This window comes from Cupressus sempervirens, chromosome 2 (genome assembly GCF_028749045.1).
Source record: "Cupressus sempervirens isolate cs-2001-9-10 chromosome 2, ASM2874904v1, whole genome shotgun sequence".
Lineage (NCBI taxonomy): Eukaryota > Viridiplantae > Streptophyta > Pinopsida > Cupressales > Cupressaceae > Cupressus > Cupressus sempervirens.
Window position 1 is genome coordinate 389,101,378 of NC_143119.1, and position 144,179 is coordinate 389,245,556.

Genomic DNA, 144,179 nt, shown 5'->3' on the forward strand with positions numbered 1-144,179 from the left:
ACTAATAAAATTTCCATCAAGATTCTTGGTGGAAATCATGGATTGTAATTTTGATTTAAGTAATATTCCAGAAGACCTAAACTATACAAAAGGTTTGCCTATGGAGTATTACTCAATTTCTTCCTTAATATCAATCTTCAAAATCAAATAATTTGACGTAGATGCTATATTACTTGGGTCAATTTTAGGAGTGGAGGATGATGTTCTATTTATGAGTTATGATTAACCTAATGTAGGATCGATGATATTGAAATATTGCAATGGATTAGAATCCCCCTTGAATTGTGTTCTCTTTTCTATTGTAGGTAAACTCGAGGCACTAATGATAGGTTGATTGTACGACTTGCATGGAGTGGATCCAAGGCATTCTTAAGAGGATATTACATGCTAACTCTATGTCTAAAACTTGGTAAGTCACATATTTGACAATATATTAAAACCTTTTGAAGCCCTTTCCTCTTCATAATATGCATTTATAGTAATCTTCTTTTGGGGTCAATAGAAAACCAAATAATGAAACATCTATGCCCTTAGGTGGACTAGGTAGAATGCAAGTACCATCACCAACCCAACATAGGAATTATAGGAAATGAAGAACCAACTAGTGGTACCTTGTCCTAAGATTATAATTACAAATTAGGTGCAAGGAAACTAAGACCGATATTTCCACTATTGTTTGATAAAATTAATACAAAGTTTGTGGAGCATATTCAAAAGCAATATTGAGATCACTAGGTCAAACATTTTTTGATCTATGCAAGCTAGGTAGAATTGGGCTTGTAGATCTTCCAAGTACAAAGATTCATAGTAGAATGATAAAAAAGGTCACTTGGTAGACAAATACATTTCTTGCGGAAATGTAAAGCATGAATTATAGAAACCTAAGCTAAATGGATCTACTTGGCTTGAATAAATAGAAACTAACAAATATTATGTTGGTTGAAAGAATGACCATCACAAAATCCAAACACATCTTAGTAAACATAAGGACTAATAGTTGTATCGTCTTAAATTTGACACATTTTGATTTAAGACCTTTTAGTGCCTCTTAAGTATGTTTGCATTTCATATTCACACATTAAGCACACACCTCACTTATTTTCTCCTTCTTCTCCTAGGCAAATTTGAGGAAGGATCTAATGAATCCTCCTCAATTTCCCTTCTTCCTCACACATTCACTAGATTAGGACTTAAACAGTGACTATCCTCTCTTCCTAAGACCCCAAAATCCTATATTGGATCTTTGGTTGATAGTCTGGGACATCTATTACACCTTTGACCCTTGCTAGTTTGGAATTTGGAATAGGAAGACCTAGAAGGTTGTCCTTTTGGACTAGGTCAACCCAGGTCGATCTAGTCCACACTAGGTCAACCCAGGCGACCTGGTCCAGACTATGTCGACTTAGACCATACTTTGTCAACCTAGGTTGGCCTAGTCCTAGAGTTTCTGGTGATTCTAGGCTTGGAGTCTTTTTACTCTTGTTGTAAAATCTTGCCCGTGCAGTTATCCCTTGCTTAGTAATTTTGCAAATATTCCAAAAATTAACTATAAAAGGCATTTGATCCCTTATTTGTACATGAGAGGAACAAGGAGAAAGAATGTGTCGACATCCCCAATCTGACTTAGGGCAATTGCAAGGCAAAAGTAAGGGTTGGTTTCGTATTCCTCATTGTAAAGTGAGGTCATCATTCTTCATCAAACACTCAAAGGTGAATGGAGTTGCAAAGGGATATCAAAGATGGTTAGAGTACTTTAGCCTTGGGGGCTTGGTATGATTTCTACATCATACTTCAAATTTGATTCTTTGCACCTTCATACATTTATATACATGCACACTTACATGCTAGGGTTTCACTCGTAGAGTAGATTTTAGCATTTTAGCATATTTACATTCTAGATCTACACATCTAGGATGCAAACATACACACACCATTTTTTGTAATAGTTATTTGTGGGGGTGGAAATCACCAAAACAAGGAGGTTGACTAAGGTAATCCCTTTATAGGCACCCCCACACACAAAACTTGTTACAAATTTGGAGGATATCATAGGGAGGCTTACAAATCTAGAACCTACTTTTTGGGAGCTTTCTATAGAAGTTAGTTGTAGATCATCAGACAACATCAATCTAGTTATAGGGTGCCTTTCCAAGTCAACCTAGACCTTCAATATCCTTTTCAGGGGAGATTTATGGATTTTGTTACTTTCATTATTTTATTTTGAGATTCACAAACGGATATTTAGAACTAGTTCAAATCTGTGAGTTTTGGAGCTAAAATACATCTTCCTCTATGCATTTCAAGGTGAGTCCTTTACCTCTTATTTTCCCTCTTAGGAGACATTTAGTTTTAGATCTCTATTGGGCTATTTGTGTGTATTTCAAATCTATATTTGTCACATCTATTTTTTACATTGCATGAAAGAGAACTTGCTAGCATACTTCCCTGATGAAATTCTAGATTTTGTATTAGCATCCCTATATCCTCTTTGGGATTTTCACAAATCAAATTTAGGGCTCATTGAGAGTTATTCTTGGAAGCCCCTCTTTCTCTTGGAATCCTCTAGTCTTGTTTGCATTATTATAATTGAAGCCATTTCCCCCTTGAACAACAACTTCCTAGCCCTCACCCCACCCCCCAAAAAAATAAAAATAAATAAATAAATAAATAAATAAAAAATAAGCTACAAAAGCTCCTTAAATCTATACTACATCTTTCATGATTAAAAGGCTTTGAAATCCAATTACCTGATAGGTTGGTTTGTGAAATAGGTAGCCTAAATAAATACAATACTTGAGAAGAATTTTCTTGGTCCTATCCAGATAATCCATTTGAAACGTAAGGTAAGACCTTATTTATGGGCTAACAAAAGGCCAAGAAATTCAAATTCTCTGGGGATATAATAATACTCCCATGAAACTATTTGGAATCCATGACAGACTGCCCTAGAATCCCATAAGAAATCTCATAAGAGATTATCTAACTTTCTTTAAGAAGATTAAGATGAATCCAAACAATAAGAACAATACACATGGGTAGTAACCAATTTTTTTTTTTATGGATCTAGAATTTACTAGCAAGAGAGGGTATTTTGAGAAATAGGAAACAAATTTCTTGATCTGGGTCAATATAACATTCTATAGATTGATGATAAAACACTAGAAGGAAAAAGGAACACCCAAGCATTGAAATTTTCTTCTATTTTGGACATACTAGAAAATCCATGGAGGGGTAGGAAGGAAGGGTTAATTATAACATTAAGTTTTGTGTCATTGAATTGTCAACCCAAATCTCTAGAAATAAGTATTGAGACACTAAAGTACCAGTTGAAAACCTCTTCAACAACTCGAGTGGTGAAGGAATCATCAACAAAAGGACCATTAACAAGTTGATAAGGTGACTTGGGTAGGAAGATTGCCCTAACACATCTCACTGAAATGATAGAGGCTAGAAGGTAACTAAAGCCTTTAGCAACAAGAACATTAAGGGAGGGGGCTAAGATGCAACCTTTACAAAAGACCAAAGGTATTGTAGTGTTAACCATTAGTGGTGGTACAAGCCGAGGCATCTCTAAAAAGCATTTGCATAAACTAAATGAAATGAGGCCCAAACCCTAAGGCATTAAGCATAATCAAGCTAAAGGGCTATTTAGTGCAATCATAAGCCTTAACAAAATGAATTTTGATTAAAAAATATATATTTTTCTTAGATCCAATTATACCTTCCTAGACAACAACAATATTGTTCTAAGATAAACCTAGATTTGATAAAACTACTCTTCTTAGGGTGCATAATTTTCAAGAGAAGATGGTGAATTTTAAGAGCAAGGGCTTTGGTAATTACCTTGTTGGATATATTGAACGAGGTAATGGGTCACAAATTGTAAATATCCTTAGGATCTCTAGCCTTAAAGGTATAATATCATGTTTTCTCCATTTATTAGCTAACAAAAAGATTCATAATGAATGTTTCCTAGTAGGCCTTGTATAGATTCAAGCCAACACAGGGCCTCAGGACTTTGTAAAATTCACAAGGAAAACCATCGCAACCGTGATATTTTTAATCTTCCAAGGAGGAAATAACTTCTTCGAGATCCTCAAGGGTTAGCATCCAATCACACAACTCATTATTGGATTCTCGTATTTTAGCATTCTAAAAGCGAAGAAGGAACAATCACAAGGTAATCTTCTAAGGTTTGCTCTATAGCAAGGGAAATATACTTGTACAGTAAACACCTTCTCATAATATATGAAAAAAACTTGAAGAATGTTTGACAACTTAGAGAACATTGACTATCCTTCTTTGATTCTTCTAAACAGGGGAAGAATGATGAACTGTAAGAGCCAAGAAAAAATCTTTAGAAGCATAATCTCCACCTTGAGCTAGTGAATTCTAGCCTTAATCTAATCTCCTTTGACAAAGTGATGATCAACTATCTTTATTTGAAAGCAAAGTTGAGCAACCTAGATCTAAAAGACAAGACAAAATGAGTTCACAACCAATGCCATAATGGTAGCATGTAAATATTTGGTGGTTGCATCATATGATCATCCATGATACATGACTAGCTGCTTGCCATAAGTGCAGATTACCCCTATTGTGTGAAGAATGACATCATTCCACCACATTATCTATCCAAATAACTAAATGGGACAGAATTCAAGATTCCAAACCCATTGAATATGGGCCATTTTGTGTTGATGACTCAACAAGGATGTATCCAAAAAATTGCATTTTGAAAAGACACACATGAGTTGTCTTCCATTCAATGTTGAACTTGATTAGATAATGATCTAACAAGATGATATTGAAAATAAGTAATATTGATAGGTCCTAATATTCCCCAAAGGAGAGAAAAGATTGAATTGAGATCATGGGGATCGAGCCTCTTACATTTTTTGTTCAGACCAACTTTGTATTTACACTAAATGCACCAAATATAATGAGGACGGTAATGGTTAACATTGGAGTTAAAAAGGCCGAATTTATTGTGCATGTAGAACTGAGCCTTTCTTTCTCCAACTATATGTTGAAAGGGTATAATACCTTCCTTAGAAGAGGTAACATCAACCATATTAAAGTCTCCATACATAACCTAAGTAGTAGATGGCAATGAGTCATCTCTCCATTGCCACTGTTGAAACCTTTCAATAACATAATGGGGAACATAAACATTAATGATAAAAATGGAATGATTATTGATTGACATGAGTACCTAGATGAATCTTTGAATCCAGGAGTTGATCCATAAGCAATAATAGAGGAATGTTATTGTTGCAAGATAAGGGTAACAACACCTCCTTGACCAACTTCATGCTCATAAGCAAAAACTAAACCATTTCGCTAATAACATGACATCCAATGGTTAACATGAAAGCTACAATTTTAACTTTTTGTAGGCAAAATACATTAATACCAAGATATTTTTGTTAAGTATCCCTTACAAAATACTTCTTTGTAAGGCCAATTAGACCTTATGCATTCCATGAGATGTAATTTATGAATCAAATTCTTGCATGTCATCCTTTTCCCAAAGAGAGGAGAAGTTATTCAACAATAAATTTGAAGTTGGTAAGATTTCCTTGGAATCATTTGATATTTTTTGGACCTTCATTTGCAAATTCCTCCCATCAAAGAGGGCTAGTAGAGCGATATAATAAAGAGGAATGAGCCAAAACCACTGACATGACTTGGGGAGTGTAAACCCACACAAATTAGGAACCATTCTCAACTAAAGTTTTCCTCCGAGCCTCAGGGTTTGAAACTCCAAAACTTGAAGGATGTGTATTATGAAGTGGTTTAGGTTAAAATGGTTCTTGCACTTACTATTGGCAAGCATTGCTATTAGTGTACTTTGAGGCAAAAGATATGATGTGTTTTCCTTTGTAAGCCATTATAGTCCATCTTTCAATTGTTTGAGGACCCTCAAAGGGCTAAGAGGGGTTATCTCCTTTTGTGAGACTTCATCCTGGGAGCAACAAGAGAACAATCCTTAATCTTGTGCTCAAAGGAATTAGACTGATAGTAGGTGTTGGGTAGGTTCAATTAAAAGCACTCACTGAGAGAAGCACTGATCATCGACCTAAATATCGATGATTTCTTTGAGATTGTCAGATAATTCAATTTCTATGTAGTCCTTGTTATGGGGACAAGCATGAAAAAAAAGATAAGGTTTCATCCTGTCAGGGGTTTGGGCAATAGTTTGTAGGAACAATTAACATGAAAAAGTTAGACCCAAAAATTCTATCTAGACGGGGACTTTAAGATATTTCTCTTTGGAGACAATAAAGTCTCATGACCATGGCTAGAAAACCAACAAGGATGACCATACAAACAGGGCTCATTCTTGAGGATACACTCAATGTGGGAGAGGTTGAAAAAAAAAAAAAAAAAAAAACCTTAATGAGATTTAGAACATCATCAAGCTGGACCCCACGAGGGGCCCAGGCTTTGGCAAACCAATCATGCACTATACTTTCAGGTGGAACCCTCTACACAAAATATCCTATCAAAGTATACTTTTCTAGCTAGTCACAAGCACTACAAAAATCTTGCAATGACAAAATAACATAAGGAGTAGAAGAGGTCATACCTCGTAAAATACCTTCAAAACAAATTTGTGAGACCATTTGTTCAGAAGTTCCATGGTCAACCATTACCAAAACTCAAATGGTAATATAAAAATTCCAGAATGTATGCAATATAAAAATGCAAGGCACAAGACAGAAACAAACAATACAGCAAAACAAGTTACTAAACTTTAATATATAATTTTTAAAATAAAAAAAAAGCCTAAAATTCAACCACTATAAGCAGACCAAAATGTCGAAGAAAATACTAATAGTACCTTGATACTTTAGTGAGTAGAAATTAGATCAATGAATTGGAAATTATCTTGGAAGTTTTATGTATACCGTGTGGGTATCATTAGGTGGCGTTGCATGGTCCCCACACACATACGAGACCATTTTTCATTTATACTGGACAGAGAGAACGAGAGAGTTTTCTGAGTAAAATTTGTGTTTGTATCCGTTCTTTAGGCAGACTTGAAAAATGGCCACCAAACAAATGGAGGAAATACAGCAAAAATTGGCATCATTAAACTATCCGAGGGCAAATGCACCTGCACAATCTCTTCTTTTTGCAGGCATGGAGCGATATGCCTTGCTGGAATGGTTGTTTTTCAGGTTAGTTGAATTCCACGACTTCATTAGTATTTTGCTAGGTTACTCATATTTGTATAACGGATTCATATTGCTTTTCCGTATAAGTGTCGAAGTGCATCTGCGAATTCAAAAATATCGAACTTAATTTGGTTTTGCTTTTGTTAGCTAGGGGCAGAGTTCTAGGCGAAGAATTATAGCAGTTTCTATGGCCTGCGAATTTATGGTTCACAGATCGCGGCCTACTCTGCTCTTATTTTTGTTCAATAGTTGAGATTTGGACATGTTCACAAGTTGTTTGTTGTCAAATACAATTTTTATAGTCACCTTTATTGGAGTTACTTTGTATCTGTTTTTTTATGGATGTTGAATCCCTAATATACCCAGTTCTGGAAAGCGTCTCTGATTTTTGTGGATGGGAAATGCATTTTACCTGCATTGCCTGCCTTGCAAAAACTTTTCCATCCGTATCTTATGTTGCATCTTATAATTTTTGCAGTTCCATGTAAGAGTATAATTAGCCAAAATTTTTTTTGTTGCAGGCTTCTAGGTGAGAAGTCACCATTCACCCAACAAAATTTGCAAGGTGATGGTATGGAGCGTGACGAAGAGGCAGCTCGAATTCAATGTATAATTTCTTTCTTTCAAAGTTAACATGGAGATTAATTAATCAATATCAGTTATGGCTACATCTCAGAAAGACAAGGAAAATTGTATGCCTGAAGTTTCTTGGAAAATTTTATTATCTTTTGAGCTGAATCAGAGATCTTTTATGTTAAAATTGAGTCATCATTTGAAATCTTCCAGAGACATCCATCAGCAGAAAGGAACAGATAAAGTAGTTAACATAGTCGTATACATGAATCCTCATATGTCTCATGACAGTACCTGAGTGCATAATCTGACGCTATCTTTCATGCATAAACATTTTCTAGCATGAAAATTCTCTCACGAATTTCAGCTCAACATTTCCTGTATCTGCAATCCTAAAGTGTCGTCCCTAATATTTCTACCATAATATGATTTATGATCATTGTACCATTCATAAGAAACAATTCTACTTGAAAGGTTGCGTGGAACATGATTAAAATGCAGCTTGGACCCAACATACAAATTGTCTCTTTTAAAATGAACATGGAGATATAATTATTTAAGTATCGGATTACACCTTAGAAAGAAAGGAAAATCGTTTGCCTGAAGCTTCTTTGAAAAGTATATTATTTTTTTGAGCTGAATCTGACATCTTTTAAAAGTTTATGTAAGACTGGATCATCTGCTGAAGTCTTTAATAGACAGCCGCCAATAGAAAGGAATAACCATAAAATTACTTTCCATAATCATATATATGTAATCTTATTTGTCTTCTGGAAGCATAATCTGGTGCTATCTTGTACGCATAAACATACTATTACCATGAAGATTCTGCCATGAATTTCTACTTCTCGTAACTAATTCAATGCTTCCTTTATCTACAAGTACTAATTCGGTTATCCTTTCCTTTTAACCAACAATAAGATTTAGTGGTCATTGTACCATTTTTAAGAATAATTTCTTTTCCGGGGTGATGGTGTGACTATGGACCATGGAGCATGATGAAGAGGCAGCTCAATTACAATGTATAAATTCTGTATTTTCAAATAGACATGGATATTTCTTTTTCATTCATGATAAACTAGTAATCACAAAGCAAGAGGTCTTGGATCCAAAACCTACCTCAAGCGCAGCCAACAGATAGAGTTACCTGTTAGAACTAGAGCCCAGAAATCAATGAAAATAACCAGCAAAAATAAAGAGAGAAAACTGAAACAAAGAAAACCAGAAATATCCTGGGAAAACCCTTTGAGAATGAAGGGAAAAACCCAGCCACATAGCACAAAAATATCTTTATTGATAATTAAATGTTCAAGTGTACAATGCTTATTGCTTGATGCAAATATATAACAATAGAAGAGACTCTTCACATTCTAACCAAAGATCTCTTGAGTTTCTCATAACTCCTATAATTAAATATGACTCTTCGAATATTCATCCCTCAATGCATGTGAATGACACATGTCATTTACATTTATTATTACAAATTAAACTTGAAGTGTCCTTTTCAGCTGAAGATGACAATAATGATAATAACGTCCAGATTTCGAGAGATAAAGATCTCTATCGCAGCTACAAACTTTAACACTCCCTCTTAGCAAGAGAGAGATCTTTAGCTGAACAGTCACACAAAACTGCAACAAAAAAATGTCAATGATAAATTCTGATCATACATAGTCAAAACATAATTCATGGAGTTACTCAACATTAACACCTGTAACAATAAATCATAAACTTTGTAACAATCAATCGTATTCATGGAATTACTTCAACATGAAACTCTGTAACAAGTAATCATATTCATGGAATCACTCAACATGAAATCTTGTAACAAGCAATCATATTCATGGAATCACTCAACATGAAATCCTGTAACAAGCAATCATATTCATGGAATCACTCAACATGAAATCTTGTAACAAGCAATCATATTCATGGAATCACTCAACATGAAATCCTGTAACAAGCAATCATATTCATGGAATCACTCAACATGAAAAGATTTGCAAGACTCACAGCTAAACCTTTATTTACGGACTCTCTCAACGTGAACTGTCATAGAATCTCTCAACATGACATCCAACTCCCATCACATAATCTCTCAACGTGATGACATCATGGACTCTCGCAACATGATGTTCACTATTGCATAGTGAAAGAGTTATCATAGCTGATCTTACGATCTCGTTTATTCACACAAGAATTTGCATAACAAAATAAGACTTAGTTCCATTTAAGTCTCAAATTTTACAAATACCACAAGCATTATATGCATGTGTGAAAATAAAGAGGAGTCCATAAGCACTCCCTCTTAATTATGAATCCTCCCTCTAAAGCTAAAATTTCTTTAAAAATCAACATCTCCCTCTTAAGGATCACAAGCTTCCTCTAAACGCAAAAATTCTTTCCCCATGATTGGAATCAGCACTTTCATGTTCATCAATCTCTCATCAATCAAAATGCAACCTACAACCATGGGAGATTAATCAATTCATCATAAATATTTATCTCAAGCCACACATAGATATACACACACGAGATTTTGATTTGTGCCTCTATAACCAATGTAATGCTCATGACATCAAAATACATTTACTATTAAAATACCATATGAATAATAAAAGGAGATACTTATCTGAAAATATCTTGTTCACGAAGGGAAAAGAAATATACTTGCTTTTCTAAAAAATGTTTGTATTTTTGTTGACCCCCAGCCTGAACTTCTGCCTGATACTTGGTCTTGCATGTATCCAATGGACAATACCAAACAAATTACACGGGAGATAACTGGATATGAATTGTCATCATAATTTTAAAATCAATCCCTCTGCCAAGATGGATGCAACTTCTACATAGAACAATACTACCATTGCCATTCTTTGCAAGCCATGCACTCGGCTGTGGAAGAATGAAGCATGTCGTGCACTTCGGACCTGAGGTCGGAGATATCTTGAAAGCGCTGTGATGTCACTGCGGGTGCCTTGGATCCTGTCTGAATGCTTCCTTCACTGCGCATTTAACTACTCTTCCTAATAATAATTCCAAAATTGCTAAAACTACAGACGCCTTGCATAAATTCAAATATTTCATTCTCTTTTCCATGTCTACTGATTACTGATCCGCTGTACTACCATTGATCAAAAATATTTAAATATTCATCACAGATCATTAAAAAATAGGTTGCATAAAATACCAAGAGTCGATGGTTATAATGGATGGTTTGACACCTCCAAGTAACGGTTTCTCATAAGACGACCATAATAAGATAGAAACTATGCATCTTTAGAACGAACAAAATACAAAAGAAAAAAAAACATTGAGACTTCCAAGACAGGAAGACATGTAGGAAGATGATCAAGCTTGCATGCGCACAGATCAAATATGACCTCAACAAATACCAATGTCTTCACTATGGCATCTGGGAGGATTCCTGATACCGTGTTAAAACTGAAACTTCAAATTAGAAAAGATAATTGGTGTACCATATTAATTCTTTCTGAACATATTATAGAAGCTAATTTAAACATCAAATCTTACAGATTTACCAGTAGTAATTCAATCCATAGCTATCGCTAATGGATGCTTTAAATCAAGACCAACCATGAACCAAAATATTAAAAAATTAAAATCATATTTTCTGCAAAAACCCTTACTATTGGATAAAATATATCAGACTACTTCTAGTAAAGTAAAACTTATGTTAAAATAAGACGTAAATTATGCCGAAAACTTACAACCCATCATGCTTCAACAATCGTGGTTCAACGCTCCAAAGCCAGGAAATAAAATCAGTCCCTCTGCTAAACGCACAATCCACCCTGATAAAAAACGTGGCAATCTGATGATAACTGTGTGAATGAAGAAGATGATTTCATGAATATAATCATCAGTTATAGGAAGACAACCAGTGTCGTAAGAGGTAGCTCCATATAAAAACGACTGAGAAGAGACAAATCAAGAACCCAACTCAATCAAACCACAAATACTATCGTGCTGAAAACACGTCAAAAAATAGCAGATCTGACTGCTCCATCCTCTCTTTAGATGCAGTAACCCAGCCAAGCTTTGATACCATGTTAGAACTAGAGCCCAGAAATCAATGAAAATAACCAGCAAAAATAAAGAGAGAAAACTGAAACAAAGAACATTAGAAATATCCTAGGAAAACCCTTCGAGAATGAAGGGAAAAACCCAGCCACACAGCACAAAAATATCTTTATTGATAATGAAATGTTCAAGTGTACAATGCTTATTGTTTGATGTGAATATATAACAATAGAAGAGACTCTTCATATTCTAACCAAAGATCTCTTGAGTTTCTCATAACTCCTATAATTAAATATGACTCTTCGAATATTCATGCCTCAATGCACGTGAATGACACATGTCATTTACATTTATTATTACAAATTAAACTTAAGTGTCCTTTTCAGCTGAAGATGACAATAACGATAGTAACATCCAGATTTCGAGAGATAAAGATCTCTATTGCAGCTACAAACTTTAACATTCCCAAGGGATTAGCCCTAAAAGAAGCAGTTACAAGTTTTTTATCATCCATGATTAACCTCCACAAAGTCTAAGATTAATCTAGAAGTAGAACCTCCCAGCCATCAACATCCTATCCCTCTAAGCCCTTAGAAGCCCACTTAGTCAAGCAATCAGCTACTTTGTTCTAACTCCCTGGAAATATGGCAAAAAGAAATGTGTTCCAAGGAACTACAAAGATATAAGATCTGCTTAGCCACCAAGGCTAGCTGCCAAGAGTCCCATCCAACTGTAGATCATTCAACATCTTAACCACAGTTTGTGAATCAGACCCACAAATAATCTTGCTCCATCCAAGATTGCATCCTCACTCAACTACATTCAAAATAGCAAGGGCCTTCATCAAATTATTAGAATGTTGTCCCTTATAAATAGAGAAAAAGAACACCATATTCCCATCATAGCCTTGACTGATACCACAGATACTTGCCTGTACACTGGAAGAACCATAAGTTTTGACTTTCACAACTCCCTTGGGAGGAGGAAGTCATCTCCCCTCTCTATGAATTGTTTGTTTAGTCTGTCTTGATCTCCTTTTGGTGGAATGACTCATCCCATCAAAAAAGACACTAATTTTGTATAGGTCGATTTTTAATTTTTTCCTCTCTTTTTCTTTTTGTCAATGTTGTTTGATTTTTATGGTTATTTCTTTCTTTTCTCTCTCTTTTCGTTTAGTTAGATTATTTGATTTCTTATCTATTTTTATTTGGGTAGTTTTCTTTGTCCCTTTTTTGTTTTTAGAACAACAATTAATTTAGTCTTGTTATTTTGTTATTTTTCTTTTTTCCTTCCTCTTTCCTTATTATTTTTCTTCTTTCTTTGTATTTGGAGCTTCTTCATTTTTTTACTCACTTGCATTTTTGTGTTTATTTGGTTTTTCCTAAATATCCCCTCTTTTTAGGATTGTATTTTTGTGTTATTATTTTGTTTTCCTTGTCTTTGTCTTCTCTTTTTTGCTCTTTTTATTTCTTCTCTCTTTAACTTTTCTTTCTCTCCTTTCTTCTCTTGAACCTCATGTCCCCTCCTCCCTCTTCCTCTTCTCCTCTCTTTTAAGTTTGTCTAGATCTACAAGTTGGTTAATTTTCTTATCCTTTCACTCTTGGCCCAATGATGGATCACAGAGTGTGATTCAAATCATTGATTGAGAAGACTCTAACACAATCATAATTCTGGAAGCATAGCAGGAATATTTTTATGGATTGTGGAAATCTGCCAATACTAATTTATAACCACAACCAGATCATTAACATCTATTGGTATAGTCATGTCACACTTTGCCATAATAGTCTCCTAAATTTTTTTTCCATATGAGAAAGCTTTGACTTTCTATCGTTTGATTCCTTTCCAACAATAAATGCCAAATAATAAAGGTTGGACCAAGAATCCAAGCAACCTGGAAAAAACCAGTCTTCACTGGAGGATGAGCCACACTTTCCCAAAACTCAACTAAAGAGGTAGCATGAACACAAGCACAATTCAATGCTCCCCAACACCTGTGTCAAATTTCCCCTAAATAAGGGCAGTGAAAGAAGAGGTGAGAAGTAACTCTTCTTAGTTGCCGATTCGGGTTTGGGGACGGATTTGGGTTCGAGAATCTAGTTCATGGATTCGTGATTTTTTTTTTCCATTATGATTAATATGGATTCATGAGTCTATATATATATATATATATATTCATTATGTATTCAAAAAAATAAAAGAATATACATAATTCTAAAACTAAATCATTTCATACTATGAATCTATGATGCTTGACCATGCATCAATGCCAAATGTCAAAGATAAACAATATGATTCATCAAGAAAATTATCATATCAAATTCACAAAACTTAGACATAGTTATAGTAAAATATTTTTTTAAACATGATTCAATAATCATGAAAGTGTTCTCAATCATCAAATGGGTTACCTAAAAAATGTGGATCCTTGGGGTCTTCAATGGCTGCAAGTAATTCATCATCCTCATCATTGGAACCATAACCAATTCCACCAACAGTAGAGGGTGCTGCATCATCCTCTTCATCATCTATATCAAACAATGTGGCTCTAGCAAGATCCTCAATCCTCAGATCCAAGTCAGCAGACTCCGGTGCCCCATCCCAAGGCTTCTCTGCCTCCTCCTTGTATTTTGGGTCCTTACATGATAGAAGGTGCAAGTTGTTGTGCACAAACACCAAGTCTTCTGCTTTTTTGGAGCCCAACCAGTTATGCTTCACTAAGTGGATAAAGGAGTATGTACTCCATTTCCACTCAGTGGCAGAAGAGCTAGCAACCTAGAGAGAAAAAAAGCAAAATTAAGTGTTAAAATAATACATTGCAAGTGGCCAAAACAAATAAAAAATACTTAGAAATTTAAATTAAAAAACTTGCTTGTGATAGGATCTTTATTGCAAGAGGCTGGAGGTACAAATAATCTTTCCCATGGAGGTACCACCATGTAATACTATCCATGCTTCTTTGATCATTCACAGCAATATGATTTGCATTTTCCCTGGGATGAATAACCCAAACTCTCTCCTGACATTTGCCCCCACCTTTGGATCGCTGAGGATCCTAATGAATGCCCTCTTATATCCACTAGAAACCTTAGCATCTCTATAAGGTGCCACTCTACACGGAATAGCAAGTATCTCTGAGCTATAATACCTGAGAGAGAGAGCATAAGCTAGGAGATGCAAAGGAGTAGTCATCTCGTTCCAATGGGGAAGAACAATTGTTTCCATCCTTTTTGTATAAGGTGACTAGAGGGTCATTCTCTCTCCTTTGAATGACCTAGGATATGAATAACAAATGACGTTCATGTAAGTTATCATCGTGTAAGGTATGTAAATTAAAACTTTTTAAATTTAGCTATATCTTAATAATAATAAACTTGGATAAAGGATTGACAATTGCATTATAACTTACCACTTTGACTTTCTGCAGCATGATGTCCATGGCATCATAAATGTCCCCCAAGAATGGTTGATCCGTGTCGGCAAACCTAAGCATAGGCATGATTGGATCGGTTGTTGTATAGAATTGTTTCCAAAATCCCCATTGGTTGCAAAGCACCATTTGTAATAATGCTTCCTTCACCCTCACAAGTCGTCTAAGGACGATTATGTGTGATGCAAAGCGGGTTTCAGCCACCTAGAAACATGTTAAGAGTAAGTTAGCAACACATTTAGTTATGTAAAACATGACATAAATTTATATTTCATAAATGAAACTAAATAATTTAAATTAAAATTTACCTTCAATAACTCCAATTTGGAGAAAGTTCTGAAAATTGCTTGTGACATATGGTGGTTCATCACAAACATTTGAATCTCCTTACCCTCATCATATGTTTGCTTCACCCAATCTATTTGGGTGTCATTGACTTGTATCGCCAAGTTGAGAGAATGGACGGTGCACGGTGTCCAAAAGATGTGATCATATCTAGCTTCTACCAACAACCTTGCAAACTTTTGTAGTGTTCGTAACAACTTGGACAACATTATCACTATCCACTGCCTCTATGGAATCAAATGAGAATGTGAGCGACAAATTCAACATCATTTATTTGCCCCTTATAATCAACCTCCTTCAATATTACCCCTTTGGATGACATAGCAATAACATTTATCAAAGGACATTTTTTGTAATCTTTCCATCCATCCGAGATAATAGAAACACCTGTTTGAACCTGAGAATCTCTTATGGGTTTGAGTCGGGTTTCTACATTTTTTCTCTCATTGTGTAGTAAGGTGGTGCACAACTTTTCATATCCAAGGCACAAAAGGTGCACTATATATTCCTTTCACCATCTGTCTCCAATAAGGTGATCTAACTAAGTTGAATGGGACACCATTTGCAAAGAGGCAATGCCCAACCTTTTCAGCAGCTAGATCTCTCAACTCATTTTGAAAAGCCTTATCTATTGGGCCTCTCTTACAGTTGTTGTGTTGTACTTCTTGTACATCTTCATCATCCTCCCTAGAAGGTATAGGCAAGAAATGATGTGTAGAGGCTTGGTGAGTGGGTGGTGTTAGTGATTTTTTCCCACTAGAACTTTGTTACCCTTTTGAAACTATTTTATTAGCATTTTCTTGTTCTTTTAAAATTGCTTCTATTTGCCTAACTAGCAACCCTTTTTTATCAGGCCCCTCATACATATTAATACCTCTACCCCCAGGGCTCAAGAAATGAAGTTCGACTGTAGAGTAGGGGATTCTATATTGTGCTTGGCAAAAATTACATTTCCAAGTGAAACCCCTACGTCCACTACAATGTGCAATTCTTGTAGTGTGTCTCCATAAAGGAGCCTTTTATCAATTTTAAATTGTTGAGAACCCTCCCCACCCATTGAGCTTTGACTACTCATTCTTGCACTTGCAATCTATAACAAAAATAAATAAATAAAAAATCTTTGAAACTTGTACAAAACATGGAATAAATTTGAAACTTTAGAAAAACTTGAAACAATGAAGAAAAAACTAAAGAAAATGGTTCAAATACATACCTTCAACACTCAAATCTACCTTAAAGCAAGAATTTATCACTCCACAATCAATCTCCTTGGTATTCAATCACTTCATAATGAGAGCAAAATGAGAGATCAAATGAGTCTAAAATGAGTTAGATATCAAATCAAAAGGGGCGTTCTAGGTTTCGTTAGCAAAGAAAAATTAAAAAACCATTGTTTTCATGTTTTTTTGGGCACACACTTTATTCGGCCCCTAGGTCTGCATAGGGTCTGTGTTTGACCCTGTGGGTCCGCGCAAACATGGACCCTATGTGGACCGGTCCACGGACCCGAACCCAATAGGGACCTGGATTCGATTCGTGCCTTGGATGTTTGAATCGGGTAGCTAGGACTCTCTTCATTGCTTCTACAAAGGAAACATATTGAAGGACCTTGAAGGCCCCTCTTACTCAAGTTCTCCCAATTAAAGCATCTATTTTGGACAACTAACCAGAGAAAAACATCGCATTTAGGCCAAGGAAAATGATTTCAAACCTTCTTCCTCCCTAACATGCAACTTACTATCCAAAGCATGGTATCTAGAGGCAATAAAAAATTCACCTTTTTTATCTAGACCCCAAGCCAAAACATCTCTTCCTACTAAGCCATTGCAAAGTCTGCCAGCTAAAATCTCAACAGATTCTTGTCGATTCTCCTCAGTATCCCTAGTAGGCCAATCATGAGGATCTTTCTTGCTAGTAATCTCTAAGGGACCCCTTACCTGGGTGGTTTTAAAATCAGCCACCCTGTTCTAACCAGTTTCACAAATAATATTGCAAAGAGGTTGAAGATAAGGAAAATGAGAACTAATCAGGGAATGTTCATCCCGGGTATCATACTGGAAAAGTGCCTTTGAACCCTTATTACAATTCCAGAAAAGACCCTCCTTAACAACTTTTGTCCCTTTTTTAAGTGTGTCCCAAATCATGGAATTTTTCCCAAGTAGATTGCATTTGGGAACATCCTAAGTGCTCGCTCACCTGAGGTACTTATGGGTGAGGATTTTAGCTCAATCTTGATCTTGACAATTACAACATCTCCAATATAGCTTAGCAACCAACACTTGTCCAATCATACTTGCAAGCCAAAGACCAAGACCACCTTCTTGCTTTGTCTTACATACTAGCTCCCGTTTAACCAGGCCCCTTTTATAAGAAAGAATTTTTTTTGACTGGAGAAACTGACGAGAAAGAGCATTTAACTCTTTTACAAAGCTAGAGGATGCCACTTGCACAAAGCACCTATTAATAGGAAGAGCTTGCAGCACTGACTTCAGAACAGTCAACCTTCCAGCAGACAAAAGCCATCTGCAAGTCCAGTGACTAACTTTCTTCTGGAGTTTATCTAAAATCTTCTACCAAAACCCTCTAAGCTGAGCTCCCACACCAAGGGGAATCCCAAGATAAACCAAAGGAAGAGAACCAATTTGAAATCTGAGAATCTGACCAATCCTATTCTGAATAACCTGAGGAGTATTGAAGGAAAAAATGGAGACTTCGCCTCATTAATTCTTTGCCCGAAGCAGCCAAGTAAGTGCCCAAGGTCTTCCTGAAATTATCAGCTTCACTGATTCTAGCTCTACCCATTAGAGCATTATCATCAACAAACTGAAGATGAGAGTAAGGAGGAAGACTATTGCCTCAACTCCAACCTTGAATCATAACATGTCTAACTCTGGTTTTGGTAAATCTGCTCAGCCCCTTAGCCCTGATAATAAACAGATAAGGAGAGAGAGTTTCCCCTTGCCCGAAGACCCCTAGAAGCAGTAAACAACTTGTAGAGTTCTCCGTTAACCAGCAACAAAAAGGAGGTAGAAGAGACACAACTAATTACCCAATCGACCCATTCCCTCCAAAATCCAAATGCCAAAAGAAATTTCTGTAAGAAGGCCCACTTAACGTTGTCATAAGCTTTTGGCATGTCAAGCTTTATGAACATAACTTTCTCATTAAAAGTTGCCATAGAGTGAATAGTTTGTGCATCAGTCACCACCATATCAAGAATCTGTCTTCCAGCAATAAATCCAGCTTGCTCACTAGAATTTAGAGCTTTGAGGCACACCTTGAGTCTTTCAGCAATCAACTTAGTATTAATCTTATAAACCACATTGCAGAGAGCACTAGGTCTAGACTGATCTAACTCGTTCCCACTTTCTTTTTTGGATAATTATTATGTAGTATCAGTTATATTATTAAGAAGGGGGTAAATGCTTTTAATTTGGAGCTATGAACTAGTGAGGTCATAAATACTACCCCAAAGGGGTTTGAACCTTGATGGCAACATCACAACTTAACCTTCACAACAAGCCACTACTGGCAGTATCAATTATAGTTACATTGCAATGAGACAATGATTCTTTTAACCTGAAGCTTCTTTGTGAACTCTATTACTGTTGTGTTGTCTCAGATCTTTTTTTCTAGAAATGAATCATCCTTTGAAGTCTTCCAGAAACACCCATCAGTAGAAAGGGAACAAAAATAAAGTAATTTGCATAGTCAAATATATTGATTCTTATCTGTCTAATGCCATTAACTGAAAGCTTAGTTTGGTCCTATTTTTTTATGCATAAATGTTTTCATAGTATTGGAATTCTTACGAATTTTTACCATGCAAATTTTAAGCTCTATTGTTCCTCTCTGTGCAAATTCTAAGGTGGTCATTTCTTACCATTTCTCCAATAATATGATTAGTGACCACTGTGTTGTTTATGAGAAATAATTCTACTTAGAATCTTAAGAATGTAAATTTGGTTTATGGTGCAGTTTACCATGACAATTTTATTGTACCTGTTTGGGAATTTTTTGGCGACTCAATTAGATAGAGGTTTTTGGTGAGCAAACTAAAGGAAGTAGAATCACTTAGATATAAATGCTATATGTACCTGGGGCTTTGTTGCTCAACTTGTGTGCTCACAAATCAATGGTCATTTTGTGGCTGAGAAGTCAATCTTGTGAATGCATTGTCAATCTCTTAAACATTTTGCCTAAAGATTGATTGTATTTGACATGCAACATGTTTTAGATCCATTTCCTGGTAGGAATGAAGTTATTTGTATGTAGTCTACATGTTGATGCTTTATTAATCAATGGAATATTGACCAGTGCTTTTCTTCCTAATTATATGCATTGAAAATCCTTCCACTTGTTACTCTAGAGTGCGATCATCAATATCTCTCACAAAGTCCTACATGTCTCTTCCTGCACCCAATGGCCGAAAGTGATGCCTGGAATGAAATAGACGTCATATCCATATTTTAACCTCTTGCTTAAAGTTAACGATCAATAGTTGAGTTCTTGTCCCCTACCTCAATCCCATGGAGCAGATATTTGATGTGTTTTTCTTTTGTGCCTTCAGAAATGTGTTCTAGCTTGAAAGATCAAGCATGATGAGGTTGGATGACACTGCAGCAGAGACTCTGAAACTAATATAGTTCTTTTTTGGTAGACTCATGTATTTGCTTGTTTTCTGATACAGATTTGGCAGAAATTGCAAGATTCTTGGGCATCACACCGACAATTGACACAGAAACCATTCAGGTGAGTCAGTTATTTCTTCTAGCAAAGTTTGTGGTTGATCAGAGATCTAATATTAATATGTATTATTGAATATTATAAAGGCATCTTAGTGGTTTCTTTGCTTCAAGATTTTTCTATGCTCCAGAATAGGGATGTCAGGGGCCAGTCAGATGTTTTCGTGGATTGTAGTTCAGGAGGCCATTTTTTGGGAGAGCGGTATATTATAATATACTTAAGAATTACACATTCATAAATATCTAAATTATCAGGCTACTGAAGTACACAGTATATTCATATCAAATAATTAATAAGATGAAAGTTTGTACACATAATAGCTACAGTGACTCTTGCTTCTAATGTGGGAATAGAAGCATTTATCATTGATTTACCCAATCCGTTAACTTGTGAAACTGAAGAATACTATCCAACAATCCATAATTTTCTCTTGATGAAGTAGAATCACCATGGTTCTGAGTTTAGAACACAGTGAGAAGAAGAGTTTGTATTCATTGTTTGGAGAGCATCAAACAGTTCAAGCTAATTGTTGTGTCCAACTTCCGTGAGGTGCCTTAGGGCCTACTTATAGATTTTGTAGAAAATCATCATATATAGCATCAAGCAGGGTGTGTTTTAAATTTCATGCATTCAGGTCCAATTCAAGGGTGACTAGTTAAAATAATTAAAACTATTCATTAATCCCTTCATCTTCTCTCCTTCCTCAAATTGACAGTTGAAAGTAAAAAAATGGTTGCAATAGCTGTGAGTGGCAATGTAAATGCGTGAGTGGCTTATACACAAGGTGTGTTTAGGGTTTCACAAGGAGTGCAAGAGGACTTCTTGATCCTGATGTTCTTTTTTTCTCTTTTTTTAGAAAACCATTTTTTTTTTAAATTTAAGAAAAAAAGGAACTTATCCCTGATTTCCAAAGGACAGGGGTTGGCTAGGGGATGTACCTGTAAGACTTACGAAAATGGACATAATATGGTTTGCTTTGAGACTAGAGCCAAATTTTTACTATTCAATTGGTGTACTATTAACATTAATAAACTTCTGCATAAAAGGTATGAAATCCAGATTGATTTTTTAGAAAGTATCGAAAGAACATTAATTTGGATGCCTTTTCTATTTGATTCTTACAATGAAAAAGTTTAACATGTTAAACTCTAACCTTGACCTTTCTGCTACTTAAACGTACTTCTCGGTGGATAGGAGTGCAGGCAATCTTTCCATCCTTGTTTGCTTTGAACCAATGGAGTCGTGACTCTTCGCTTGATGTGGTTTTGTTGGTGCAATTCTTAATGAAGCCTCTGCCATTTCATTAGTATGTCCATTCACATCATAGTGCTCACAATGACTTCTATCATTTTATTCATTGTAAGAACAGTAGCATTGTGCTTGCTTGCCTATCTGTGTACCTTTTCCTTTGTCTTTGGAGAACCATGTTGATTTGAAGAAAACAAAGAGAGGAGGACTATTTTTCTTGTCCATCTCATGATAGTGTGCTTGGACACAGGCTTTCTTGATGTTCTTTCTTTATAGGCTTTGCTATCAAGCTTGCCTATTTAGACAAGTATGAAGTCCTTCAAAATACTCCACCAACAACTTCATCGCTAGGCTTTGAATCATCATTACATGTTGATTGGTAATCAGCTTAATTGAAGTTAAAGGTTCAGAAACAACATTGAACTTCTCAATAAGCTCGTTTGCATACTTAGTTTGAGAAATCAATATTCCACCCTTTTCCCTGCCAAAGAGGAAAACTAAGCAGAAATTCATTTGATGTATATCCATCATCACAGTAGTTATTATGATAATCAAATCATGTTTATATATTAGAAGAATAAGAATTATTGTGAAAATCAAATATATTTATATATATATTTTTTCTCCTTTAGCTCTCTCATCCTGATGATGGATTACAGAGTGTGATCGGAAATGTTGATGCAAAAATTGGATCACAATCAGTTCCAGAAAACACAGTATGCTATATAATGGATTGTGGAAAACTACTATCTTCAGTTACTTTACCTGTTGCTTCAGCATATAACCATGTATCTGACTGACCACATTGAAAACCATTCTTTGTAAGATGATTTATATTCATGAAGCATGTTCTTGGTGCCTGCTTTTGACTATAAAGAGCTTTCAGTATATACATTTGGTTTTCTTTTTCTCTAGCAACAAGCACTTCATGATCCAAAATAACATTAATAACTTAGTTTCTACATCTATCTGAAAGATCTTCCAATTAAAATTGCCTCATTAGAAAGCATTAACTGATGGTTATGTTTTTGTTGTAGGAGCAGAAGTCTCCTCATGGTCAATTCCTCATTGAGCATGACCCCTCTTCAATAGTCTTCCTATATACAACATTGAGATTTATGCTCATTTGGAAGACCTCTATACAACCTGTTATATGCTTTTCTTAGGGAAGTTCTACAAGCTTCTGTGCATTATTTGTAAAGAGAGGGTCATATTTTCTTTTACTAGCATAAGACCATCCCTTTTTACTAGCTTCAGCAAAGAAAGTTGGTTCAGGTGTATTAAACACATTTCTCATTGTAGCAAGATTTACCATGAGAATCTCCTTGCAAAGAAGTCCTTTTTGGCTTTCCTCTCATTTCCTTTATAACAAAAGGTTTCGAGCTTTCTTCAAGCTTGCTAACTTTATTACCCTTTTTATTTGTGTTACTATTTTATTGTTAATAATAACTGGAATGTGCTGTGATTGGAAACTATGTTATTGAGCATTGCTTGCTCTCCCTTTTATGGGTTTAGGTTTTGGGTCTGGTCGTGGTCTGTGATTGGGACCTCAGGCACCTCAAGTTCCCTATGAGTCCTTATAGAGGGACCCAAAGTGACCTTAAGGTGCCAAGGGAGTACTCTAGGTGTACTTGGGTGAATGCAGGGGTACTTATGGCCCCTAGGCCAAAAAATATAATATACTTTTTTGACTTTTTTATTTGGTAAGTTTTGATAATTTTTGAACTTTTTAATGCATAATAAGGGTTTGTATTGGTATGTATATTTTTTATTTTTTTAAGTGGTGGGGTTGTTTGTTTGTATCTTTTTTTTGTTTTAGGTTCATACAGAATGACTCGTAGTTCTAGTTCAGTTATGTCTGATGCAAAAAGCTCATTTAAATTTGATGCATCGTCACCCCTTTGGTGACGTATGACAATGATTAAACAAATTCTTGGTGGTGGGGTTTATCTTTGATGTTGTAGCCAATGAAAAGGAGTACAAGAGCCTGTACTTTTGAGTGGAAGATCACTCCTATGCTATTCCTTGCTAAGGAATAAAAGTTTTTACTGCGCCAATTAAAAAAGGTTGCCAAAACATTAAATATTGGCTTATATTAAAGAACAAGAGCATGCCAACATGGTAAGCAATAAATCAAAAGAAAGAGCACATCCTCTTGCATAGAAAAACTTGCATAATCCTCTTAATGGCTTATCTGAAGTGGCTAGATCACATTATTTCATGCCAATGCCACCATATTCTAGAGAAAAATTGTTTCAGCCTCACATAAAAGAGACTTTGAAAAGGTCTTCAAGAATGAAGTGAGGGAGATTGTCGATCAAAGCATTGCTCATTGCATTTACGACAATGGGCTTCCCTTCGACTTTGTTAGGCAATGTACTTCCTTTCAACCTTGTTAGATCACCATATTGGCAGGATATGGTGATAGCCCTTTCCAATGCACCTTTTGATTATGTTAGTACTAGGTATGAAAAGGTGCAAACCTCCTTATTGGTGAAAGAGAAAGCTTTAGACATGCATCGTTAAGAGCAATCCAGGACATGTGACTCAAAACAAGCATGTCCATCATTTCTAATGGATGGAAAGATTGTGAAAATTGATTACTGATCAATGTCATAATAATGTTCCTTGAAGTGGCAATGTATTTGAAGGCAATGGATTGTGAGGGACAAGTGAAGGATGTAACCTTCATTGCCAATGTCTTCGTAAAATCTTTCCAATTCATAATGGGCAATGCCAAAATTGTAGGGCAGCTAGTTCTATTGTGGAGGGTACCATACTGCAATATTCTTTGACACCATGAGTGGTTCCATTCAACTCAACATCTCAAAAGGTTTACACACTAATTGAGTGGGTCAAACAAATTTACACGGATGGTAAGGAGATTCAAATGTTTGTGACCAATTACTATATGTCATAAGGCATCTTCTGGACCCTTACCAAGTTGGAGTTGTTGAAAGTAATTTAAAGTTAATTTTTTATATATTTTTCAATATTTAATTATTGATATGTGACATGCATCTTTGGATGCTGATACTTGATTTGTACCTCAAACAATCATCTTAAGACAAATTGCGAAGGTGTGGGATGCATTGAGTACTATGGTTGTTAATAGCCTTTGAAGTGTATGTCCTATGGTGGCAGTCAAGGGCATAAAGAGTCCAAAATGTAAAACTATTGATCCTAGATAATGAGTTGTAGGCTCATGTGGAATATGTTTAGAGTTTCATCAAGCCCATCATTAACATTATTAGGTATGCTGATATAGATTACCTATGTTTGTGGGAAATTTTTGATGGCATCGACTCCATGTTTGAGAAAATAAGAAATATAATAGAAGCCAAGGACCATAACCCAACAAAAACAATGTTTGAAAGTGTGTAAAAGGTCATCATTGATCATTGGATCAAGATGAACATCCCTTACATCTCTTAGCATTTGCTTTGTTCCCAAAGTATCACAGCAAAGAGATAAATTCCTTGCTGAGGAGGGTACCTATGTCAGGATGAAGAGTTTGCTATGTGTTACAAGACTACATTTAGAAGGATATTTACTCTTGAAGATATCCAAAGTGTAGTAATTACTTGCTATGAGACTTTCAACCTCTTACAATTACAATTTTCTCTAAGCATGTATCTTTTAATTTTTTAATTTACTCATTTGTTTTATGGTATATGTTATATTTATAATAATATAGTTTTGTAATTTTTTTTTTTTGACAAAAGCAACAGCAAAAAATGGATGCTAGCCCGAGGTACAAAATCATAGCAGACTAGCAAGTGATTAACTACATATTAACTACAACTGGAATTGAGAAGTAACAAAGATACAACATCCAAAATCTACCTCTATCAAGAATAAGTTTCCAAAAAGTAGTAAACCACCAACTAGATTCATATAACCAGTCATAGACTAATCTAAAACTAATATAACAAGTCTTAAACGTAATAGTTAAAATGTGCCATGTAGGGAAAAATCAACAACAGTTAAACCTAGTGACTGAGCTACTAGAAAAATCATAACCACAATCCCTTGGGCTAGCAAAACCAACAAAAATAGAGCCACCCATAAACAACATCAATTACCCCTCCCCAGTTTTTCAAACAAGAGGATGTTAGCCCATTCCTCGCTGAGAAATTTAAATAGGTCCCTTTTATTAGCTTCATCCATCACCATCTCGCCAACCTCAGTCTCTTGCAACAAACGAAGGGTGAAGTCAGAAGTGTGCATCACTTCTAGGGAAAACTTGTTAACATCATTTAACCTGTTGTTCAAGCCCTCAATTTCCTTCTTCAGCTGTTTTATAGTGCACTTGGGACCAATAAACTGGAGCTTGAACTTACCCAAAATACCACCAGTTTCTTGGCTACCAGCAGGGGCAACCTTGGTCTGCATTCCTTAATTTGGGCATCCTTGGTTCGCACTTCAACGATTGTGATCTTACCCAAATCTATTTTGGTGGAGGAGGGGGGATTGATAGAGGGGGTGAGGGACATGTCTATTTTAGGGCTTTTGAAGACCCTGTAAGAAGAGCCCCTCGCAAAGTCTTTCTCACTGCCCTCAGACTCATCAGTTAGCTCTTTGATGACATGTTTTCCTTTTTTCCTTTGCAATACAATTAGAGTGGCGGGCGGGTTCAACAATTTCTACCTTTGATTTGACATTATAGACCTTTTTGGCTTCTTTAAGCTCAAGGGTGGGTTTCTTTGCTTTTTTCTTAGGGGATAACATTGTAGGGGAAACCTCATTAGAGTTCACATTTTAGAAAGGGGTTTTGACACAACACTTATGACCAAACCCAGAGGGAGGAAGGAGACCTTAGTCATGGGTAGAACCGGAAGGTAATGACTTGGGTGATGCACGACAATTTGTACAAAGATATTAAGGGGGTATAGGACCAATGGAATTTACGAAGGCGGTACATCAAGCTTTGATAAAGGTTAATGTAATACTTCCCCTCCACTTTTGCTTCATCGATTTCTGCAATGTTGCTTTCCATAGAGTGCAATAAAAAGAATAGGATAGAATTATAATCCTTGTTCCTCAAATGATTGAGGAACGAAAGATGGTAAAAATAAAAGACACCATAACAACGTTCCATAGTAAAATATCTCATGACAATGTCACATATCTTAGGCTAGATGTCGGATAAGCCTCATGGTTGAAGCTACCTTGCTTGAAAAGTTGAACCTCAGGCATGCAAAAGAACTCGTTCAAGCTAGCTTGGTCCGAGATGCAGCTCATATGTTTCCACTTTCTTCTCTTTGTGGAGAGCCTCGTAGCTTTCCCAATAACCTCTTCATTGATCTCAAAGGAGATACCATTGACAAAAACTTTGCGCTCTTTCCAGGTTGAGATGAATTGACGAAAAACAAGCTTTGATGCAGGAGCATCCTGGGGTAGTCAACAATCCTTTATGCAGGAGCATTGAACTTAGATTTGTGGAGTTATGTTTTGTGCAGTTAGGGTTATGCTCAAGACATACAGGTGGACCTTGTCCTAAGTGAGCATAACGATTGGAGTTATTGTGTTGGAGTTAGAGCCTTTTTGGTGGTTGCTGGTAGCGCGTTCTTGATTTCTTGGATAAACTTTGGATATTGTATTCGTGAGCTTCGATCCAAGGGAGTCGGCGTGTGCACTCTTGGATTTGGATTGTTGGATGGCACGTAGACCTATGCCTAAGGGCATATACTCTTATGTTGTCATATGAGTTACTTATGCATTGTAAACTTGGGGCTTGTCCTAAGTATTTAGTTATTTCATGTATTTAATGTTTGTTGCCAAGCTGACTTGTGGCTTGAGTGTTTGTTTAATGCAACTTGTTAGGCTGATCTGTGGCTTGGTTTAGTAGAAGTAGAGGTCTTGTGATGTCTAGAGTGGGTATTGATGATTCAGTTCAACATGGAGTAGCTGAGAGGAACTAAGTTGGGCAGAGCTAGTAGCTAAGTTTAGGCTTGAAAAAAAAGAGGGTTGCTTGGTGGCTTGCGAGCACAAGTTTAGATTCTTCTTGGGGTTTTCTACCAAATTGTGGATCTAGGCTAGCTAGAGTGTGGATTTTGTGAGGTTTTGCATAATTGTTATTGTAATTGCGCTGTATTTGGCCATAACCTGGAAGGCCTTACAGCTGGGCATGTTGGATGTAAATCTTATGATTCTATTATGAGAATTGGTGTTATTTTGGATCTAAATCTTTGTGTTATCGTTTATATTCCACTATGTGGTTATTTGCTGGTGGCTAGGACATCTTTGGGGATTCTTTTGCCTTGTACTGCATCAAGTGGTATCAGAGCTAGTTGATCTTGTGGTGCTGGTTGATCTTGTGGATTGGCTGCCTTGGGTTTGCGAAGATCTTGGAAGATGCCTTTCAGAAGATTGGACCCTAGGGCAATTGCAAATCTCTGTGATGTTGTGGAGACTAAGATTCAGAGAAGGTTAAAGTGGATTTCAGATCTGAGATGGAGTTGATGAAGAATGATATGGTTATCGAGATCATGAGGGCTATAGCTGGTGTACCGAGGAATGTGTGTATAGAGGATGGTTATGAAGAAGTTGCTAAAGACTTTGAGGTTATTGGATCTAATGGAGAAGATAGAACTGATTGGATGGAGAGACCTGTGGAAGACAAAATTGGTCAATTGGATAGATCTGGAGCTCAATTGAAGTTGAAGCACAAGGTGGATGTTTCTAATTTTTTAGGTACTTTGAATCCTATAGACCTGATTGATTGGATTGGTGAATTGGAAGACTGCTTTAGAGGATATTGGAGATCCACTCAGAGTGAGGTTGGCACAAACTAAGTTGAAAGGACATGCTGCCTTATGGTGGAAAGAATTGCAAAGAGATAGAGAAGAGGAAGGCGAAATGAAGATCACTAGGTGGAGATTGATGGTAACTAAATTGAAGGCTAAGTTCATTCTTGCTGATTATGAACTTGATTTGTTTAAGATATTGCATAATTTGAAGCAGAAGGATATGATTGCGAAGGATTATATCGAGGAGTTTTACAAGTTGACTATTCGGTCTGGACATAGAGAACTTTCTAAGGAAAAGGTGGCTAGATATATTAATGGCTTGAGATTCAGTATCTAGGATGAGATTGGTATGTTGAGTATTGCTTTTGTTGAGGATGCTTATTAGTATGCTCTGAGGGTAGAAGAGAAGTTGAAGCAAAGACATCGAGGTAATTCTCGAGAGAAGGAGAAGCAAGATCACTTGGCGAAGAACAAACAGATTGCTAAGGATGAACCAAAACCTGTTGAGCAAAAGAGAACAGGTAGAGGTGCATTTAAGGGTACTTTTTTCAAGCGTGGTGAAGGGCAAAGAGCTTTTGAATGTCCCAATACTGATAGGAAGGCTGGTGATAGAAGAGCTGCTGTAGTACATGAGAATATGGATTCATCGATGAGCCTGAGGAGGAGGAAAACTTGCTGGTTCGATGAGTGTTGCTTGGTAAGAAGGTGTCGAAACCTTGTTAAAGGAGGAATTTGGTCAGTGCTTGTTGTAAATCTGGAGGTAAATTTTGGAATGTAATTGTGGATGGTGGTAGTACTGATAACCTAGTTGTTGAGGAGATGGTTCAGAAACTTGGTTTGAAGAGAGTGAGACATCCTTGTCCTTATAGGATCAGTTGGTTGCAAGATGAACATGCTTTGGAAGTTAGGGAGCAGTGTCTTGTTAATTTCCAGATTGCGCAGTATGTTGATCAACTATTGTGTGATATTGTGGACATGAGTAGTTGTCACATATTACTTAGTAGACCTTGGCCGTATGATTGCAGGGCAATGCATGATTGTGTCAAGAATGTGTGTATTGTTGAGAACGGTGGTAGGGAGCATTCCCTAATTCTTTGCAGAATACAAGGCTTGGAAGGAGGAACCCGAGTTTTGGTAGCTGAGTTGAATTGAAGAATTCTCAAGGAGTTAGAGATTAATGTGGGAAATAGACCTATGGCACACTAAGAACTAATGTGAAGATGATAGTTATAGAAAAGGATTTGCAGAAATGGAACAAAGGCAAGATTGTACAAGTTGATAACTCCGAGGACGTGTATGTGGAGAACCTGTTCGGGGCTTATGTGTTGAACCCTGGAAGATGTTCTTCCAATTGTTAAGAACATCTTTTCTTCGCACATGGGGTGTCTGATGCAGGAGCATCTTGGGGTAGTCAACAATACTGTATGCAGGAGCATCGAGCTTGGATTTGTGAAGTTATGTCTTGAGCGGTTATGGTTATGTTCAATACATACTGGTGGACCTTGTCCTAAGTGCAGATAACAATTGGAGTTATCATGTTGGAGTCAGAGCCTTTTTGGTGGCTGCTGGTAGTGTGTTCCTAATTTCCTGGACAGACTTTGGAGATTGTATTCGCAAGCTTCAATCCGAGGGAGTTGGCGTGTGTGCTCTTGGATTTGGATTGTTGGATGGCAGGTGGACCTATGCCTAAGGGCACACACTCTTATGTTGTCATATGAGTTAGTTATGCATTGTAAACTTGGGGCTTATCTTAAGTATTTAGTTATTTCATGTATTTAATCTCTGTTGCCAAGCCGACTTATGGCTTGAGGGTTTATTTAATGTAACTTGCTAGGCAAACTTGTGGCTTGGTTTAGTATAAGTAGAGGTCTTGTGATGTCTAGAGTGGGTATTGATGATTTAGTTCAACATGGAGTAGCTGAGAGGAGTGAAGTTGAGCAGAGCTAGTAGCTAAGTTTGGGCTTGGAAAATAAGAGGGTTGCTTGGTGTCTTGCAAGCACAAGTTTAGATTCTTTTGGGGTTTTCTACCAGATTGTGGATGTGGGCTAGCTAGAGTGTGGATCTTGCGAGGTCTTGCAAAATTGTTATTGTAATTGATCTGTATTTGGCCATAACTTGGAAGGCCTTACAACTGGGCATGTTGGATGTAAATCTTATGATTCTATGATGAGAATTGGTGTTATTTTGGATCTAAATCTCTATGGTATTGTTTATATTCCGTTGTGTGGTTATTTGCTGGGAGCTAGGACATCTCCTTTGGGGATTCTCTTGCCTTGTACTGCATCAAGCTCATAAACATTTCCATGGGGTGGTTTTTGTACTTATCATCACTTTTATTAGGTTCAATTTTGTGCTTACCACCCCCCATGATTTGAGAAGAGAGCAAGGGCAAAAACCAGGGCAAAAAAAACACATAGCTGCCACCCAACAAGAAAAAAGCACAAGGGCAAAATGAGGGCATTGGATGCAAGGACTTAAGGAGCCATGATAAATAAACATGCCCAAACAATGAATGCTTGGAGGCTTGTTGATGTCGCTTTTGTACCACTGCATGACATATAGCAATTGACTACTTGATATAGAATACCAAACACTCAATCCCTCTCTTGAAAAGTAAACACTCATGAAGAACATGAGAAAACTCCAAGGTTCCTTACACTTGTGGATACTAAGTGATATTAATGTGATTTGCTGGTTAATCAGGTAGGCGGGCTTACGTTATTCATTTGAAGATAACTTGGTGGTACTTCGCTTTGCTTGACTTGTTCCTTTTCTCCTTGATCACTTTCACTTTCAACAACTCCTACCACTAATTGTTTATTGCTCTACTACTACTCCTATGAATGAAGAAATTAGCAAATGGATGGGGATCCAACCAAATGAAAGCTTGCTAGTGGCGCTACCTCCATTGGTGCAATGATTCCAAGGGATACTCTTAGGATTTTCACATTAACGCCTATCTTCCAACCCAACTTGAAGTACAAGCAGAAAGATGAAATGCAAGTAAACTTGGGAGCGATCGAACTAGATTACCACACAAGGCTTCCTAACAAGCCGCTAGGATGCTAATGGCCTAGTATATAGATTCCTATCAAACATTCACTAACATCATCATATAACAAGCCATCTACTTCTACTCTAACAACATGAAATGAAATCCTACTTTAATTTGAGAGATGAGAAAAAACATGCAAATACACCAAAATGATCATGTATATCCACCATGCAAGCCACAACAATGAATAAAGAACAATAGATAGTATTTTGGCAACAATTCTCCAACATAACTCTCCTTTACAAATGAGAAGAAAATGACCTTATATAGAGGCTCAAAATTACGAGTGGCCAAGATTAAGAGGCAAAATCAAGGGCCAAGATTAAACCTTACAAACCCTAATTAGCGTTACCATCATTCAACCAATTACACGAGGGCACCAATTTTGTGGGCCAATGAGAAAATTACAATAATTTGTCAGCCAATGAGAACATAGGACACTTGGCATGATTTGATTGCATGCATTGGAAATTGCCACCTCATCAACCTTATCTTATAAATTTATTTAATCTTTGAGATGAGGTGAAGCCTTGGATGCTTGAGCTCGTCCTTAGAAACTTTCTCATCACCACTTGAACTTGCTTGTACGTGATGTCCTGACCTTGAAAGGGTGAGGTCTCCATGCACTTGGGGGTAATCTTGCCTTGGCCTCGGTGGCTTGCCCAGACGTGAACCTCCTTGCAATTTGGGAGTCTTGCTCTTGGCGACCACCTTGAAATCGAACTTGACCTCTTGGTCTTTTCTAACCTTCCTATTCGAATTTGGTTTGCATGAATAGCCAAGCCTTGCCTAGCCTCGAATATTTTCAAACCACTTCCTCCAAATTTGCTTTTCCTTGAAATTCACTCTTCCTTGAGATTCACTTTTTAATTTTCACCACCTCTAAATCAAATAAAAGAATTCTGCCTTACATGAATGAAATAAGCATCCTAATTATCCTGAAAGAACTTGGCTGCCTGATCTATCATTACCACTGTCATGCCTTTCAACTGTACCATGTTCACTGTGCCGATTGTTGGTGTCACTTACTCGCCTCACTTTCGAGAAGAAGGTGGTCTTTGGCATCATGTCTTCCTTGTCTTTTTTGGTATTCGTTCCCTTTGGGTTCTTGTTTGCACTAACATCCACCATCTTAAACACTTATTTCTACCCCTTCGTTCTAAATGATATGGACTACACTTATCAATCTCCAAACTTCTTTCTATCGATGGAATCTAGCTTATTTCTACCTCTTCAAATCCTATCTCTACACTTATCACTCTCCAAACTTCAATCCTAGGGGTGAGACGACCACTTATTTTTGCCTCTTTGTTACCTTGGGATGGACTACACTTATATCTTCCAACTTCAATGGTAGGGTGGTCTAGCTTACTGCCTCTCCAAGTGTCCTATCATGAAATCTACACTTATATCTCCCAACTTCAGCCTATCAATGGAGATGATGAAGTGGTGGATGAATAGTGCAAGAAGAAGATAAGGGAGACGAATCCGCTTTTAAAACCAATCTTCACCTCTAAAAATGAATGAGAATCTTACCTTAAATCTGCCTTCTACCAACAATCAGGGCTCTTCAAGTTCAGATCTGATCTCAGAAAATTCAGTCCTCCTTGCAAATAATGAATCTCTAGCGAAAATCATAATTCACCAACCTTGTCTCTCTTGAAAATTCTCCAATATGTAAAATCAGATCTCATGCAAATTTTGCCCCCTTGTGAAATTCGCTAGCTCTACAAAAATCAGACTTTCCAAGACAACTTGGCTGCCCTTTAACCAATTTCAGAACTTCAAAATCGCCCAGCTAGGGCAGAAAATCATTGCCCTAGGAAGAAATCCCAATCCCCTCAAGCAAAAATCGCCAACCTCCAAAATTCTGCCCTCAAAATTGCACCTCTGCTACAAATTCGGGTCTGCACTTTAAAATTCTGCCATACTGCAAATTTTGGCCTACTAGGGCAGAAAATTGCCCCCTAAAAATCAGAATTGCTGCCTCCAAAATTCACGCAGCTAGGGCAGAAAAATTGCTCCTCTAAATCAGACCTCACAATCAACCATGTTCCCCCACCAAACAAATTCGCTGCTCCAGAGAATGGAAGAAGTTGGAATGAGAAATGAAGAGGAGGAGCCTCTTCTTATACCAAACTTTTGCCTCCTTGAATAGGGCCTACTTGCATTGGAGGGAAATAAAATTAAATAAGGGGTTTAAATTAGCCAAATCCGAAATTACCATAAGCCCTAAAATTGAAATTTAAAAAAAAAGTCATGTAGGCCTCCAATATAGCTTTAAACCTTCCCCATGGTGGACCCAATAATTTACCTTGAATTTCACACCTTTTAGGCCTTAAAATACATTGAATTTAACACACAAAAGGGGCCAAATTAAATTTCCAAATTACAAACACTTTGCCCAAAAATATGATTTTAATTTCAATTTCACTTCCTTTTAAAATTTTGAAATCCCCCTCTAGGCAATTTAATATCAACTTAATCAAATTTTGCACTTCAATCCAATTTCAATTTTTTGCTATACAATTTCAGTTTGCAATTAAAATAAATCCTTATTTGGCAATTCAATTTCATTCAAAATTCAATTTCACCATCAAAGTTTTTTTTAGATTTCCAAAACAACTAAGTCCACAAATTCATTTTGAAAATGCTCAAGCTTATACAATTATATCAAATTTTCAAAAATCCATTCAAGTCCAAAATTTGCAAAATTGTCCTACTAGATATTATTTTAACCATCGAAAAAATGTTGTTGTTGAATTTTGTTTGGCCTAAGGACAAAATTACATGTTCTGGAAAATCAAGTTTAGCACCAGGTGAAAATAAACCGAATCCCTCCTAGAGACCAAGATGTCCAAGGTGTAAAATTGCCAATTCGAAACCTCTAGACAACTCCGAAAATTCACTAAGGTAAACAAAGACTTACAACACCTGCGAAAATTGCCAAGGCCTACCCGAAAAAAGGGGGGGTCCCCAAAGTTTTGGGGCGATGGTGTGAAAACCTCACAACAAGACCTCGATTAGAAGTGAGTGCATGGAGATACGCGCTAGAAGTCACATAGTTGAGGAAATAATTAGAAAAAGCCTTGCAAAATCCAAGGAAATCTAGGTGTGGTTAGGGATATTTGGAGAAAATATCCGGTTAGGGATATTACAATTTAGTCATGGTTCTCATTATCTTTCTCACAACTTCATTTTCTTACATGGTTCCACGAATGGCCCTAGTTGCACTTATGACCTTATTCACTAGATGTAGATAACTCTCAATGTTCTCATCTTCAGGTATTCTTAAGGTTTCAAATTTATGCTTCAAGTTCTTCATCTTGACTTGTTTAATCTTCTTATCTCCTTCAGAGATATGGCTCAGCTTTTCCCAAGTTTCCTCTATAGATCTACAGTACACAACCTTTAGCAATTTTGAATCACTTTAGCCACTGACTATAGTGCTAATGTAAGTTGTGTGACCACTTCAACATGCATGAGGAAACACTTAGTATTCCAAGATGAAACATGAAATATCAAATTCTCCTCTCTTGAATAAGGAAGCTTAGATGTTGAACAATGTATATGATTGTTCGATCAACTAGGACAATCTCAGGGTTCCTTGTTGTTGTGGACTTAACTCAATTGATGTGACAATTGGTGATTTGTTGGAATCACTTAGGGACTTATGCTATTCACTTAATGGATATCAACTTTGTAAATGTGAATGATTTGACAATAATGGCTCTTCAATTACTTCTAGTCAAGCAAATAATAGCGTTAAGTCCCCAAGTGATACCGACAAATCATCAATCGTCATGCTTTTCATTTTCTCCACACTTCCATCCTTCCACCCCTCCCACTCTACTTAATCCTTCGAGGCCTGCAACTTCATCCTATTTTTCTTATGCTCCAGTATGCTATGTTTCATCCTGGTGATAGACCATTAAGTGTAATTCGAAATGTTGATGCAAAAATAGCAAACACAATCAAATCTTGAAACTCCTGTACTGATGATCAGGATGTGGAAATCTCTTAGCTTTAAATTGCAAAAAGATAAAGGGTTTAGAGAATCTAAGCTAACTCTAGCAATGCAAAAGATATTTGAAGATGAGGTGAAACTCTAACCACTCCTTGTTTTGTCAAATCAACTACACGAAGGAGGTTGCTTGCTTCTAAGGATGTGTGGATGACATTCACATCAAATACTGAATAAAGGCGTAATCCAAATGAACATCTCCAATTAAAGTCAAATGCTTGCAATAAGGCCTATAGTAACCTTACCCTGATACTTGCAATCGACAAGTACCAAAAGGTATGGACACCTTCACCATAGTTCGCCAACAAAAATATCTTCCATTCATCTACTTCTATTTCTACTCAACATAAGCAAAATCCTGATCTAAGTGAGGAAATGTAGAAACTATGCAGTACTCCAAAACGATATAGGTAATCCACCATGAAAAACAACAATGAATTATGAACATTTGTGGTAGTATTATTGCAACAATCTCACAATCTCTCCAAATCTCTCTGTTACGAATGATAAGGCCTTAGCTTTTATAGTTGTTCAAGTACAGCGAAGGGCTATGATCGTCTCAAGATCAAGGGTCAAGACTACGCCATCAAAGCTCTAAAATAACTACTAGCTACAAGCATTAAATGCTTATCCGATTACATAAATGCACATGTTGGGCCAATGAGAAAATTACAATGCTCTTGTTTGACTAATCAAAAAATAGGATAAATAGAAGCATCAATTGGACTCCACATGTACATTTGGAATAATTTGATTGGATGTTCTTGGACACATGCAATTGGAGTCTTTTGATTGGTTGAAGATGAGTAGGTGGCACCTTAACATGCTTTATCTTGTAAACTTGATTAATTCCTCGATAATGAGAAAATATCTCTTGATACTTAACACTACCAAAACCTCAATACATTATGATGGCATATATTCCAAATTACTTCATCTACATGAATTCTCTCCATCTTTTGGAAATTTTGTCATTTGAATGACTTGAACTTGCTTGTACTTGTATCTCGCCTTGGTCATGCTCTTGTAATTGGATCTTTTAAATGAACTTGGATTTCCAAAGGAAAGTCAAGTTTGTCATAGCTTCCTCCACTTGTAGCCTTGGGGAATCTTCTTTCCACAACTTCTTGAATTTCATCTTGATCTTGCTTTTGGGCTTACATTGTCAATTTGACCTTCGACCTAAAACCATCTTCTTATTTGTAATCTTTGACGAATGGTCGACCCTTTGTAGTTTTTTGCTTGAGGTCCTGAGCTTGATCTTGCCATAGTCCTTTATTCTTTAAGCATTCCCTTCCTCCATAGTTACCTTGCAAAACAAAAGAGATGATTGCATTAAATCCGTAAAATAAATATGGAATTCCTTTTAAACTTTGCATTTTTACACTCAAAATGTAAGATCAAATAGTCAAAATCAACTTAGAAATTCCCATTATAGCCCAATTTAGAACAATTTCAGCATGCAATTACTAGAAAGAACCGGACTTAGAGGGGAGTTTATAAGCTCATGGAAATCTGATGAGTGTTGGACAATGGTGTCCAAGGTAGGTGCGGGTTCCACCTCTTCCTTGGACAACCTTGTCCAAGCTAGTTGTGGATTCCATGCCTCTCTTTGACAACACTCAAGCTTGTCCTCTATAACTTTTGCATGCCCTCTTTCATTTGAAACTTCATTCTCTAACATTTTCCTTGATTTTTACACTTAAAACCTTCTCCTTGGATCGAAACATGATTGCTTTGATTGAGCTTTTAGTCCAAAATCTGAGATTAGATCATGCATTTATTATTTTGAAGATCTGATTTTCATGTTTTGGATGGAAATCTCCATGAGCTTGGATCAGACTTACATACTTGCAAATGCTCCCACTTATGCTAGAAACCACTATGGAATCAAAGTAGATTCTCCTTTGAGGGTGTAAAAATAGGGTTGCTTGGACACAAGTGTCCAAGGTAGGTACGGATTCCATCTCCTCCTTGGACAGCCTTTTCCAGGCTAAGTGTTGAATCCACACTCTCTTGGATGGCTGTATGCTTTCCTTTCTTACTACTTCAGTTTCTTTCCTTCATCAAATTTATTCCACCTTCCAACTTGATCATGCATTTTCCTTTTGGACAGAGTTTTGATCTTCATGCTTTTATTTGGATCAGATTTATTTTGGTTGAAAAGCTTAGTATAAACCCTGAAATGCTCATTCTTTAATGCAAGAGTCAACATAGAATTGAAATTTCTTCAAGACATGGGGCAGAATGTTGGGGTCTGTTGTACAAGAATGAGTGTAGGTTTGGTACCTCCCTTGGACAACCCTGTCCAAGTTGAGGGCGGATTCCACCTCACCCTTGGATAACATCCAAAGATAGTTCCAAATCTTGCCTATTAAAACACCAATTCCCCCCAACTTCAACTTTGTACTTGTCAAAACTCACCCAGCAATTTTCATTTCATTCATCATCAGATCTGATCCATAAGATCTCCAAAATTTTGTACTTTACATTCTCAGATTTACTCCATCACTGCATCTTGTCCTCACTTCATTCTTAGGTTTGTGGTGAATGTCTCCATCCCTATCTCCATTTTCTCTCAATGAAGAGGACTTGGCATTGCCATGTCGGGTCCCTAGGCTCCTTAAAATTTTGTGAAGTGTTGAAGACATGCCAATGATTTCACTTCTCTTTGGTAAAGACTTAGATTTAGAGCTGCATAAACCTTGTCAAACTAAACAACTACCCTTCTGCAAAGCAAAAAGAGGGAGTCCTCATTTGCAATGGGGCGATGGTGTGAAAAGGTCACAACACATAGTATTTTAGCTATTTTAGCTTTTGTATTCTTCTCATGTGATTTGATCTCATTTGGAATAGGAGTACCATCTAGAGGATTATATCCTTGCTCAATAGCATCCCCCATTGCAAATGGTATAGAGTATTACATCCATGCCCTTCAAAAGCTATAGTTTGTTCCATCAAACTTCACTACTTTGTGATCATTATCATGCGTCATCCTGGATCTAACTCAAGTGGTTTCTTCAAGAAGAACTCAACTTTGATACCAATTGTTAACTCATTAAGACTGAGAAGGGGGATGGGGATGAATCAGTGTATGATCAAATCTTTAAATCATTTCTGTCACAAACTCTTGTTAAGTATCTTTAGCTAACTAACCATGAATGAAAGATAGAACAATGCACGCAAAACACATGAACCCCAGATTTTTACGTGGAAAACCTAATTTGGAAAAAACAACATTGAAATTCACACACGCTATATGAATGACTTAAATATAATGTTTAGGTCAAGGGCCAAGGGCGCTCACTGTTCTTGATTTGGACTTGTAGGCTAAGGCACCCAACCTTAGGTCATTATACAAGGGACTTGCAAGATTGAGATGCACAATCCCACAACAAGATACAAAGAGATATGTAGACTGAAGTGCACAACTCCGGGGCAAGTAGAAATCAGCACGCGCTGTCAAAAAAACTCTCTATCTTCTAGCAGCACAAGAAATTGATGAATTGAAATGAAGAAGTTATCATGATAATAAAACAGTCCTCAACAACTTTGTTAAGTGACCAATATCATGCTAAACATAACTCGCACATTCACTGCCTCAAACTCTATCACACTGAAAGATGTTATAATCAAAGCACACCACCAACTGATATTCACACTTATATCTATATTCAGTTCACAATCAATCTATTCTCAACTCCAACATCCACACATCTATATAATTCAACTTGATCATCAAAACCTTCAACTAGGTCAGTCATGATAGAAACGAAGTTACAAACCTTATTTACACAAGGTTTAGCCACCATGAACAATTGCGCTCAATGCAGCCCGACTTAGGAGATAAAACACAGCACAACATGCCTAACTGATTCAAGTGAAGTGCATGCAATGCAACATCCTCCAAAGTCAACATCAAACATAATCTGTAGAAAAGCGTTAAAGCATGTCAACCAGTTGACATAAAAAAACCTCAAATGGAAATTACTTTATGCGGATCTTAAAATGACATGGTAAGACCGTAAACTCTTAACTCATCCTCCAAAGCATATCTGGACCGAAGATCATAATTCAATTAAGATTACTTACTAAGTCGGCTAGAGACCAACACAGGCAATACTGTTGAACAATAGAACAACATATCTTCACTTTCAGAGCAAACCGACACATGAATTTTGAACTGAATACTGCATGAACCTTCAAAATACATCCACCAAGCTTCACACATAGGAACAACATTACAAGCATTCTGCGGACAAGTCTTGACAGCCAGCCTCATTTTCAACAAACAGCAGCTCACAACTTCAACTACTGAACTGCTTGGGACTTGAAGGCATAATAGTGCAATATTCACAGACCATAGACATTACAACCAAAACCGCAAGCCATCAACCACTTATTCTTCTATAAGGACTTCAAATACTCTTTCTTGCATATTGAAGCATCCCATTTCAGAAACACCACATAACATCACATCACTTCATAGTTCATTCAGTTGACATCAATGCACGCAAGAAGTCAACATCAATGACAACACTGAATTCATATTGCTAACAATCTTCCCCTTTGTTGTTGATGGCAACACCAATGAAAAACACAACTAATATCCTCTTAGTCATCAACATCAAGTTTGACATCAATGACAGCATAGTGCAAACTGCCAACAAAAATGCACTCTGGTCAAATCCATAAGCAATTAAAGCTATGATTTGATTTTGCTACATTCGGTACCCCAAATCAATCTGAATATGAGCCGATTCCGTAGCTTCGGTGTAATGGCATTTTGATTTGACAAATAATTGAATAATGAATGTATGAGTATTTTCATTTTTGAAAATTAGAAATATGAGGTATTTAAATATTCTATTGATTCAGATTGGCAATTACGAGCATCACTGTATTTATATATTATAATTTGTAGTGTTGTAACATATATAGCTGAATCCATACCCATTCTTAGGGAAAACAATTGCTGTATTACCCGGTGCCGGTACCCATACCAGGGCCATTAACTTAGATTGGAAACATTGTACTTTGTCCATTGAAAAACATCACCCGGTCCTTCAATTTTGTTAGAGACACTGTCACATTTTCTTTATTTGGAAGGTGACCTGTATTGATTTCTGATAGCTGTAGAATAGTCCATTTGGTTTTTAATATTTATGAGTGAGAACGAGGCTGAAATATATGAGAGAAAAATGACACTAAAGATCAGTATATAAAGTTTTTTGTGAGGAATGGCAAGATTAGCCACTAGTCTTCATAAAAGAAGAAATCTTATGCATAAGTCAGATTTTTATTTTTGTTTTGCAGTGGTTTGTCAGAATAAGGAAGAACAAAAACTTACCTTTACAGTTGTACATAAATCGAACCTGTCTTAAATGAAGCTTATGTGCTTAATCCTGTTAATGAAAGCAGAAGCATATTCTCTTACATCATTGATTGCCTTGAAGAACCCAATCTAGAGCACATAATACCAAAAAATTGCTAAAATATTTCTCAACTTGAAGCAATTATTTTTATCACCTGCTGACTTGTCTTTGTATATGAACGTTGTCACCACTTAGCTCTTACAGTGTGTGAAATCTATGAGATTTATTTCAGAGCTCATTCTCTTTCCTTTTCAAGGCTTTCTGATATTTCAAGTTTTATGACTGTGTCCTAAAGTCTTATTAATATGGCCTTACGTGCCTTCTTTTATATGCACAGTATAAAAATGGTCTTTTATTTATAATAGTCAGTTGTGACTATCTTCATTTTTTCTCTTTGATTAATGATGTTATATTATAATTATGAAGTGTCCTGGTGTAGGTTGGTCTGTGGATTCCAAGTCTGAGGCAGTTTTGCTTTAGCTTTTTTTTGCTAATAATAATAAATGACTCCAATAAAAGTACTTTGTACTTGAAAGTGAGTATAACTATTTGTGTTTCTATTTACTTGTAGGGCAGAGGAAGTTATGAGAACCGTGCAGAAATGCTGCGCCTTATTGTTGATCTAGTAGAAGTGAGCTCTGTGGCAGACAATCCTGAGTGGAGGTGAGGGCATGGCACTCCTCATGCAAAATTTCCTTACCAGTTGCTTAAACTGATGTTACTCCAAAATAAAGGTTGCACATTTTATAAAATAAGTATGTTTTGATTGGTTTTCTTTCCCCATCTACACAATTCTATATTAAAATGAAGATTCGAGTCCTTTGTACAGTGTCGATGAACAGGCAGCAAAGGACATACAACTGTTGGATGCTATCGCAGAGAAGCAAGCTCAAGTCTTTTCTGAGGAATGCAAGCTATTTCCTGCTGATGTTCAAATCCAGTCGAGTTTTCCAGTGTATGTGAATTTGTACTGTTTACTACATCATTTAGAATTACCAACTTTTCATGTAGTAATCTCACATATGAACTATTTTCTAATGGATGAATACTTCGCTTCCTAGCATACGTATAGAGGTAACCTCAAACTTTATCTGAGGATTGTAAGCTATTTCCCAATGACCTACAAATAGAGTCCAGTTTTCCTGCATATGCGAATATATACTGTTTGCACCACCATTTGGTACATGTTCTCGTGTGTTAATTATCTTCGATTTGATGACCACATTTTTCTTTCTACCATAAATATACAACAGTGGTTCTCACTTTGTTCTTCTTACTAGATTGACAAATGATCATAAATGCTATTCATTATTGTAACATTAGTTAAGTACTGAATCCTACACAACTATTTGTGGTATACGTTGGACTGCAAGAGGATGTTACTCTTGCTTTGTAGTTGTGTGTGTAAAGTTCACCCTAGATACCCCTATCTTTTATCACTGCTGAGAGATTCATGTCTGTTTTTGCTTGTGCCTTGTTTTCTGTTTGTGGATCTTGATTGATTCTTTAATCTACTTTTTAGGTTTACCATATGGAAAGTTCTTGGAATAATCTGTCAATATCATTGTCATTTGGATGCTGACACTTACACATGTTCACATCAACAATGGCTGTTGCATTGGCTTGAAAATGGATCATCTTAAGTGTTGGTAATTTCTGTTGGAAAGGCATATATTAAAATAAATTTAATTTACTTAGATGTTAATGTCCACAAGTGACCAACAATGACCAATATGAGATAGAAAAAATTAAATTGCTGAAAGTACATAAATGTGGCACTTGGTGTTTGTACAAAAGTGAATAATGAAGGCACTAGTAAACACAGCCATGTCACAGTATCCACTCTATTGAAGTTTCAGTGCAACTGCGATGGCTTGATTTGCTTGTTCCTGTATGGTTCCCAGATTTGCACTTATTGATCTGATTCCTGTCTATCAGTTGTTACAGCTTGGGCCACTAATGGTTTAAAAGTAGGTGATAAATCTGGAGCTAGGAATGTGAGACAATCTTGAGCAAAGATCTTTTATATCTAAGTTGAAATGTCACATGAATAAATAATGTCAAGCATCCATGATCCTCATCTCAAATGAAAGCCTTTAGTGCAGATTACGAGGTTAGCCTTTTTTTCCCCTTTTTATTGTATAGGGTTTAGAAATCTGAAAATTAATTGTTGTTAATGAGATATGTACCATCCAGATATAATAACTCATCTCGCACCCATCTATTTCGGTTCTATTTATGGATGTTTACAGTTTATGTATATAGGATTTGAATTCCACAATCCTGGGCATGGATAAAAGAGAAATGTTAAATTGAAGGATATATATAATACATTAAGACTCTTTGCTTAATTATTATCATTAGTCTTATTGATAAGATAATTTGAAATGTGCTTTTTGTGGGTGGTTTGTCCTTTTTGTTTTATTTTTGTTTGTTGTTTTAGTCAGGCTCATTAATGCCTTCAGGTGAGAGCATAATAATGTGTCCCACTTTTTACATTTTTGGCCCCAGGGCATAAAGTGTCGCAGTCAATAAAACTTGAGTTGAGCTGTCGGAAGTTGATATAGTGTACATATTTTAGCCAAGGCTTGCACATCTCTCATAATTTTATTACAATGTTTTTGTATATTTTTAAAAGTTTTTTCCTCTAGGCTTCAATGTGTGACACCATTGACATACTATTAATGTTTTGACCCCCTCTTGGAAGATTTTTTTTGTTTGCAACGGGTTCTAGTTAAATCACTTTATTATTTTTTTTGTTAGCAAATTTAGTAATCTTCAACTGTAAAACCGAATTCATATGTGCGTATAAACAAAATCTAATAGTTAAGATCTTAAAGTGGTTAATCAATTTATTAGAGATCAATCTGGAATATCCTAAATTGGACTTGCAAAAAATCCAAAATGCTCAACCTTGTGCCAGCAGAGATCTCATGCTAGATTATCACAATGTAGACTCATTCGGCTAATTTGAAATTTTCAGCCAAATTTTGACATGTGCGAAAATTCAAGTTTGCTCCAAACACGATGGTTGTCAAATTCATCAAATGATATTTGGTGTCGTGTTTGTTCCATGGTGAACTTATGCTAAAAAATAAAGCACTAAAATCTATATCAGTGACAGAGAATGAGTTCATAGCAAAGTGGCTAGGCTAAATAAAACAAGAGTGTCACACTAGAGATTGCTTCATGACAAGAACTTCTGCAATGCCACAATATAGAACAAATAAGGATGCAGAGCAATCGGTTCAAGACTAAGGCTATACAAATATTTGGGAAAATGAGATCAAAGTATTACATTTGTAAGAATACACTCTCTATCACTTTTCAATGTTTTCATTATTTATGTATAATTGCAATTGTTTTTCTTTACAAAAGGGTTATGAAGTTATGTAACTGATTATATGATGATAACTGTTAGTCTTCAAAGACTTGAGTGTTCATCGCAAAATTCACTTATTAAGTTATTTCCTTTTCCAATTCTTCCATTGTTGGTTATGTTCTTTGCTGCACATGCCTCTAGTATTTCTTCATCATCTTTGTTTCCATTGAGGTTTTAGTGGGTTCTCAAAATCTACAACTATCTGACCCATTTCTATTGTAGGAGATCTTAACAAACAATTTTTCATATTCCCTTTCATTCATATCATTATGGCAAACATATTTTAGTATGCACTAATGTAGCTCAAGGATGCCTTCCTGTGGTTTTTGCAGGATATTGGGGATTCGGACAAGCAGTCTCATCCACATCCCTCTTTTGGTACATCCTTAGGATGACTCTACATATAGGGGACATTTTTTAGGGCATCCCAATAATTTGGAGACCTTGTGGGGATGACTCGCTCTCCCCAATGTCCTATACAGCTGTCAATTTTACGTCTACAAAAAATAAAAAATCCTCCTGAAGCCACTTTTCCATACATTGTTCTTTCCTGTTGAAGATGTCTGCTTGGATCCTCATGCAACCTACAAAAGCATGGAGCCACGAAGGTCTCTAATAAATGACATGATTAATTACACAGTAAGTAAAATCTTAAGATGCAGCTTGGATACAGTTAGCAGAAATCCCAGTTCAATGTGTAAGACACTTAGGAATATTGTAAATGACTTTACTTTGGTATGTGTGTTGTTGGTTTTTAGTGTACAGCTATAAATCTGAAGCATCATAAAAGGAAAGAAGACATTTTTGCTGACACATCCCCACCAAAATAAGACTTGTGAAGCCAAGATGCAGCTTGGATAAAGTCAGCAACTTAGCAGATTCCCCAGCTCTATGTGCAAGATACTTGGGAGTATCGTAAATGACATAAATGTCTTTGAAAATCAGGGTCTGCCAATCTATCTGATTCAGATGACTAACTGGCAAATAGCACGAGAGAAGAATTCTGAATATTTTCTGCAGGGGCATGTCAATCTATAACCGACTTCAAGATCCAGATGATTTAGTCCTCATTTTTCTGAGTTAGGGTTCATTAAATAGTTCCTGGCAGCTGACCTATAATCTGATCTTACAACATCCAATAGGTGTGTTCTGCTTCAAAAACCAATAGGGAATATTGTAAATGATATAAAAGTCTTTCAAGATCAGTGTCTGCCAATCTATCTGATTCAGAGTAGTAACTGACAAATAGCGTGAGAGAAGAATTCTAATTTCTGAATAATTGCTACAGGGGTGTGTCAATCTGTAACAGATTCCAATATCCAGAAGATATAATACTCATTTTTTTGGGTTGGTGTTCAATTAATAGTTCCTGGCAGCTGATCTATAACTTGATCTTGCAACATCCAATAGGTGTGTTTGGCTCCCAAAACCAATGTGGATTATTGAATGTCTTCTTTTCACTTGCTTTAAGCTAATTTTAATTTTTAAATATAAATATTTTTAACATTATTTTGTTAGCTGCCCCCCTACTGTCCACAAAAATTAGGAAACTTTTTACCAGTCCCAAAACCACATTCCTGTGGCTTGATGCTCCTGAAACTTGAAGAAACATTAATATGCACATATTTCCTTGCTTCAAACCATTGCCAAATTCCTTGAAGATAAGTTTTCATGGTTGTTGTTATCATTCTGTGTCTTCAATCAGCACTTAAGTAAAGATGAATTTCCTGATCTGATTGGAGATATTGGAGGATTTATCAATAATTTGACATGAAGCACTCCATGAAGCTATTAGAGCATCTATTGTTTGCTCCTTGATGAAGCATCTTTTATATCTAGAGTCATCCCTTTTATTAACCCCAGCTCTAGTAATTTCTTTAATAGTTACATTTCATATGATCTGTGGATCTTTTCTGTTTTGGTTGAGTTCATCTAATGTACCTAAATGTTTGGTCTTCATACCATCCAAATATCTTTGGAGGCTTCTAGGTCCTCAGATGTCTTCCGAAGTGCTTTGAATTTCTAAAATCATGTATATTTTGTATTTAGAAGTTAGAAACTTAGTGATTTTACAAAGACTAAATTTCAGCTAACCTGCACCATGTGTCTTCAATCAACACTTAACTAAAGATGAATTTCCTGATCTGATTGGAGATATTGGAGGATTCATCAATAATTTGACATGAAGCACTCCATGAAGCTATTAGAGCATCTATTGTTTGCTCCTTGATGAAGCATCTTTTATTTCTAGAGTCATCCCTTTTATTAACCCCAGCTCTAGTAATTTCTTTAATAGTTACATTTCATATGATCTGTGGATCTTTTCTGTTTTGGTTGAGTTCATCTAATGTACCTAAATGTTTGGTCTTCATACCATCCTAATATCTTTGGAGGCTTCTAGGTCCTCAGATGTCTTCTGAAGTGCTTTGAATTTCTAAAATCATGTATATTTTGTATGCAGAAGTTAGAACCTTAGTGCTTTTACAAAGACTAAATTTCAGCTAACCTTCACCATGGTCTTACCACCATTAATTGAAGAAATTTTGCATAAATGGACATCAAGCAAAGCACTTGAGCTAGCTTCATGAAATTACCAAGCAAAGTACTCAAAATTGTTTGTATTCTATGTTACCAATTCAACAAAAAACCTTGCATTTCTTGGTATGGTTCATCCCAAATTGGATTTGGATGTGATTTGATTGTGGAACTGGGTAGGTTCAGATTTTCGTTTTAAGTGGTTGAAGTCGTGTGGAAGCTGTGAAAAGCATACTCGGGTAATTTTGGAGTGGAGTTTGTGATGCTATATTGTTAGTTTTCCCAGATCTGCTGCGAATGCACTATAAGCACTGACATTATGTTTGGTATGTGTTTTCCAAATTGCAGTGACCTCATATATATAATGAGAATAAGCAATGTAGAAACATGTCCTTTCATGGGACATGTCTATTCATTAATTAGATGATTAATATAAATAAACTTTGATCATATATATATATATATCTCATATATACTTATATCTCATATATGATGAACACATATATCAATTATATCGCATATATAATTATATATAGATTTATTCGACATAAGCTACCAAACATTAACACTCCCTCTTAACTAGGGATGATAAACACAAGACAAATATTACACCATTGGTAATATTAGGCATGATAAATTATAAGGATATCTTTGATTAGAAGATATCCACCATTTTGATATCACATTTGATATCAAGAGTATTGGCCTTCAGAGTATATGATATTCACCAAATACTCTGAGTAATGATCTCCAAAATATCAACACTTGATACTCACCACGTACTCAATAAGGTAATGGTCTGCAAAATATCAACATATGATATTCACCATTTTGATATCACATTTGATTATTGGTCTACATAATATAAACATATGATATTCACCAAATACTTGAGTAATGGCCTTTAGAATGTTGAGATGTAAGATATTCACCAAGTACTGTGAGTAACGGTCTCCTGAACATCAAGTTGCATGATATTCACCAAGTACTCTGTGTAATGGCCTCTAAAACATCAATTTGCATAACATTCACCATGTACTCAAAAAATGTTTATAAGGTATGTGCACACGCATTCTCATAATGCTTACCATGCAAAGTATAATTTATCATGATCTGCATAGACATCGTAAGATATCCATCATAATAGAAAATTAAGTTGTAAGATTGTCACCTTTCCATAACTTTTGCAAATACAAGTGACATCATTTGGAAGTCGTCACTTCCTCATGATGAACGCAAGGGGGTAGGCCCATTAAACTCACATAGTCATGAGGTATATTCATAAATCATAGCTTTCTTGTCTGCTACAATTTATTGATCACTGAAGAATCCATCTCAACATGGTTTACTCCCTCTGAATCAATATGATCGAGATCACCGAAGGTTGACTGAATCATATCCTCTATTTGCTCCCTCTCTTTCAGGGTTGCCTGAAATGTTAGCTTCCCTCTAAATCTCAATCTCCCTCATTTTTCTGCAAGAACATTTTCAAAGGAAAAGATCAAGGTATATAGTTCGTATAGAAATATAAATAAGAAAGAGACTGCTATAATACCCAAGGATAATAATTCTGCCTAATAAGATCATTTCAATATAATATAGATCTAACTTAAATCTATATTTTCAATATATTGTTTTCTTATTAATGCCACATATAATAATCTATAATGACCAATTTCACTTATATTCTTTAGAAATATATTGACTTCATGTATAATCATCATATATTTAATATCATATATATATATATATTCATTGATTTAATAATATAGAAGAAATTTTAATATATATACAACTTGTTCTATATTACTCAAAATATTTAATATTGAACATATTGTATTGAGATCATAAGAACCAAATAATACATACATATGTATACTTACCTTAGCCCACAGGAACTATGTATTTCGTCTACATCCCTTGCCATCGGTCAAATCCATCCTATCATTCCTGACCCATACTTCAAAGTGAGGTGGCGTCGGCTAATGGAGATTGGATGCGGTGGCAGATGATTTGTTTTCACATCTATTGGGGTTTAACTATGACATTATTCAAAGTGAATATCCGTACATACATTTCAAATGGATTTGATTGGGGATTGAATAGTGTGTTGGTGTTTTTATTCAAGGTGAATATGTTCATAGACGGTTGCAGTCAAATCACCCATGGTAAGTTTGAACACAGGGCCCATAACGATGAGCCAAAATTAATTGATTAATGTCGTGATGCTGCATAGTTTGACGTTACAAGCCTCATTCGCCTGATTCTGACAAAATTGGCTAAGAGGCCATGACACCTTCCATTCTATCATATTTCTACACCTTCATTCAAATGATGATACCTTCACTATCAGGTAAATATTTTCCAAATTCTATTAGATACTCTTCGTCTCATGTTGATGTGTAATATTATGACTTCGATAAGACAACAACTCTTTGTCCAACTAAGAGAATTAATCTCTGTTATAACCACTGAAGGATATCGATCAACATCATTTATAAATTTGTGATCGTTGCTTCTTAAACCCTTCAATATTCGCTACAATGCCAATGCTAGAGTGGGGAATTAAGAAATTTTCTTCTTCCATCCACAATGCCACAATGATCCCTGTCATATCAGTTTAGCATGATCTCAACGGGCCTTAATCCCAATTACCATGGCATCTTGATTATCTCTCTTACATCGCCGCTCTTGGTCATGCCTCAAAGAAGCCATAGCATTGTGGATTGCTTTGCTTCTCCTTCTACACCATTCTCTATGCGGAGTTGCTTATCAAATGAAAATGTGTCCCAAGGGCTTGTATGAACATGGATCAAAGCAGAAATAGGGAGGTCCATGCTTTGTCTCAAGTAATTTCTGCTAATTCTAAACTTATGGTTGTTTACCTTATTTTATCGAGCCTTTCACAGGCATCATCTTTTCATATGCGATTTCTTCCTTCTTTAATGGGTGCTCACAGTTTGAATCTTTTAACCAATGTTTTATCAATATTGAATAGCTTTGGCCAGTTGTTCACCACGACAGCTAGACTGACATGAGCAGATGCTTCACACTTATTTGACATATATTTCCCTCATGCTAGGAATTGTATCCGCTCAAGATTACGTGATTGCAAATTTGTAACCTTGTCGGGGGAGCCCAATTTACACTAAATTGGTGGTCATGAACCAACGCGGATGGACTATGCGATTGTGAATGATACAGTATTGAAATTCAATAAGAGTATAATCAAATCTCTTCAAATCCTTTCTTACATCCATTGGTGTAATATGTGCCTCCATCAAACTCGATCCGTCGTATAAGCACTAATTTTACCAAGAAGAATAAATGTTTCACTGTTATATATTGACGTATTGTATAGTTTTCTTGTCTTTGTTAATCACATTTTCTTGTGCTTTCCTTTCTATTCTATTCATTTGCAGCCTGCTCTGATACCATGTTGAATTTTGAGCACCGTTGCAGATGTAATAGCACTGCCATGTAATTGGTATGTATTTGCCAAATGGCAGTGACCTCTTATTTAAATTGAAAATAAACCATGAAGAGACATTTCCCATTCAATGCCCCATGAATGGGACTTGTCTATTCGTTAATTAGATAACTAATATCATATATATATATATATATATGTATGTATGTATGTATGTATGTATGTATGTATGTATTATTTTTTCTCATATATAATTATATATAAGTTTATCCAACAAAAGCTACCAAACATCAACATCTACTACAGAGTTTCAGAAACATTGGGCAACTGAGCAGAACTTTTCACATAAGCTGAAGATGCCCTTACAGTGGTACATGGCCCCTCTAATATTCCTATGTTCTTCTCACTCAAGCTTACCATCATAGGCAGGAAGCAGATAGGCAGAGCAACATGCAGGGTTATTCTTGCAAGTAGTTGTCATATCTCAATTATATCCAGCATATTTGTGAGTAAATGTTTTGATTGGTTTTTCCATTTCACTGCTGTTGACATAACCTGCACTTGGGTTTATCATGGGCAAATTATTTCTTTACGCCATCAACTATTCCAATTGCAATTTTTTTGTTTTTACTCAATAATTCCCAATAACAATTGGGCACTGAACGGGGGAAGTTTCATCTGACTTCTCATTTTGAACATTTTGTGAGTTAAAGTCTGCCAATCAGAATATTATAAAGTACATTGCGGGGAAGCTCAGAGGGTTGTTTACCAATGATGACTTGGTATTCTTGGTAGAAATTCCGTTATGGTTACAATTGTGGCCTTTACCAACAACTCCTTTTTCTCAATCTTCCTGTGTAGTCCTTTTCCTTGGTGAGGAACCACAATATTTTTCAACTTTTGCAGTTTTCTTGCCTATATTGGTACTTACCGTCTACTATGAAGTTTCAGAAACATTGTTCACCTCTGCAGAATTTGCCCCATAAGTTTAATGTTCCTGCCACATTCCTATTTTCTTCTAATTCAAAATTATCATTTCAGTCAGAATAATCAGTGCAGCATGGAGGATTAGCCATTTGTTACCGTCTATTGCTACATGTGCATCATTGTAATGATTTACCATACCATATTCATATCTGGCATATATGTGATTAATTTCTTCCAATTCACTGCGTCTTTCATAACTTCCTCTTGTTGGTATTATAGCTCTATTTTAACAGCTATGCCAGTTGCAACAATTTGTTGTTAAATCATAATTTCCAATGACAACTGGGGTCTGAATGACTGACATTTCTTTTAACTTTTCATATTGAACATCTCAGGAGGCAAAATCTGCCTAGCATGCTTCAGTTTTAAAATATTATGAGGTACATGGTGTGGAAGCTCAGAGGGTTTCCAATTAAAACCAAAAGCCCTGATTTATAAGCTGCCCTATTATGTATATACCAGTCTCCCAATAATATATTACCTTCTTCTCTGATATTGACTTTTTCTGTGTTTAATATAATCCAGAAGCTCACCAGTAACTTGACAAACAAAACAATCATTTATCATTTTAAAGTTCCTCTTCATGTTGCCTTGATGAAATTAAATCTCAAATTCTACATATGAGAAAATATTTGAGGCCTATTTTTTCGTTTCAGGGAGGGCATAAAATAAATAAGAGCTAAGTGAGTTTCCCTTACTTCAGGAGCCAAATGCTCAATGAGCTAGAGATACATCTTTCACCTAGGAACTACAACCGCTTTTTGAGAACTCTTTTGGTAAACAGGTACGTCCAGTCTCCAAACTCAAATGAATTGTATTCTCTCCAACTCAACTTAGAAGAATAAACCATCTTAATATTCTCCCTTATTTTCCCCATGTTTGGCATGAAGGGATGCATAGATGGTTGTAATAATCTTTGAATTCCAATCTTTGTTCTTTGTTAGGACTCTTTCTAGCAATACAACTGTGCAAAATGTTTCAAGTCTGGTGCCCTTTTTGTTGCCTATGAGATGGTCTGCCCATCATAAATATTTGATCATAAATTTTCCACAGTGAGCCCTTTGGTTAAATTTGTGTTTGGAGCCATGCTTGGTCTCCTCTCATAGTAATGTGCCTAAATGCGAAGTTTCCCAATTTTTTTGAAGTATGAAGCTGTTTGTGTCTTTTTCTAGGCACCGTCGGGGTTCTCAACTTCTCTCTACTATTGTGCTTGTCTTCCATTTCCTGTGCTTCTTGACTTCCTCAAAGTCCATTTTGTATTTTGACTTCCAGGTATTTCTTGGTGAAGTACTTGGTCATTTGGTTTGCCTACTCATGTTTTTTCTTTGCCTCCTGTGTTCTTTGGTTTTGGGCTCAAGATTTCAGAATTCCACTTAATCCTGTATTACAAAAAGAATATCCTTGGAGCTCAATCCCCAACACCCTATTGTTTCATCATTGGGCCTAGGCTTTTGAGTTTCTGTCTCCCTTAAAAGCAGCTGTTATGGGGTATTCCTTTTCCTTTATCCTTGTTTCACCTTCTTTTAGCATTGGGTATGCAACTTCTTTGATCCTTGATGATTAATCACCGTTATTACTGTTTGTGAACCTTTGGCCTTTTCATCTCTTTCTCAGCAATGTGTTTTTTGTACTTTGTGGTCTTGAAGCTTGATCCCTATCTAATCATACCTCTCCCCCTTGGCAGTTATAATGGTAGCAGGTATTTCTTCTTCTTGATACCTCCATCCCGTTTTGCCTTCTCTTTCTTGGATGTCTAAGGTTCTTAGTGATGCCCTACCTAAAGTGGCCTGACATGTTGTATCTTAAAACCCAAAATCCCATGATTTCCTCATTGTCATTAATCTGGCATGAGGTCCCTCTAACTCTTGGTGCTCTTTGGCATTTTGGTTTTTGATTTCCTAAATTCCCAACCCTTGGGCCTTCACAGCATTTTTTACCTTTTTCGTATGCTTCTTAGCAGAAAACTACTACCTCAGCAAGAAATACTACCTTTTACCTTGAATTGTTTGACATGCCATGAGTGATAGTAGATGACACTGATGAATGCATATAGTTTCCCTTTCTCATCCAAATGCCATTTGACTTCATAAAGATATGGGTCAAGATGGGAAGCTAGCTCAGATAACAGAGACAGATATGGACAACTTGAATCCGTTAATGCAAAGCCTAGCTGCCACAAGTTTACAAAGTAGTCCTTGGACACTTTCTGAACATTAAAAAGCTATTTTTGCTTTCCTAGGTCATCTAGCACCACAATTAAGGTCAATTTCATTGCAGGAGGTGGTGTTGGTGCATGATGCATCAAGTGCCTTGACTGGTAGAAGAATCCTGCAACCCTTGACAAGTTTTCATATTGCATGCAATTGAAAAGCCCTAAATATAGGGATGGAAGATGTAATAAAGATTCATCATTTTTCATTTCTTTTGAGTGTTGCAAGTGTCAAGAGTTGTGTATGTCTTTAATTTTTCGTAATCCAATTTGTTTGTTGGACAACTGATTTTTTGTAAATTACAAAAGGGTTTTCAAATGGTTATTGTGTTTGTAATCGAATGTCTCCATGGCAGTTTGTAACTCTCTTTTCAAGGCCATTATGATGGGTCATAAATGAGAAATGACTAAAGATTTGCCTCAAGCTAGCCCTTCAACCCATAGGTAACTCACCTGGGGTCGCCAAAAACCCATAAGTGGTCAAAAATACATTCTTTTTACCCTCTCAAAATCACACAAATAAATGAATAAGAAAATACACTTTTAGATGCAACTCACAACTTAGTTCACAATTTGAACACGGCAATACCCTACCCAACACATCACTTCAATACTGAATTCCACATTACAATAGGAGAATCCGTGAACCTGGTTGTGGGTTTCCTCTTGTCACATCTGCTGGCGTGAATATAACAAGGTTATTAGGAATGTGACAATATATTAAATTATTGAAAAGCTATAGTGGGGGTCATTCCTCTACTTTGTGTGCATTTTTTGTAGTACTTATATGGATTATCAAGTATGCTCAGTTGCGTGACATGGTATCTCTGGTTTGTGCATGTATACAAACCTAGTCTAATTGTGATTCGCATGTGTGTTTTCTTTTTTCTTGCAATTTGGGATTTTGTTACCATTGGAATAGTCACTGGTCTTGGAATTGAATGATTAAACATGGTTCTACACAAAAAATTTATCCTTATTTGTAGTTTTGAAGTAGGTTACAACTCTGCATGCTTTAATTATTTAGAGGGTATATTCTAAGGAATATTATAACTGAGTATATTAGTCATTATTTTGGAGAATCAAGTTGTGTATGCACTCATCTTGCACATGCACAATGATGTTGTTATCAGCTTTAAGAAAGTTTACACACTGCTGGTTAGGTTGTTAGCCTAGTGACGATTCTTGGGGTCAATTATGTAGTGGGTATGTCTTTAGATGTTTTAGTTTTTTTATACTATCCCCTAATTGAAATAGAATCTAATAATATATAATAAGAAGTACATATAATCTAATTAAAATTTAACAATTTTAATGAATGGTCGAAAGTTATAAAATGAAGAGTTGTGACCCCTTCAAAGGCGAGATATAAAAGGTAGAAAAGCTCATAAGGGGATATGCAGGAATGAAGAAAAATGGAGCATGTGAAGAAAAAATGGAGCATGTGAATTGAGAAAGTGTTTATAGAAGAAAAAAGGAATGGGAAGAAAATAAGGAAGTGGCTCCTTCAAAAGGCAAAAGTTATGTCTTTCAAAGGGTGGTAATTGTGAAAGGCTGTGACTCTCTTGAAGGACAGAAATGATGAAGAGTTGAACTCTTTAAAGTGTGATAATTGTGAAAGTCGTGACTCTTTTAAAAGGTAGAAATGATGAAGTGTTGTACTCTTTCAAAAGGGTGGTAATTGTGAAAGTTTGCGACTCTTGTAAAGGGCAGTCATAATGGAAGGCTCCTAACTATGACAGGATGTGACTTGCAAAGGGCAGACATGATGAAGAGGTGTGATATCTTCCCCACACTGTAAGATTTAAAGGGGAGAGGGTTTCATTCGAGGACATTTGAGGGAGATCCATTTGGAAAACAATTTATTATTTGCAAAATGCAGAACAGAGGGTGGTGACTCAAGTCTTATGAAAGGTGGTGACCCTTTAACATGAAGTATAAAACAGATCATTCCAATTGATCAAGGATCACTTATCATTTATCACTCATGAATCCAAAAAAAACAATTATCAACTATCAAATCAAGCAAACAATCAATTAGCAAACCACTCCATCAACTCAGCATTAATTCAATCATCATTTACTTATATATCAAACCAACATTCATTATATCATCACTCATCAATCATCTAATCAACAATCTATTAATCATCACCCACCAAGATCTCAAATTATACAATCAAAGTAATTCATTCGACCAATCAATCATTCATACAAACATCTATCATTCAACAGCAATCAAATGATCAAGCCCGATTGGGATAGAATTAAGAGAAAATCCAGTAATATAAAATATTAAGGAAAGTAGTTGGTTTGCAATATTATTGTATTTACTATATTTTTATTTATAAATATGTCAGGAAGATGCATTGGTCTTCCCTAATAAAGCATGCCACCCCAAATTAGATGGACCGGAGGTCCTGCCTTACTTGTAACCCAAGGGGCTGAATGACATGGAGGCTCATTTCGTCCCGTTGGGCTTGGTTGAGGAAGTCTCCTGCGTCCAAACAAGAAATATAAGATTAGTTATTATTTATCTGATTGCCATCAAGCAATCATTTCTGGAGTCAACATGAAATGTTTGTTAGGGAGATGCAGTGGTACCAGTTCCCTCATCAAGTATGGCAACCCCAAACTGGATGTGCCATGCCTGTGGGCCAAGGGACTGAATAACTTGAATGCTCATTCTGTGGGCTTGGGCTTGACTGACGAGGATAGTCTCCCAGCACCCTATCATGCTTTCCCATTGAATTCCTAATTTGGTTGGCTGTTGGAAATAAGGTATGAAATAGATCCAAATGCATTAGGATATTATTTTTTAAATAGGGGATTATTTACTTATGTTAATTAATTAAAATCTTCTTTAAGTTTAATTGCAATTTTGTAATTTATATATGTAGAATACTCTTTGTAGATAAGCTGTATTTTTTTTGATTGGTGATAATTATTTAAAGAAGTTGTGTGGTTAGAAGTGTTACATGGACTAAAATCAGGGATAACTTGTAAAGGGGACATTATATTTTCTTATCAAAGTGAACTTAGTGAAGGAGAATATCCACTTTGAGAAATCAGTATTTTATCATTTGCGCTCTGGTGATAGGTCCTTGCTCTATCTTAATGAAAATAAATCCTTAGCCTTGAAGATAGACTAATACTCTAGGATTGTGGAATTGTGATTTTGGGACCCAACCACCTCTTAATATCTTTTTTGGTTCTGCTAATTGCAACATCTCCTTAAAAAGACTAGGTCTTAGCTCATTGATAATATCACAAAAACCATGACTTCCTTTGTTTGTTCTGAATTATATATCTATAAGCATTTTTTGACTAATTCAGGACAGAGAATCACCCCTTTGAATGCAATTGGTGCTTCTACATCAGAGCTCTGGATTAGATTTCCTCTCCTTTGGATTATAGTCATCTGTAAAAAAATTAAAAATTACAGTGCCTCCCTGTCCATCTCCTGACACCACTGACCATAGAGCCAAGTTGAGCCCAGGGTTGTAAATTGCATTTCATATTATCATTTACTGCATATATCTAAATGTCGGAAAACTTATAACAAATGACAAATAAAGAGAAACATGGGATTGATGGATGTAAACCCAAAGGTGTGGGTCTGGTTGATTGCTTGAGATGATATGCAAAGCATTGAATATGCCTCAGGAAACTCATTCTTATTCACTGTTTAGCTGTGGACCCAATCATTTTCTAATGCAAGCCACTAACAGTACTGGCATTACATCTCTATATATTTTCCCTTTCAAATGATTGGTTTTTTCTGATGATCTTCAATTCATATATTTATAATGAATCAACCTGTTGATTATGCATCCCAAACAAAAGTATGCCTCAAAGGAATTTACTAACTTGGGTAACTACATGCTTCAATAAAGCTATCCACAAATAAAAATAGTATGTATCTATAATCAAAGGATGTCAATAATTGCAAACTACAAAACTGCAAATGGCGATTTGAAAAGTAAGAACTTGTGCATGATTGTTGCACACACACTATCAAGTTGAAGAGTGTTGCAAATCTTGGAAACGAGGAGAAACTCCTTTCATCCTATAAATAAGAAATATGAAGAAACTTGAGGCCAACCTACACACAATGAAGTGAAATTTGATTCAATTGAATCAAAATTGATTTATATTTCGATGTATATATAATACCACTAAGGCTCATTCGATAGAGAGTTTGAGTTGAAAAATGAACTTAGTTTGACCTCCAGCAATAACCAGATAAGGTCAATGGATTGGAGTACATTGCTCAGAAATGACAACTTATCCAGAGTTCCTCAAAAATGTGGTTGTTTTCTTACAGACAGAAACGAATAAAGCAGCTAGTAGACACATAAACATTCTTGATGACAAAGGAAAACCGGAACATTCTTGATGACAAAGGAAAACTGGAAATAAGGCAAAGAAATCTAGTTCTGCTTGACATCAAAGATAAGGATGATAAACATATCAACCAGTTCTAGGCGAGGTGGCCTAAACTTATATGCCCTTAGAGTACGGAACTGCAGATACATACTTATGTCGAGAGCCAATAAAATTCTAAATTAAATTAAATTACTGAGTAATACATCTGTTAATAGGAGCTCTGTAACGATGTTACTTTCCACTGGTCACAAGGTAGTTACTGAGTGATAGTGTCCAAAGTGTAGTGTTTGGTAAATATATCACTACTTTCTTGAGCATAAAAGATCATGGTGGCACATCTTGGGCCCTTTAAGCACGTGCTTCCAACAAGCTTATCATGGAGATTTGAGTATTCATCATGACCATACTATGTTGCACCCCATAAAACTGCAGATCGATTCAATAGAGGTAGTCAATTACTGAGATGTAGCTGTCTTTTCTCCTACTAGATTGTTAAAACTTGCCATCTCCAAGCCCAAAACTTTCCTAAAACATATTTTCTGCATTCATGGTTGTAAAGTATTGTTCTATGTTGCATTGGAAATAGCATGGATTTATTATAGGACTAGAGATAGCACAATTGACATTTTGAGATAGAAACACCATGTTATTTGTAGTGGATATTGGGAACTCAACTATCTCATCTTGTAAGAAATGTTGATTTATTCACGATAAAAAAACAACTTTAATTAAATAAAATGCAGAAAGATTCTTAAGTATAGGTCATTGTGCAATGCTTCTGTATTATAGGGTTGCATGTCTTTACTGATAAGCTTTGATGGTTGATGTGCTTTATTTTTTCTAATTCAGTATATTGTTTAATAAGATATGGAGACAGATATGTTGGGAACTATGGCTGCCTTTAATTAATCATGTATGTGCAGACCAGATATCTCGGAATTAGAAGATAAGCTTTCAGAGCAGACTAAAAAGCTGTCAAGCCTACAACAAATTATCAGTGAGCTGGCTTCAAAGGTGATTGAATGTTCCTTGTGCAATTAATGTGGTTTCAGCACTTGCAAAATGTTTTATTAACTCCATTGCAAGAACTATTTGGGGTGACAGTTTTTTTTTGAAAACAGGGGTAAAAATTTATTGAATTACAAGATAAAGTACTCAGAAGCCAAGTAAGCAAAACATCTGGCCAACAGCAGCCACAACTCACTGATCATCTAACCCTCGTAGATAATTCCTAATATCCTCCGTAACAAGGTACTCCAGCAAATCAGAATATTCACAAGACAGCTGACTCCAGTCCTTAAAATCCCACATCCCTATGTGGTCGGAAGCTCACTTGGCCAAACAGTCTACTGCCTTATTCCTTTCCCGAGGAATATGGTGGAAGTCAACATTATCTACAGCTTGTCTCACCCTAGTAATTTGTTTGACGGTGACCACCCCAATCACATGCAGTTACTATCCGCTGTTCCCCCTTTATTCAGCATATCAATAACAACCTGAGAGTCAGATTCACATATGATGCTTCTCCAACCCAAAGCACAACATCTCTCCAGAGCATGAAGAATAGCCAAGGCTTCCATAAAATTCTTAGAATGGCAGCCGTTTTAAGTAGAGAAGACGAATTGGACTACCCCTGAAGAGTCTCTACCAACACTACCAATCCCAACATGAGATGATCCATCAATAATAATCTTCAAGATACCCAAGTGAGCACATCCCTTTCCACTGAAGAACTGCATACCCTATCTACATGGATTCTCTCAAGTTCTTGACGTTCCTCAACATATCCACCAGGAGGCCAGTCACGTGGGTCTTTCCAACTGAAAACTTCCACTTGTCTCCACTGTGGTGAAGTTTTATAGTCTTCCACCTTAGTCCGTGTCACTTCAAGAAAAATACCACTTAGGGGTGGGAGATGTGGAAACTCAGAAAGGAGGGGTGGAAACCCATCCCATGAATCCATCCAGAATAAAGCCTCAGAACCCTTATTACAAATCCAAAAGAGCCCTTGTTTGATCAATTTGGCCCCTCTTTTGAGAATATTCCAGATAATAGACCCTTTACCTTCCAGCTTATAGCGAGGGACATCCCCATGCTCAACTTCTCCTAGGTATTTGGCAGTAATAATCTTAGCCCAATCTTGATCTTGATGACACCACCACCTCCAGTACAGCTTAGCAGCCAAGGCATGACCCTTAAACTAGGTCGACTTTAGACCAAGGCCCCCATCCTGCTTAGTTCTGCAAACAAAATCCCACTTAATGAGACTCCATTTCTAAGAGGATAAATTACTAGCCCATAAAAATTTTCTAGACATAGAATCATATTTTTGAATGAAGTTGGAAGGGCCCCCCTGCACAAAGCACTGGTATAGAGGAAGGGCTTGAATAACCGATTTCAGGAGGGCCAGTCTCCCCGCTGAAGATAACCATCTATAAGTCCAGTGAGAAACCTTTTTGTGGAACTTATCTATAACTTCCTGCCAAAATCTAGAAGGCAACGACCCAACAGTAATGGGGATGCCAAGATAAACAAACTGTTGTTCTTCAACCTGAAAGCGCAAGATTATAGTGGTTCTAATCTGAATAGGCTTAGGTGTATTAAAGAAAAAGATAAAAGATTTATCTTCATTTATTCTTTTCCCTGAAGCTACCATATAAATATCCAGAGCCCTTCTGAAGTTCTCAGCCTCACTAACTCTAGCTAAGCCCATCGAAGCAGTGTCGTCCACAAATTGTAGGTGAGAGTGGGGAGGGGGGGGATTCTATCTTTCCAACTCCATCCCAAAATCTTCCCTTGCTGCACACAAGCCTTCATATATCTCCCTAGACCTTTAGCCATAATAACGAAGAGGTACGGAGAGAGGGGATCTCCTTGTCGTAGATCACAAATGGCCTTGAAAAGTTTAGAAGGCTCCCCATTAATGAGGACAGAAAAATAAGTAGTAACACAACTCATGACCCACTCAATCCATTCATTGCCAAACCCAAAGGCTCTCAACACCTTCACCAAGAAAGATCATTTGACATGATCATAAGCCTTAGCTATGTCTAGCTTGATAAACATTGTTTTCTCCTTGGAGAGGGCCATAGAGTGAACGACTACTGAAGCAACTACAATGCCATCCAAATCTGTCTACCAACCACAAAGCCCCCTTGCTCATCTAATTAAAGTTTTGAGCCAAGGCTTATGCCCATCAACAACCAATTTGGTAATAATTGTATATACCACTTTGCATAAAGCTATTAGTCTAAAGAGGCTAAATGAATCTGCTCCAACACTTTTTGGAGTAAGAACCAGGAGGGTAGTGTAAAGCTCTTAACATTTGCTTTTTTCTATGAGACTCATGTACCACCTCCAATAAGTTTAGCTTAATAATGTCCCAAAACTCTTGATAAAATTCTACAAGAAAGCCATCGGGTCCAGGCACTTTCCCATGCTTCATTTGGAAAACAATCCCTTCCAGCTCCTCTAAAATGATGGGCTTGATAAGAAAGTCATTCATCTCATTAGACACTACTGAAGGGATACAATCCAGAATTGAATCCTGCTCGTCTCTGGCCATAGGACTAGCTTCCCTAAAAGATATTTGAATAAAACGGCATAGCCTCCATTGAGATTGAGTTGGAAGAAGACAAAGTATGTCCATTTGGGGTCTTAAGAGATGTAATAGAGTTACCTTGTCTCCTATCGTTGATAGAGTTGTGAAAGAAGGAAGTGTTTTTATCTCCTTCTTGAAGCCACTTCACATGTGATTGAGTTGGAAGAAGACAAAGTATGTCCATTTGGGGTCTTAAGAGATGTAATAGAGTTACCTTGTCTCCTATCGTTGATAGAGTTGTGAAAGAAGGAAGTGTTTCCAAAATATTTCATCCCTGTCATCCCTTAGCCATTATTCAGCCATATGCCTTTGGAGAGAGGAATCACATAGCCACATAAGCTGAAATTTGAAAGAGGGACTCTTTGTGGTTCGGAAAGAGGTAGCCAATGATCTGATCCTCCCCAATAAAGAATCTGAGAGTCAATTATGTACCATCCAAAAGTAGGATACTAGGAATCTATCAAGACTTTCTAAGATGACATCTTCACCCCATTTTCTATTATTCCAAGTAAAAGTATCATTCAAGGGTTTAATTTCATCAAGTTCAGAAGATCAATATTATCCTTCAGGAGACTAGATGGCGGTTCCAACCTGCTAACACCTCCCTGTTTCTCACTTAAAACTAACAATTGCATTGAAGTCTCCTCTCAAAATCCAGGAAAGATAGGGAGCCATAGCCCTAACCATTTTGGTAATTTACCAAAGATTGGCCTTTCCCATGAGATTAGTTGGAGCATAAACATTAGAGAAGAGAACAACTTCCCCAGACTCCAAGCCACAAGCAGCCATAGACAGGGATTGGCTACTTACTAGACACCCACCGCTGAGGATCAATTTTGCTGGGATCCCAAAGACATGCCACTTCACCAGCATTGCCTTGAGCTTCAATGCATTAACACTGACCTCTGTCCCAATCCTAGAGGCTAGGCACAACATTCTGTCCACTAATACCTTATTCTCCTGGATGAACACAACATCCAGAGAATGAGTTCTAATCAAATTTTGAGTAGCCTTTTGTCCAAGGATGCTATTCAACCCCCTTACAGTCCATGAGAGTACAATCATTTCTGGGGCTGAGAAAAGTGAGTCTGTGGTCTTGACTGCTCCTGACTCAACCAGATTCTCACCCATCATTTTTACTTTCTCTTGGTCTTTCTTTCTTCCCAGCTTAGGAAGCTTATCAGAAGCTCCCTTTTTGAGCATTTTTTGCTGCACCCTTAAAGCTAGAGATGAACTTTTACTTTTCCCCACATCTTGAACTCCCTTTTCTGCTTGAACCAAAGAGTTCTCCATACTTGGGCCCTCCTTAGCCAAAATCCTTTCTACTAGTTCTGAAGCACTCGGTAATATCATGGTGGCCTTAGTGTCCATTTGTGTATCTGTTCCTGTAGTTTGATAATCTAAAGGAGGAATAACATCCTTATCTCCAACAATTTGTTTTGTAGTCATGGGTTCCTGCCCTTTTGGTAGCTCTGTAAGAGCATCATCAAACCGATCCAATTCTTTTAGAGCCTCAAAGCTATTGAAAATCTCATCCACCTGCCTATCCTTTAGCATTCTTTTCTGTCCTCTCTCTTTACCCTGAGCCTTAACCTGGACAAACCCTTCCTTGTCTTCCACCAAATGAGCTTTCCCTTTATCTTGCTTAAGGTGGGGGGGGGAGGTGGGTAGGGTGGGGAGGTGGCTCACTTCTAGGACCAGAGGAATTCATCATAGGATACATTCTTTGCAAGTGACCATATTCACGACAAAAGATCCAAAAATGAAATGACACAGTTTCATAGTCTATCTATTATATCCAAGATGAGGGGCCCAAGCAAAACTCCATAGAATCTGGTAAAGGCCTATTTAAATCTATTTTAATACAAAGACGGGCATAAGTGATACCTTCTTATCCATTGTGTGCATTCAAAGCCGGTTTGATGAACAACCCCACTTGATTGTAGAAATAAGGACCACCTTTGAAAGCCTTGTTTTGCTCACGATGCACGAATATATAACAATAAAGTAACTATTTGCAGTCAACATCACCTCCATTTTGTCCTCTAGATTCCATGTATGCCAAGCTTAAGATTCGAGAAAGGGTAGAGAAACTTGGATTCCCTTAAACTTGTAGATCACAGCATGTGAAGTTAGGCAGCTAACATCATCTTCCACAGTCTCTGGTTGGATTACAAGAATCAACCTCTGCTCACTACGAGCTAAGCATCCATTAATCTTTGAAGGTCAAAGCCCCTCCCCATGAGAAGAGCTTCCACCTTCATTCTTGGTATTCCTTGCACTCCCGAATTTGCATGTATATCCACTGGGGAGGAGCCACCAAGAAAGGGCCCATTAAGAGCCTTTCCCAACCTCGGGGATCCAACATGCAGAGCCATGCAAGGCTTGCACAAGCACCCCCACACAAGGCCTGCTGAAGCTCCCCCACAAACAGCCCAAAGAGAGAGCCGAAATCCTTTGGTTTGCAACCAAAACCAATCAAACTGCGCTCCAAAGAGACCAGTCCCCACACGTAGCACCACAGCTGATTGGTAATCACCCAAACTGGGGGCCACTGAAATTAGACCGCTCTGTGCTGACGCAACTTACACCTGTGCGAACCAGATGTCTCCTTAGCTGCAGAAATAAACCCCCCACCATCCAAAACAACCCTTGATCAGCAGTGCACTCAGAGCAGAAGATGAGCTAGGGCACGGTAGCCCTAGCCTGCACAATAGAGCCTCCCGCTGACACCAACATCATTCGCTCCTGAGTAGAGAGGCATTTTATAATAGCTTTAAATATTCATTTGGGGTGATAGTTACCTTGAAAAATACTCGTGTAATTATTGTTTGGAAACAGCATATAACAACAATCCCTTGCCAACATTCATCATTTGAATTATTATATGACTAGGCTTTCTTCGTCAAGTGTAATGGAATTATCCTATAAATTAGTTGCTATACTGAATAGATTCTGCTGAATGTGTGATCTTGAGCCTAGAATGGTTTTGTGTATTTATTAGTCTTTCCACACTTTGCAAATTCATCTATGAAATGCAAGGTGACTTTTTTATAAATGGCATAAATCTTTATTTTCATTTGTACCGTACAAAAGTGTTTGTGTTGCTTTTTATGTGTTCAATTTGTTGTGATAATGAAATTATATTTGAAGTGTATAGTTTTCATTGCTATTAACATTTGCAGAATTTGGCACGTGTGCAGCAAAGCTACAATCCTAATGAAGATCACACAGAAGTAGAAGCACGATTGCGAATGCAATTGGAATCCTTCCTTGAAACTGCAAGATCATTCAACATGATTTACACAAAGGTGATATATTTAGACTACTTAATTATTTTAAAGACAATTGACGAACTTGTTCCATTCTGTAACTAAGGAGTTTGAAATTTAAGAACATTGCTGCCTTATTGGAGCATGCCAATAAATAGAGTTTAGATGTAGTATATAGTGGAACTTAGAATGATGCCACGAGTAAAAATGCATAGTATCAATGAGTCTATTTTCTTTCTCTATGCATGTTTGTTTGATATTATAACAGAAAAAGAGTTGAAAGAGGAACTCCCAAAAAACAGTTACTAGAACAAGATTACATTCCCAAAAATCTCTAGTATGAAAGGGCATAGTATAATTTCATGAAAGTGGAAAGGAGGAAATCTTTGGAGTCCCTCCTAATACGAGAACTGACAAGTGTGATTTGCAACAATGATTGATACCGTCTTGAAGAGATCTGAGAAATCTGCAACAAAGGAATCATCTCCCAAGACTGAAGGACTCCTAGTGGTTGGTAGTAAAAATGCTGGTTTATATCTGGCTCTTGTCCCATAACTTCTGGGAGCCTGCAGGTATTGTAAGATGTATCCAATTCCTGTGCAGTCTATGCAAGAGGCCAGTGCTCAATGGGTCCATTGAAACTGAAAGAATTGGATTTTCTGTGGATGATTTCACATGCTCATTAGTGAGATAGGAATAAAGAGAAAATCAATTAAACTGTTAGTCTACCCTGATCTCCGAGTGAATTGTCACATGAAGTAACCATCATTTTGATTAATAGAGTTGGGTATCTCATATCTAAAGAATGTCACCCTACCATTCCTAATCAGAAACTAGAAGTTTAAAAAAATATTGCTCTGCCTCACAATATCATTAAGAAAAAATCATAAAACAATGTTTTTCTTTTCAAGAAAGCTCCTGTTTTTGATATTCATATTTGTCACTTGAAAATTAGATGCTCCTTAGGGATGTGTTGATTAGTTCAATATATGAACTCATTAACAGTTTTTCTTGTTTTGGCTCCTATACATGGTTATTTTCATAAAACTAGTTCGACAAATGAATTTGATGATTTCTTGTTGTAAGATGGCTATTGGAGATCTCTTTTCCAATACTTTTTTGGTGTTTTGGTATTAATGCAGGTAGGTGTCCTCTCTATAGTATTTTGGCCAGTGAATGTTGTTAATGAAAATTATTTCTTAAAGGGTAGGTCTTGAAGGCATTCTACAAGGTTAGTATTAATGTGTCATATTTGTTGGTCTTCGTAAATGTTTTTGTTAAGATATTACAGTCCTTATTTTAATAAAATTATTTGTCATATACTCTTTGCAGAAGTGTTTGTCTAGGATGCATTTTATAATGTAGGAAAAAATATTATGCTCGTGTGAAGTATATCTAAATTTGCATAGAGAAAATTGTAGGGAAGGATGTGAATTAGAAGGAATATTCTTCAGTTTTGAAATCTTAATCTAGAAAGTTTACTGATGGCATACAAGAAGGAAAAAATTCAATCCATAAGAGGTTGCTATAGGATAATGTGAGTTAGTTCAAATGTTGGATAGTCCTATAAGGAGGAAAAACTGAATCCATAAAAGATTGCAATAGGATAATGTGAGTATTTTCAAAGTGGATAATCTTACAAGGAGTTTTAAACAATGATACCTTATAAATGGATTAAGCAATAGTGCTGACATCAAAATACCGAGATACATATCAGTGAGTGTTGGATCGGGCTGTTTAGCAACAGGGCATTGTACAAAGAAGAGAAGAAGATAAAGATAGACATGAGCCCAAATGAGATGAAATAATATCTTTGTTGAATAAGAAAGATGTCACGAAAGGGCAATGAGGGACTCCAATGCTTGAAATAAAGTCATAGAAAAACATGTCTGGAGCAGTGGTGTGATTTCTGATGTAATAACTCATGATATTGCTGAATGTCCGTCCATTTATTATCAAAAACATCAGAAGTTAGAACAGATGGAAAATATGGGATGGTACAATAGACACAAATTCTGGAGCAGTGGTGTGATTTCTGATGTAATAACTCATGATATTGCTGAATGTCTGTCCATTTATTATCAAAAACATCAGAACAGATGGAAAATATGTGATGGTACAATAGACACAAATTCTAGAGAAATAATAGGGAGGGTTTAGGAACAGAAGAAATAATAAACCATCAACGGTAGTAGTGGGAGTAGAGGACCACAGATTCAAATCTTAGAACTCAAACAGTACAAACCATGAATACAAAGATGTATATGTAATTAATGGGCCATTTTATGTAGGAACAGCCAAATCATAAAACTGTGTACCAAATGATTTTATTTTTTATTTTTTAGATAAGTCGATAGCTGTTTAGGGCCAGCTCTCATTATTTAAATCCAAAAATCAGTAAGTACATATGTTTGCATGTAAGTACCAAAACAACCTTAGTAGCAAAGAAGCTATGTTCAAGACCAAACCCTTCTGCTACCGTAAACCATGATGGAGGTGGATGGATTGGATCCACAATGATAATTAAACCCAAATTACACAATACAGGCACTTATAGAAATTATAGAATCATTTCATTGCTTGATCATCAAAAACTATTACATTGTGCCTCTTTTATAGAGGTCTTTGATTGTTTCCGGAAACATCTAAATTAACTGAAATAGAACAAATAGACTTTTCTGGAACTATCTAAACATAATAACTTCTAGAACTTTACAAACCTAAATATTAATTTTACCTAACCCTATTTGGTAGTCTAGCTGAAGTTTCTAGAATCCTCTAGTATTTCATTTGAGGGGGAAATTACACATTCCAACACTCCGCCCTAATTTCAACCTCAAATACAAATTCCAATGTGCCATGATTATTATTTACTTTTGCCTATTTCTCATGTCCACATCCAAGCCTGTAACTTTGAAAAGTTTTGCCTGTTTGATGCCTTTCTCCAATCTCTTTCTCAATGCTGTTGCATTCCTTCTTACACTTGAACATTTGTACTTGAATAAACCTCTGATCATTCTTGCAATTTTCTGCCAATTTGATCCATAGCTCCATCTACAATCCATTTTGATGCAACCTGCCATAAAATCTTTATTGCACTCTCTATTCCAGCATGTCTTATCACAATGATTTTTCAAACCACAAATATCACAGGGATTTAAATTCCAACGTCTATCCTTTGTATGCCCTTTCCTATTATAGTGTGAACATTGCACAATCTTAATGCCTTCAATTAATTCTCTTGAACCTTTATTTATCTTTCCATTGCTTGCATCATATCCAAGACCTGCATATTTTGGCCTAACTGTAGACTTGATTGGATTCCTTATTCCTTGCTCATGCTTTCCTAGACCTTTAGCTTTGAAATCCATTTTTTACATAGTCTTCAAACCAACACTATTATTATCATAACAAACGAAATCTACAAACTTCTTATCATTTTTGTTCTTACACTTTTCATCACAAACACTTTCAGCTTCAGCAAAATCACATTTCTCAATTGTATAATCACTTAAATCATTTGTGTCACATGATACATCACATACAAATGGTTTCACATTCAAACATTCTTTCTCTTGTTTCAAAGTAGACAATTCCTTCTTTAACATACTATTTTCCTTTTCCAATTTCTTTACATTTTCTTCTAGAACTTCGTTCTTTTTCTCAGTATCATCAACCAACTTTAACTTCTCTTCTAATTCTTTATTTTTCTTTCTAAGTTTGCATGTTTCCTTCACTTGCCAATTATGTACTTCTTCCACAAATTTTAGCCTATCCTCTAGCTCTTCCATTCTCTCTTTATATTCACTAATTTCATTTAAAAGTCTGCATTTTTATTCTGACCTCTCTCTAATCATTGCAAACTTTTCTGTCTCTAGTTTCAATAATTTTTCTTTTAAACAATCCATCTCAAGAATCAAATTTATATTTTCCTTTAACACTCTTTTACCTTGTTTTCCCATTTTAATAAACCCAAATCTATTAAATGAAAATCCAAGCTCCCTCTTAAAACACAAATCTGAAAACCTTTTGTCACCATCAACTATTAACATCAAATTTCATACTTACCATGATTCATATCAACACTCAATGACATCGACTGTGATCTCTTTTCATAGATTCAATGCGCTCTGCAAACACTTCAATGCCTTATTCACAACAATAGTCTTTTTCATGGAAACAATAGAAATCCTCCACAAACAGGTGCCTCCAATAAAATGCTCACTCTTTCTTTCGATGGGAGCAATGAGTTTCTTCTTCTCCAAACAAATTTCTTCACACCAACAATTCTTCAGAACTTCCACATGATCTGACTCATTGGCTAGAAAACAACAATCGTATACTTCTTTGTTTAGAAGATATTATCTTCACCATATGAGCTTCACAACCTGGCTCTGATACCAATTTGATGGGGGTGGATGGATTGGATCCACAATGATAATTAAACACAAAAACACAATACAGGCACTTATGGAAATTATAGAATCATTTCATTGGCTGATCACCAAAAACCATTACATTGTGCCTCTTTTGTAGAGGTCTTTGATTGTTTCTGGAAACATCTAAATTAACCGACATAGAACAAATAGACTTTTCTAGAACTATCTAGCCTAAATGTTAATTTTACCTAACCCTATTCGGTAATCCAGCTGGAGTTTCTAAAATCCTCTAGTATTTCATTTGAGGGGAAATTACACATTCCAACAAACCACAGAGGTATTAAACGAACAAAAAGACCTTTGCAACTAAGCAAAAATAGATCTTTGGTAAACAAAATTGGTAGCCTATACATATGCTATTCAAACTACTTTCTATTCTACCTATACAATGCTTTACAAAAAAAACTATTCATAATGCAGTAACCCAGAAACATAGACAAAGGGAAAACACAGAATAAGGTACCTAGGGCATTCCTTATCAACAACGCCAAAGGCTAAGTAAACCTGTGGCTCCTCTTCGGCTCTAGACTGCATATGTCCTTGAATAGGACATTGTGACGGGTGAGAACAAGCCCTTTGGACAGATTTTCTTTTATCATTTTTGCATGTGCCATGCATGCCTTGACTACACAATCACCTTTGCATCTGCAATGTGCCGGACCGTGAGCAATCACTTCCACATCCCTAGTGTCCTCCACGAGCCAATCCTCCCCGTTGTCGAGCTAAGTCGGGAAACTCAAATTAGAGTCAAATTTTCACCATCCAGAGACCCAAGACCTTCACACACCTGGTAAGCTTGCATCCAATCCATCAAGGGTGCTGGAAGGAGGGAGGCTGCCATCTGAAGGAGCATTAAGTTACTATCCAAGCTCCTCGATCGGTTCTGGAATTTCTCCAATTTGATCAAGAAGATGAGGGGGATTCTCCTAAATACTCTGTGGTAGCCTCTTTTTGGTCCAAGATAGTACCATGTCGCCACTAGAATCTTTTGCTCCCCACCTACATTGTCCAACATTGCATCAATCTCACTAAGATACTTATGTTTGAAGACCTGTTAACATAGGTTTTTGGTGCGACCCTTATGGATCCTCCTCTGGAGTGCCAAAGCCAATAACATCCCTGTGATGTCGGTATTCATTTTATACCTATGATAGGTATAGATGAATTCCTCTCCCACAACCTCTTTGAGTTCAAACCGAGTTAGAGTTGTTGCAAATTGAGGCCCAAGATTTCAATTGCTGTTTGGTTTCGGTAGCTTGTGAGGATTGCTTGCTGACAAAAATAGCCTATTGATCCTAAAGCTCTTTAACAAAAAATAGAAGAAATCATACAACAGAGACAATCAAGCCTACAACAGAGGCAATCATATAGCATAGAAAATCAAACCTACAATAAAAATATCAAAGATTTGATACATGATTTCCTGCTTATGAATAAAAATTGGGTGTTTACATATATCCATGTGTATATTCCATATAAGTTGGAGAAAGTAAGATAGGGAGTTACGGTTTACTAGCTTCTCCAAATTAAGTACACCACTCCAATTGGGGGATAGTCGGTCCATAATTGGACAGTCTTGCCTTTATGGACTAAATGATGAATTGATTACCCCAAGAGATGGATTTGGTCCTAGTTGGATGTTCTTGCCTCTTGTGGGCTAAGTGATGAATTGATTACTCCAAGAGATGGGTCTTGTCTTGGTTGGATGCCCTTGTCTAATGTGGGATAAGTGATGAATTGATTACTACAAGAGATAGATCTGGTCTTGGTTGAATGTTTTTGCTTCTTGTGAGCTAAGTGATGAAATGAAACCCAAAGAGATGAATTTGATCCTCGTTGGATGTTCTTGCCTCTTGTGGGCTATGTGATGAATTGATCACCCTAGAAGATGGATCTGGTCTTGGTTGGGTGTTCCTGCCTCCTATGGGGTAAGTGATGAATTGATTACCCCAAGAGATGGATTTGGTACAATTTGGACATTCCTACCTCTTGTGGGATGTAAGATGAAAGGCCATGATGAATTTATGATTGGTTATGTGATGGTACCCCCCAATTTGGGGAAATTGCTAAGGAACTCCATCAATGAGATTGAGTTAATGTTCCTAAACCTAGTAGGAAAGATATATTTTATTTGGTTATGTTGTAATTGTAATTTTAGGCCAAAAGCTAGGGCATCGGAAAAGAGAACATTACAAGTTTCCCCAACTATTTCCTCCTACATGGTAACTATTTCCATTATGATGGAACATTGTGATGGAAGCATAATAATGATATATGGTTGTCATTGATGACAACTACTATAATCGGTCAAGGGATAAAAGTCAGAACAGGAACATGACCACTGAAGCTATAACGATCTGTGAGTAAGTCTATGATTGGTGACTACAACAAAGCAACTGACAGTTTACAGAGTTCCTTGACAACGACCAAGGCAAAAGAAGAATCAAGAGAAGTGATCACATGCATAGACTAAGTGATTATCCCAATGCATATTTAGGACCACAACCTAATTGGTTGACTGGTGTAAATAGCTTGAATTATTCCAGATGTCAAACAAATGAAGAACACTCGAGGAAAGTTAGAGGATTCAAGACCTACAAAATGTATGTGTAATGCCCCGCCAAGGGATCCAAAGAATTAACCTAGTATTTCACTAAGTTTGGTAGCATTTTTTTTTTTTCCATGAAAGTAAATACCACATATAACTTATTCGTAATAACTGAAGCAATAGCAATGTCCATCTAAAGAGTAAACTTAACATATACAACAGATTACATTCTTTAAGATCCCCGTAACGTGAATTACTTACATGAATCCATCTAGTACAACATCCACATGAAATAATATGATAAGTCCAATGTTCAATTATTACATAACCAAATGCTCATTCATCCTCTGTACATGTCACAGGGTATGAAGGCTTAAAAGAATATACATAAGTAGAATAAGGTACTTCATCCTATCCTAACCCATGATACATCAAAGTAAAGATAATCACATGATACTCATGATACATCATCATAAAAGTCATTTACATCTATCATAAAGATCAAATAAATAAATTAAGTGCACGGTTCCTCCCAACCGTTAATAGCATCATTAGACCATCATGGATCCTAGCCATCCCTCCGTGCGTAACATTCCAAGCACCGAAGAGATCATCGGTATTATTATAGTAGGAATGTCACTCCTAAACATCCTACTAACATAAAAAGTAAAGCATAAGATATCATCATCTAACATATGCTAATCATCAATGAAAGGATACATATCCACCATCACGAAGGACGCATTAACCACAATGTCCCAATGAATCTCAAATGATAAGAGTGGAAAATACACTACCACCCGACCACGTGGTACCTAAGTGGTCCACTCCCACTGTGCTGAGGAGATAATCTCGAGTCTCAGACAAGCTATCAAAACTACATGGCACAAATCTCTAAAGTCCAGGAATCCTAAAAGTATACTAATTTAAGGGTTCCAATCACAAAACAAACATCTACTTCCCAGAGGCACACAATGACATGTAGGAACCTACTATGCAAGCGGGAAAGTGTCATCGCATTTATCTCGTACAAGTTACCCTGGCAGTTAGCTAAACTCCACGGGTCCATACAGATCTCATGCGGCCACTAGTATCCTTTCATACTGACAAGGCATACTATGGAATGCAAGGTCGCAACCATGCGTTCTCTCTACTCCCATCCTAGCCTATACAAGCACTCAAGGCATGGGCGAGAACCAAAAACTCTTATCTTTTTAGGTTCATTCAGTTAGTATTAAGTGTGTGAATGTTATCACTTATTAATCCAACTTACAATGAGTTACCCTGGCAGCCTCTTAGGGCCCCGGCCCCCATTGCAAGCCACTTCCCGACACTACATGCAGATATCCTACCCTAATGCTCATGGTATCATAATCATAAAGAAAGTCCACAAAATCACCATAATAAGGATCAACAAATATCCATGATTAAAAATCATCAAATATGCATAAAAGCATCAAATCACCATGAGCAACATCCATAGAAAATCATGAACACAACAGCTCTCTATTGGCAACTGAAGTATCACTGATAATCAAAAATATCCATTGGTTCTCAATAATCAAAATATATCTCAAAATCATATTGATCGAAGACTCCAAAATGGTTGAGTCAAACATGTCACATCATGACATCATCAAAAATAAATCCACATATTAGTCCCATCATGGCGACTAGAATATATCCAAGGATAACTGATCGATGACCAAAAATAATGGTTAAGTCAAGGGTTCCAAACATAAGAATCTCAACTATAACAATTAGTATTCACAACCAATTCATAGAGCATTCCATCACATAATCATGGTTGGGTTTATAAAGATCGAGATTAAAACATCATCAAGACATCACATCCACATAACCCCCAAGCCTCTGGTAGACGTCCTATACCGGTCAACACTAGTCAACCCAAAACCCAAAACATTAGCATAAGGAATACACAATGTAAACACATGTTTTGGTTTTGCTAAGTTTTCAAATTTGAATTCATATGCAAAATCTCAGTTTTTGTATTCCAAGTTTAGAGGAAGAACATTTTCCTACGTTTTTCCATGTATTAATTTTTGGATGAATTAAAAATTCCCTCTAAACTTCAGTTTCCAATTATAATATTTAAAAGACGTTTCCACTAACTTAATCTTCATATATTTTATAATCTTAAACTATTAATGAATTCATAATAGTTAAAATTATAAAATTACAAAACTATTCATCATTAAAAAAGATGAATTCATAAATCTTTTATTATCAACTTTAAATCTTTTAATAACATATATATATATATATATATATATATATATTACATATATACATATATATATATTTATATTTAAATATATACATACGTACATATATAATATAATATTTATTTTTTTGCATTTTATAAAAACGAAACCGAATTTTTTATTAATTTCGATTCATATCACATGAAGGAAATCGAATAACATAATTTCCATAAAACAAAGCCGAATCGATTATGCCGTCGGCTGTCACTGTTGTGACATTTGCCGCGGGTACCCTGCTAACGCAGGTACCTTGCGGCCGATACAGTCGCAGGTACACTGCGTAGCAGGTACCGCGCGCCCTTTTAAAACACGAGTACGGGGTGCGATTCCGCCCCCACCCAAACATGCATTAATATATATTTTAACATAAAATCGCAACGCGATTTCATAAGTTGCGAAATTCGTTTATTAAAACATTTCTGCCGCAGTAAGGTTATGAATATATATAAATATATATTATATATATATATATATATATATGTATGTATATATATATATATAATAAGGTTTATATATATATATATATATATATATATATATATATATAATATACAGAATCACAGTATGTTTATAAAAATACAAGCTTTCATTTTCAGAGCCTCTCTATGAAACTTGTTCTTTTTAAAAAATTCTCTGATGACTAATTCTAATGGGTTTGTCCATGAATTGCAACCCTAGTCCGTATTATTATCAGATCTAAGCATATAGAATCCTTAAATAAAACTTAATTGCTCAAATTGAAAATGCACAATGAAGACATATGGAAAAATACGAAGAAGACAGGGGAGAGCAAGATGCAGAAGTATCATAATGAAATCACAAGAATCTATCCGGATTCTGATGCTAACTCGCTTATCCTCAGATAACCCGCAAAGCAAGCTCCCCTCCTTCAGAATTTTCCCGAATCCTCCAATGCTTCAACTGTTCTTCACGCTAACCACCCTATCCATGCTATGTCCAAGCTATTAAGGAATGCCCGAATATATAAAGAGCTTTCGGATAACCCTAGAATGCTTCTAGAACCAGCTGGAAGATATCGCCAACTAAGCATGGACCTATTTCCAACCTTTTTGATAAGCCCTAGGGTTGTAGACACCATGTGCTCAATTGATGCACTAACCCCCGTGTTGTTGACACATGAAAATGGGGAACTGCATTAATTTCCAAGCAAGTTTATAATTCCAATTATTTTTAACTAATTTCCATTTATAACTCCCATTTTAATTTTTATAACTTTTATTTTAATTTTTTTATAACTTTTATTATTAGTATTTGTTTATTAGTTTATTAATATTTTATAATTATTATTTATTTTAATTTCTAATTTTCTTTTAATTTAATTCTTTTATTTCTCAATTAATTCTCCTTGAATTAATCATAATCAAAATATCAAAAATCATGATATTTAATCTCTCAAATAATTAATTTATTAATTAAATCTATTTGTTAAGACTTAATTAATAGAAAATTCACCATAGACCTTCATGATAAAATATGAAAACCCATCATAGGACAATTCATACGAAATCAGTCTAAAAGATTAAAAATCACAAAATATGTCATCCGACACATTCAGTGGGTACTCAACTCAGATACTTGTCCTAACTCACTAGGACAAATGGTTTTAGGGTTTGGGATTTGGACTTGAGAATTTATCTCCCCTCTCTTATCATTGAGATAGTATAATAGGGTACGCTCATCCTGGCAATTCAGGGAAGTCGATACCCGGTACCTGCAACCTGCAGAAAAACTATGCATGTACATACAATATATATAGTGCTAAGCTAAACAGGCAATGGCAGGAAGTGGTGCATCGTTTAGATCCCGACTAAGCAGGTGACTACGACTCCCTTCCTTAACCACATCAGAAACGCCATACAATAAGAAAACACGCACACCATACACATGCAAGTATGGGGTAAGTATCCATAATAAAACTCATGAAATAATAATCATCTAGCTAATCATCAACAATAACTGAAAACAATATAATGATCATCATACATACATGAAATGTGAAGTCTAAATGATCTCATCATATAATCACTGAATCCATAACATAATGTCTGATAGTGTCAAAACAATACCATTAATCCATCTACATAAAACTAGTCCATCAAAGTCTGATAATAATAGCAATAATATGTCCAGAGAAGATGTGAACGAGGGTAGGCACTACAGTATGATCCTATTAGATAATGTGGGAATCAAGAGTGAAAGTTGTGAGATGATGTATTGACATTAGTTAGTTGGATCAGTATAAGGCAACACTACAATGATGCATTGGGAAATGTAATACGTTTTGACTATTCTAAGTGATTGACATGGAAATAGAATTGAAGCCCAACGTAGTCAGAATAAATCATAATTGAGACATTGAGATATGTAAAATGCTTAAGGAGGTTGAGCGGGAAGCTTAAGGTTTGAACGAATGGTTAGGATTAAGAGGAAAAAGTTATGCCTAACCTAATAGATCTTGAAGAAGGTTTGTGACACAAAAAAGAAGAGAAAAGAGTGAATAGAGAAGATTGTGAGTTATATGAAGATTGTGACCAAGATACAGAGCAGAGAACAGCTGTAGAAGAGCGTAGAACTAATTGGATATGATAGACAAGGAGTGCCATATCCAAATCAATGATTTAGTTTTTCCTTAACAGTTACAACTGTTAAATCTTTGAATCAGGCGAACCCTAACAGGTTCTAGTTGTAAATCCCTTAATTGGTAAAGCTCTTAGAAGAGTAGTTGAAATCTTTTAACAAGGGAGATTCTAGCAGATCTATTTGTACTTCTAATAATGTACAAATCACTCCTATTAGGGTGAACGCTTAGATAGGGTAATTGTATGCTCCTAATAGGGCAACTAATTTACTGCAATAGTTAGCTTGTGGGTATCATCCCCACCATGGTTTTCACCCTCTAACAAGGGTTTTCAGGATACCCGAATCATTGTATTATGTGTGATGATTGTGTGGTGGTTTACTGTTATTATCTTTTATTTGTTAGCATTAGTTATATGCCTTACTGTTTGGAAATTAATATTTCAAGTTAGCAGATCGGTGGTAGAAGTTTTTAATTACCTGTTTGTACTGATTACACCTCCCCCCCGAACTCAAGAATTCTAACAATTGGTATCAGAGCATTGGTCCTTTTGGTAATAAGCCTAATAGCTTGACGAAAAGATCCAAATCATGGAAAATTACAGCCATGAGAAGCAACTTGAAAGTGCTAAGCAAATGATTCAAGAACTGCAAGAAAAGCTAAGAAAGTCCATAGCTATGAGAAGAGAACTCTATGACAGGCTAAATAAAAGCCAAGACTATATTGATCAACTATTTGAAGGAGCCATGTACCTAAAGAAGCAATTGCATAATTGATGGAAAAGAATCAGAAGCTTAAAGACAATGTGACAAACTTGAATAGAGAACTTGAAAGTCAATTAGTCAGGATGTGTGAAGATCTTGAAGGAAAAAGAGCAGCCGAGGAAGCTATAAAATTTGTTGAAGATGCAAGGAGAGCTACTGAGAATGCATTGAAGAAAAGGATGAACAACTATTCAATATATCCCAAGTGAGTGCTATCATGCATGAGCACCTTCATGCATAGACTATGAAAAATCAAAAGATTGTGACAGAAAATCAAAGGTTGAAAGAAGAGAAAGATAAATTGAAGAAGGATTTGCAAATTGAGAAAGATGCAAATGCAAAGCTGAAGCAACACAATGATAGCATGCAAAAGCTTGATGGTCAGTTGAAGAACCAAAGGAGACAGAATGATACAACTTGTATTGGTTACACAAACAAAGGAACATTCATTAACAATGAGTCATCCAAAGGTGAATCCAAGAAGCAACAAACAACTAGAAGGGAGCCGCAAAAGAACTAGGTAAGAGGTCTAACAAACCTACTTGTTTTAATTGTGGATAAATCCAATTTATTTGAAGGTTGTTGCTACAATTGTCATAAATATGGTCATGTTGCATATGTATGTAGATCTAGACCTAATAATAGATAAAATAATAGTAGTATCAATGTTTACTAATACACATGCAACAAGTATGGATACAAAGCTGAGGAATGTAGATCTAAGTTGAAAGATCCTAGCTCACTTGTTCAACCAGTAACTTTAAGGGCCTGTTTATTTGCTGGAATTGGTAGGAACAAATTCTATAAAAAAATAATCCTCAGTTTCGATGGTCAAACCGAAATTGGAATATGAGTTTCGAATTCCCATTATGGTCTGAAATGAGAATTTGTTAATTCTGCCTCAAGAGGTGGAATTAGAATTGGAATTGGAATTTAATCAAATTTTTATTTTTATTTTTCCTGCTCAACAAAACCCAATTCCAATCAACAAATCAAGCATTTGACAAATTCCGGATATAAAATAAATGCAACATTTGCTAATGCCAATATCCAAACGAACCCTAATAGAAGAGAGCAACAATTCAATCCTACATGCTTGGTGTATGGTAAGTTTGGACACTTTACTGAGAATTGCAGATTTAGAGCACACAGAGGTAATGCTAGAGATTATCTTCCAATATTTGTTTCCAGTGCAACAAAGTTTTCTAGAGATTACAGACATAGGAGCCAGTCACAGAAAAGGAAAATGAAGAATCTTGTAAGCCTTGATGAAATCAGAAATGAGATGAAGAAGATTTGGGTAAAGAAAGAAGATAAACAAGAACAAGTCATGTCATCTGAAAGAAAAACACCATTCTCTAGTGTAGAGGGTTCGTCTTCATGTTAAGCACATATTTGCTTAGGGGGAGCACATAAAGGAAAATTAGTTACTGATCCCCTATAGACAAGAGTGGTATGATGAATTTGCATATTATGATGTAAACTGAATTATTTTGATTTATCTAAAGATTTTGAGAAAAGAGATTAAATCTGCGAAGATTGCTTGAAAAGGTTTCATATATCTAGCTGTCATTGGTCATAACCGTTGGTGAAGCACTAACCGGTGAGTATTTGTTAACCAGTGACAAGACACCATTCTTACTGTTGGTAAAAGTATCATTTAAACCATTGATGATCGTAACGTCTATTTCACAACAATAACTAGAGGGAAGTCATTCCATTTCACACCTTTAGTTTCATTTGTGAATTTGTGAACCATTTTGAGCATTATCAAGTAATTATTGAGATTGAAATGAAATTTGTGCAAATAATTGCTATCCTGTTTTATTGAGCCCTAACTTGTTTACCACGAACAACCAATTTAGTTTATTGTTAGATTTTTACATCATTCAAGTTGGACAAAATGACACAAAATGTTGAAACACTTGCCCTAATCAACAATGCAGAGGAACCACGACCTGAATACAAGCCCCAACCAATCAAAATGGTCAAAGTAGACATGTTTGGTGTGTTGTCTATTGTTCCATGAGATTTATTATTGTTGGAGGACGTTCAAACATATATTCATTGCAAAATCAAAGAATTGGGAGCAAAAGCAATCAAGGAGTACAAAGACTTGTGTAAAGACGGAACATTGAAAGATGAGCACAAACATCTTTTAACCAAAGGTTTAGCTTACACGGTGGATGGATATTCCTACTGAATTTCACCCAGATTGGATTCAATATGTATTGAGTGGAGTTCATGATCAATACATGTGGTTGGATAAACCAAACAAGATATCGAAAATCATAATCTATAGAGTGACGGGGTTTCAAGCACAGGGAGAAGAGTGCACGCTAAGGCAAATAGCAACAAGTTTAGTTAGTGTCTTAACCAAATCCATATATGATGGAAGAACCATGACAATTGAAGAAATCAAAGGCAAAGAAGTTTGTTTCGCTTCGATGGTGATAGGTTACAGAGTATGCCAGTTGAGCAGGAAAAATAGCATTCCAAGCAGTGTCATCCATGCAGCCTACACGATTACAAAAGAAGATGTGGTGTATGATCTGTGTGAGATGATCAAAACTCAACTACTAGAGAATATGAAGAGGATTTAGAGGGACAAGAAACAATCATTGAAGTATGGAGCCCTACGGGTATGTATATTCTTTTAAATTCAAAATTATTTTCTAGGTAGAGGTCAAGTTACATGGTCCAAGGATTGACTAGTGACCACACAGATAGGAGAGTACATAAAAGTGTTAGGTGAGAATTTCAATACTAGAATGTGGGATTACTTTAATGCATAAAAGAGAGAATCTCTACTAATGTTGTAAACAAATATAAGAATGGCATTTGCTTTCTACTGGATACAAACTCATGTATTATGCAAGCTATAGACCCTAGAACCCAATGGCTTCCACCTATGGGATATGAGGTTGACGATGAGTATGTCAGCAAGCATGTTGGTGAATTGTTGTCCAAACAGGTGAATAAGAAAGCAAAAAGATTTGGTACTTTCAATGGAGCTCTTATAGGTACCCAAAAAGAATTGAAGAGAATGATGACAGAGAGGAAAACAAGAAGAATGTTGCAAGTCAAACTGTTGATGAAGAAGCAAATACATCAGGTACAGCTATAGTGGTGATTGAAGACCCATCAACCAATATACCTTCTACATATAGGAGAGTGAAGAGCAAGTAGACTCGATCGGTGACAAAGGAAGCAAACTTTGAACTAGTGAGAAGAAGTCAAGCTAGAAAAGAGACATCTGGAAGAAGAAAAGTGACAAAAGACAAGATTAGGAGGAAGAAGCTGAAAGAACAGAATTAGATAAAGAAGCCACAGAGCTAAAGGAGAGAGGAATGAAAAGTAGAGGACCTACAATAGATGAAATTGCAAAAGGTATCATAAAAACCGGTGGATTAGTGGTGGTCAACTGAAAGTGCCCTTTTAGAAGTGAAGAAGACAAGAAAAAGATTGAAGATGCAGTAATAAAACATCTTCATAAGCTCATTAGAATGACCCTAGAATTACATTCAACCATTCTTGAGGAGTTGCAGCAACTGATTGATTCCAGAGGGTCATCTGCCCTACAAATGAACAGATAAATCATAGAAAGAACTTTATAAGAGGCATAACCTGAGTTAAGCCCTGAAGATGCTAAAGCATTATATGAAGCTCACAAGAAGCAATTTGGTATAAAGAACAGAGCAACAAGAATCCTTGTTGAAGATGTACAAAGTTTACATAATGAAACAATTGACATGTGGAAGAAAATTCTGAAGACTAGGGAAGAGAGAAAGGATCAATCCACACCTATTCAAGTGGATGACACATTTACAGTTGAACAAATGATTGGTGATATCATCCATGATATCTCTGAATAGGTAGAAGACATTAAAGGACAAAGCATGGACATTCCACTAATTGTTGGAGCTGAAGCCGTAGTTGTTGACATTGCAGGTCCACAAGAATCACCTAAGGCACAAGAAGAAGCATTGTTACCTGAAAAGATGGATGGAAAGATTATAGAGAGTCAACAAGTACAAAGACAAGAGAAGTTTGAAGAAGAATATCATGTGAAGAGAAAGATGAGCCTAGAGCCAAGTACACAGAAAAGGGACAAACTGGTGCAACTTCTTATAGAAGAAGATTTAGGAGAGGAGGAAGAAATTCCTACACCGGTAGATATTTCTAAGTCGATGCCTAAAGAATTGTTTGAATATTCAGAAAAGGTGAAGATGAAAGCAATAAGAGACAAGGCAAGACTTAAGAAGAAGAAGGCTAGAGTACTAAGGCAAGCCAAAAATGTTCTCGCAGAACTAGTATCTAATACGCCTTATAATGAAGAAAACTCAGTTATAGCTCAATTAAATACTTTGACCAAAGCAATTTTCGATCAAAGTCCAGATTTGTAGATAGCTGCAATGAACATTGTGGAGGAAAGTCAGGAAACGTAAATGACAGGTAAACCGATGGAGAAAGTTACTTCAGACTGGGAAAAGCTGTTAGACTTGGTAAAGGACACCAAAACGAAATTAAATGAAACAGGACAATTGTTTACAAAATTAGGAGACTGCTCAGAGATTGTGAAGGATCCGGAACAGCAAAAAGGTGAGCACAAAAGGAGTTGGAAAACATAAGTTGCCAATTTGATCCAGTCCCAAGCTCAGTTACATCATACAGTGGAGAAGTCAAGGATTTTGCATAAGATTAGGCAACTGCAACAAGATCAAGACAACCAAGTGAAGAATTTACTGGAGCTACAATCCTATCTATCTCCTACCTTGGAGGTGATGCAATAGAATTTGAAGAAGGCAGAAGCAATACATGCATTACAAGATAATGAGTCCATAGACAAATTGGATGAGACAACAACTAAATTGCATGAGCAGATTATTTTTTAAAGTCATGTACAAAAGACTTGGGAGACATCTATGAAAGCTGCAAAGGTGAACTACAAGGTAATCTTTGATAGGTTGCTTTACACATTGTTGAGCATTACACCTTTGGCATTGTTGTCAAAGGGGGAGAAGAAAGTGATAAAGTGTCGATACAATGATATGGGGAGAATAAATTGATAAATTGATTATAATAAAAGGAGGAGACAAGAAAAGAAAAAAGAGATAAGGAAGTGTGAGTGAAGGGGGAGTTTATCAAAAAGAGGGAGAGCATAGTTTGTTTGGAAAAAAATGTTTTTCCATCAATGTCAAAGGGGGAGATTGTTGGCATTATGATGGAAGCATAATAATGATAAATGGTTGTCATTGATGACTACTACTATGATTGTTGAAGAGATTAAAGTTATAACATGAACATGATTAGTGAAGGTATAACAATTGGTGAATAAGCCTATGATCAGTGACTGCAGTAGAGCAACTGACAGTTTATAGAGCACCTTCATAACGGTTGAGGTAGAAGAAGAATCAAGAGATGCGATCACATGCATAAACTCTAAGTGATTATCTCATTGCATATTTATGACCACAACCTAATTGGTTGGCTGGTGTAAACAGTTTGAATTATTCCAGATGGCAAGCAAAGGAAGAAGACAGGAGGAAAGTTAGAAGATTCGAGACCTACGAAATGTACGATCCTTTTGGATAATGGGGGAATCAAGAGTGAAAGTTGCGAAATGATGCGTTGACATCAATTAGTTAGTTGGATTAGTATATGAAGAAACTGCAACAATTTATTGGGAAAGCTAATACGTTTTGAATCGACAGGGAAAATCTAGTTAAAGTTCGACACTGTCAAAATAAATAATATTGAGACATAGAGATATGTAATATGCTTAAGGAGATTGAGTGGGAAGTTTAAGGTTTGAAGGAATGGTCAAGATTAAGAGGCAAAATTTATGCCCAACCTAATAGTTTTTAAAGAAGGTTTGTGACACAAGAACAAAGAAGGGAAGAGAGTGAATAGAGAAGATTGTGAAGTGCATGAAGATTACGATGAAGATACAAAGCAGAGAATAGTTACAGAAGAGCAGAGAACTAAATGGATTTGATAGGCAAGGAGTGCCATATCCAGATCAATGATTTAGTTGTTCCCTAACAGTTACAATAGTTAAATCCCTGAACTAGGTGAACTCTAAAAGGTTCTAGCTGTAAATCCCTTAATCGGGTAAGCTCTTAAAATAGTAGTTGAAATTTTTTAACAAGGTAGATCCTAGCGGATCTCTTTGTATTTCTAACAAGGTACAAATCACTCCTAATAGGGTGAACCCTCAGAAAGGGTAATTGTATGCTCCTAACAGAGCAACTCATTTATTGTAGTAGTGGGCTTGTGGGTATCATCTCCACTGTGGCTTTCACCCTCTAACAAGGGTTTCCATGATACCAAAATCACTATGTTATGTGTGATGATTGTGTGGTGGTTTACTATTATTATCTTTTATTTGTTAGCATCAATTATATGCCATACTGTTTGGAAATTAATATTTCGAGTTAGTAGATCGGTGGTAGAAGTTTTTAATTACCTATTTGTTTTGATTCATCCCCCCAGCCCAACCCTCCTCTTAGTATTGAAGAATCCTAACGGTAACTACTCCTTTTTCTTTTTAACATTTCTTTTCCATCATTTGCAAACGCACCACACACTATTGCTAGAGTGGGAATATCACTCTAGAATGCCGACTACCACTATGATATCCTTGGGGGAAGTGAACATTGGCTCTTGACATGAGAACCAAGTACTCCCATCAATTGATCACCATCCCTTTTGAAACCGACTGGCATACTTTTACTAACCATGCTAGAAGATCCAAACAAACCATTAAGAAAGAAACCTTAACTCTCAAATGAAAAAGAGCAGTGCAGAAAATTATTTAAAAAAGCAACTAAATGGAAATAATAAAGAATTGAACATGCATTTTCTGGTTTACAGCAACAAAGGACATTAAATACAACTATTGGAGTGCACAAGAATGCCAATACAATGAAGAATGAGACAAAAAAAAGCTGTAAGAGCACACTATATATTCTATCCATGTTTAAGGTTTAAACAAATGCTAAATCTTGCTAGGAGCTTTAGTTCTCTATTTGGTTTTGTATCGTTGAAGCTATTGGTACAGGATTTATCATTTTACATACATCTTATTTTGTGTTTCTTTTTTACCACACTTGCTACTCCCATTTGTTATGTCCCAATTCCTAAGTATTGGAATACTTGGAACACCAAATCCAAAGTGCAAAGAACTTGACAAACTACATTACAAAATGAAGTGTCAAGTTCCATTCACTATCGTACATTTTCAATGATCAAACCTAGGGAAGGTTGCACTCTACATGGTTAGGGAAGAATATGTGACAATGCTGTTATTAATTTGAGCAATGACGCATCTTTTAGCTGGTGATGCAAAGTCAAAGTGGCCATGGTGGCTGAAATGCTTGTCTAGTATCAAAGATTAAGTAATTCTACTTTTTTCTAATTGGCTATACTGAAGAGAATGTGTGACCAAAGTAGCAACAATGGTTGAATAACTTGAGAAGGGAAGGTGGGAATAAGAGAAAATCAAAACTTTGCACGTGATGCCACTTACAAGAAAGATTAAAATGAGAGGGTGGTCAAAATATGTGACAAGTTAATAGAAATGTAAAAATGAAAGGGCTACTTACCTTTTTAAAATGGTAATGCCACTTAAAAGTGACAATTCAAACAGTCAAGATGGCTGTAAAACACAACAAACATCAACCATTTCATATGCAAGACATTTTGTTCCTTTGCCATGGTTTAGAGTCAAGAGTGTGAGAGGACTGCTAGAAAAGGTGACCGAGTACTCGATTCCATCAAGTTAAAATCACACAATTAAGGTGGCATTGCTACTTTAAAACTGCAATTCAAGTGGCAATCATGGCTAAGCTATGTGAAGGCCTCAATGTCATGTGATTTTATACCTTTCAAAGCTGGTTATAATGCTAAAAAAGTGTGCTTCAAGTGACTGAGGTTGTAGGAAGGGCAACCATATGAAAATTGTCAAGATTAACTAAGTTGCGAGCCAGCTGGATATAATGGTCTAAAAGTATGAAATAAGACAATTACTTTCTAGTTGTTGTGCTGGTCAAAAGATCGAATAACGTAGCAGTGGTGGCTAAAATGTTCTATATGAGGTTTCATTCATCAAATAAAACCAAGAGAAGAAACAATGAAGGGTTAAAAAGGGAAAAAGTGACTAAGGAGAAAGCCTAGTTGAAGCAAGGAAATTTGAAGCAGTTTTAGTTTTTGGTTGCTTCCTCTCAGTGAATAGAGATAGAGTTTCCTTATAAGCAATGTTAAATCATTATTTTATCTTTTTCCCTAGAAGTTTCGCTTCAAGAGCTTGCAAATTGAAACAAATGCTTTATGCACATAGAATAGGAAGTGTGTGTTAAGCTCATGCTACTGAAGTTTTAGAGTGAGTAATTTGTGTTGTTATTGTGCAAGTTTGGCAAGTCAAGCAATAATGAAGGTTCTTGTTTAAATGTGTTACATTGATATTCTACCTTTCAAAGTAGCTTTGTATGCTTTGGGGTTGCATGCATTTAATCATGTTCTTTGTCAAATGCTGTCATAAGTGCCATGTATCTTATTCAAACCAATCCATATGTTGATGTGTATATCTAATGATCTCTGTTATAGAATGGAAAACACTGTTGTTTAAATTCATGTTTCGTTTAGCTGCAAAAGAGAAAACTTCCCAGTAATAGTACTTTCAGTCATGCACTGCCACCTTCAGGGTCAAAAGATCGTAATCATTGCTCATAACTGATCTTGTATCTTTTACCTGGTATCTTGTAGCTTTTGGCTTGAGATGTGCATTGTATTTGTGTTGAGCACCAAATGGGACTCTTGGCTATGTATATTTGTATTTGTATTCTGTTGCTAGGGTTTACACGTTTTTGGTTTACCCCTCTTCTTGTCTCTACTGTTTAATCATTATAGCTGTAGTCCTAGTTGCCTTCTCATCTTCTAGAGTTATCTTCTACACGATTTCATCAATATTGTAACTGGATGTAATTTTGAGTTCCACTGACGCACTTTGATCAGTGACATGAATTCAAACTTTATATCTTCAAGTTTGGCAAGCATGTGTGTTTCTTATATCCATTTTGTATGGGATTGAAGATAGGAATGGTGCTGAGCTATTACGTCCTGGATGTCATGTTACACATCAAATAGCTATTTTGTTTAAATTCGTCTTTATATTTTACTTCTCATTTGAAAGTGAAAATAAGAAACTGAAAAATATTTTCACGAATTCCAAAGTGCTTGTTCAGTTTGTGAACATGAACATGCTACAGAGATGGATTGAAGGTATGACATGTGCTTTATTTGTTTCTCATTTCTTGATAATGTTACTTGTGCCCAGGAAATTCGACCATGGACTCATATGATGGAGCTTCCGCAACTACATGGTCTGGGCCCAGCAGCAAATGATTTATTGAATACCTACAAAGTGTTGCTAAAGGTTGTATTTCAACCTTCAATTTCTAATTTTCCTCTCAATGTGAAACTACATGGACAAGATTAACCTGATTGGATATTTAATTCATGGTTGACCTTCTAGGCCACTGTGTAACCAACTTGATTATAGAATATCTTGAACTCACACTGTCTTTGTCCTAATAATAACCTAGCATAGAGAGTAAATTTGACAACTGGATCAATAGTTGGTCTTTTTTAATAAATGGCCTCTTAAGTCGTGTAAATGCACACACACATGGATCTTGTATGCCTTACTTAAATGCAGCCTTGATGTTTAGAGAAGGTAAATTGTCTTATGGAGTTGCCTTATTTTGCTCTTAATGCTTTACAGTTTCTGCGGAACCTCCGAAATTTGAGGGATTCTTATGCAGCAGTTGCAATTGGGGCAGATGCAACAATTGACAATGATTCAACTTCTCCAAAGTCGTCGTCTGTTATGAAGATCATCTCAGAGTGTGAAGAAGCTTTGACCACTTTGAATCGTGATCTTGGAATTCTTTCAGCAGCTTGTGTACGAGACCAAAGATCAGAAGCTGCTGATGAATAATAATATTGATCAAAGGTCAACTTTCTTTGGCATGCTAATGCTTCTAACAAGATTAATTAGGAGATATGGCACTTAAGTTTTGTATTGAAATTGGTTTTGGCAATCTTTAAAGGTGTATGAATAGAGAAAATCAATTCCCTGTACTATGTTGTATATATATGATAAAGCTATTCCCATCTTAGTGAATAAGACTCGAGCAAGTGATTATTATTTCCTCTTGGGATCTAAACACCGTTGCAATGTGAATTAATCTTATAAATATGACTTGTTTGTTTGACACAGATTTCATAAACTTCCACATATCAATGAAACTTCCCAAGAGATCAATGCGCACAGAAGCTCGGTGCTTATTATAACCCACCTCGATGCTGGGAACAATGAATTCACAATACAAAAACTAAAATAATATAACTTATCATTGATACGAAGGCTTCAGTCACCTGATTTAACCTGTGTACTTATAGAGAAGACTCCTGTTTAAACAACCTTATTTACCTGTCTTACAAGCTTGGAAACAACAAAAAATCCAATTAAAAATGGCACACTCCTAAATAAATTTATTTACTGCGTATTCTTCTGTGGGATGGATTGCATTCTTTCATTTGAAATTACTCTTAACTTGAATATAAAACAGTGAAAATGTAACGATCTTACTTAACTTCATCTAATATAAGCACCTAAGACGACACATTTGATATTCTGCAATCAATCCACTTTTAAAATGAATGCAAAATAGTTGTAAAATATAGCAATCTTCATTAAGCCCATAAGATAAGCACCTTAGTAGCTCCTAGATTACAATGATGTTTTTAAACAATCCACAATTCAAAACTTTTGAACCTACAACTCCTTCCTTTTTTCTGAAATATTTAAATTAATACTTTTGAAGTTCTATAATTTCTGATGGAAATTTTCGAACTTGTAAAAATTAAATGGATAAAAAACCAACACCTACTCATTAGAGGGTTAAGAGATGAGACGCTTCTCCTCCCTTTGTTCATGTTGTATTCCCCACACTGCTTGCACCTAATTTATTAGAGCTTAATAAATTTGTTGGGAGCATCATCCCGCAAATTTTTTTTGGTTGACTTTTTCATTCATCCTTCGTAAGGAATGAATAGAAAATTCGAGATGATGGAATTTGTCTGAGGTTTAAAGATTGCACTTTCAGAAGGTTATTCACATTTATTGATGTAGTATAATTTCTAGCATTTAATTAATATGATTACCTAATGTTCACTGAGCACTGTAAGATTCTAAAGCACTTTGGGAAAAAAAAGGTTCAGGACTTTGGACTGATGCCAGTGCAATGAATGTCCAATTACAGTAGTGGTAGGCCTTATCTTCCAAGATCAGTTAAAATATATCTCTTATGGCGAGTGTTATGCATTTTTTGAACATGAACTTACTTTATGAGAATAATGGTGTGAGTCCTAGGCCTTAAATATATTGCATCTGTTTATTCCATCAGATTTCTGGGACACTCTTATAAATAGAAAATAAGCAGGCAAGTATAAGTAAGAATATAATCAGGCATTTAGTTTTTTTTATAAATAAAAGCATTTAGTTTTTATGGTACGAGGCAAACAAGAATACTTTGTCATTATTTTGAAGGCTGGATGGTATTAATTGAAAATGCATATGTTCTCTAAAGCAAGGGGTAATAGCTGTATGTTAATATGTGACTGGACAACATAGTTTGGTTATATAATAGGAAGTTTTTCTGTCATATTGGTTCATTTATTTAGATTCACTTTGATTTAAATTATTATTACTTAAGTGCTTTTACTTTACTATAGATTCAATTATTTTTATTTAAAATATTAAGAAAGTTAATTATCTTTAATTTAACTGGTTTTAAGTGATATGGACAAACTTTCTATTTTGATTATTCTTTTTATTCTTTTTAGACTACCACTCAAAAAAAAAATATTAGATTTTGTTGTACTTAAAATTTATTTATTTTTTAAAAATAGTTCATATTGGGTTGATTGAGAAGATTAATTAGTTTTTCGATTTATGTTTAATATTTAAATATTAATATTATTATTTTTATATTTTGATATTCTTGATAATATTATTTCTCTATGGGCATGAAAGGTTTTTAAGATATTGTTAATACTCTTAATAATTCAATTAATTTTGATTTATTAGAGGTGTAAAATAGTAATATAGTTTTGGAAGTATCTTAGCATTACTTTTTATTTTTAATTTTTTTATGAGTGAGGTGTAATTTACTCTAGGTTTTGATAAAAATACATTATAAAAAAATAGTTAAGTCATATTAATATTTTATGAATTTTATTATTATAAATAATTGAGAAGTACCTTTATTTAAGTATTGAATAAATTGATGGTTTAAAAGTCGTAAACAAATTTTGTCTATGTGAAACACATTCATTGGAACAATAAACATAAATAATTAGTTGTAAAATTTCAATATAGGTTGAGGAATACTCTAAAGAAATTATAATTTGTAAATAAAATTGTGTAGAAGTGTAAAAGTAATTTGTCTCAAATGAAATGTGGATTTAAATGTGCAAGTTAAGCTCATTAAGAATTTTTAAACGTTCAATTTTTTTTCTTTTAAAAAAAAACCCCATAGCATTGCTTCTTCCTCCAAAGAAAGGAATGCTTGATATGTGTAGTCTGTTGTAATAATCCTTATCAAAACCTCTTAGATCAATGAATACACTATTTGTTAGAGGTTCGATTCACCCTTCTCGAAAGGGTAGCAAACATGCTAATGTAATGACCTCTCTTACTAGCTTAGAGACATGTCATGTTTTTGTAGTATACTAACAAATTAGGGTAGCAAACATGTTAATGTGATGACCTTTCTTACTAGCTTAAAGTGTCATGCTTATGTAGTATATTTAACAAATTTTTGATTTTTGTCATGTCCCCTTTTCAAATAATTAAAAATAATAATCTTTGCTAAGGCAAGTAAGCTCAAAAAGAGGCTGCCAAATCTGTGGAGAAGGAGACCCAAGGACGGGAGTTTGCAGGTTTCCAGGAAGGCTAAGGATGGGAGTTTAAAGCCATTCCATATGCAAGCTCATGCAGAGTTTGCCCTTGTGCTGAACAGTGCAAATTTGTGGCTTTTCGGGTGTTTTTTTGTAAGAGTTTGGTGTTTTCGGTTGAGTATTTCATATCAGTTTGGGTTGCTGTTGTATTTCAAACATTAAGATGTTAAATTAGAGCTGAATACAGGTATTTGGTTGTGGTTATACTTCTGTGATATATTATTAGTGTTTTTGTGGTGTTTTCAGGCTATTTTGTGTTATTTTCAAGAGCCTAATGAGCATTGTTTTTGTACTCCGTTTGGGAGCTGTTGTGTAAATGCTATATAGATCTGAAAATGTCATTTTGTAGGTCATTATGCTGGTGAAATTTCTGTAAAAATGTCCACTTTCAGATTTATTAATAATATGTGAAGCTGTGAAGTTTTTGGCACTATTTTGGGCATACCCGATTTGGGTTTTATTGAGAAATTGGTGGATCTTTGAAATATTGGTTGTTTGATTTTAAAAACCTAATTAGAGGCTTTAAACATTATATAAAATCAGAAAGGGGACATTTCAGTGCTATCAAAGCTATGATCTTGCCAGCCTGAGGGTTTGTAAAAGTTTGCATGCAACTAAGTGAAAGAGAAAAGAGATATTCACAGCGAGAAAAGAATAAAAAAATTTTGATCAAACCTTCAGTTAAAATTAAAAGTACAAAATCCAAGGAAGGAAAAAGTATGGCTGACCCAAATGAGATGGCAAAAAAATTCTTCCAAGACATCCAGAATACTCAGAGGTAAACAGTGGATAGTTTGGTAGAAAGTAGAGAGGCTTTGCGAATATTGACAGAAAAACTGCAAGGAGTTGCATCTACTAATGAGAAAGGGAGCACTTCGGAGGAGCCAATAAATCTGAAACCCACACCCTCTAAATCAACAAAAACTATTTTCCTGCTTGCAGATGAGCCACCAGTACCAAATCCAACCCTTAATCTCGTGGAAGAGGTTACAGGTAACTTGATTGCATTAAGAGCTACTTACAATGGCTTAGATGATGACTTTTGCAGTTCGGTTCCTTTTAGAGAATATGTGGATATGATGAACACTTTGATGCCCAAGAAAGAGTACAGGGGGGAGCATGACATAAGAGGAAGAGAGCTCAAAAATAAAATAAACAAGTTTACAGCACCTACTGTTGATGGAACAAATAAAATTTCAGCTAGAGAATGGCTACAAAAATTACAGACCTTCTTCACACTTAACCCCATGAAGAAGAGTGATGTTGTTCAATTTGCAAGTCTACACTTGGAAGATGCAACCTATGATTGGTGGTATCATGGAATGACTACTCAAGGTCATGATCAGGTAACTACATTTGATGATTTCAGTCAAAGAGCGATAGATAGATTTGACCTCAAGGATGATGAAGAGTATTTTAAAGAATTGTCAAAGTTGAAGCAAACCAAATCAGTTAATGAGTATATAGAAGAGTTTCAAAAAGTGGCTGTTATGGTACCCAATATGAGTGAAAAGAGGATTGTTTATCTTTTTCTTGATGGTTTGGAAGATTTTGTTAAGGGTTTGGTTAAGGCTTTCTCACCGTCAACTTTATAGGAAGCTATCAAAAGAAGCTTGCAACTTGAAACTTGCGTGCCTATGAAACCAATCACTAATCGAAAACCCCCAAATCTTTGGCAACATAAGGGGAATTTTCAAAAAAAGACTTTTTCAACACTACCACCAAAAGATGTGATAAATGTGGCAAAAAAGAAGATAGATGAAGAGACTAGGAGTGAATTATGAAGGAAAAAGCTTTGTTTCACTTGTAGAGAACCATGGGTTCTAGGACACAGATGTTTGGGGAAAGGTCAAGTGCACTATATTGAAGTTGCTTCAGAATTTGATTCAGATGAGCATGAGGAATCTCATGACACTAAGGAGGAGGAAGAAGGAGAGAAAGAAAAAGAAATCAACAAGGATGGCACTTTAGTAGCATTATCAGGAGTCCCAAGATACCATCCCTTTCCAATTTGAGGGGTACTAGCAGGGCAAAGGTTGATAGTTCTTCTTGATAGTGGGGCAACTCACAATTTTATTGATGAGGGATTTGTCATGAAAAGAGGGCTTAAAGCAAAAGATTTTGAGGGATTCAATGTTACTGTAGCCGATGGATTCACTATGCCTTGCACACAGGTGGTGAAACAACTCAAGATGACCTTAGGAGATTATGAGTTATGTGATGACTTCTATGTTGTTGGCATTGGGGAGACAGATCTTGTATTGGGTGTTCAATGGTTGCACTCTATTGGAGGCTATTACATGAACCATCAAACTATGAAGTTTACATTTCATTCCAATGGGAAATAAGTCTTATTTAGGGGCTTATCGAATGGAGCACCTAAGGTGGTCTCTGCAAAGAGGATGGAGAGGACTTTTCGAAGAGGCCAAGTAGCATGGGCAACCGGAGTCATAATCCATCCAACAAGCTCTCCAAAGAATCAAGGTAATTTCCATTTTGAAATTCAAAATATTCTTGCTAAGCATAGTATAGTTTTCAATGACTTGCCTCCAGGATTACCACCAGATAGAGGTTTTGAGCATGTTATAGAGTTAGAACAGGGTGCCAAACCAGTTATAACAACTCCATACTGCCATCCAAGTGGTTATAAAGAAGAAATTGAAAAAAACTATTAAGGAACTCCTGGACATGGGATTCATAAGGCCTAGCTCTAGTCCATTTGCATCATCTGTGGTACTTGTCAAGAAAAAGGATGGTACAATGAGAATGTGTATAGACTACAAGGCTCTAAATAAGAAGACCATAAAAAATAGGTATCCCATACCACACATAGATGAACTCATTGATGAGTTACATGGTGCTGTATACTTCTCAAAAATTGACTTAAGATCAGGGTACCATCAAATCCGAATGAGGAGTGAAGATGTGGAAAAGATTGCTTTTAGATGTCACTGTAGGCACTTTGAATTTCTTGTTATGCCATTTGGCCTCACTAATGCACCTGCAACATTCCAATCTTGTATGAATAAGGTATTCAGCCATCATCTTCGAAAATTTGTTTTGGTATTTTTTGATGATATCTTGATTTACAGTAAAACATGGGAAGAGCATCTAAAGCACATAGACACTGTTTTGGGAATCTTGGAGCAACAATCCTTCTATGCTAAGCTATCTAAATGTGAGTTTGGTTTGACAGAGATCCTATATTTGGGACATATTATAAGTTCTAAAGGAGTACAGGTTGATTAACAAAAAATCTAGGCAATTTTGGATTGGCCTCCACCCACTAATCTTACATAGTTGAGAGGTTTCTTCGGGTTGTGTAGCTACTATAGGAGATTTGCCAAATGATTTTCTTAGCTTGCTGCCCCCTTGACTGATTTGACAAAGAAAGGAGCTTTTGTTTGGATAGAAGAGGCACAAAAAACATTTGATAAGCTTAAAGAGGTAATGAGTTCATGCCCTATGTTTGCAATTCCAGATTTCTCTTTACCTTTTGTTGTTGAATGTGATGCTTCTGGAGAAGGTATAGGGGCTATCCTAACTCAAAGGGGAAATCCAATAGCATTTGAGAGTAGTAAACTAAATCAACTAGAGAAAGGTTACTCCATCTATGATAAGAAAATGTTGGCAATCATGCATGCACTTCATAAGTTTAGACAATATTTGGTATGTGGGAGATTCATTAAAGACAGACCATAATAGCCTCAGGTTCTTCTTAAACCAAAGGGATTTGAATGATCGTCAACAAAAATGGGTAAGCAAATTGAAAGCTTATGATTTTGATATTGAATACATGAAAAGAAAGAATAATGTGGTTGTTGATGCTCTCTCAACGAAGCCCACTTTGTGTTCCTTAACATCTATCTCTATTGATTGGAAAGTCTCCATAATTTCAGAGGGTGCTAAAGATTCCTTTGCCACCAAAATTTTGGATAAGTTAGTGAATGATAATAGGTACAAGGTTGTTGATGAATTGATTTATTAGAAGAATAGGATCTTTTTAGTGCCAGGATCAAAAACTAAGGAGAGGATATTGAGGGCCTTTCATGACACACCTTTGGCTGGTCATCAAGGATACTTCAAGACATACATGCAAAATTTGAGAGCGGTTTTCATAGAAGGGTATGAAGGAGGATGTCCTTAAACACATTAAGGAATGTATGGTATGCCAACAAAGCAAGAGTGAGCAAAATTTTTCTGTAGGGTTGTTGCAACAACTTCCTATTCCTGAACAAAAATGGGAAAGTATTTGCATGGACTTCATCACTCGGTTGCCCAAGGTTCAAGGTAAGGATTGCATATATGTGGTGGTAGATAGACTAACTAAGTATGCACATTTCTTTCCTATCACATCTGATTTCAAGGCATCACAAGTGGCTAAATTGTTCTTCAAGGAAATTTTTAGATTACATGGCTTGCCTAGAAACATTGTCAGTGACCGGGATAGTAGATTCCTAAGCTCTTTTTGGAAGGAGCTCTTTCATTTGGTAGGAATTGAACTCACTCCCAGTACTAGCTATCACCCTCAAACAAATGGACAAACAAAGATAGTTAATAAATGGATAGAGGGATATTTGAGGAACTATGTTTCAAATCAACAACATGTTTGGGTGAAATGGTTGCACCTAGGGGAGTATTGTTATAATACATCTCATCACATGTCTATTGGTATGCCTCCTTTTCGTGCTCTTTATGGTTATGATGCCCTTTCCTTTGTTGATCTAGTACTTTTAGATAGCAGAGTACTTGCAACAAGTGATTTCGTCAAGCAAAGCCAAGACATAATAAGGTCCCTCAAGGATAATCTACAACATGCACAGAACCAACATAAGTTGTACGCTAATAGGAAAAGGGCTGAAAGATCTTTTGAGGTGGGAGATTTGGTATTTGTCAGGTTGCAGCCATATAGGCAAAGCACCTTGAAGAGGAGTGGGGCAGAGAAGCTCAAGCCAAGGTTCTATGGGCCTTATAAGATCATCAAGAAGGTAGGAGAGGTAGCTTATGAGTTGGAGCTCCCACCAAACAACAAAATACATAATATTTTCCATGTATCTTTCTTGAAGAAGGTTATAGGCTAGCAAACCATAGTATCTATAGAATTACCACCTCTTGATGATGAAGGGAAATTAGTTTTGATACCAGAAGAGATTTTGGATACAAGAGAGAAAAGATTGAGAAATAGGAGCATCATAGATCATTTGGTCAAATCGAAAGGATTACCATTGAAGGATGCAACTTGGGAAGGAGCACATATTCTTGAGCATTCCAATCTTCATTTCTTGAGGACAATCAATATTTGGGAGGGGAGGACTTGTCATGTCCCCTTTTCAAATAATTAAAAATAATAATCTTTGCTAAGGCAGGCAGGCTCAAAAAGACGCTGCCAAACCTGTGGAGAAGGAGACCCAAGGACCGGAGTTTGCAAATTTTCAAGAAGGCTAAGGACAGGAGTTTAAAGCCATTCCATGTGCAAGCTCATGCAGAGTTTTTCCTTGTGCTGAATAGTGCAAATTTGTGGGTTTTCGGGTGTGTTTTTTGTAAGAGTTTGGTGTTTTTGGTTGAGTATTTCATATCAGTTTGGGTTGCTGCTGTATTTCAGACATTAAGATGTTAAAATAGAGCTGAATACAGGTATTTGGTTGTGGTTATACTTCTGTGATATATTATTAGTGTTTTTGTGGTGTTTCTGAGCTATTTTGTGTTATTTTCAGGAGCCCGATGAGCATTGTTTGGGTACTCTGTTTGGGAGTTGTTGTGTAAATGCTATATAGATATGGAAATGTCATTTTGTAGGCCGTTATGCTGGTGAAATTTTTTTAAAAATGCCCACTTTCAGATTTATTAATATTATGTGAAACCGTGAAATTTTTGGCACTATTTCGGGCATACCCGATTTGGATTTTATTGAGAAATTGGTGGATCTTGGAAATATTGTTTGTTTGATTTTAAAAACCTGATTAGAGGCTTTAAATATCATATAAAATCAGAAAGGGAACATTTCAATTTTGCATTTTGAATACTACCACATGATAGCAACCCAACAATTTTAAAAACAAATATTGATTTCTTTTTCTAGTAACAGAAAAATCTAGTTTGACATAGTGAGGTGTAAACTCGCGTAGAGAAATAAAATAAAATGTTAAATACTCACAATAGTGCTGAAATTAGTTTAAATTTTATTAGAATGAATAATTCAAAAGTACTTTTATTTAAAAATTAGGTAAATGTAAATGGGTCCATCTACTCATTCATAGAGAATTTTTCAAAAGAAATTATATTATATTTAAAATGCAATATAAACTTGGCTTAATAGTGCAAAAGTAAATCAAACACAGTCATTGGAACAACAAGTTTAAATAGTTAGTTGTATAATTTCAATGTAGATGGAGGATTGTTTTAAAGAAAAATAAATTTATTTGAATGTCATGTCCCCTAATTAGGGTAATATAAGTAAATTATTATGAATAAATAAATATATTATTTCTTAATGTTATAATATATTAAAAGAAATATTGATATATTATTAATGGTATAATATATTATTAAAGAATAAATAATAATATATTAATGATATAATAATACATTAATAAGGTAATATTAAAGGTCAAATCATTATTAATAAATAAAATAATAACAATAATGTTATTATCATACAGTATGATATTACATTATAATTATAATAATAGTATTAAGATATAATAAATAAAAGATTGATAATATTAGTAAGGTAATCAAGATTCATGGATATCAATCATACACATAATAATAACAATAATGTTATTAATAAATTATGTACACTATTATTAAATAAATATTGAATATATAAATATTAATAGTAGTGCATCAAGCATTATTATATAATATTGATATATAATTATTATAATGATAGAATAAAAATATATAAATAAAAGATTAATGATATTATATTATGATATGGACATATTCAAGGATAATATTATAATATAATTGAGAATTAAATATTATTAATAAAGAAAGTAAAGACTCTATTGATATATAATATTATCATGTAAGTATATCATTATAATAGTATATAATTATTTATCATATTGTGAGCGTCTAAAACACACACACACACACACACACACGATCAAGTTTTCTATCTAAAAAAAAGAAATGGGAATCAGGAAGTTTGATAATGTAAAATTAACTATGTTATTTTACTTATAATATAAATAGACGATGAATAAATTAAGTAAACAAAATTATATATAACAAGATTACTGTAAGAATTTGGCTTAGGCCAGAATTCACCCAAGAACTAAAGAACTCAACACAAGCACACAATAGACAAAAATAGATAGAGTATGATTAGAATGACGATATTCATTCAATAACTGGTTCAGAGTACACTAGGAGTGCCTGAATATAAAGGCCTCAGGAGACCTAGAATGCATAGAAGTTAGCATCATGATATGTCATACAACCAGGCACATGTCCACCAGATATAGGTTATCCTCCATTGAACACGGGATTAAGTGCAATGATGTAAGGATAAGCCTACAATGGTGTAGCATGCAAATCAGTGGTGTAGACAACATGTGCTAAATGAGGAGTGCGGATAACTGTGTTGTCATCATGACAACTCAGTGAATGATGCATACTCCTGCGTTGTAGACACCATGTGCATAATTAGAGTTGCATAACTCAATGAGAGTTCACAAACTCCTAAGTTTCTCGCCTAAAATAATAATAAAATAATGCATTAACCTAAGTAAACTTAAGTAAGTGTAATAAGTAAATAATTATTTACACCAACACCCCCCCTTAAGTGCAACTTAGGGGAATGCCCTTAAGCTTACGAAATCTAGGATGAAATGCAATATGGGTCCTGGCTACTAGGCCATGTTAGGTACCCATGTACATAATGATATGCAATCTCCCATAAAGTGAGGAAAGAGGGAAAACCTCATGGGAAAAACCCTCCTCCAAAAAGAGAGATAAATAGGGATGCATGAATGGATGGAGTAATCAAAACCCCCCCATTACGACATACATCCAATATATACATAAGAGAATAATGAGAAGAGGAAGAGAGATAGGATGGGCTCCCCCCAAAGAAGAATGCCAAACAGTGACTGCTTCGATAAAGAAGCTGATCCAAGACTGCAAAATGGTGTTCCTCCCCTTAGGAAGAAACAATGCCAAAGGTACAAATGAGATGCTTCCGCTGTGTGTGGAAAGAATCCCATGTATAAGCGATGTCTCTGAAACTTGCTCAACTGGCTAAAGAACTTGTCCCAAAGAACTGTTCGTCTCTGCAACTGATGAAGAACCCTGCTGCAATTGCTGATCATAAGTATCCACAATCACTTCAACCTGTAAGGATCGATCATGTAGAGAATTAACAAGAGAGTCGGATGGATCCCTCATGACAACTGAAGAAGGTAATTCTGCATCAAGAAGAAGAGGCAGATCATGAATATTGTCCCCCAAATCTATCACTGAACCTGTATCTAGAAGACTGGATGTACCCTTCTGTTCTGGACTTATCATTGTGGCTATGTATGCATGTGGACTGAACTGATCAAGTGACCTCTTGCTGCAACTGTCGATAGAACCCCACATGTCTGAATCTGTTGAAGCACTATCGCTGAAATCACTATCAGTTTCCACACTGTATGATGTGCGAAGAGGAGTAGAGGACAAGCTTGGAGAACTTTCCTCAAAATGTACATCCTTCTCCACAAATATCTAATGTGTCTCTGGATCTAGAAGTCTATATGCCTTCACACTGTCTTCATAACCAATGAAAGTACAAGGCCAAGATGACTGTGCCTTACATCCCCTAGAAGATCTCTTTGCCCATGGAAGAAAACCGAAGACTCTGAAGTGTGTCACAATAGGTTTTCTATCGCACCATGCCTCAAAATGAGTTTTTCCATCTAAGGCTAGATGAGGAGAACAATTAAGAATGTGAGTCGCACTGGAGATTGCTTTGACTTCTAAGGATGGATCGAGAGACTTGGCATGAATCATGCAACTTGCCATAGACTTAAGAGTTTGGATCCTCAATGCTGCAACACGTGTCTTATGCAGACTGAATGCTGAAGGAGTCTGAAGATCAATGCCCTCATGTCTGCAAAAGTCCTTAAGTCTTCTGTTCACATCCATGTTTCCATTGTCCATGCGGAGTACTTTGATGGTCTTTTTGGATTTCCATTCAACATGAGCCTTGAAGGCTAGAAATTTGTCCAACACTTCACCCTTACTATGCAGAAAGTAGACCCAAGTGAACCTTGAAAAAACATCAACTAAGGTGAGTATGTAGCAACCCTGGCTGAATGCAAAAGGATCTACTAATACCATGTGAACCATTTGTAGAACACTTGTTGCTCTAGAAGACTTCCCTCTTTGTAACTTCCCCTCTAGATGCATATCCACTGAATCTGTTGAACATTCACCCATAGAAAAGTTGATTTGAGGTAGATCGTTTACCATTTGGTATGTGCAAAGTTGTTGAAGATAGCGATAGTCAAGATGACCATACCGCTCATGCCATAATTGCATGTTTGAATTGGATCGAGATAACAAGGCCTTTGAAGAAGACTTGGGTACAAAATGAGAGAAAGAGTACAACCTCTTGTGATCATTCACTTTCCCCACTGCAACCAAAGAATCATCTTTAAGACTGTGCACTTTTACTAAGTCTGGAAAGAACTCAACTCTATGTCCATCTCTGAGGTGAGTGATTTGGTAGATTGAAAAGAGATTTGAACTTAGGTTTGGAACATAGAGAACCTCTTGAAACTCTCCATTTTTCATTTCCACATTTCCTTTTCCTTCAACTTCCATTTTGCTATCATTCCCCATGAAGATGTGTGGTACCTTTGAGTGATTCAATAAAGAAAAATCCTCTCTTGAAGAACCCATGTGATATGAGGCACCAGAGTCAAATATCCATTCTTTTGAAGAGTTTGCATTTGCCATGAATGCTTGTCCTTTGCCCTTGGAATTTCAAGAAGACCCTTTATCCTTATAAGCATTAGGCAATGGAACATTATGTTTCTTCATGATGTTGGTTAATTCATCAATCTTCTTAAGATAACACTCATGCTCTTCATGACCCTTTTTCTTGCAATAAGCACACTTCTTCTTCTCCTTATTGTTGTTGTCCCCTTTCTTGTTGGAATTTGAGGACTTGCCTTGTTGATTAGATTGTGGTGTTCTCTTTTCTGCATCCTCAGATTTGTCTTTCTTCCACTTCTTCTTACTTTTTCCTTTACTTGAAGATTGTGCAGCTGAATTTTGAGAACCCTCATTGTTTGCCACCAATGCTTTGGACTAAGGTGATTTGAGGATCCCCATTGATTTCAACTTCTTTTCTTCATCATCCAACAATTTTGCATAGTCATCAAATGTGACTTTCTTGTAGGTAGATCCTAAGGTAGTCTTTGAGGTGTTAAAAGAAGATACAAATGTTGAATATTTCGATGGCAGCTTGTTATGAATGAGATAGATCAGTCTGTCATCTTTTATAGAACTCCCACAATCAGTAAGCTTTGTCCTTAATTCATTCACCTTGATGATGAATTCCTGGATTGAGTCATACGACTTAGGATCTAAGGAAACAAGCTCATCTTCAATTTTGAACACATCCTCTTCAGACACTTTACCATATAGGCTTTCGACGGTATCCCAAGCTTCCTTGGATGTAGTACATTTCTTGATTTGATACATGATTTTATCATCTACCCCCAAACATATATCACCTAGCGCTTTTCTATCCATTGCTACCTAATTTGAAATTTCACTTGTTGATACATTATCACCTACTAGTTTAGGAAGAGTACCATCTACATATTATGAAACTCCATTATGCATTAAGTGATACAACATTTTGATTAACCACGAAGCATAGTTATGAGGAGTTAATTTAGGAAACTTAAAGTTGCCCATAATGCAAAAAATGAAAGAAATGTGCAAAAAAGAGAGAACACAACACCAAGAACACCCTCCCTTTTCACTAAATCAAGAAACCCCCTCCCCCAAAATAGATGCTTTGGGCACTTTATTAGTAGTGTGATTAGAATAGGCCACTTGCTAATTTTGGCCTTCGTGGACTTTTGATTTTTCTTGTTACAACTTCTTAATAGAGTACAAATCTGAAACTTTACAATGTGCTACAATTCTGAAGCATTAAAATGCAAAGAAAGGCCCTATTGCTGAAAGTGACAATTTTGTCCACACAATCCTATAATCTAATGTTAGATCTGGAAATTAGACAAAAAAATACGCACTTTCAACAAAAAGGAAACATATTTTTGACTCTAGATGTGCCCATATAGAGCATTTGAAGTTGCAAAATGCAGGATTATCCAAGTATAGTTGCCAAAAAATGCAAATTTTGAATAATCCATGAACGAAAACCAGAAAATAGCTGCACCACTGAAAAATTTACCCAATTTCAAAAAAATTGCACCCGATTTGGAGTTTGGATGTGTGAGTTATGGCCTCCCGAAGTCGGGTTGCAAAAATGAAAATGAATTTGGAGAGGCGTTGCATCAGCAAAACATGGGGTTAAATTTGACGGTCATACGACCATCAAATCTGTTCAATTTGGCCCTAAAATGACATCCAAATGGCTATCAAATTTAGGCTCTTAGATAGGATGATGTCAGCAAAAACTCCCTACCCTCGGATGATGTGGCAGCTGATGTGGAATATCATACTATACGGATTGTACAGATTGTACAAAAAAATCCAACTGGGCAGAGTGCATGGTTGTTGACGAGTTACTGACTGAGAAAGTAGTACGGTCAATGCTGACTAGATCCCTGTGCTTATGTGGTAAGTCATTTCCACATGTCGAACGCAGAGTGGGGGGCACAAGCATCCGCGTGGGTGATGCAAAATACGCCGTGTGTCCTAGGATTGCCATGCAGTTCAGAGTTTGATGACCGTGTGAACAATTTTCCACCGCTGGGGTTCAGAATATTTGTTGCCAGATTTTGGGGGAAATAGTCCCACACTGATGCGGATAGGGACTCAGTTATTCTTTAAAACAACAATGCCACCACCTTCGAAACAAATGAAGCATACCCGGATTTGTTGGAGGTTGTTCGTCGGGGATGTGGATTAATGCCGTGTTCAGTTGCTCACTGGTGAATTTGGAAGGGAAGGCTAGGCCACGACTTTAATAATATAAGCTCACAGTATAAATGATATAAATCTTGCGAAAATTAAATCCGACCAAAAATACAAAGCTGAGCTGGGGTGTCATTGCCCGATTTGGCAAAAAATTTCCCTGCCTAACTGATTAAAAATATCCAAAAATACTAGTTCAAAAATAAATTGCAGAGAAGATCCCAAAAAAATAAAAATCAGATCAAATAAAACGATCATACCCAATTGCAAATCGGGGCCTCTGGGTTCCGATTTGCAAATTTTTTTTCCTTATGATCAACTTTCATCCAATATAGGAAAATTTATAGTCAATCTTCATCGGATCGACACTCCAGACGCAACAGTGAGGTCAGATCTGGGTCTAGACTTTTGTGTTGAGGTGCTGAAGCATGAATGGTCTTGAACGGCTACGTGATGAGAATATTCCTCAGCTCTGATACCATGTAAGAATTTGGCTTAGGCAAGAATTCACCCAAGAACTAAAGAACTCAACACAAGCACATAGTAGACCAAAATAGATAGAGTATGATCAGAATGACGATATTCATTCAATAACTAGTTTAGAGTACACTAGGAGTGCTTGAATATAAAGGCCTGAGGAGAGCTTCTAGAATGCATAGAAGTTAGCATCATGATATGTCATACAACCAGGCACATGTCCACCATATATGGGTTTTCCTCCATTGAGCACAGGATTAAGTGCGATGATGTGAGGATAAGCTTACAATGGTTCAGCACGCAAATCAATGGTGTAGACAACATGTGCTAAATGAGGAGTGCGAATAACTATGTTATCATCATGACAACTCAGTGAATGATGCATACTCCTGTGTTGTAGACACCATGTGCATAATTAGAGTTGCGTAACTCAATGAGAGTTCACAAACTCCTAAGTGTCTCACCTAAAATAATAATAAAATAATGCAAAATAATTAAATAATGCATTAACCTAAGTAAACTTAAGTAAGTGTAATAAGTAAATACTTATTTACACCAACAATTACAATAAAGGTTAAAATAATATTGATAATATTAAATCTAACAATGATTATCACAATGAACCAACAAAACTTCCATCGTTATTTATTAAGGGTGGTGACGTTTCCACCGCATCCTTTCATGAAATATTGGAGCTTATATCTTAACTTGGAAAGCAGTGTTCCAACACATATAAAACTAAATTACATAGGGATTGCAATATATGTGTAACCAACATTTAAAGGGGTGACACCACTATTCTTGAGAAAATCACAGATTGGAAAATTAGTATATCTAAAGATTGAGTTGCCAAATCAATAGTCTATGGAAGGTCAAGACCAACTATGAAGATGACCAAGTTAGTGATTGGGAGAATGCATCAATGAAATAAGATATCTTTTGTAGTCACTGTTATTGATAACAATTTATATATTTCAATTCCAATCCGAAGGATATTATTCCTATTTCACCAATGATGGGAGATTTACAAACATTTATCAAAGCATGTTGACAAAATGGGAATTCAATGATTCAATCTCTTGTGGAAATAAATAGCAAGGATAGATATCGAACAAGTGATTCTATTATGATAAGGAGAACCTCTACAATAAAATTGGATCAGTTGTGCAAAGTCTAAGGATAAATAAGGACTAGGAAAATTATTGAGTGCAAATTTTTAATGTCATTGAGTATATACAGCTGAAGGAATTAACATAACAAGATATTCGTAGAGAGAAGTTCATATAAGGGGAAACATGACAAAAAAGATACAAATTAAATTTTCACATAATGAAAGATCCCCAAAATGGGTTCATTATAAGTGGTATCAGAGCTTTGCATCTTGCCAACCTGTGATATTCATAAGAAAACAATTGTCAGAGTCTTGAAAGGTCTGATGGAAATTTTGGACACCAAAATTTTGTCACATATCTAAAACGTTGCTTAAACCAAACCAAGAGTTTAGATTAATCAGGCCATCTGCTATCACAATTCTTATTGAATGCTAAAGGATTCCACTCATTTTTGAAGCACTGTTATTCAGAGAATATCAATGGTGTCTTTGTGAGCCAAAAGTGAACTTATGACTACCATATAAAACTGTTGATGAAGTATGATGATCCTGAAGTTTTTATACCAAAATTGCACACAATAAATCCACAATAAATCCATGAATACTCATGATATAGAACTAAGCCTCAACTGGTAGGCTGATATATCCAAGATGAACATCCACCTCCAAAATTAGGACATTCTAAGCTCGTATAATTGACTTACTACGTAGCAAGCCTCCACAGATAACAACTCTTCATTAAGACAACCCTAATTCAAACAACTGAAACAAAATATTTTTGGGTGATGCAAGATTGTTCTTACAGCTAGGATGCTCCTGCATCAGACACCCGAGGTAATTTGAGAAGTGACCCCGTTACGTCTCAGGTATTTAGAGAAACACAAAAATGGTTTGCCTCCTCCCTTGCTAGCCATGATTAATCTTCTACTGGCCTCCCTTTCCACTTGACTAGGCATTCTTCATAAGTTTTGTTCCTTGTACTTTTTCCAACACGATTGTCTAGTATCTCCTCAATCTCCTTGTAGCCAAACTAGCTGCTAGAATACTCCACTGCACTTCTACAACTTCATCTCCATCACCTCCTTTATAATACTCTATCAAATCTAAAATGTTAAATACTGGTGAAATATTTAGTTCAGCAGACAACTCCACTTCATAGGAATTTCCAGAATCATGCCTTTTTACTATCTTGCACAACCCAAACTTCTTCATTTTCAGCTTATTATATGTACCCACTAGAAAAAATTTCTTTCTCAAATGAACCATGAATTCATCTCTAATATGAAACTCCTTATACCTTCTTTTCACATCTTCCTTAGCCTTGTACTGTGTATTCATCTTTATAATGTGCTCCCTCACCTTCTCATGTTTTTCTTCAAATGTTTAGAAAATTCTTTTGCTTCAGCACTACTTATCTCTCATTTATCCAACTGCCTCAATTCAGAAGCATTTTTGAGATTGCTCCCATATACAATCTGGAATGGTGATTTATCATAACTACTATTGATAGAATTATTATATGAAAATTTTACCTATGGTAAAATCAGATCCCATCCTTTTGGTTTATCTCCAACCAAACATCTCAACAAGTTTCGCAAATTGTGATTCACAACTCTTGTCTGTCCATCAGTCTCTGGATGATGTGATGAACTAAACTTATAATATGTCTTCAATTTCTTCCATAATGTATCTCAGAAATACCCAACAAATTTGGTATCTCGATTTGAAACTATACTCTTTTGCAAACCATGTAGTTTCACCACTTCTCTGAAAAACAACTCTGCCACATGAACACCATCACTAGTCTTCTTGCAAGGAATGAAATGTGACATATTTGAAAATCTATCAACCACCACAAAAGTAGAATCATGCCCTCACTAAGTCCTTGGTAATCCAAGAACAAAGTCCATGTTGACATCCTCCCATGACCTCTCTAGTACAAGTAATGGCTGATACAACCCTATATTCTGCTTCACTCTTTTTTCCATCTGAGATACTTCACAACTCTACACAAACTTCTTCACATCTTGCCACAATTGTGGCCAATAATAGTTCTTAGTAACCAAAGCAATGGTTTTATCTCTTCCAAACTATCTAGCCAATCCTCCACTATGCTTCTCCTTGAAATAATTCTCTCTCATTGACCTTCTTGGAATGCACAGCTGGCTTCCTTTGAACAACATACCATCTTGGATGATGAAATCCAACCACTTCATCTTGTCAAGTGTAATAGGTTATGTACAAGCCTTCAACGCTTCACCAAAATCAGGATCCTCTGGATACAAATTATTGAGCTCCTTGAACCCAACCACCTTAATATGCATTTTTGTCAGCAAAAATTATCTTCTACTAAGAGCATCTATAACTCTGTTAGACTTCTTACTCCCATGTTTCAAAACAAATGTATAACTTTGCAAAAACTCAACCCACTTCAAATGCTTTTGGTTTAATTTTCCTTGACTATTCAAATATTGGAAAGCTTGATGATCAGTATACAAAACAAACTCCTTAGGAAGAAGATAGTCTCTCCACTTCTTCAATGCCTAAACTATAGCATAAAATTCTTGATCATAAACATAATATTTATTTTTGATGTCATTCAACTTCTTATTGAAATAAGGAACATGTCTACCTTCTTGGCTCAAAACAACTCCTATTGTAGTACCACTAGCATCACAATCTACTTGAAACACCTTGTTAAAATCTGGAAGTGCTAAAATAGGCTGCTTTGTAACTCTCTATTTCAACAGATTAAAACTCTTATTTGTTCCTATAGTCCACTTAAATTATTTCCTATCCCCTCTCATTATTTCAGTCAAGCATCCACAAATATTGCTAAAACCTCTTATGAACTTTATGTAAAAACTAGGTAGTCCATGAAAAGATCTTACCTCTATAGCATTGTTTGACATAAACCATTCAAGGATAGCCTTCACTTTCTCTGGATCTATTTTCAGACCTTCTGTTGAAACTTAAAATCCCAAATACACCAATTCCTTCTTCACAAAACTGCACTTCTTTAGGTTTATTAGCAATTTTTCTTCCCTCAACTTATCAAATACCTTTCAAATATACATCAAATGCTCCTCCAATGTCTTACTGAAGATCAATATATCATCTAGGTAAACAATGAAAAACTTATCCAAAAACAAGTTCAGTGCCCCACTCATGAGCCACATGAAAGTGCTCGGTGCATTAGTTAGCCCAAAAGACATGACTAACCACTTGTACAATCATTCCTTTGTCTTGAAGGTAGTCTTCCACTTGTCTCCTTCTCTAATGTGAATCTAATGGTACCCACTCTTCAAATCTATCTTTGTGAAATACACACCTCCGCTTAAGCAGTCCATAATATCATCCATCCTTAATTAGCAATAGAAATATGTACTTGATTGTGATTTTTTTGATAACTCACAAATTTGTGCTCCTTCATTCTTCATTCTTCTTTGGTGCTAATATTGTTGGTACAACACATGGACTCAGACTCTCTTGAATCAACCCTTTTTGCATACTGATGAACTTGTCTGTTCAACTCTTCACTTTCTACGAGTGTCATTCTGTGCACTACCTTATTTGGAAAACTTGCTCCTGGAATCAAATCTATTTGGTGACTGATATTCCTCATTGGGAGTAATCCATCAGGTACATTATCAAACACAATATAAGGAAACTCTCCCATAAATCTACAATTTTTGTAGTTATGTCCTCTACTTCTTCTTTACCATCTTTTGGGATTACAACAATCACATATGTTCATGCTTCATACCTTGGAGAAAATCCTTTCCATCAACAAAACATATTTTGGCAACACTACATACCTTTTCTTCTTTCTCCTTCAACGACTTCAATTTATGTTTCACTCCATCCTTTGTCAAAGTGTAAGTATTTTCTCGTCCATCATGTACAACATGCCTATCAAACTACCATGTCCTACCCAAAAACATATGACATATGTCCGTAGGTGTGATATCACACAACACCTCATCCTGGTAGCTTCCAATCTTGAACTTCACTGAGAATCGCTTATTGAACATGACCTTGTGGTCATCTTGCACCCAGATAATATGGTATGGATGTGAGTGCTTCTACCTCTCCAACTTCAACTCCATGACCATTTTTTCTGACACTATATTTTCGATGCTTCCACTATCAATGATCACATCACAATACTTATCTTCACATTTGCACTTGGTGCAAAAAAAAGTTCTCCTACTTATCAATTGATGAGCTTAAGGAGCTTTCTAATGAATGGTTCATAAGGCACAACACTTGGTGAAGGTTTTTCAAATGGGGTTGCAATCTTTGGGTTTAACCATGGAGGAAACTCTGTAGTTAAGCACGCTCAGGCTAGAGTAGTACTGGGATGGGTGACCTCCTAAGAAGTCCCAGTGCTTCACCCCTATGAGCATCACCTAGATCAAATGAGTGCTAAGTGTTCCATTTATTATCATGAGAGATGGATTCATGTTGAATCACTACTCATGAAACATGGGTCAATGAGTTTGAATCAAAAACCACACAGTTAAATCCTGGTAGCAATATCGCAATTTGACTTGCTATGGAAATTATCTCCTACTTATCAATTGATGGGATTAAGGAAATTTCTAATGAATGGTTCATAAGGCACAACACTTGGTGAAGGAGGCACAACACTTAGTGAAGGTTTTACAAATGGGGTTGCAAGCTTTGGGTTTAACCATGGAGGAAACTTCATAGTTAAGTGCGCTTAGGCTAGAGTAGTACTGGGATGGGTGAGCTCTTGGGAAGTCTTGGTGCTTCACCCTTGTGAGTATCACCTAGATCCAATAGGTGCTAAGTGTTCCATTTACTCTCATGAGATATGGATTCATGTTCAATCACTACTCATGAAACATGGGTCAATGAGTTTGACTCAAAAATCACATAGTTAAATCCTGATAGCAGTATCACAAAGTTCTCCTTTGATCAGGTTCATTCTCACCACTTAGCAAGACTCTCCTATTAACTAGGACTTCTCTTTCAAAATTTTCATAATGGGATGATTTGGCATCTTCATCAACATGTGCAACTCTGGCCTGGCCTTTAGTTTTGCGATATGTCCTTCCTTGGCACTGGGAACACTCAAATGCTCTATGCCCTTCTTCTCTGCAGTGAAAACATTTCCCACAAAAGCCTCCTCTTCCAAATCCTTGTCCTCTTCCTCTTCCTCTCTGATCTCTATTATTTTGATCATGGAAATGATTGGAATTGTTTGCCCTCTAGTTCTAATTGCTACAACTTGCCTAATCCTTTTTCTTCGGATCATCATTTTGGCCTCCATAAGACCGCTTGATAGATTTTCCACCCTGAACTATTCCACTATTCTTGTTATCAATTTGTTTGTTCAACTTCTCCTTAACTCTTAGGGTCTATTTGGTTCATGGAAGATGACAAGAATCAACTTTTTTGTAATTTGAATTTGAATTTTTTTGCATTTGTTTTAAAATTGGAAAAATGGAATTAGAATACCTGACTTCTAATTTTTCCTCAAAACTAGGTTATCATACTTCCCTCTCTGGACCAGAATTGAAATTTGAAACCCAATTACACTTTTTAAGGAGTAGATGAAAATGGAAATGGAATTTTTTTAGCGTTCACGCATATAATTGTGGAGGATGTATGACTCGTCCAATTTTTTCAAAATAAACACGTCACATCACCTAGACAAATCATTGTGACCAAGATCTAGTTTTTGCAAACTAGAAAGACCCATAATGTTTGCTGGAATTTGCCCAGAAAATTTATTATTATTGAGACACACTTCTCTCTAGCTACAAGATCTATTAGACTATTCAGAATACTACACTGTAGATGATCATGTGACATATTCAATAACTCCAGTTTTGTCAAATTTCATAGAACATCAAATGTCCCATTCAAATTGTTTTCTTTGACAAGGAGATCTTGCAGCTTCGATAGAATCCCAAATGCTAGAGGAGCGAAGCTACTAATAGTATAAATGTGCAGTTCAACTTCATTACTCACTCAACTTGGAGATACAACTGGGCAACATTTAACATTTTTGTTGATTAACAAATCAAGCTTCCTCAAATGCTTGCAACGCAAGAGGCCATTGTGTAAAGGACTGCTAAATTCATTGTTTTGGAGAATCAACACAATGAGATTATCAAGGCCACATATAGCAGAAGGAAAGTTTCCTAAAATAAAACACTCATGAGATTAACTTTGGTGATAGTATTGAATGAATTAAATGAGATTACATTCCAACCACAAGGATTTTGAATGACTTTTATGATGTTGTAGCATGTATGGTAGGCAAAGATTTGCAAAGAGATTCCCTTTGCAATCCAAGTCCAATGCATTTTTCCCTACTTTGTTAATCCAATCTTTCTCAATTTGTTCAAATTCCAATTCCAATTTGAAGATAAGATATGATAATTTTATAAATGTCCAACACAAGATCACAACTTGGATCTATGGGACTAGAAGCTTACAATTAAGAGATAGCAAAAAAATGGAGCACCAAATGGTGTCCACAAAAGAACAAGTAGAATAAATGAAGAAGAAAGCAGGAGACATTACGAAAAAGATTAGGTATCCATATTCAAAGGGAAAAAATCCAACAACAATTGATATGGTCAGCAGCTACCAAGGGCCCTATGGTGTAGCTGAATGCTATGAGAGGAGTGTCACTGGTGAAGAAGTCCACTGCGAGGTCTCACTGATCTAGAATGGCCCATGTTAGGGAAACTGCATGGTCACTTCACACCATAAGCCAGAGTTAAGGGTGAGAAGAAGGTCATGATAAGTTGTGCCTAGGTCTGACTCATGGGGAATGATAGTTGTAAAGTATGGCTGCAAAGTTGTAAGGACTCACAGATATAAAGCGTAATGCAACACTGATCTATGTACCTAAAGAACTCTAAGAGGGATCGATAATCTCTAAATAAAAAAAAAATCTCCCTCTAATCTCATAGTATATGGGGCATCTAAAGAGGAAATGGGTCTCAGATTCTACCTCTGCTAAGGTACAAAGTCTATAAACCCGATCCTCTCTAGCAATATGGTGATCGACCCAGATCCGAAGTTGGTGTGAGCCTTACCTACAAGGAACCAAGGAAGATACATAGGGCATGTGTCCAATGTCTATGTAAGTAGTCAGGATGTACAATAATCTCATCTTGAATATCTAAGAAGTTCTTAGCATAGAATGCCATCCTTAGACTTAGACCCCCTCGAGGATCAACTCAAGTCCGTATAATATACTGCCTATAGATGTCAAGTCTGAAATGCTCGTTCAACTCTTGCCAAGAGGGGAGGAGATGAGCAGGAGCATCCAATGAGAACTGGTAGGGAGGGAGACTGCTGATGTCAATCCCAACTAATTTCAGCAAGATAGTAGCATGAGTATACCAACAACAGGCTCTAGTGGTTGGATTGGAGTTTGCAATAGAAACTAAAGAGTAGTAGCCTAAGTAAGGGTATCTATGTTGGCCTTCAACCGAGTCTACAAATCTAGGAAGATGGTGGAGAAACCAGATTAGGTAAAAAATGGATGCAAGTCTGAATGGGTGGGCTCCAAACTCAGCCAAAATAACATTGTGGGGGGTAGATCTATGACTTATGATAATCTAATGGAGGAGAAAAGTCTAGGTGGGCTCGATCATGGCCCCATCCAAGTCCAAAAGGGAAGGCCCCCATACCACCTAACCATAGAGCATTGTGGGTCTTACTAAGGAATCCAGGAGGGATAGCTTAGACAATGTGTCATGAAAGTGATGTTTGAAGCACTGTCTCTCAAGCATGGAAAGGGAACCCAACCCTTTGTTGACCCGAGGCCGAATGGTTGATCTCAAGCTGAAATGAGATTTGGAAAATGTAATCCCAAGGTATGCGTAAGATGATGTAATCTCAACTTTTTGACCCTGAGAGTGAAAATGGAGATGTGAGGTCTTCAGATCGTTGAAGATCATAACATGAGTCTTCTCCAGGTTCATGACTAGTTGTCTCATGTCACAAAAGGACTACTCTGGGGATGGAATCAAAAGCTTTACAAAAATCCACAAAACAATAGTAGACTTTCTTTGAGTGGTGCAAGGCCTCCTTCATAAAAATGTATCTTCCCACTCGTCTTCCAAGAGAAACAAATTGTTCAAGTAAAATTCCAAAAATAAGAATCAAAATTTGTAAAACCTTGATTTGGCTAAATCAAGATTTGTAGAAATCTCAATTTCTATAATTCCATGAAAAAAATGGACCCTTAGGAAAAAATGGTATGCCTCCTCAATACTGGTCATTCGAACAAGACTCAACTCCTCTTGAATGTTTGGCCTTAACCCATTAAGATAGCATACAAATTTCTCCTTATTAGCTTCTATATGGCCGATTCTAATGAGAACTTGGTAGAATTCTTCAATATACTCTTGAACATATCTTCCTGCTTGCTTCAACCCTTGCATTTTCTTTAGCAGATCCAATTCATAGTCCATGAGAATGAATTATCTCTTCAAATTAGCTATCATCCAGTCCAATTTGGTATTTTTTCATTTCCTCTTCTATTTCACTCCAATTGAATCTCCTGCCACCAGATCTTTGCATGTCCCTTTAGTTTTTCCTTCACAAACTTGACCCTATCAGGATCCTTAATATTTTCATACTCAAAGTATTCCTCCAATTTATTGATCCAATCGATCAACTCCTCTAGGTTAAGATTTCTTGAAAATGTGGGAACCTTAAACTTAAGTCTTTTTCCAATCTTGGAGATGGCCTTAAAAAGTCTCTCTTCCATTGGGTTCAGAACTACCTCTACTTTAGCATTTTCTTCTTCTCCATCCTCATCCTTGCTTTCATCTCTTATGGTAATATTTATTCTTTTGCGCATTTATTCTTCCAATCCTTGCATTTGTCTTTGGAGGGTTCTAAAACCCTTAGGTTAACATCAACAACTATTCCACCAAACTCTCTTCATGGAGGCATTTTCATGCCTTTGCTAAAACCCTTGTGAAAATTGACTAACAATCGGCGATCTATCTACATGCTCAACCCAAACCATGGTCCTAGTGCAAGTACCTCATAGTCGGCGATCTATTTACACACTTAGGAACTCCTGCTCTAATACCACTTGATGAAGGGTACTCCCCTTAATACCACACACACATAACAAAAACATAGAAATAATACCAATTTGAAGGAACAAAATACGGGCTTCTTATTATCGCCGCAAATGCAAAATTATAGAATGCCCATCTGTCGAGTTTTTGGGCCTCATTTGGGAAAATTTAGGGCTTCAACGGTGATCCTAAAGTTTTAATACCAAAATTTCACACCAAAAATCTGCAATAAATCCATGAATACTTGTGATATGGCACTAAGCCTCAACTAGTAAGCTGATATATCCAAGATGGACGTCCACCTCTGAAATTAGGACATTTCGAGCTTGTATAACTGACTTACTAAGTAGCAAGCCTCGACAAATAACAACTCTACATTAAGACAACCCTGATTCAAACAACTGAAATTAAATATTCTTGGGTGATGCAAGATTTCTCTTACACCCAGGATGCTCCTGCATCATCTCTTGTGCAATTGAAAATGTTGAAAACAATTTGTGTTGAAATTCCTTCATATTTCCAAGGTAGAAAGGTTTGTAAAGGATTTATAAAAATTATCCTTGGACTCCAATGTAGTTCTTATCAAAGGCCTATAGAAAGATTTTTCTCTTCTCCACTCAATACATGCATTCACAAATTCTTAGTATTGTCACTTTTTAAAATTAGGGAGAAAAGACAATAAAGCAAGAAATATAAAACTAACCTAGTTGATATTTCCTCCTATTTGATCATCTAGATTTGATAAAAAATGATGATTAGTAAATTTATCAGCACTATAGCCTGAATGGAAATCCAAGCTTCAAACATATAATAGTGGAATATATTTCTTGACTAGTATTTACTAAATACATTAGAAAATGAGCTCCCAAACACACATAGAAGGAAACCTTGGCTAAATGATACTTAAAATATTTTTTGATAACTATTTGATGATTATGCAAGTTAACTTGAGTCCTCTTCAATCAAACTATGTGACAAGTGCCCTCTTAAATCTAGTTGGTATTTCTTCTTCTTTAACGATATAGTTTTGATGAAATATTATGATTAGTAAATTGATCATCACTCTAGCCATAATGGCAGTCCAAGCTTCAAATGTATAATAGTGGGACATATTTATCAACTAGTACTTACATACCATATATTAGACAAAGATCTCCTCAAACACACATAGAAGAAAACCATGGCTAATGATAGTTAACACATTGATAACTACTTGATTATTATGAAAGTTAACTTGAGTTACTTGTGGTTACATTTTTTATAAAAGAAACATATTAGTGGGAATCTTAAGTGGTTATGTTTATAAGGTAAACACCATTTATAATAAAGATTGACGATAAAATTTGTGTTCGGTTATATATTCCTTGGTTAATGAGTGTGACATGTTTTGTGCTAAATATAATGAGATTTTATAATTATTTTAGTTTATATTCTTATTTTTAATATGTTTAAATGATTTTCACTTTTAATGATTGAAGTTGATAAATAAGTAGAGATGGAGAGAGGAAGAGGGAGAAGCATAGAGGGAGATGGATAAGAGGATAGGAGAGAGAAGAGGAAATAGATAGAAGAGAAAGACCATTTTGGTATGGTTAGATATTATATTCTAGATGCTCTTATGAGCACTTCATCACTAGGAGCATGGATGAATATTCCATCTCACATTATTGCTATTTAGACTAATACAAAAATATTCCTATAATAATATTATACATATCTATAATTGTTTAATTTTGTTGGTCAGTTTGGTTCCTTTGTTTAGTGTGTTGGGTTTTGGTGAGCTCTCAGACTGTTTTCTTTTTTGTTTCCTCTTTCTTTCATGTTGTCTTTTGTCTTGTTCTTTATTATTTCTCTTCTTACTTGTTTTCATGGGTTCTCGCTTGGTTGGCCCCCTATTTGGGGGTTTGTTTGGGTTGTTCCTTTTTGGGTTTTGTCTCTTGGGTAGATTTGTATTGTTGGGCTTCCTATTTCTTGCCCTCGGTCCATTCTTTTCCTCTCTAGCTTGTTTTTCCTTCTTGTGAGTCGGTCATTTTGTTCTTTCACTTTTATCTTTTGTTGGGTATTTTGGTTCTTGACTTTGTTGCTTGTTGTGTTTGTTGGCCTTGTTTTGGTTTGGGCTTTCCTTGGTTGAGGAGTGGTTTCCTTGGTTCACTTATATTTTGGTTAGTCTTTCTTTGGCATGTTCCTAGTTTTGGATTCATGTTTTCCTATTGTTTCCTTTTGTTTGTGGTGGCTCTTGTTGGATGAGATGTGATTTTTTTTTTTTGCAGCAATTTCTTTCAAGTTTTATTACTTTTAGTCTTGTTAGTGTCCTAATTAAGGCTCCCATGTTTAAAATATGTGATTATTTAGTCATTTACAATATGATAATTTTGTTTGAAATCAGGCTTTTAGACAATAGTAGGAAGACACTAATAAATAATCTCTTAACTTTCTCTAAGTTAACACACTATTATATTGAATATGTTTGATTGTATGATATGTTCATTGGCAAATATTCTCTACTTTCATGATGATTTGGATGAGGGGGAGTTTTGGATTATGTGGGTTTTTAGTTTAAATTAATTATATGAATCTATGACATATTTAAGTCTTCTTCGCCAACTTTAAGACTTTCTGACAGTTCATAATTTTATCTCATATACCATGATAGATAAATAATTTGTTAGATTGAAGGATACATAAATTATTGTTTAGATTAATGAGTATTTGTTAAAGCAATTTTCCAATAAACCATACAACATAGGATGGTTCAACTAGATCAGAATTTTAGGATGTTAGTATTTACATTAATACTACATGAAGGTTTATTCTAGATTAAAAATCAAGTATTATTCGGGTATAAATATGTCTAATCAATAAAATTTGGCCAAAATCAGAATTTCTAGATATTTTATTTATTTGTATTAAATTTTCATGGTACTCTAACATCTAGTTTTAGTCGAAGAAGGGAGATTATCTATTTAGATTATAGGAAGAATGGATACCATCTTACGAAGTATATTAAAGAATGATTACCAAAATCTCAAAGGCAATGCTATTAGGAATTTGTGCTTCAGATGGCTTTAATCTAGTATTTCCTACAAGAGTCACATTGTTTAGCACTCAGTAATTTTGGGCAAGGTTGTAAAACAATTCTTTGTATCTCTTAGCCAATCATGAAGATTGGAAAATGAATTATTTAATGTAATCAAGTTTCCACAATCCATTAGAAATGCATAACACTTTTCTAGAATTTGATTGTATGGGTAATTTTAACATCAACATCTCAGATCATGCACAATGATCCATCATCAAAATTATTATTTTATTACTGTAAGAACTATTTTACTAATATAAAATAATTCATAAAATGTAAAAATCATTTAATTTGGATATGTAAAAAGAACATATTGGTTCTAATATTATTTTTGATTAAGTAAAATAGGTTTTAGAGGGGTACCTGAAACCCACCAATTAACAACAAAAGACTAGAAAAAGTTCAAAACATGCTACTACATAAAAAATAACAACAAGCCAAACCAGGCCACCATAACCAAACTAAAGGAAAAATAGCCACAAAGAGGAACAAGCAAGCTTAAACCACCAAAAACCAGGGAGAAGACAAAAAACCAGGAACACCGACTAGGGCACAGTTTATTTGACCAACTCTACAGCCTTGAGCTCTAGGTTTCCCATAGTCTTAGCTACAATAGTCATCAAATGAATGTCATTCAGAGAATCCTCCTTCTCCCTCTTCCTCTTGTCCCCTCTCCTTCTGTTGATTGGTACCTTAATCTTCTTTAGCAACCATGATATCCTCATTGTCCTTATCCTCTTTCCCCCTAGTGCTTTCCTCCATCATCGAGTGTATCTATTTTATATTATCATTCAAACATTTGATAATGTTGGGCTGGCTTTGGTTAGCCGAGCTGTGGAGGGAGCTCTCCATCCTTTCCACTCTTTTTTCCATCTAGATATTCTCACATCTAGCTTGCTAATTATGTCAGTCTCGTCCTCCCCTTCCTTCCTTTCTTGCCTCTGCATCCTAATCTTAATCTCTTCTATTTCATGGAAAATCCACTTAATAGACTATAAATTTTCCACCATACTATTGTGGGCATTGTTTAGGAGGTTCATCCCCACCTCCCTTACATTATTGCTTAGAATCATCAAAGTTGGGTCGATGAGTTCCTCTATACGAATCATACCATCACTTCCCTCCAAATCCTCTAGTTGGATATGTTCTCTCACCAGGCCCATTTTCATCGTACTGGTAAAAAAGTTCCTCCAAGAAGTTCTCTTGCCCTTAGCACTAAGAGTACAAGTGGTTTTTTCCAAACCATAATCCTCTTTACTCTCCTCCTAAGCATCATGATGGGTCTCCTTTCCCTTACCATGCACCTTCTTAGCTTCCTTATCTTCTCCCCTCCTCCTTTTGGTCGAGTTGTCATCCTTCCTGCTTATCTATACCTTATTGGTACCTACCTCTTTCACATCATCCTCATCATTCATTTCCATCCCCTCTTCCTCTTTATTACAATCCTCCATAGAATTAACCTCAGGATTAATATTCCTACCCTATGGGCCTTTCCCAATATTTTTCTTCTTTTTCCTACCCAAGTCCTTCATACTCTTGACCACCTCCTCTTAGTCATTTGAATGTAGCCCTTCACTATCCTCAGTATCCTAAGGAAGGTAAGAGCTTTCTATTTGCTTTGAGGACTCCACTGTATGGACAATAGATCTTCCACAAGTTTGAGCCTTGAAATGCTCATAAACAAGTAACAAAAAACCCTCATGGAAGGTCGGGTTAGCATACACTTTCTTCTTAAAACCCACAATATTCTTATTTGCAGAGAAGAAAAGGTAGTAGGGGATGGAAATCTTTGTCCCATACTTGAAAAGTGGTTTAGGATGATAAAATGTTGGGTGGGTATTTTTTCATACCTAGTGTCATGTGTGATGTAAGAGATAATCACCCTTAGAACAAACCTCCAAAGTTTCTTTATTGAAGCTGGTTTATCATACGCACCAATCTTCACTAATTTTGTCATCTCCTTGGCATCCTTAGCAAAGTCTTCAACAATGTTGAGGGAAAATTTCTTGTCCCTGAAGAATTTAATGCCTTGAGTAGGAGAATTAGTGACCTCCAAAATAACCCTTTCATTGACCTAAAAATCAATACCATCAATATTCACCTTCCCATCTTTCCATGACTTAACCATAAGATCAGTGATCTTAGGGTTCCAGCCATGAAGTTTCTCTATAAAACTTGTGATGTTGCCTTCCCTTAGCTTCTCCTAGACCTTTGATCCCCTCTTCCACTTCTCCATTTCTCCCTCTAACTCTCTATAATGCCTTTCACGCACCATGTTCTCACGGAGCTTCGAACAACTTCTCTGTGTCCTCCAAGTGCGAAGAGCGAAAAACTAGTTTTTCTCACCAAAATAATTCTTGCCTTTTTCCTTGGGAAAGAAATTGTAGAAACAACTATCAATTGCCCAAAAAATGTGCCACAAAGCCCCCCAATTATGACAACTATTTTTCATCCCATACCAAGCTTTAATCACTATAAATGTAGGATTGACAACATTAACTTTCATTATTACACTTTATGCTTTGCGTTCTCCCTTGGATTCTCTCAATATCTATTAAACTTTTTATGGCTGTTGGAATCCCCTCCCCACTTGACTAGCTAATTGACATGTCCCTTTAACCACCTCATTGGCCATTCAGTTAACAACTGCATTAGCCTCTTAGTATACATGTGATACATAGAACCTCTCGAAGGTGAGTAATATTTGTTTGGTTTCTTCTATCATATTCTTCATACTCTAGGACAAGGGATGTTCACTCCTCATGCATTTAATGATGTTATTAGAATCCCTTGCAAGCCAGAGGATTTTAACACCTATCTTTGTAGCTAGCTTGGTAGTTTGAAGGGCAACACAAGCTTTGACAAAGTGATTAGTTTGGTGTCCCAGAGGGAATGTAACTGCTGCTATACCATACCTTTGGCAATTTCTGATCACTCCTCCACAACCCGTAGCTCCCAGGTTACCTTTAGCCACACCATCAAAGTTAGCTTTGTGCCAACCCTTTGGGGGTAAAGACCAATGACATTCTTTTCTTCTTTTTTGAGTGTCATTGCTACTTCTAGTTTCTCCTGCAAATGGGTTAGATCCTTTGCATAATATATAATTCTCCAATAATGCATTTAGAATTTTACCAGACACAATTTTAGTTGAAAGAAAGGCATCCTTGAAGATACAATTATCGTGTTCCTTCCATATTCTCCAACCAAAGTGAGGCAGAGCCCATGTTCTAATGGCTTGGAGCCCAGATCCCTTCCAAGAGTCATCCCACTTCCTGAAGAATTCAATGGTCGAGAAAAGAGCACACTAGCTCATCCCAAAAGCTTGACTGAAAATCGACCACACCTCTCTAGTGATGGAGCAATTGATAAATAGGTCATCCACTGGAATCAACTTGGTTTTTGCATAGGAAACATCTATTTTCAATAAGAAGACCTATTTTACTTAGATTATCTATTGTGAGAATCCTGTTATGAAGTAAAAGCTAGAAGAAAATGTTGATTTTAGGGATAAGGTCAGGGAACTAGGCGTTAGCCCATTCTAGTCTAGAATCCTGTCTCATAAGAGCTTGGTGCCTCGAAGCCGCTGAGTAGATTCTATTAGAAGTGTTCTCCCAAACAAGTTGGTCCAGATCCTCATTCAAAACCACTAAGTGAAGAATAGTCATTAGAGGTTTGAGGTCCCCGAATATTAAAGAAAGGTCTCTCCAATCTTGGCCATTTCTATAGTCACTAACAAATCTACCATACCTCTGAATACAAATACTAACCCACCATTCATATTTAGGAATATTGTAAAGAGGCCTCTGGATCAGCCAGTTATCCTACCAAAAAAGAGTGTGCTTATCATTTCCCACACTCCATTTCATGTTGTTGATGGTCGTCTCTCTACCTCTAAGAATGCCATTCCATATATTTGATCCAGTGCGAATAGAAATCCCATAGAACAAGTGTCTTATTGAAGGTTTTCCTAGGTACTTGTCTTCCATGATGTCTCACCAATCCCCCTTGCTTGAAAAGATTCTCCAAATCTATTTAGCTTGAAGAGCTTTATTGAAAGGTCTCAATTTTCTTAAACCTAACCCCCCATTTAGTTTGGGGAGGCACACATTGTCCCACGCTGCAAGGGGAAATCTCTTATTGTATTCCAATCTAGACCATAGAAAATTCCTTTGCGTCTTCTCCAAATGGTCGACATACTTGCAGGGAATCCCAAAGAGGCTCAACACATAAGTTGGGAGATTCTAGAGAGTGGATTTGACCAACTGGATTTCGCCAGCTTAGCTAAGGGTGATTCCTTTCCAACCAACCAATTTCTTATTGAACCTATCAATAAAGCTATTCCAAAAAGAATCTGGGGGTTTGAGGCCCATTGAGAGACCCAGATAGATAGAAGGGAGGCTACCCAAGTTACAACCTAGAATATCGGTTATCTTCCTATGTCTCTGAGCCAGAGTGTTAATGAAGAAATTTGAGCTCTTGTTCCAGTTGATAAGCTGTCCTGAGCCCTTAAAGTAATAGCTCAAGATTTTTTTCACCACCCTAGCTTCCCTAATCGAGGCTTCCCCCCCATTATAGTGTCATGAACAAATTTTTGATGAGAGAAAACCAGGGGACCAAAAGAAGGTTTGATACTAGACAGAGCACCTGAAATTATGTTGTGATACCAGACAGAGCACTTGAAGGTTCTAATATTGTTAGTCCAGGGTAGGATAATAATTTATGTATTTAAGAAATCAGGATTGAATAAGTCACAAGTAAGACTAGAGGTTTCTTTACTTTGTTCTTTCCTACCAGTGTTTGTCTTGAACATAGATTGGTATAGTACATTATTTTAATTTTATTAATAAAATTAATTTGGGCCTTGGCTTGTTACCAATAAAAAAGAAAAAGAAAAGAAAAATAAAAAAAATGAAGTTATAACATTCACATCAAAAACACTATAGAAGATAGCTTTTGAAAACATTTAAGCTAGAAAAAATAAGTAAAAAATATTGATCTATAGCACAATAGTTAATATTTGTAAAATATTTAAATACAAATACATAGAACATTAGGAAGTCTTATGATATGATAGTATAGATAAGAATTAAAGTTAAAAAGTGACACAATTTCAAAATATGAAATATACCACTTTATAAAATAAATATATTAAAAATGATTAATTAATAAATATTTATCAAATACATTAATATTTTATTAAATATATATTTATTATTAGCCAATAGACTTTCTATTTTAGACTTCACTTTCTAAAATAAACCTAAAAACTTGTCTTGAACTTTTAGATGGATATTTTAGACCGAAGCATCTTGACAAGAGACTTAAACATGTTTTTTGCATAAAAAAGAAAATATCTTGGAGGCTACAAATTATCTTATTTAAGATTGATATGTAAGTAATTTTTAAACATTGTCTTACAAAATTGTATTAAATAAAACCATAAAAATTTCTCGTTGTTCAAGGTTGACCACAAGCATTGTATTTGGGTGCTTGACTAAGAAAATATAATAAACGGTTAATTTCTTCAATAAGTAGTGATTAGTTTGCTTGTCCTATAAATATTGGACACAAAATAATTCAAAATATTCCATCACATAGTCTATAAAAGAGAACTCACACACCAAAAAAGGTATACACAATATTTGGTTATAATTTCTCTCTATTTATCTAAGATTCTATCATTGTCTCACTTGCTACTGCCTACATGGTTTTCGTCTTCTTTTCAATAAATTTGTATAAAATTTAATTAATCTTTTTTGGTTTCTTATGTATGTAAATAAAACACTGAGATCTTATCTAGAAAAAATAGAAGAAGAAAGATGACATCTAATGTGTCAATGGTTTCTCCATCATGTGAAAAATGTCTGGCTAATGGAAGCTTCTTATAACTTGTCCTTTAGCTATAAACGTTACTATATTGTGAGCAAGTAATTTATCATTGTGCTTTCTTCACAAATTTTTCCAATGGACCATGACACAATCTTGAACATTTAGATAAATCACCACGAACAAGATGATTCTCCTCTACTTAAAAAAATGGCACCTCACTCAAATTTAATGTCTATTTAATTTAATCACTCTCCTCCTTTGGAAAAGGGTATTTTGTAACCAAGTTTTAGTTTATAGTGGAAATAAGTGCTTTGCCAAAATAATTTTTTCCTTTCCTTGTACATTGATTTCTTTTTGTAGTCTATATGCTATTAAAAGGAAGTGGTCTATTTATCACCATTATGGAGGAATATTGATAAACTATGTTTTATCAGTATTTGAAAATGCTTGTTTGAAGATTTATGGAAATATTGAGAGACTGTGTGTTATCAATATTTACATACATTTCCCGTTGACAAGTATTTATTTCAAATCTAAAGTATAAATGTAGCAAAGGGACACAATGAAAAAGTATTTCTTCCTTCATTTATGAAATAATAACAGAGTGTATTGGATGGTGATTGTGTAGCACAAGTGATAATGCATTGGACAAGACTATGGATAGTTATCATAGATTTTTGAGTTCTTTGCATCCTGGTATAGAATTTAGTCCTCATATGGTCAATATTATCTCATGCCATATTTTTATCAAAACCTAACTCCCAACCAAGTTGTGCACATTATCATTCTTTTGGTAAGATAATTTGATGGAAGAATTTATAAATTTTTTAATACTAAAATCAAATATTTTAATTCCTTTAAAGAATTAAATATTATTCTTAGTGAAAAATAATTTATCCAAGTTATTTGCATACCAAATAAATTAATTATTTCAAGAATTAATTTAAAAATCTTATAAGTGCTAGTGAAAATGAATTACACAATTTTATCCTTCAAATGAGTTCATTCTTTTAAGAAATAGTCATTATAATGAGTAAAATATGTTTGTACATGTAACTATGTAAGATGCTTGTGCAAGAGAGTTAGAAGTGGGGATATTAAAGTTGGGAGAAAAACTATTGGAATGAAATTTAAATGGATTTCATGAAAAGAAGTTACCGTAGTTACCAACTACTTTGGTGTGAGTTCTTTAAAAGGGAAATAATTTTATTGTAAATTGTTCTATCCTCCAAAAAAGGGGATTTTGTAACCACGTTAGTTTACAATGGAAATCAATGCTTTGTCAAGATGATATTTTTCTTTCCTCATACATTTATTTCTTTTAGTGGTATGTTTGATATTAAAAGGAAGTGATCTATCTATCACCATTATGGAGGAATATTAATAAATTATATTTTATTAGTATTTGCAAATACTTGTCTAAAGATTTATGGAAATATTAAGAGATTGTGTGTTCTCAATATTTACATACAGTCCTCATTAACAAGTATTTATTTCACCTTTTTCATTATTTGTATCAAAATTATTAATAAACTTTGTGCTATAAATAAATGATCATGTTTTATTTTGGTTTCAAATTGTATATTTCTGAGGTAGAGGAATTAAATTAAATACACTTTTCAATTTGACGGAGCTTCCCCTTTTTAAGTAGAGGAGAATCATCTTGTCCAAATGTTACAAGATTTGTCACACTCAATTGGGAAAATTTGTGAAGCAAGCACAATGAAAAATTACCTGCTAACATACATATATAACATTCTCTTATGACTTTTGGGCACAATTTTTATGATAGTTTATTCATTTATTTTGGTATATATTCATACAAAAGTCAACTAAAAACTCCAAAATATCACTACAATGCTTTTCATGCTTGCTTGTACTCACAACTTAATATTTATGTTATGGGTTAACAAATAACATATACACTAGCACTCTCTTTCCTCGATTTCTAATTATTTCCTTCTCACACCTATTTGTACTTCCAAATTGATATTCATGTCATGGGTTGAATAATAACATATATGTTAGGACTCTCTTTCCTCAATTTCTAATTTTATCCTCAATAGAGATTCATGAGAAATTTTGTAATGATTGAGGAGTCTACAATATCATAAGTTCACATTACTATCTATTTTATCTTACTATTAGTAACACCTCTAATCTATCAGATATAGACAATCAAAGACTTCCTACAATGTTATCTCATTGGATTTTCCCAAACCGAAGAACATGGGGCAACATGATGGAAATAGTGAAATAGTAATTTTAGGTTTTTTTATACATGGTAATACATTACTATAATAGTTAGACTTTACTAAACACTACATGTATTGATTAAAATGACAATAGTACATTGCACGTGATAGATATTTCTATTCTTGATTACCCCCAATTACAAATAGAAAAGAGCCCCAAAAATGATAATGCATGCATCAATAGCCTATCACACATGTACTAATAGAAAATGATGTTTTAGATTTATTCTTAGTAATTAACCTATTTGTGCACCACTATTGGGACATTTCATGATGACTATTTGGATATTTGGTCACAATAGTGAATGATTATGAAATTTCCATTTTTTTACCATCATTTTTTCCAATGGTTCACATAGACATCCATGTTTAGGATCTATAGATAGAGATTCTTGTTTAGGATCTATAGGTAGGGTGTGTCCAACTAGTAACTAGTTTAATTCACTTCTTCTGAACTTAATATTTATTAGACTATTTTTTAATAATTTTGTATAATTGTTTTTATTATTTTTATTTTAATACATTATTATACATTTTTATTAATAATTTCAATATATGGATAAGAATACAAAGATCTAATAAGATTATTTTTAAAATACTAGAAGGACAACTTACAACTTTCAAATAAAATAATTAATTAATCTAGACATTCTCAAAGATAAATCTCTTCTAACTAATTCATTACCTACTTTCTATATCTTCTTACATTTCCTTCTTTGAGGTTTCTTGTTATCTTTTTACACTCACTATAATAGTTACCTGTACCACTGCATTAGGCTTATAACATGTTACTACACCATTTATATTAAGTAATCTAAAAAAGTTTTTGAACAAGATAAATAAAGATGGCATTTTCAAAAGAAAATTGCTAGAGTAAAGGAGTAATTTAATTCCATTTATTAAATTATCTTTACTTCCTTCTTAAGATTTCACTTTATGCAAATGCATTTCCATTTAATAATTCAATATTAATTATTAAATGTCATTTACCTTTTAGGGTTTCCCTATTAGGGTTTTACAATCTCCTTTATTAGGATTGATCCATTATATTTTCATTCATTATTTTAGTCAATTAATATATTCTTCCATATTTTCTAAGCCAAACCCTTGCCTTCTCTTGTCTTTTTCTTCTCTATGATAGGTTCTTGCATGCAGGTGTTCTACTAGATTAGTGGATTTGTTCTCATCAAATCCTTCATAGTATTAGAGATGAATCTTTTGTAGCTTGATTTTATTTGGAGAAAAAGAGGAATGAGGTTTTGAGAGAATAGATCTAGTTGTTTCTAGGTATTTTTTGTGAAAATAAGGGGTCTCTAAAATTTGAAGCACTTTGAGGTCAAACAGACCTCGCGGTTGGATTCAGAAGATTCCAAAACCCCTATTTTCATATAAAGTACTTCATTTTTTGAGTCAAGGCAATTTTTTTCACCTACTAGGGTCGTACGACCCTTGGCATGCATTTTGATGCATTTTTATCAAAAAAATAATAAATAAAACACATTTAAAAAAATGTGTGTAGTTATTTAAGAAATGCACCACCTGTGCATCACCATTGTTGCCTTCCTCCTCTCACATGCCACCCTGCCCACCCACAACTTGTACGTCGTTGCTACTAGTTGCTCCGCTCACACACCCCTTTGGCTCCACCTAGCCCTCTTGCGGTCATGTGGAGGGCTTCAAGGCTTAAGTTTAAACCCCACTTTTAAATTTGTTTTTTGCAAATTCAGGGTACCTAGTGATTTTTTGGCTATAACTTGAGCATACAAAGGCATTTTTGGGGAAACCAGATATCATTGGAAAGATGATTCTAAGATAGACACGATGGTGAAGGTTTTTTTGGATTTTTTTTTCAATTTTTGTACTTTTTTTCAGTCAAAGTCTCATGATCCTTTTTGCATTCTAGGGGGCATAACTTGCTCTTTTTAGCTCCATTTTCTAATTGACAAGAAGCATCAAAAAGCTCTTCTTGGGAAATTTCCACATTCTCTATTATTTCATCAATATTTTTTCAAAGTTACACGTGATTCTCAAATTGAAACATTTTCTCTCTTTGCTTGTATACACATTCTTTCTAGGATATGGGGTACAGTTTTTTTGCATTGTGGGTGGGGGGGTGTTTTATCTTATTGTTTCTGTCATTTACATTATTAAACCAAAACTATTCAAAAAAATCAAACACCTTCTAAAACAATCATCAAGACCTCTTCTTGTCTAGTTCCTCTAAACCCACATAACTATCATACATGGGCATCTTCTATGACACAACTTCTTCATTCAAATGGTTTGTGGTCTTGTTTATATGAAGTGCAACCTATTTTATAAAGACCTTTTGAGGTAATGTAGCACAAGAATAAGATGGATGAGGCCATGGGTTTTATTTCATTGAATATTTTAGATAGTTTGCAATTTCATCTTGATGGGTTGAATTCGCCTCAAGAAATTTGGGCCAAGTTCAAGATCTTGTTTGGTACCATCAATGAGTTCAGGGTACTTTAGATTGAGGCAAAGCTTTCATCACTTGTACTAGATGTATTTCCCTCTATTGAGGACTTTTTGATGAGGTTTAAACAATAGAGATCTTTGTTACACGGTTGTGGGAAAGTGAAGACTGATAAGGAGTGCATTTATCTGATATTGTCAAAGCTTCAAGGAAACTTTTAGATTTTATTTTCTACCTTCCATTTCACTATGGATGCTTTGGGTCCTAGATTTACCATTCTGACTTTTGACATATTATGTGATCGGTTGACTAGAGAACAAGCCAAGCTTTCATAGTTAGACTCTCTCACAAGACCAAATAACCATTCATTAGTTTCTCAGACATCTATAGGGAAGTCGAAGTAGAAAATGAAGCCCAAATCAGATATAGCAAGTAGCAAGAGTTCCTCTAGTCCTTCTCCCAGCTCAGATGCTCAAAAATCCACTAAGGGTAAACCTTCTAAGTCTAGTGAGTCTTCCTCCAAGACTAAGAAGTTTATAGGTGATCCTTGGAGTTTTTGTGGCAAGAAAGGACATCCAATTTCCAAGTATTAGAAACATCTTGAGGCTTTAGCGGAGGCCATGCAACAACATAGCATTGCTTCTCTGAAGCCACCTCCTCCTCCTTTAGGGAAAGGACATACTCTTTCTGCACGATAATTTTCCTCATTAGCTACTTGGATTCTTGACTCAGGAGCTTCCCACCATATGACACACTCACCTAATTTGGTTATCTCACTTTCTCAGAGTGTTACTACAAAAATTATGATTAGTGACTCCATACAACTTTTAGTTTCAAGTTCAGGCACTATCTCTTTAGAGGGTGATTCACTATAGAATGTTCTCTTAGTTTTGGCCATTTCTATGAACCTCCTATTTGTACTTTAGATTTTTCATTTTGGCTTTGGTAAGATAGTTGAATTCTCACCACATGATGTGGTTTTTTGAGATCTCCATGATCTCGACTTGGTTGTTACTATTGGGAGTGTTGATCTTCAATCTCACTTATATCATTTTGATGGCTTTTAGAGCTCTGATTCTAGATGTCTTTCTCTTATTGCTCATGCATACATGGTGATAAAGCTTTGGCATGAGCATTTTGGCCATGTCAACTACATATATCTATAACAAATGAGTACACATGAGATAGTGATTGTGTAATGCCTACCCCTAGTTTACTTTTCATGTTTTATTGCCAAATTCTTTTAGGCCAATTTTATGGTTATGTTTTATGATTACTGGTACTTGGTTACCCAATTTGATTTAGATGATATTTCATACTCAGTTGATATAGTTGATGAGCTACTTGATAGTCAGTTATTTCACATGTTCATGATTATTCTTTTAATGATTATACATGTATGTTCATAGTGATTTTAGTTATTTCATGATGATAGTTAGATGGATGGTTTATATGCAATTTCTATGGTTACTTACCCCATACTTGCATGTGTATGGTGTACTTGTATATTTGACGTGTCTGATATGGTTAAAGGAGGGAGTCGTAGCCACCTGCTAGTTGGGATCTACATGATGCACCACTCCCTACCATTGTCTATTTAGTTTAGATTGATATGTTTATCTACATACTCAAATTTTATGTAGATTTTAGGTACCAGGCATCGACTTCCCTAAATTGCCAAGATGAGTGTGCCCTATCATAGTATCTCAATGGTAAAGAGGGGAGATAGTTCTTGAGTCCAAATCTTAAACCTAAGCCAATTGTCCTAGAAAGTAGGACAAGCATCTGAGTTATTTACCCTTCTAAATTCATCAAGTGATGTGAATTTGAGATTTTGACCCTTGAGTTTGATTTAGTACTTTGTCTTTCAGATGGATTTTCTTATTTAGTTTTGTGGGTCTATTTTTTCAGTTATTATTAAATCAAATAAAAAGATTATTAAATGATTCAATTTAACAAAAAAATTATAAAGAAAAATCAAATTTTAATTGTATTTAATTAATTGAGAAATTAATTAAACAAAATAATTAAATTAAAAAGATTTAATTAAAGTTATAATTTTGGCATAATTATATTTATTTTATTTAATAATAATGTATTTAGGATTTTAATTTTAATAATAAACTCTAAATATTTATTATTAGTTGAATTAGAAATATATTATTAAAGATGTCTTGTGAATTAACAAAGGGGAGAGAGAGAGAGAGAGAGAGAGAGAGAGAGAGAGAGAGAGAGAGAATTTAATAAAGTTTATTTTAATTAAAATGCAAAAAGTTTGCACATGAAATTAAAATAAAATAAAAATATATAGAAAAGGGTCTGCATGATTGAAAAACCAAAACCCTAAAGGGAGAAGGCTCTTTATTAAGAAATTGGAGTTCATTTCTCCACACACAGGGTTTGGAGGAGCAAATTTTCAAGAAAGAGGATTTTCAAAAGGATGGGAATTTCTTGTGAGCTCTGAGCATCCGTCCAGTAGCATAAGATCAAGGTAGGATCTTGTTGAGTTTGGGAAATAATTTCCTCTTTGAAATCTCTTTGTCTTCTCTATGTTTGAATGGATCTGTTTTTAGAACTTAAATCGGGTTGAAACCCTTATGTTAAAATTTACTGTTCTTGAAAACATCTGTGAAGGAATTTAAGATTTGAAACCCTTGTTTGAGAAATTTGGTGATTCGTAAATAGGATTGTTAAAATTGGGATGAGGGTTTGAAAAAAAAAATCGGGATTCTATTTAACAAATTTGATTGGTTGTATTTATCTTTCTTATCAATTCTATGTTGGATTTTACTTAAAATATATGAAAATATATTATATAAAATTACCATAGTAAATAAAATACTATTATAATTTTATATTAAAATAAAATTTTGTTTTTACCCAAAGAAATCAAGTTTTTTTAAGAATGTTGTTGGAATGCAGGATTTATCAATTAAAAAGAAGGGGCATGGTTTTTTGTTGTTTAATAAATAATAAAATAAAAATAAAAATAAAGGGAAGAGGGGGAAATGACTTCGCCCCCTCCTTCGTTGCAATGGCAACACACGTTGCAGTAGCAGCAGACGTTGCTTAGGCAGTGGATTGCCAAAGCAGTCAAGCCACTTGCGGCCTCCCCAACTTTGGGGTATGCAAAATGAGTCACATTTTGTCTTTTGCAATTTTTTTAAAGATGTTTTACTTTATATTATTAATAATATTAATATTATTAATATTAATATTATTAATATTAATATTATTAATATTAATATTATTAATATTATTATTATTATTATTATTAATTATTATTATATTAGTTAATTTAATAATATATTATTAATAAATAATATATAATATACTATTTTATTAGTAATTTAATAATTTTTAGTATTAATAATTTAATAACACTTAATAAATTTTTAATAATAGTATTAAATTGTAAGGTGTTGTAATTGTATTAAAAATTAGAATAGACATTTTGTAGATTTTTATTTAGGAGAGAATTTTTCCATTTAAAATATGAGGGTGTTATTTTTAAAAAATGGATTTAGTTTATACGAAATCAATTTTTATTTCTTTTGAGAACTCAAAAACCTTTATCAATTATGATTACTTTTGAAAAATCAAAACTTGAAATCCAATAGTAGAAATTGAACTTTTATGTTTTCAAAACCTAATGAATTATGAAAGCTACTTTTGTTATGTACTTTATGAGGTGTGTGGTTTCCTAGTGTTGGTTTCTAGTTTGACTTAGTACATTGACTAGTCAGGATGTTTACCAGAGGCTTGGGGGTTTTTTTTCTATGATAATGTTATTGTTATTATTTGGTCACGATCTTTTATACACAATCATCATGATGTATTCATGTATTTCTATGATGAGTTTTGATCAGTTTCTTGTTAGTGTTTTCCAGTTACTTGTATAGAATTGAGGTGAATGGTGTGATTTTCTTGGTGTAACCATTGAGTTTCAATCAGTTAGTTTTCGATGCTTTCCAGTTGCTCTATAGGACTAAGGTGATTATTGTAACTTTGTTGTTGTAACCCTTGAGTTTTTGATCAGTTATCTTTTGGTTCTTTCCAATTGCTTGTATAAGACTGAGGTGAATATTGTTACTTGTCAATAGGTTATTTTCAGTTGCTTGTAAAGGACTGAGGTAAGAGTTGTAATTTTCATGAGCTTAGGGTAGGTAATCTATGTGTATGTTGGGAAGTGGCTTGCAATGGAGGCTAGATCCCTAAAGAGGTTGCTTGGGTAACACATTGTAAGTTGTTTTAATAAGTGATAACATTTTATTAAATGGGTTTTAAAAGAATTAATAAGAGTTGGTGTTTTTCCTCGCCCATGCCTTGAGGTGCTAGTATAGGCTAGGATGGGAGTAGAGAGGATGTTTGGTTATGACCTTGCGTCATTAGTATGCCTTGTCTATATGAAAGGATACTAATACTGCATAGAGACACTAGGGGGCCAAAGTCCACAAAGGCTACCAAGGTAACCTATAGTTGGCTCATGCAATAACACTTGCCCACTTACATAGTAGATTTCCTACGTGTCTTTTTTGCCTCTAGGTTTAGATGATACTTGTGTCTTGGTACCTTTGAGATAGATTGCTATCAGGATTTCCTTGACCTAGATGTTGGTTATGACTTGTGGATTTTTATCTGTATGGGACTTGAGATTATCTCCTTAGCATGGTAGGAGTGGGCCATTTAGGTTCGACGAGGTCGGGTGGTAGTGTTTCTTATACCATTGAGATCTGAAAACTTGATAGTGTTGCTAAATGTTCTTGTGTAGTTGGTCCTTTCATTTTGACCTTATGTTTCTAAGGGATGGTTATATTTTGTAGTATTGTACTTGATTATCAAAGATCTTTTGAGATGATGTATTTATTCATGATGTATATTCTTTGAGTTTTTCATATCTTGTGACTTGTACAATAGATGATTATGCATTCTGATTATGCCAAGTGGCATATTATGTAATTGTATACTATTTAATTGGATTTTTACTTGTGATTATTCTATGATGTGGATTTTGTTATATATTAGATTTAGTATTAATAAAACTTATATATGTGATTCAACATCATGGAACCCTTAAGAGTTGTAACTTTTTTATGGATGGTTGTATGTATGTGAGTTATTGCTTCTGCCATGTTATCTCTTGTTGTTATTATCTTTCAAAAAAAAATAGAAAACTTAGTAAAGCTTTAGGTTAATTTATTTTTGGTTCCCTGGCAGGGAATTATAGATTGGGCTACCTCAGATCTCTTGTATTAATGGTGTTTGTCAAGGTTGTGCACTTGGTAAACTACGTGATGTTCACTACAAGATGTTCTCTTGGTTTTGGTCATTTCTATGAACCTCATGTCTATCTCTCAATTTTTTCATTCTTACTTTAGTACGACAATTGAGTTCTCACCACACAATGTGGTTATTTGAGATCTCCATGATCCTAATTTGGTTGTTTCTATTGGGAGTGTGATCTTCAGTCTCACTTATATTAGTTTGATGGATTTAAGAGCTTTGATTCTACAAGTGTTTCTCTTATTGCTCATGTAGACACAGTGAACAAGCTTTGGCATGAGTATTTTGACCATGTCAACTATAGATATCTATAATAGATGAGTACACAAGAGCTACTGATTTGGATATCTCAGATCTCTTGTATTGATGATGTTTGTCAAGGTTATGCACTTGGAAAACATCACAGAGATCCATTTTTGATAGGTAGATCTATATGTGCTAAGGCACCATTGGAGTTAATACACAGTGATCTTATATCATTCCTCACTCCATCCTTTTTAGGTGCTTAATATGTGCTTACCTTCATAGATAACTTTTCTAGATGCACATGGGTGTACTTTTTGAAGTACCAAGTGTGATGTCTTTGATTCATTTTGAATCTTTAGGACTTTTGTGGAGAAGCAGTATGGTCTTTCTGTCAAGTGTATACGCACTGAAAATGGAAAGGAATATGTGAACCAATCTTTCAAATATTTTTGCATGAAGCATGGTTTACAACATCACCTCATAGTTCCCCATACCCCTCAATAGAATGGGATTGTAGAGAGAAAGAATAGGACATTATTAGAGATGGCCAATAGTATGATATGATATCGAGCTATGAGTTCTTCATTTTGGGCTAAGGCTATCAATTATGCCAGCTATATTGAGAATCAAATGCCTCATAGGGCATTGTGACATTTGACTTCTGAGGAGGTTTGGACTCATCTCAAGCCTAATATTTCTATATTCTGCATTTTTTATAGTGAGGCTTGGGAATTCATTCCAAATTCTTAGAGGAAAGCCCTTGGAGAGGAATAATTAACCACTCATCTTTGTTGGCTACTATGAGCATGTGATGGTATACAAGTTGTTTGATCCTAATTCTAGAAAGGTCTTATTTCAGCAAGATGTCCATTTTGATGAGCGTTATCCTCAGATGGAGCCTCCATCGCCAGCTTCTCTCTCACTAGCTAGTACTTCCTCTTCTCCTCTTTAGGATTATGTATCCTCTGAGGAAGATCTTGATGTTGATCCCCTTTCACAACCTCCACTAGATGTTTGATGAGTGCCCAAGTGGGCTCATGATACTATTGATGCGGTTGGAACTATAGCAAGAGATCCTTCAAATTCTCATTGCGATAATTCTTAGACATCTAGTACTAGACTATTGAGTCGTGCTATTTTAGACGATCCACGAAGTTTTTCACATGTGACATGACACTTATAGTGGGATAGGGCTATGGATGAGGAGTACTCTTCTTTGATGAAGAACCACACTTGGGATCTTTGTCCTCTTCTAAAAGGAAGAAAGTTGGTTTGGTACCGATGGGTGTATCATACCAAGTATGATGCAAATGGTTCTATTGATAGGTACAAGGCATGTCTTGTTCCAGAGGGATTTTCACTAGTTGAAGGTATTGATTACTCTAATACCTTTGCTCCTGTTGCCAAGATGAATTCTATTCACCTTGTACTCTCTCTTGTAGCTTCTTAGGGATTGACAGTATTTTAGATGGACATGAAGAGTGCCTTTTTGCATGGAGACCTACATGAGGAGATCTATATGGAGCAATGTCACAGTTCTATGTAGGAATCTTCTATGGTATGCAGGATTTGAAGGTCTTTATATGGTTTCAAATAAGCTCCTATGGCTTGGTATGAGAAGGTGGATTCCTTCTTGCTTCACAGTTCACTCAGTGTCATTCTAATCCTACAGTGTACATTCAACATTAGGAGGTTGACTTATTGATACTTGTGCTATATGTAGATGATCTCACCTTTATAGGTAGCTCATCCTCTATGATTCATACTGTTCAGTGAACTTTGAGAGAGCAGTTTGAGATGACGGACCTTAGACTTCTTCACTATTTTTTGGGCCTATAGATTGTTCAGTCTTTGGATGGAATAGCCATACTCTAGAAAAATTATCCTCTTGATATTCTTTAGAGATTCAACATCCTTGATTGCAAGCCTTCTCCCACACCTTTTCAGTTGGGTGTTGTTTTATCTACCATTTGCACTACTTTTATAGTGGATTCCACTTTATATAAACAACTTGTGTGTAGTTTCTTGAACCTGACACACACACAAACACGTCCTGATATTTCCTTTGTAGTTGGACTTGTCTCTAGATTCTCACATGATCCACATGAGAGTCATTGGCAAGCTTCCAAACATATCTTGAGGTACATCTAAGGTACTAATTTTTATAGCATTCACTACACATTAGGGGATCCCCACATTACTGGTCATACAAACTCAGATTAGGTTGGTGATATTGATGATTGAAAGTCTACTTTTGGCTTTATTTTCTTTCTTGATCCTAGTCCTATCACACAGTCTTGCAAGAAGTGGCATGTTGATGCATTATCATCTATAGAGGCAAAATACATGACAATTGTGCTAGCTAGTTAGGAGGTTTTATGGCTTCAATAGTTGGTGACAAAATATGGATTTTCTCCTAATAGTTCTACCTTTCTTTGGTGTCATAATCAGAGTGATATACACATGTACCACAACTTAGTTGAACATCAGAGGACCAAGCACATTGAGTGTCACATGCACTTCATCAAAAATCTAATTTAGGATGGCTCTCTTAGCTTGGAGTGCATTCCCACTTTTGAGCAAGTTGAAGATATCTTCACTAAACCTTTTGCATCCCTATGGTATCTTCACTTGTGTTCTATGCTTGGGGTGAAGGAAGTTATTCTTAGGGGTCTTAGTGATGATTCCTTCCTTCTTTTCTATTTTTTAGCTTCTTCTATCTCTTTTTGGAGTAAGGTGTTTCCCATGAAGATTTCCCTATTTCTCCATTTTTTGGAGATTTGGTTGTGTTGGGTACCTCATCAGGCCATATTGTCAAGACCCATCTATGCTTTCAGCATTGTAGTTTCCTTTCTTTTTCTACATTATTTGTAGTTACATTGTTGCTCATCTTAAGGGGGGTGTTAGAGTAAAGGATTAATTTAATTCCATTTATTAAATTACCTTTACTCCCTTCTTAAGATTTCAATTTATGTACATGCATTTCCATTTAATAATTAAATATTAATTATTAAATGCCATTTAATTTCCCTATTAAGGATTTATGATCTCCTTTATTAGGATTGATCTGTTGTATTTTCATTCATTGTTTTGGTCTGATAATATATTCTTCCATATTTTCAGAGCCAAACCCTTGTGTTCTTTGTGACAGGTTCTTGCATGCAGGAGTTTTACTGGATCTATGGATTTGTTCTCATCAAATCCTTCAAAAATAAAACCATAATTATGGAATTCAAAAAAATAATAATGTGTGGTTATATAAACCTATAGGTTGATACCTCTTGGACTAAGAACCAAGAGCCCATTAAAATATTGACAACCTCCCCCTTTAATCTAATTGAGTTAATCTTTCTTATTTTAGTTGTAGCCAATTTTTTAAGACTCCCAAATTTTGGGCACTGTCAACTCTTTAAAATATGGGCAACATATGAAACCTCATGAAAGTAGAGTACACGTATGTTTGTAAAGTAAAAATAGAAAATAGTTTTTTGCATAGGATCACTTGGGTTATAAGAACAAGAAAGAGGGTTGTTATCCAAGTTGCACAAAATAAAATTTTCTATTTTTAGAAATATATACCATGTGATTAGGGATGATACTAATAAACCTTTCTCTTTCATTCAACTATATGGGTTCAATCTAAGCAGAATTTCATAAAATAAAGAAACTAAACTTATGCCATATGAGTGACTTGACATATGAAGATATCTATGCCTTCCATTGTGTGAGGAATATTTGAGTTTGCAAGTTATCATTTTGCTTTATTTTTTCTTTGAATCCAAAAATTTGTTGGCTTCAAGAGTACATATCTACTAATGGTTTTACATATTAAATGATTTTTCACTACTACCTAAGAGAATAAATTATCTTCTAATCAACCACAACCATTTCCACAAATTTCCAGGGTGAATTGTCATGCAACATAATTCACACACTACAATGAATAAAGTAACAAATAATAAGAATAACATAGAACAATGTTGATGTAATAATAATGGAACACTAGAAAGAATATGACACAATCAAATCATCATGCTCAAAAGAAGGCATTATAAAATCATAAAATAGTCATAAGGTAGCTCAAAAGGTCAGTAAACAAACCTTAGAATTCAAAAAAAAAATACCCCTATAAGAAAACCTAAATCTTGATAAGTTATATTTGACAAAATCTTCCTTAAAATAACACCAAATTTGGGTGTACCGTAGATCCTCACAACTTATCTTTATTGCACCACCCATAGACATCCAAAAAAATGAAAGCCATAGTAAGATCCCAATTGAATGGCCTTAAAACAAGTGGTGGAACAAAGAAACATACAAAAAAACTCAACCATAACTATTCAAATGAAGGCTCTAATTAATACCCAACTATATTACCTTACGAATGGGTGGTAAAAAAGAGAAAAATTTAATAAAAATCCATCATAACTACTCCAACCTACTTGAAATATAGAGTTTCAAAACTTGGAGCTCAACATAACTAAGGAATTGAAACCCTTGTGGATTGTGTAGAGACAATAGGAATTTGTAGACAGGAGTTCACGAATAAGGGGATTAGGTAAGATTTACATCTGACATAAGACACAAAAACACCACATTAGATCTAAGTTTTTCCTAGCATCCTATTCCTAAAACCTCTCATACTAAAGCTCAATGCTATCTTATCTGCAATGGACTCTCTTCATCTTCATATTCTTGATTGAACTAAAATTCTAGAGAAGAGGTTTAAATCCCAACAAAGAGGTGTGAGACAACCCTTAGAAGATAATGATTTATATAAATTTAAATTTGAAAAAAAGAAGAGGATAATGAATATATAAATTAAAAGAAACCTTTTTTATATTATAAAAATATTATTTTACTGATATTTACATTTGTATTTTTTAGTTGAAGGTATTCTCTTTATAGAGTGGATTGGGTAGCTTTAAGAATCAAGAGTATAGAATGTTTAAAAAGAGATTTGAGATGATACTCTCTATTGTATTATAAATATTTTTAGACACAATTTGGAAAATTTGATTCATTATTATGACATGAGTGCTTGTGAAGGTAAAGAAGTGTCATGTTGTCAGTTTGCACACATCAAAGAACGGATTACTTGTATTCTTATTTCTAAATAACATGGAATTGATCTCATTTTAATGGATTCTTTAAATCTCAAATGGTTTTTCTTGATGTAAATATTGTGTTGTGTAATTTACTTATGCTTGGTTTAATATTATAAATGATAAAACAAGGGTGTTGAAAATCATAAAGATAAACCAAAAAGGCTATTTAGAACAAGGTTGATAATAGACCATTAATAGGACACTAGCAACACAAATAGTGACCCACATCAAGGGTGCGTACAAATTTACCTACAAACATGGGTAAGAGAATGAGGAACTAAGGAGTAATCTCTCCTATGCCAATGTACAATTGTCCAAGAAATACTATCACTAGGATCCACATCACAAGGGGTAGAAAGTGTGGATAACCTCTTTATGAGATTGTCTACACAAGAAGAAAATTTCTAGCAAGCATGCATGTCATCAACAAAAGACTAGAGTAGATTAAGATTAGTAGTCAGAGAAGGGTCCATGCAACTAGAGGGGTCCACACTAGTAGAAAGAGGTGGAGTAGGATCCAAAGGGTTTGAGGAGACTAGATCGACAATAAGAGCATCATCTTGGGGGTAGTCATCATATTTTTGTGAAGAGTTATTTAAGGAAAAGACATAAACCAAGATATTAAAGTGATCACTATCATTATCCTTACACAAATAGGTTGCAACCTTATGTTACAAGAGAGAATAATCTATTTATAAGTAAACACAAGAGAAGCACAAATGAAAACAAAAGGGGAACCTCTTATAATCCAATGATTGAGTTCATGGCCTATCCTCAACCATGAGAACCACATCCCTAAGAAGAGGTATGGAGATATCAATGTCAACCAATATGAATACAAAGATAGAGTGATGCATGTAGATTATAGTATGATCTACCTTTAAGAAATATCCAATAGAGTTGTTGATTGCCTAAAAGCAAGAATTCTCCAAAAAATTAAGGTCAATATTGTGAAGACAAAACTACACTAAAATAATATAAGTGATTTTTAAAGAGGGTTTAAGGGGACTATTCATGATTAGGCTAAAATTGATTTATTCTTCCAAGCTCACAACTTTCTCAATGCTAGATCTTGGTCATCAAAATAAATGAAAATTGTAATTAAAAAACTCATAGCACAAGGGAAAAGGTCAAAATCACTACAAACTAAGGGTCTCCAAGAGTTTTTCACCCAATCCAATAAATGTAAAAACCAACCTATTAGCATAAATGATGAATTTTTCTTAATGTACATGTTTGAGAGTGATTAAATCAATTATTGCATTTTTATTGATGTCAACTTGATAGTTTGTCTTGAACCATTTATAGGAAACTGAGTTACTCATTGTGCAAGTGAAAAATTGTGTGATGAGCGAGAGTGTGTGATTGATGTGGGAGACTTGGAGATGTTTCTAGTTGTCATATGTGCAATTTCATGTACTTTACATTAATATTTAATGAGTTATAATTGATTGAAGTGAGATAATTTAATTAGGTTGATTAGCTTATATTGTTAGTGAATGATTTGATTGGTTTATCAAATTTGTGTTGTATTTGTAATGGTTACTAAGTTTTTGGATCATGGTCATAGTTTTGTTTGATTTGGTTTATAGGAATTTATGTTTTGAAACCATTAAAAAAGAGAGTTCAGGAAGAAAAATGAAGAATAGGTTGAATGTTTGTGTTTGATCTTGAATCAGTAACATATAAGCTATTTATGGTAGATATTTCATAATGGTTAGTTGTTCAATGATGTGGCAATGATGTGGAATCAATAAGCTTTGAAAAATTGGTTATACACTAGGAATTATGATGAAAATTCTTGGAATTATGTATGTTCATTTGAAAACATGAAAATGTTGGATATTCTATGTTAGATTAATGTGTGATTGAAGAGGTTGATCTTGTGGAACCAAATTATGATGAATTAGGTTTTGGTAATATTTTTTGATCATATGTAGATGGATTTTATGGAGTGTTTTATTTAGAGTTGAGTGCATCTAATGATGAGAAGTATATGCGTATTGAAAAACATTATTTGTAAGAGTGTGAAAGAAGAGATCAGTGGTTGTGATCAAAAAAGGTTTTACAATCAAGATGATAGTTGAATTAATGTTGGGAGATGTAAATAGTTGACTAGAAAAGATCTTTACAAGAAATTATGAAGTGTTGTTTCTCATATCATTCTACTCACTTGATCTTAGGAGGTTTTCAAGTCAAAATCCTCTAACAAGATCACTTTCAATGGGGTGAGAAGGATCTAATTATAATTCCTTTAATCGGGTGGCTCATTAATTTGAGTTAGAAAATCCTTTTACAAGGTTTCTCCTAATAAACTAAAGATCTTAATAGTTCTAAGGAAAATCCCCTAACTAGGTAACTCTTAATAGAGTCTTCACTTAATCATGCATCAGTGTTTGCTCCTAACAGGGCACATTTTAGAAGAGTTCATAATACTTGTGGGTATCAATTCTTGTCATGAGTTTTACCTTTGACACAGGGCTTCCATGATAAAAATCTTTGTTTTATTTTGTTACTTGTGTGGATGTTTTTATAAGCTATTTTATAGTTAGTTTCACAAGTTAACATGGAATGGATAAATGAATGATTAGATGTTAGATCTATGTATCATCTTAAAATGGAAACACTTCCATGTTAAGAGCATTTAGCTCTCTAGGTAAGTGGTCTAGGGTCATGTCAAGCACCTTGAATGGGTTTTTGCATGGATTTGGATGTTTTCCCTCTATTATACTTCTCTCTCTCCATTTCTAGCTTATTTATAACAAACTGTTATGTGAAACTAAGGACTTTGGCCTCTGGGTCAAGGTTGACCTTGACCATGACCTAGGTCAAGGATGACCTCAACCTTGACCTAGGGTAGGGTTGACCTCATCCCTAAACCTAGGTCCTACTTTAAATTTTTGGAAGTTTTGGGATCTCGAGCTTCGAAAATTTTCTTTTCTCACTTCTAAGTCAGTTGTTTCAGGTTTTAGAATGGTAGACTCTTAAATTACATTTAATCTAGGTCTATTCCTAGGGCTTAAGGTTAAATGGGATTTAATGCTCCTATGTCAGCCTTCTCTATGAATTAGTTCCTGAGATCTCTATATAAGGAAGCCTCCTTCCCTCATTTTGACATCCACAAGCTATCCACTTATTATGAAAGCAAAGAACCTAAGAGTGCATACGAATGATTACTATCTATGAGCAACTACCTACTTTCAAGATCAAGCAAGCATTATATCAACCATTCAAGTTCTCCATTGAAGATCAAGGATTGAAGCATTCAAGCCTTTGAAGGGATTTGGTTCAAGCATTCAAGATTCATCATTCAAAAACCTAGATCTAGCCATCATGGTGGTGTGATCTTCCTTCAAGATCCTTTGTTCATCTTCAAGATTTATTCATACTTCTTTCAAGGTGGATTCTAAGCATACAATCATGAAGGTTTTGATTTACATCTTTTAATGTTATGTTCAATCTTTCATATCAATATACTTGTTTACATTTTAAATACAATTTCATATCTATTGAATATCATAGCTTCATTGTTAGATTTACTTCTACTACTTGCTAGAATTCTCTATTTCAATTCCATTATTAAGGTTGATTCCAAACTGGGGTTTGACCAAGGTAAACCCCTCATCCAAATAAATAAAATAAAATTATAGATACAAGTGTGGAAGAATGAATTGAAGAGCAAATTTAGATACCCATTTTGTCGAACTTGTGAGATCTACAAACATAAATTTTTTTGAAGCAATGTAGGTCAAGGTCAACTTTTTGGGGTACAATTGTGCCTTGGGGTAAGGTTGTGCCCCACCAACATGGTCAAGGTCAACCTCCCTTCAAAAAGACAAAACATTTTTTGGTTATCTCCATCTCGACATTTCTAGTCAAGAACAAGTTATAGATTTTCTAAAAAGTACCTACAGACATCAGAAAACAACACTTTCCAGACTTATCCTATTTTAAGGTGAGTATTGTCTTTTATCTATTTCAAGATTTAAGCACATATTCCCCCACAATAGAAAGATCATATAACCTCCCTCTTTTTCTCCCTATTTTCCATCACTGGATCCATTTCTGCATTGAACACCCTCTTGTGTTTAATCAATTTGGATCATTCCTTTTGGAAGTTAGGGTTGTGAAGAGGGTCAACATTTTCTTTCTATTCATTTTGGTGAACCCGACACGCTTACCCCCTATCTTTTGTGGAATTAGATGCCCTATTGTATTTTTTGGTGTTATATTTCATTTCATATTTGTTAGGCCTTTTATTTTCTTAAGATTAGATTTAGTTTATGCTCTTGCATTTTACAATTCAAAAAATACAAAAAAATCTATATATTCCATAAAATACAAAAACAGTTTTTGTATTTTGTTTACTATGAATATGATGAAAATTCTTTGGTGTGTGGTTATGTTTCTTATTACTCTTCTTTTAGTATTTTTTTACAAAAATTATGATGTTTATGAGAGTATCATTCATTTTATTATGTTCATGATCTTTCATTTTATTCTTGTGTGTGCCTTTGTGAATTTAACTAATACTAGTCTTTCTACATTTAAAACTTTCATTAAAGATTCATGTGGTAGACTTATTGTTCTTTTGCATTATGTGAAGGATTTTGTAGATGATACACCATCTCCTAATCTTCCTAATCTGAATCCTATTATTCCTAATCTAATGCCTAATTCTCCATCTCCTGTCCCTAGTTCTTTTGATATTTTTTAGGAGGTTCAAGCTATAGTTCAGGATATAGATGTGCAAGACTTCTTTGATTTTACTTCTCCTTTTATTCATGATGACATTAAAGGAAAGAGTAAAGGCACTACTTCAAAACCTATTATTTTTTCTTATACAATTTTTTATGTAGAAGATTTACAAGTAGAAGATTTACAAACAATTCATTTCCTGTAGAAGATTTACATGATATGTACACTAAAAGATATATGATGATTACCAAATAAGGTTATAAAGGTTTAGGGCTTGGAGTTAATGAGCATGGTATTAAGTATCTTGTTAATATACCCTCTAAACTAGATTTTCATGGTGTTGGTTGTTCAAACTCTCAAGTTAAGGAAGATGATGTTAATCAACGTCCTCTTCTTCATACACTTCTTTCTACACCTACTTTAGGTAACTCTGATATTTGTCAAGAGGTGGATAAATAGGTGTATATTGAATTAATGAATTCCAAAAAAGAAATCTTTAAACCTATACTACAAGATGCCTTATCCAAAATCAAATGTCCTTTTCACTAACATAATGCACATTTACTTGCTGATTGTAGACATTTTAAATTGTATGTTTGTGAATGAGCTACTTTAGGAATTATATCTCATTCTTGTGCAGTTTTACAATTTCTTCATAATTTTGATATAAGGGATTACCCTCTTGTTGATATAATATAGATCTCTTCTCCTCTTGTCTCTGGACTGGGGGGCAAGAGATGTATTTACATCCTGTCTCCTAGGATCCATTAGGTCTTTTATTGGGCTTAATTAGTATTCTTTCTTCCTATTTTTTTTCTATGATTTTGTATTATGCTCTATTTGAGATATATTTTCTATGAAATTTGTATTTCAAAGGTATTCCTTGCCTTCCTCCCTGGGGGAAAGGTTCTTCCTTATTTCTCTTTTTCTAAGGAATTGTTTTCCTTAACTTAGTGGTACTTATTTATATTGTAATATTATTTCTTCATATTGACAGATGTTTTGACAATGGATAATATTTTTATATGAGATGTTGTTGTCCTAGTCATCACCTCTTCTTTATGTTACAAATTATGATTATTTATAAGCTCTTACCCTTGCTTTTGTGTTAGAGTTGTTTTCCTCATTCCAAAGATTCCTTTCCCTCTTTCCTAGAGGGGGCTTGATGATTGAATCTTTGTTCCTATTTGATTTGAAAAATGATATTTTATCTAAAAGCATTCCTCTATGATGGGAGTCTTGTTGATAATATCTCTTTCTTTAAGGATCCTTTTTCCATAAGTGGCATATCCTTTTCATGACTATCTATGTTCTTGGATGTAGTGATCAATATCCCTCATTAAGAATATGGTATACATTATTGTTAAACAAGATATCTCCTTACATTGTGAAGTAGGTATCCTCTTCCTCTTCCTTATCCTATCTAGTAGACAACCACGATAAGGAGAGGGCATATATAAGGTCTCCCTTGTACTATAGTTTTTATTTTACATGCTAAATCTTGGAAGGTAACGCACATAAGTTGCTAAATCTTAAAGAGACATGCATTTTCCAATTATATATATATGCTAAATCCTCTTAAGGTAATGCAGATAAGTTGCTAAATCCTAAAGAGACACACATTGTTAAATTCTCTGAGGGTAACACACATAAGTTGCTAAATCCTAAAGAGATATGCACCTTTTCAAATTTTCAATATGCTAAATCTTTCGAAGCTAACGCACATAAGTTGCTAAATCTTGAGAAGACAAGCATTTCACATTCATAGTGATACAAGAAGGTGGATCTATGAATATTCTAGAAGCCATCACAAGATGCATTTACAATTGCAAGTATAGTTTATGGGTAAACTATCAGGTTTGGCCACCTATTTGGCTCTCCCTCTCTTTTGGTGATTCATGGTAAGGTGGGCATCTTACTAGGTGAGGTAATCACTTCTTCTTTTCTTTATTTTCCGCTTTCATGCTAGTAGGATTGGATCATGAAGCTATGTTACTTATAGCATTTCTTTTGTCTTTCTTATGTAATCACTTATGTTTCTATGATAGCTTTCCAAATATGATATTAGTGTGAGAAATATTTCTTAGCAAATTTTCTTGTGCTAGTTAATTTGGGTGTGTTTGTACTAACCCTTTTATGTTGTTGTTTTGGTTTTCTTTTTACACTCTTGTGCATGTATGTTGAGTTAGAATCCTTAGCTTGGGGCTTATGTCC

The 144,179-nt window shown here is 35.3% G+C and overlaps 1 protein-coding gene across 2 annotated transcripts; it reads left to right on the forward strand.

Annotated features, from left to right (window-relative positions):
* Positions 1 to 6,839: 6,839 nt before the first annotated feature.
* AUG7 (nuclear matrix protein) lies at positions 6,840 to 87,787 on the forward strand. 2 transcript variants are annotated; one of them, XM_089813842.1, is made up of 10 exons: positions 6,840 to 7,187; positions 7,706 to 7,791; positions 20,267 to 20,328; positions 41,348 to 41,439; positions 41,606 to 41,731; positions 58,632 to 58,722; positions 64,513 to 64,620; positions 86,554 to 86,652; positions 87,001 to 87,231; positions 87,499 to 87,787. In XM_089813842.1, the coding sequence occupies exons 1-9, from the start codon at positions 7,054 to 7,056 to the stop codon at positions 87,214 to 87,216; spliced, it is 1,014 nt and encodes a 337-aa protein (XP_089669968.1). In that variant the 5' UTR covers positions 6,840 to 7,053; the 3' UTR covers positions 87,217 to 87,231; positions 87,499 to 87,787. The 2 variants fall into 2 exon arrangements, with proteins under 2 accessions (XP_089669968.1, XP_089669967.1); XM_089813841.1 differs by lacking the exon at positions 87,499 to 87,787 and having other exon boundaries at positions 87,001 to 87,405.
* The last annotated feature ends 56,392 nt before the right edge of the window (positions 87,788 to 144,179 follow it).

What these genes read in the sequence shown, in the direction of transcription:
- AUG7 (XM_089813842.1), top strand. Translation starts at nt 7,054, where the DNA reads ATGGCCACCAAACAAATGGAGGAAATACAGCAAAAATTGGCATCATTA. An exon ending in CTGGAATGGTTGTTTTTCAG is followed by an intron (nt 7,188 to 7,705) that starts GTTAGTTGAATT and finishes TTTTTGTTGCAG; the next exon opens with GCTTCTAGGTGAGAAGTCAC. An exon ending in GCAGACAATCCTGAGTGGAG is followed by an intron (nt 41,440 to 41,605) that starts GTGAGGGCATGG and finishes TCCTTTGTACAG; the next exon opens with TGTCGATGAACAGGCAGCAA.